The sequence below is a fragment of the Tympanuchus pallidicinctus genome, unplaced genomic scaffold, assembly GCF_026119805.1.
Source record: "Tympanuchus pallidicinctus isolate F22 unplaced genomic scaffold, pur_lepc_1.0 scaffold1, whole genome shotgun sequence".
Lineage (NCBI taxonomy): Eukaryota > Metazoa > Chordata > Aves > Galliformes > Phasianidae > Tympanuchus > Tympanuchus pallidicinctus.
In genome coordinates this window covers 61,840,551-61,961,285 of record NW_026294618.1, presented here as the reverse complement: position 1 = coordinate 61,961,285, position 120,735 = coordinate 61,840,551, and the positions used below count along the sequence as shown (strand labels likewise).

Below are 120,735 nucleotides of genomic sequence, written 5' to 3'. Positions count from 1 at the left end.
CTGAACTTCCCTTGGTGCAACTTAAAGCTTCTCAGCCTATCCCTATTACTGACCTTCACCTCGCCACAGCCTTCTTTCAGGCAGTTATAAAGAGTGATAAAGTCTCCCCAAGCCTTCCCTTCTCCAGACTAAACAATCTCAGTTCCTTCAGCAACCCTGTGTAAGACTCCACACCAGACCCTGCAGTTTTGTTGCTCCGGGGCCTCAATGTCTTTCCTGGAGTGAGGGGCCCGAAACTGAACACCGTACTGGAGGTGCAGCCTCAGCAGTGCCAAGTGTAAGTGTAAGGCTGAAATTTAATGAAGAAAAAATGGGGGAGGGGGCAGACAACATACAAGAGTTTTACCTTACTGCACAAGTATGTTATGAATTGCAATGCAGATGGAAATTGAGCAGCTGTTAGTATGTGCTCTTTGCATCCCTACTTATGAAACTATAAACCAAGCACCTGCACCGCAACAAGAAAGTTTAACTCTGTGCTAAACAGCTGCAGCATAAATGAGTGGTTGAACCTGAAAGCACTGGTACTGCTTCACAAATTGGCCTATTTCCGTAGGCCAAATAATCCCCTTATTTCTGTACTGTGCCTATAAAGTTACAAAGCACAAGGAAAGAAATACTTCTTTTAAATTGACAGTAAGTGGGAAAAGTAGTGTCAGTCTTGAACAGAAACACAGCATTTACCAAACAACACTGCAGTGCTACCAAGCTAGCAAGTCTTAAAAACTTTTAGCAGAGGATTTCTGTTTCAGCACATGCAAAGTTTTCCTGATTCAAGAAAGATTCTTTTCAGAGGAGGGCTAAGTTGAGCTGGGACAAACCTCAAATAGACAAACCATTTTGTAAACAGTTATAAAGACTCCTTGCCACAGATAACAAGGGAAACTGTCCTCCATGCCAGTTGCATCTGGTCTCATTCTCTACACGACTTGAAAAGGATACGTGTGCAATCTGAAAGAAAAAAAAAACAACAATAAAGATAAGTCACTTTGTAAGACTAGGAAAGGCACATCCCTCTCCTGTTCTTATAAACTGTGGCTCTCACCACAGCTGTCACGTTCTCAGCCTCTGAATGCATCTGTACCTTTAAACACGTTGAGCTGAGCGTAAGTTTTTCCTTTTCTCCATCCAAGAACTCCGCTGAATAGGGGAAGGCATCACGTTCTGCTTTCCAAAACAAAATTAACTTCTGAATTATGAAATCAGCATCTATTACTTTTTTCCATGTGCCATATATTACATAGGTGTTCATTTTGTTAATGTAGAGTGAACAGCACTGGTTGAGCTAGAAAAACTAAGCTGCTTTTTAAACAGTTTGCTTTAGAAGTTCCCAAAATATATTACAGTTTAATTAATTGTTACATTTCAGTTTAAGTGGTCCTTTACAGGAATGCTTCCAAGGATTGAACCTTAAAAATTCCCCTTTTAGCTCAGATAAGGCTGAGCAGTTTGGTTTGTTTGCAGTGAACTGATTTCCAAGAAGAAATCTCTTCCTACAAACACAACTGACAGCTACATCTTCATTCTCACATATAAACAGGAATAAGTATTAAGAGAACCTACTCCAAAACACTACAGTTTTGTCTACATTCTTACCTGAATTTTCTTCATTTTTGGGTTCATCACACTGCATTCACCATGGAATTCAGAAACTGCTTGTAAGACCTGCATGTCAGTGTCTTACTGTAATACCTGACTGCTGACACTGCTCAAAGTGCCTTTTAAGAAAAAAAAAGTAAACTGTATCTGTCACTCATGACATAGGGATGAATTAAGTATATTAACAAGATGTTCATGACAATGGCATTTATAGGATGGTGTACTTGGGACTCATTTGCCTTCCACAAAAATCACTACTTTTCATTATCACGTGTCCTTTCATCTCCCTTGCAGCATGTCAGGAAGCATCAGAAGTTCCACAGCTGGCTTTGTATGGCGGGCACACAGAAGCTGAAATGAGCCTAGACATATTGGACTCATGGGACAGCATGAAGTTCAGCTGCAAGCAGAACTGCAACCATCTGCTCTGAGATGAGTTGGAAGAAAGAAGTGTTTCCAAAATAACAGACATTTTAAAGGAGATGGACAGGAACAATGATCACTACTGAGCAAAATCTAACGTTAAATTATATCCTAAAGGGTCATGGTAGAACCATTCTCAGAGATCTGTTTCTACAGTCCACTTGGCAACTACTGCAAAAAGAGAACACTCTCAAGAAGAGGTTCAGATTTTAAAATTGTAAAACCAACATTATAAGCAGAAGTCATCGGAGTACAAAGATATCAGGACTTTTCTGGCTTATCAGAACAGCGGTAGCAGAATGAATGTGTAGTGAATGCAGCAGTTTTTAAGGTCATGGTACTGTACAGTGAAGGAAGGAAAACATTTCAAAAATAACACCAAGAAGAAAACCTTGAAGATCAAGGCTTTCACATTTGAGAAAAAACAGGTAACTTTTGAGCAAGTCCAAAGAAAGCTAGAGAGAATTTGCATTTTAAAAAAGTATTTATTTAGATATCTGTTGCTCTTAAATTACAAAAGTTAAAAAGAGCATGCAGTGCACTGACACACTGATTACTTCTGAAGCTGTTTTCAGATGTAAGATGGCTTCAAGATACGACAACTCAGCATGATCCAAATTCAACTATCCATTTCTCGTATTTCTCAATGTCCGCAGCAGATACAGACTTAGAAACCTTCTTTAAAGCTATTTCAAAGTCTTCCATCGTTGTTGGCATGTGCATTTCATCTCGAGAAAGATTTCTTATCTCTTCTGGTGTCAAGCCTTCAATGCGCCTTCTCATAGCCATCAGCGATGCGTCTCTATTACGTACATGTTGCAGGGAGGAAAAAGCAAGGAAAGAAGAAAGTAGTTATTCAGTAAAGGATGATGAGTTTACTTGCTCAAACATCCCAGTTGAGCTGTTGCGTTCAAAAAAAAAAAAAAAGATATAAATAATTCTAAACTTTTCTAGGAAGCTCCCTTATTGCCTGGACAGCCTGCAATACTATGCTGTCTGTATTTTTCAAACACTGATTTATTGCTGGATCTTCCAATAGCTGTTATACTAAATACACAGGTGAAAGAATGCTTTACTTCTACCGTGTGCAGAAAAGATGGGAAGTTTTGAATGTTTCCTGGTCCAAATAGGTCTGCTTCTAACAAAGAGAATATCTGACTCCAGCCTATACTTTCAAAACAAAACGTTAATCTACAAAACCTGTTCAGCCTTTGGCTCCTCTAACTTCTGGCCTCAGTAAGCATTAAGTGCATTGTTTTTGTACTGCAGTGACCACATGTGAATTTCCAACACTAATACAAGAAGTAGCAGATGATGAGCAGAATGCTTTCACAAATGCATAGTGCTGAAAGACTACAGTTCTTGCTAATTCCTTGTTAATAAAGCTTATTTTAAAAATTAAACACTGTTAATTTTGTCCAGCAGTCAAAAAAGAAGGAAGGGTAATTCAGGTGATATCACAACAGAGTCATGTCAGAGTAGTACATCAGGATCCAGGAAAAAAAATCATATAGGGCATTTTAGAAGGATTTTGAAAGATGGTAACAGCATTTCCATTTCAATTTTGTCCCCCCAAAGGAAACCATAACCAACAGACTTTTGCATTCTAACTGTGAAGAACTATTTATCAAGTTCATGAATACAATAACTAGAACCTTAGAGCAGCAGCAGCAGCAACAACAAAGAGCTGCCTTGTTAAATTCCATCTTAGTTAAATGTCACCATGCTTTGCTGCTATGTCATCATTTATGAACTACAAGCCAGCCTTACACAATCTGGAAAGGAGAAGGGGGGAGTACACTGTGCATCTGATTTACCTCCAGTGCAGCTGCCAAGACTTTCTCACATAAAGTCATTTTTCTGACAGTCATTCTAACTCCAATTCTTAGCACTTTCTCAAACACACTCTTAGTAGTTGGAGAAGCACCAAAGCTATCCTCAAAAAAATAAGGAACCACCCACCAGAATACACAGTGAGAGTCTGTTCCATTCCAAATGCCTTTCAAGCTTCACTTTGCTCAACAAAACAATTTCAATTCAGTTCCAGCTGATACCCAATACACAATTTAGATGCAATTTTACATTTCCTGCATATATTTGCTGGTTTTTTTTTTTTTGTTTTTTTTTTTTTTTTTAAATGAAGTTCTATCTTAACTCTGTGCTGACTGTTAGGAACTGCCCTGTATAACTCTGACTACTTTCCACTCTGGCTCAGCAAACACTGGATTTTACTTTAAGTTGTTTAAGGTAGGAGAACAATTTGAGCAAGCCAGAGTCCTTGGCTCACTTTTTTCCTGTTTGGCTTACGTCACTAGCAAGGACTTACATTTCAGAAGTTTGAACTTTACTTTTGTGTTTGCATACTGCTTCTGAACTATATAAAAGCCCTGTCAAATCAGCCATATGTCTTCTGTCTCAATGTAAATGAAGCAATCACGTCTAAAAATCCTTTTTCCCTGATGCCAACAACAAAGTGTAAATACAGAGACTAATCTGAGTACTTCCTTATTAATTTCAAATCACTCACATCCAGACTCCAGCTTCTCTGGATTTCTAGTTGCTGTCACCTCAGTCACTCTAAGCAGATCACCACAAATGACAGACCTGGACATTTCTGTATTTGTTTTCCTGTACTATTTGTCTATATGAACTTTGATTAAAACTAAAAAGCAACAGTATAATTAGAAGTCACAAATATGGTAATGATTCTGAACAACTCTACTAGTACTCAGTGCAGTATGAATTACAAATAACAAATACTATATCTAGAAAAGCAAACAGTCAGGTAACAGAAAAAAAGTGCAGCTAAACCACTCAAAGTAATAGGCTAAACAGAGTCTTGTGTTACTCACAAACCTCTATTAGCACAAACTACTTTCAAAGTACAACCAACGCCAAAACCCAGCAGAACATCACCACAAATTCAACTCTCAGATGCACACACGAAGCAAATCTGTACCATACTCATTCAGAGCACCTACTGCATTGTTTTCCCAGATGCTGTGCAAGGATTTTTCTGGAAATAATACCACGCCTCCAAACTCTTCAGTAACCCTCCTGAGAGCGCCTGTGGTGTCAGCTTTGCCTACAGGCCACACAGACCCCTGCAGCACGACACACTGTCCTCTCATTTGCACTGACAAACACTTGCAGAGCTGTCTGTATTAAGAAGTGGATCTGTTTTTGAGGGGAGTGATGAGACATTTTTAACCTGGAACAGTTAGTTCTCTTAGCCTGCTCAAAGCACAGCCCCACAGCCGTTGTGCTGACACACAACTGGAAGTCCAGGCTTTCAATGCCACTCCTTAGTGCTACCTCCAAATCCTGAAAGCATAGTTATACAGGTGCTTATGAGATGACAAAAGCATCTGGACAAGTTTCAGTTCTTTGTCGCTTGCTGCTGGTTCTGTAGTTTGTCATCTCTGCATGAAGGGGAAAGGGATAATTGGGGGAAGGCTTAGCAAGTATTTAAATAAGAATGCTAACAGGATTCTTGGTTGCATTAGGCAAAGTATTGTCAGCAGGTCAAGAGAAATGACCCTTCCCCTCTTCTCAGCACTGGTGAGGGCAAACCTGGAGTGCCATACCATATATTCTGGGCTGCTCATTTTCTATTATCTGTTACTTCTCCAACAGAATATCCATTTTTATGACCTCAGTGGAATGACTGTAAGCCTGCAGGGTTGAAGTCTATCATCCTGTGGACATTCTCCACACAAGGAATTTTGCATACATAAAAGAACGTAGAGTTTACCTAAATCATACTATGCTGCTAACTGCTCTTCATTATTATCTTATGAAAATACCAAACATACACAAAGATTAATGTAGCATTTCATCTTTTAGCTGTATGTAGAAGACAAGTTACAATCTGCTCTTATCCAACAACTTAAAGTAGATCAGTTTCGTTACTTTAAAAACAGCTTTCTCAGTTTGTAGCAGTGGTAACACAGATGATGTAATGTTAACATACCTGCATACGTTGGTAATGTCTGCACCTGAATAACCCTCCATTTTCTCAGCTATATTTGCAAGGTCAACATCATCAGCCAGTTCCAGCTCCCGCAGATTTATTCTTAGGAGTTCCTCTCTACCTTTTGCTAATTAAAGAACAGAAATCAAGGCTATACAATCTGGTTTCTGAATGCAAATAGTAAATTCGAGAGAGCTGAGGAGGAAGGATGACCAAAGGATTCTGCACTTGCTATAAAAGTAACAACATTCAATGCTTAGATTTAACTTGATTCTGAATTTGTAAATAAATTTGCATAGATATATCAACAAGATTATTTATTTAAACAAGTGATCAAAACAAAAGAAAGATTGACACAGCTTTGATTTCAGCCTTTTCAGCCCCTCCTCTCCTCAAATCTTTATACCTGATGGTAAAGGAATGTAAATTCTCTTTTCTAGTCTCCTTCTTAGGGCTTCATCAATATCCCATGGAAAATTAGTAGCTGCAAGTACCATGACCATTTTAGAAGGATCATCATTTTCAGTGGCTCCTCCAACACCTGCATTGGAGAAAAAGAAGAAGTAAAATGTACGTATGCTTATATTAAGTTTGACACATAGAGAAAATAATATCCATGATTCTGTAATATTAAAGCAGCAAACCAAGTGTAACAGAAATGATACAGTGCAATAAAATTCCAGTTCTTATCTGTCAAGAAAAAATGGAGACGCAGTTTAGTTAGAAGCAATGACTTTGGCTGTATGGGGTCAGGAAGTTCCTCCCTACCACATCTAGAATGCTTCTACGGTAATTACTCCCATTTGCCATTACACCATTTGGAATCTTCACACCAATGTCATGCAATGGCTGCAGGGAGAAAGGGACCAGCCATGAAAACAAACCAGCTAAGCACCACAGTCACCTCTCCTCAACAGTATTCACTAACAGCCATGCTAAACCAGCATTAATCCCCTACAAAAGCTTCCTCACTTCTGAAGTCAGGCCAAATGTTTTACATACTTGGTTGGATTCTTACAAACTGCTGCTGAAGTGAATGTTCAAATTTGTTGAACTAAATCACAATTTCTTTGAGACAGAGAAATCACTTAAATCTCCAAAGCACTATGAAACTCCTGCTAAGTTAAGAAGTTTTATTTCTTAATATATATTATTGTAGATTATATTTTATATTTATAATAAATGTATTTATCATATACATAAATAAATAAATAAATAATATTTATTATGTATTTTATTATATATATATAAATAATTTCTTAGAATTATTTAAATTGGCTAGGCTCTGGATTACTGTTCTGATTTGCGCTGTGGAACAGCCATGGCACCGAGTATGGCTGAAAATTTGCATATATAAAAACATTTATGAACAAAAAAAAGAACTTCAAGTAATTCTAAACAACAAAACTATGCTTGAATTATGAGAACAAGCTTGGCTGCTAGTTCAACTCAGACCTAAAAGGGCATCAACATCAGAGAGACAGAATATACAAGTCTCCTGACCTTCAGGATTTATCACAAATTACTGCATATGCTCACACTTTCCAGTTGCTCCTTTCTTTTCCCTTCTTGCCAAAAGAGCATAAGGGTGCTTCTAATATTGCAGCTGTGTAAGTTTTATTTATTTGCTGCCTATTAAGCAAATAACTATAATGAAATAGTGTTTTAAGAAGCTAATTCTCCAGATCCTTTCTACAAAACAATTTTTTTCATTTTTCATTTTTCTTTAGGAGGGGAAGAAAAAAAAAAAGGAGATCCCAAAGAGGTGTAATGATTGTATTTGTTGAAGTTTAAACTGAAACAGGTGACAGTTATTTTGAACCACTCCTCCAAAACCAAGTAAAAAGCAGATAATATTCTAGGTAACCACTCCAATGCCATCCTGGCTGCTACATTTATATTTGAGAAAGACACTTTCTTCCCTCTGCAGCCTTGAAATCTTGCATTCTCTACTGAATCTTTTTTATTGTAGGTTAATATCTGAGGTCCTTGCTCAGATGATAAAAGACAGTTTCATAACAGGTTGTTATTTTCTTTCTTCCATACTGGCAGTTGGTGTATTGGTATATTTTTACTCCAATTGAATGTAAGCCCTTCAAATAAACTGCTTCTGAAGAAAGAAGTTTGGATTTATTTATTTTCCTCCAGCCCCGAGGGATTAGGTTATTTACCATCCATTTGAACTAGCAGTTCTGCTTTCACACGTCGGCTAGCCTCATGCTCTTCCGAAGTTCCCCGTCGACTACAGATAGAGTCTATTTCATCAATAAATATGGTTGTCGGGGCATAAAATCGAGCCTAAAGGAAACAAAAGATAAATGAGAAAGTGAAATGGCAGCCTACTCACATTTAAGAAACAACAGCACAGTCAGATCAGAGTAATGAAACATACATCCCAATGAATCAGCTCCTAAGCATCAAACTACACCCAACCATCTGCCTCTGACCACTGCACATGCTCATGAAGTGTATCCATTAATGACATCTGAGCACAGTAGATTTTGGTAGACACAACCACCAAGGCTAGAACAAACATTTAGTAACGTTAAATTTTCACACACTAGGAATATAATTTCTAATTTTGTGAAAGATCTCACAGAATGCTTGAATAAGAACTTGGATAAAGTTAGTCGTACCATTAGTCCTAAGACACCATGACATGGAACCTGTCCAAAAGCCAGGTCAACTACAAAATTACTTCACCTTTCTGAGAATGAGAGAAGTTAAACAAGGGTTTCTGATAGTAAAGTCACTGTCCTACAGCAGTTAAACTATATTCCCTTGTGTACACTCATTTCTGATTGATGGTCATTATATTAATATCAACATCAATATCAATATTAACTTATTTAATATGGTCACACTGTATTTTAAAATCTTCTCTTTCCTGACTACTGTAATTGCAGCTCTGCTGCCCCTTTCAGTACTGGGGACCCTGGCAAACACTGCATGCAAACCTGGTAACACAGAAAACAGTACATGTTCTGTGCTGTTTTCAAGTGTTATGAGCTCCGAAGCCAACTACATACTTCATACAGTTTGAAAGCCTACTTATTTTAAAGTACAACAACAAAAAAGCCACACACAACAAAACACGTACAGCCTAAGTAGGGTTCCCACCCAGAAAGCAATTATATTCAATTTCCAGATTTACCTTCAGGTTTGTTCTATAGGATCATCAGCTCATAGATAGATAGCTACTTTCTACCATAACAAGTTAACCCTGAAAATGAAATGATCCACTTTTTTCAGTTAAGAAGTTGTACACTAACAACTAGATTCTCAGTGTACATAGCCAATTCAGAAGGTTCCAAAGCATCTGAAGTTTGGAGAGCTCTTTTATTTTTCCCATTTATGCTATAAATTCTAAAACTTGGGAAGCTTTTACTATTCCAGAAGTAATTCTGCTTCATCATTTCACTATTTATGCTAAGAAATTTCAATCACCATTTCAAAGAGCAAACGAACAAGTTTCTCAGATTCTCCCCTGTATTTTGAGGTAAGTGTGGAAGAAGAAACATTGAAAAAAGTAGTCTTGCATTCAGTTGCTACAGCTTTTGCCAGAAGGGTCTTTCCAGTACCAGGAGGACCAACCATCAACACACCCTATTAAAATAAGAAAAGAACTACAGTTAGGACAAGAACCTAAACAGACAACTTCACAATTTGATTAACAGTACAATAGGAATGCCAGATGTAAACTTTCTGTTGAGAAGTTACTCAAAGGTAAGTAATTATTATTGCTTACTCGCAACGAAATAGCTGAAGATAGTAATTATCTGACACCATTATTTTGTTAGTATTATTTGCCATAATTTTATTATTAAAAAGTGGAAAGAATTTATATAAACTGTAAGACACCTGTAATTTCTTGTTGCTCCAAGATCCAATCCCAGAATCCTACTTATGATCACAGGATCAGATTTTTTCATACCTTCCATGGTCTTCTAATTCCCTTAAAAAACTCCGGCATCCACATTGGTAAAACTACAGCTTCCTTGAGCAGTTTTTTAGCTTCTACTAAATCAGCAATGTCATCCCTGACAAGAAAGAGAAAGTTGTTTCACAGATTCAGACAGGCTGAAAAGAATCAGTCCACAGCTCAAATTGATGTGCAACGGAACTCATCGGTATTTGCCTGAATTATGGAAGAATCATTATATAACGATCTGATGAAGTTCTAGTGGCAAAATCCTATGACTACTGCAAAGAACAGTTGACAGACTCCAGCTGGTTGCAAAAACAAAAAACAGACATCACTATTTTACTAAAACATCACTGTTTTTATTCACAGAAAGAATGAGCAGAATAAGGCATTTTGGGTAAACTTATGTAAGCCAAATTATGCTTTCCTCTTTTGTTGACAGGTTGGCTGATTCTGAAACTTAAATATCATCTTCTATCAATAAGAAAACCAGCTAGTAAAGGCTAGTAAACAGACATCAATAAAAACGTTGAATTCTTTTTTGAAGTTACAAGAGTATTAATTCTTAAAAATATTACAGGCTAACCTTTTTTTCTTGAGGATAACTCTAAGGGCAAACCACTCATCAGCTACGTCCAAGTAACATTTTGGTTACAAAACACACACAGGTAGAAAAGTAGTTTCAAATATGAAGTTGTAATTTAAGATTCAGTGTACGAATAGTATGATTTATTCACATACTGAACTGAAGTAGATGTCAGTTGTCCTATGCATACACAGTTCTTAGGGCTTGTGGGAGTGTTTTTTAAAGCCTACTTTACTTGCCAGATTTTTGCTCACTTAATCCCCACAAAATCACCTAAGCTTGGAAACATTCAGAACACAAAACCACCTTTGTATAAGGTTTAATATTTAACACGTTTATGTAAAGGCGTTGACACGTGGCTACATTTTATACTGGCAGTCACATCACATCCAGTGAGACCTGAAAGGGTTCCCATATTGACATAATTTCATTGCAAATTGGTTATCTTTCTCGGTGTGCCCCTGGGTAGTAAAACAGGTGGTTTAAAATGATGAGGCACTGGCAGACAACAGAATCTTTTACACTGCAAAATATTATCCCTGCATTGGTTTCAAGACTCTTAGAAGAGATTGAGAAGCTTTGCATGGGTGACTAAAAAGTTCTAAAAATATTCAACTACCCAAGAGGCTTAGCTGACTACTTAATGAGCAAGGAAAGCTTGCATGCGCTTTTTATATGTAAACAATTAAGCATTTAGCTTATTCTGTCATATCATAAAGAGGGAAAAGAAACAACAATTAATTAAGATCTAGCAGCAGTACCCAAACTTACCATCGAATGTTGGGATTTTGAGAAATTATATCTCTTTCCAAAGCTTCTACTAAATCTTTATCGTATCCAGTACTATCAAATTTCTTTGGTTCAGACTCTGAAATTTCAGACGCGGATTTGTTCTACATAGAAGGAAGATAGCAGTGTAAATACGTAACAAATGTTATAGAAATCCATTAGTAGCATAACCAAGTCCATAAGTTTTTCAGAGGTGACATAAAACAGCACAGAAGATGTGGGGTGTCCATATCACTGTTACACTGTACTATCTGTTTGGATTACCCACAGTTCTGGACCACCCTAGTTCAACTTCCTTCTCCCCGAAGGCAGCACACCACACTGATGCAGTTTCTTTGCTTCAGTAAGTTAAACATTCCAACAGCCAACGCTGACAAAACAGGGAAAAAAAATAGAAACAAAGCAAAGCAAATTCCACACCATCCTGCCTCAGCATGTATATTTTCTTCTGAATGAGAATCATCATTCAGAGAATGCAATGTAACTCCTACTAACTAAAATTAAAGAACTTCAGAGGCAAATATTCCCACCCTGGTAGTTTATACTGTTTTCTTGGGTCACTACGTAAGGTTGTTGGGACTACCAGAGACTCTAGCATATGGCTAGTTGATTTATTCAGACTGAAAAACAATGTATTTATTGTCAGTAAGATTACTCTGTTCATCAGCTAGATTTATGGAAATCAGACCATCAGCAAAAACTCATGCAATCGAATCAAAAAGAATGGATCCTGGATCCTTCTCTTTCATGAAATATGTCAGATTTGTTTGCTTTAAACTGAGAAGAGTCTGGAGCTAGTAACAGACCTCAACATAAAATAAGCAAAAAACTCTAAGATTAAGTAAGTTCTGAAATGCTTTTCAACAGCGTTGTCAATTTCAGCATTAAATATACACAAACAATAGAAACTCGCACAGACATTGCATTTGAACAAGCTACACCAACAATGTTTTCAGTAATTGAGTGATATAATCTTAAACAATTATCTCCACATTGCAGTAAACAAGCCCACAGTTAGCAGATCACTTCCTCTAGATGGGTTCATTACTAGGTTTTTGTTTGTTTGAATTAATCTACTTTGCACCTTTTAGTAAGCAAGGTTGTCCCCCTAAAGCAAATATACTTTTGAAGGTGAGATTAAAACTGCCATGCTGACATAAACAAAGTAAACAGTTTACAGGCATCTGACCTTATAAAATACTGAAGAAAACAAGAAGGTTCTAAACGCCAAGAAGCCACCTACAAACTTACCTTCTCCTCTTTTCCTTTATTTTGCTGATCCTTCTTTTCCCGGCCGCGCACTGCCTTTCCTTTATCGTTGGAATTTCGAGAAGATGGACGGTGAGGGCCTCTAACAGCTGCACTTATACGATTATTGTGACCTCTGCAGTCACTGTATTGGGCGGACTGACGTTTCCTGGGTCCTGGTGAAGGTCTAAATAGTTGTAACACATGTAAAACGCCTCAGTATAAAGCCACCAGTGAGCATTAAACAACTACATTATTTTGCTCAAGATAAGAATCTGTGTATATTAATTATATTTCACTCACCACAACTAAAGGTACCAACAATATTACAAGTCACCACACCGAACTATGTTGACCAGAATCAACACAAACATTTTTACGTAGTCACTAAAAAATTCACTTTCCTTTTGCCATAATCTCTAAAGCTCTTAAAGCTAGCTCTTTTCATATTTAACAAATGAAAGTAATTCTGGCATTACGGAGCTTAGAAAAACATGAACAAAGCCAATATATTTTATCCCTATTACAATTATCCCTCACTTTCCTACCCACATAAACAAAGGTTTCTTGGGAATGACAGGATTATTTTTACATCCTCAAGGGGGGAAAATGGAAAAAAAACAATCTGATCTCTGCCACCACTGTCCATCATTCTATTGCTGGAATAGCTTAGGACAACATAGAAGAGAAGACAACTTGTAATGCTACAAGCAGATATCTTTTTTGCTTTAAAGAGAAACACAGAGAAACAGACACAAAGTGAAATAAAAAGCATTTCTGAATACCAATCAAGATCTCTTATCAAAATTTCCCAAAGGAAAAACACACACTAATTTATCTTTATCTCTCAAAGAACACTTCTCAGAACCTGCAGCTTATGAAAGAGGAAAATGAATACAGTCTGGATATTCCTGTTACAATTCAAGGAAACACAATCATTTAGGTTGGATGGGGCTTCTTGAGTCCTAGTCCAACCTCCTTGTCCAACCAGGGTTATCTACAGCAGGTTGCTGAGGGCTGTGTACAGTCAGATTTTGATTCTAACTCTGGAGACTACAGCCTCTCTTGACAACCTGTGTTTGTGTCTGTTCCTACAATGAAGGAGCATTTTGTTATGTTCTGGTCGAATTTTGTGCATTTCAATTTATGTCCTGCTTTATGACCTGTCACTGACTAGGTATAGGTATTACTGAGAGAAGTCTGGCTCCCTATTTTCACTCCCTCTCATCAGTTACTTATACACATTAACAAGACTCCCCTGAGCTTTCTCTTCCCCAGGCAGAAGACTCCCAGCTCCTTTAGCTCTCCTCATAAGAGGTATGTAACCATCTTTGCTGTGCTGGACTTGCTCCATTAACTCCATCTCTCTTGTACTGGGAAAGCCAAAACTAGGCAGAGTGCTCCAGGTACATAGTGACTTGCTTCTAGGTAGGTCTTCTGCCACCGATCACAACTCTCTGAGCTCAGTCGTTCAGCAAGTTTCTAAATCCATTGATCTTGTTCACTTATTTAACTCATATTTTGTCAGCCTGTGATGATGCTGTAGAGACAGTATCAAAGGCTCTACTAAAGTTGAGGTAAATGGCATCTACTGCTCAGCCATTATCCACCAAGTTAGTCACCTCATTGTAAAGGGTAATGAGGCTGGTCAAGTATCATTTCCTCTTTGTAAATCCATGCTGACAACTCCTGATCATCTGCTTGTCCTTCATGTGTTTGGAAATGTCTTCCAAAAGGAATCTCCCTACCGTCTTCCCAAGGATTATTTGCCTATGTCCAAAGCACTCTTCCTTGTTGATTCCTTAACTACCTGTGCTACGAAGTCATCATCAGTGCACCTCCCACATCAGAAACCTCCCACATTGTTTGAGCCATGCTGTGCTGTCCTTCTAGTAGGTGTCAGGTGATACGTGTGAGACCTCCTGTTTGAAATTAGACCGCTCTGAGCGCATACAATTAAACTGGTATCATAATGGACTTCATTTTTAAGTCCAGGTTCTTTTCTAAATCCAGTACACTCACAGATACACTTTTTCCATGGGCCTTCCTAAAATTCCAGCATGAGTAAGTTACCAGCCAAGTTTAAGTTTGGAGATACCTCTACAAAACAGACAATGGAAGACTGATTCGGAAAGCGTTTATCCAAGTCAGAAGATGAGTTCTGACATTTCATTCAAGATTAATCAGGATAAATTACCTTCATAAAAGTTGAATTTAACTGATTCAAAGGAGGAAGTTTGTCAAAACCATACAATCGCTTCAGGGTGAAATGCAAATTAAGGATCAAGAATATGCTAATGATAAGATCATAAGTATTAAAATCTTTTCACTCTCCAAATGGAGTATCAACCAACCTACACTTGTGTTTATGAGTATTTAGCCACCTCTGCATTCCATCACAAAACTCAAAATAAGGGAATAATCTGACACCTTAATTCCATCAAAATTAGTGTGATCTGCTATCTCAGTACAGAAATGTACAGAAATGATTCCAACACAATGACCAGATTTTCTCTGTGGCTTTTTCAAATTACAACCAACAAACACTCAACCAACTGGCATGGTAAATGGAACAGAAAGAGTTCTTTCCATCAGATCTTTTCTTCTTTAGTAGTATGAATTTGGGTCTTCTCTTGAAAGTTTCAAAACACTAGAAGTTCTGTCCCACAGACTCTAATAGTCTAAAAAGCTTGAATGAAATTGGCTAGGGGTGTTCCAGTTATTAAATAAGATAAACAGAAACAATGTGAACAAAGGACCCATTTCTTTCAGAGAGTAGGCTTAAAATAAATCTGTCAGAAACAGCCTGTAGGCTCAGAGTCTCAAAGAACAGCTTGATGATACAGCTAAGCTGGTTACCTTCTGTCAAAACGCACAGTTACATGCCTGTCTTGCATGCACTCCTGTCCTGTCCTCCATGCTATCACTAGCATTTGTTAGAAACTCCAGCTAACTAGTGCAGAAAGCTAGCCTCAGGCAAAACAAAACAGAACAAGCAAACAAAAGACATTTTGTTGGTTTGGGTTTTCATTTTGTTTAACAAAAACTATGCAGATGGTATGTTACATATAAGTCATGTATGCTCTGGAACAAAATCTTCACAGGAACGGGCTGAAGTCAAAGCACACTTTGCCCTGTGTGTTAATACAAGTTTCTTCTTACCTTCGTTCAGCAGGTACTGGCAAAGACCAGACTTCTGCATCATGAGCCGGTAATTCTTGTTGTGAAGCTTTCAGTGGAGTACTGTCTAGTTTAAAACTCTCTAATGTTTTCATTATATCTTTCACGTGCTTGGCTTCCACACTTATCTCCTGCCAAACCTGATAAATAGAAAAAAAAAAAAAAGAAAAAAAAGGAGGATTAAACAGTGAAAGTTAGTAAGTTTGTAGCAATCTTCTGCTTAAGAATGTAATGCCTGGATGGATTTCACAAAGTTTCATAAACTACCCAATTCTACTTTGCTAAGCCAAGATATTAAAAATGTTCTTCTGCTTTTCCCAGCACGTTTAAGGATTAAGGAAAAAAATTTGAATGCAATACCAAAGAGACATTTGACAAACTTTGTTTAATAAACATTATACATGAAAAGAGAATGCAACTTTATAGAGGGAACGTCAATGAAGAATTAACGTCTTGGGACTAAGATAAATTAATATGGAAGCCACAACTCAGTTTCTATTAAGAATCTGTAAGCCCCACACCTGAAACAGGGATTATGTGAAATATGATTACTGAGAATAGCATTAGCTAGAAAAAAATACCAATAAACTTCAGCACAACAGGGGCACAGTTCAGCAAGAAGACAGTGCACTATTGGCTCCTCACAGATGTTTCACAGTCTAGTTTGTCAGTGTCAGAGCATAATGAAACCTTAAATATATACATATCACAATACTACAGTTCATCAGAGAATTATATAAGTACTCCTATGCTTCTGTACACCATCAACAAAGCAATTTTTGCTAGTTTAATGCTTTACTCTTAGAATGACCTACAAATGCATTATTTACCTGTTGCCATTTCTGCTGCAGGTACGTATCTCTGACAGAGCAGAGGTATTTATTTATCTGGTCAAGAACTCCCTGATAGTAGACCATTGCAGAGTCATAGTTTCCCAGTAAGGCATATTCACGGGCCAGCTTTACATTCTCACTGATCATAACAAGGCTCATGTTCAACATGAAGCTGAAAAAGACAGCAAACACTTATATTAAGGAAAAAATATCCCACAATCCAGGAAGAAAACACATTTTTGCAACTATTTTTATGTTACTGTTACCCTAACAAGCGTATCTAAATACAAAAGTAGGAAATACTTGGTTAGTAAAAGGGTTCTAGAATGTATGTTGTACATACAGAAAGATAATTGTTTCTCTATTGAAAGAAGTGGAACTTCTCATTTCACGCAAGACAGACTCTGTTGAAAAGTATATGCAAAACATGCAGATTTAATATGCATCCTTACAAGCCAGAACTGCGGACACTCCCTCCCTCTTTGCACTACTGTAAGACAATTTGGTATCTTACTGTTAGTGCTACAACATCCTCCATACTATAACCATTCTAGTTAAGAACAACAAAAAAACAACCAAAAATCCCAAACCTTTCCTTCAGATGCATTAGGTTCATATTTTTGCCTTATTGTTTCACGTACACAAGTTTATCAGAAGGGTATATGCAGACATAGTGGAAAACGCCATTTGTTCCTCATTCCTCCCCTCCCTCCTCTTTTTTTTTTAATATATTTTATTTTATTTTACAGTTCTTCAGTTTTATCTAAGGACTCCTTGAATCAAGTCTCCACACTCCATGCTCAGCCTGCCCTTCTATCACCTTCATTTTTGCCCTTAAAGAGAGATTCTTGAAAAACTTTGGGACGGCTAAGGAAAGGAAAAGCCAGAATTGTTTTGTGTGTGGCATCCCACTTGGTTTAACATCTTGTTCAAACCATGCTAATATTCCCACAAGTGCTTTTTCTGTCAGCAAATACTACGGAATGTGACCTCTTTGTAGATTAGCACAACCTGCACTTTTAAATGAGAATAGCACTACAACTATTAACACAAGTACAGCAATAACCAGACTAGAACATCAAGTAGACATAGACTTAGTCTTCACAATTCAGCCTTTGTTCACATAGCAGTCCTCCTCTGTTTTACACATTTACACATCCCATTCCACTCCTTGCTAAGATACCTGCACCATCTCTATTCTTCCTGTTGCTTACTCACCAAGAATTCACCTCTTCTCGATTTTCTAGAACCAAGCACAGAAAACATCAAAATAAGCAAATAAACAAGCCCGTGAGAGTCATCTTGCTCTCATTTCAGTACCTTTACCCGGTACCAGTAAGGAGCAATTGCAGACAAGCAATTACTGCTAAGCCCTGGGATGAAGCACGCTTGATACAGATCAACTATTTAAAGAATGTAAGAAGCACTATATTCACACGTGCAATAAAACGACTTAAGACCAAACATATTTCATGACCAGATCATGGTGAAACTTGGACACATTACCAGAGGTTTCAGAAGTCATACCGCACACCTGATAATCCACAGCTAAAATGTGACGTCCTCTCTGTAAGGAGGAGCTGCTAAGAACAAATCAAACATTTTAAGGCTTCCTCTCCTCCCTTCTCTTTTCCCCTCCAAAGTAATTTTATGTATGGATAAATAAATGTTGATCTATTCTTGAGCCAGCACAACTTCTTCCTTCCTTTCTCCACCTGCCTGCTTCCCCTTGAAGCAGCCAGCTGCTGAGAAAAGTTCCAGCCTTAACAGCAAAATTTGGCAGCAGCGGAATTGGAGAGGGGCCCCACTAGCCCACATGCACACATGTGCAGGGCCATGCAGGAGGGATGGCACCTGCAGGGCTGCATCTGGAAGCTTGCTAGCAGAGCCTGCACCACACAGCTCACTCTGCCCAGAGACTTGCTGAGCCGGCCACAGCCACATCTGCAAACTGGTATGGTTCCTGTGACCAGCAACTAGAAAGACTGCCATGTCCCTGTGTGATTAAGCTCTGGAGACACAGCTTGACTTGGGAGTATTGTTGGTTTTTTTAATCTCAGGAGAAAGAGCCTGAAGATATTTGTCAACTGCTGCCTGGATCATCAAGCAGATGTTACTGAAGTTTTACCTGCTATATTTAGGAGCAAGCTTTTCCACCCGTGCTCATCCTACCAGATACACCTGTTTGCCTGTCCTGAGAATTCAAACCCATGACTAACACCTCTAAAATCACAAGTTGAGCAAGATGCTAATAAACATTCTAAAAATCAAGTAACAGCAAGTTACCAGAGCCAAACCAGACTTTCAAACACGGTGAGCAGTACATAAGTGGAAAAAAAAAAAAAAGAAAAAAAAAATATGAAACATGCTGAATACTGGCAGAGCGATCTGAGCAGAACAGGCAATTCTGCTTAAATATCAGAGATGGGACACAGAACATAATAAAACAACTCTTGAATTGGTTCATGCTGACTCACAAGAAGAGCAGAGTTTGGAGCTGCTCCCAGACACGTGCCTCCTGTGCAGGACAGCTGCTGGCTCAGCCCATGTCTGGACATGCTGCTGTGGCTTGCAGACAGCAGTACCAGAGCGGGTCCACTAATGCAAGCCCACAGCTTGTTGCAACTGCAGATGCTGAAGCAGATTCAAGACAGGCAGGAGACAGAGTTAGAGCACTAATCTGAAAGCTGATTAAGGTTTGCAGCACAAAGCAGGCTGTGGCAGCTCAGAATACCATGAAAGACTCGTGTGAGAGAGGTGCGAGCACACAAACCCAGAGCTAAGGCAGACCAGAAGAAATTCAGGAAAGAATAAAAAAAAAAACCACTCTAATTTGTAACCGCTTAATTTGTAAAGTGTTTACAAATACCTGGTGCTGTCACGTAGCCGGATGTCAGAGCAGCAGGAACGCACTTATCAGCTACAACCTTCCCGTGAATCACCCCCTATGAAATTATCTACGTTCCAACAGCCACTGGAGGAGCAATAGGCTTGTAAAGCTCACAGCAAACAGGGCAGGACACAATCAGCCTAAGACCTCTGACTTGTAGCTTAATTCCATGTGTGTACACACACCATTCTCCCTCTCTGCACTGGCTGTAAACATCCTCAGTTCTCAGGGTTGACACAAATCTTGTCACACCTTAACCCATCTCCAGTAACAAAATACATTCATATATTTTATCATTTGCTCTAAGCACCTGAAATATTCCTAGGGTTTGAAACTGACAAGAGTAGCATGGGAGGAATCTAACAAAGGTTCAAGGTATTACAGCTTCTGAGAATGACATTTTGAATTTGATTTTTGTGCTGCATGTTAAAGATAACAGCTTGATCATCATCAAGAAAACACTGGGGGTATATCATATTTCCAGCAATAACTTTATGAAATTATCAAGAAGTACCCAAAGTTCTTCACAACAGTACACGAGGATTTAGGGAGTTGAACACAAACTCAACAATGTTTCACAAAGAAATCCTCGCCTATGCACACAAAGAGGAAAAAAAAAAAGATACTGAGCTGTCAGGAGGGAAGAACAAAGCCGAGCTGTCAGCTGCCATGGGTCCCCCAGCCCCTCTGTCGGACCCAGAACAGCACGAGCCACGCAAGGACAGTATTCCTGCAAGACTTCCACGCCTGGCTTACACCAGTGCCAGGGTTCTGGCAGAGTGTCCTGTTACTGCAGCCTGCTAGGCAGGCTCTGACACCGAAGCAGCCATGTGAGACTCAGAAAGTTCCCTCCACAAACACAGGGAGGGGAAACCAGCAGTAAGAGCTCTCGGGAACCAATTTTCACTCCTAACACGGCGCCCCATAGTTGGGCCACGTACCTCCGAGGTCCCTCCTGCCCCACTCCACAACGCGCACCGTGAGCAACTTCTGCTATCAACAAGTGCTCCTGGTGATTGCTACAGAAACGCGACGCTTACCCACACTGCTTCTCACATGCTGCGTTTAACGGTAGTGAAAGACAGCCATCAGCAACCACAGCTGTAAGCACACTTCATATATACAAAAACTCATCGTGTACAGGAGCCGTACGCAGACAACGCCGTGTTTTCAATACTGAGCTTGTCAGACGACTCTGAACCAACCACGGTACTCGCTCCCGTTTCACGGGGCTGGCGCTCTGAGAAAACCAGAACCACAACACCGAACTTCTCAGCAAAGCTGGAAGGAAAGGGCCTGCTGCAAAATGGATATCTAAAATATAGGCGAAAAAAAAAAAAAGCATGAGGTAGAGAGAAAGGAGCACAAAGCGAAAGCCGGCTCCTGAGGCAGCTCCGGCCGGGAGCCCTGAGAAACAGGATGCCCCTCGCCACGGCCGTCCAGATGCAGCGCGAAGGCTCTGCTCTGAGCTCTGAGCTCCGAGCCCGGCCCGAGCCCTCCGGCCCTGCCCGCAACCCCGGCCACGCGGCGGCAGGTGCCGGGCGGGGCAGCCCTCACCTCGGGGAGGCGGCCCGGCGCCACGGCCGCCAGCGGAGGACGGGGGCGCCCCGCAGCGGGGTGAGTGCCGCGGGTCTCACCCGTACGGCCCAAAGCTCGGCGGCAGCTCCCAGCACCCCCGCTCGTTCCTCCGCCTTCCTTCTCTCCTCCGGCTCGGTAACCCCGCCCCGCTCCGCCCGCCTCCTGCCGCCGCCGCCGGTTTGAAGGCAAATCCGCTGCGTCACTTCCAGGCGGTGCTACTCACGGGTATCACGTGGGCGTCCGAAGAACATCGCTGTTTCAGCTTTACTGCTGGCTGGGTGGAGGCTGCGGGGCTTTAAAAGAAATGAAGGCATTGAAAACGTAGAAAATTTTAAAAGTCTTACTGCATTGGCCGGGAATCGAACCCGGGCCTCCCGCGTGGCAGGCGAGAATTCTACCACTGAACCACCAATGCCCACATGCTCTCTGTTTCCGCGCTATCTCAGTTGAACAGCGCCACGGCTGGACGGCCCAGTCCCTGTGCGAGTTTTCAAACGGCGCCGCCTCGCCTCAGTGCTCAAACACAGAGCGAGAATTAAACCATTTTTATCGTGTCCTCCCCCCATACACGCAATTAACCACCTATGGCCCAGCTGCCCCCCATAGGAGTTATTTCAGCAAAAAGTACAGAGTCCCAATTTCTTATTTGATTTCGCTGATTTTTAAACTAACTCAGTTTGTTAACTGCCTAGAGAAGAGCATTCCTTCCACACAGTCGCTTTGTGACAACCTAGAGCTCTTCAGATTATCTGTCTCTTTCACCTTTAAGACAAACGTAAGCACTGCGATAGGGTGCATCACTTCAGAGAAGGAATAGCTCCATGACAGAATTTTATACATAAAAAATAGACAACATCTTAATGATCTTGATGGTAGTGGTAGCAGAAGGTAGGGAAAGAGCACCAATGAATTCAGCTCTTGAACATCAAAGTGCATACTTCTGAGAACAGGTTACAAACATTTATTTTGTTAATCAGTAAAGCTGCTGTAGTAAGGGGGGTTCTGGGGAGAGAAAATTGAAGGAAAACAATAAAACAACTGCATTTGGACGATTACTGTGTACATTTCACATCTGATTAACCAAAACAGAAATCTTTTTTTTTTCAGTTTTTCAGTTATTGTATTCTTGTACTTCTCACTACCCCAGTAAATATTACGCTACAAAAACTGCTTCTGAGAACAGAACGAGTTTCTGAACTCTAAAAGAGTGTAACTTATTACCAGAAGCTGACAGTTATACTGTCCACACATTCTGTAATTCTCTTGCTCTGCAGTAACTTTACAGTAAGTGTGGTGTTGCGTCAGTGCAACCCGTGCTCACAGCGCCCAGGTTGGGGCCTGCTGCACTCACAGCTGAGTCAGCAGGGCAAGCAAGGCTCACTCAGTTCTTCAGCTATCTGGTACTGACAGAGGAACAGGAAACCTGGCATCCTGCACACAGGAGAAAAAGAAACTCCAGGATTCCAGCTGTAAAAGATGGTGTAGAAGATGCATGTTCTTTCCACGCAAACGTCAAGGGGACTTAGTGTTTATGGTTCAACCAACATCACACAGCACTACAAAACCCAAATGTACCAGCAGGCGTTTGAATATCACACAGCAGAGTACAAGTATGCAGAAACATGTCAAAAATGGGTGTCCAGGCTGTGACAGAGACAAGCACGGAACACTCAAAGACTGGTGAGTAACTTAGAATGGTCTGAGATAATGCAAGACTTTTAAGTTTACTAACAAAACACGTAATAAATAATTTGCTTGAGCAGAACTGTGCAGTGGTCTATGTATTTTAATTGAAGATCCAAAGGAACTGTGACAATCAGAAGGATGTTTATAATACAAAAAAGACATTATATATACACACATATACACATAGATATATCTATATATGTGCCTATATAGATATATATAAATCAGTAAACTTGAATAGTGCCTTTATCAAGAGCATCTTAAGGCATTCAAACGTTTTACTATCACGTTGACCCAATTTAACACCTTTTTGCTTCGGCTGAACTAAAGCAAACATTGTAACGTCTGATCTGAAATGGCAGAGACATCCGAAACCAATGCCTAACGGTATCTTCGGTGACAGCAGCAACATCTAAGAACCCATCCACTGCACTGCCTATTAGCTAAACAATATTAAATGAGACTAAATTATTCCCACTCACAGCTTTGAGCTTTGCAACAGCAGAAGGCAAGTCAGCCTCAGTGACTTCCTAGCCATATATTCTATAGAGTCTATTACAAACTGAGGATAGAAAAGATACAGCAAGAGGGCCTGCCCTAGGATAGAATGCCACTGAATATCAAATAGTATTTACAATACAGTATACGATTATAGAATATTTTATAAATACAATTTATATGTATACAAGGACACATATGAGAAATCTGTTTTCATGCTTTACAGAGAGAAAAGTAATCTGAACTAAAACTCACTGCATAATTCCACAGCTGCTGGTTAGGAGCCTTTTCTCTACTGCCAGTATAAAGCAATCCCCATGATGTGTAGCCAGTACAATACCCATGTTTTAAGCAGCAGCTACAAAGAATCTCAACAGACTCAAAGTGTGTGAAACGTGACGTTTCAAACATGGATAAGGCATAGTATGTTGGAGAGTTGCACCATCATTACACGAGTAACGTTTTCTTTTTAGAGAAGACGACGGACTGAAACACACTGCATTTTTGCAAAGAAACACACAGTGCTTTAGCATACGGACGGCAAAATTCAAACAAGGAATATTACAACTTCTAACAAGGTAACAGAAAATGCTAGAAGCATCTACCAAAGTCTAAAAATGTGAGCTCTTAGTATGTTTGTTTCAAAATGGTAAAATAATATTTAATATTTCAGTATTTGCATGTCCTTAAAACACTCAATTTCTTTTATTAAAAGCCATCGTTTTTGCTCATACAGAATCGCGTGCCCTTGCAGGACCCTTCTGGGTTGTTGTTTTTGGTGGGTTTTTTTGTTTTTGTATTTTAAACAAGCTAGCTAGACAGCAGTAACAACATTAAATAGGAATATAATAATATAAAGCAAGCAAAGGAGAAATATACTCAGATAAACAAAAGCAATTTTAACAGTCAATTTAATAATGAAGAACTGACATTATTTTCTCTGCAAACTTCACAAATGGTAAGGTAGGTTTCATTAAATTACCTTTAACTAGCAATATATTATACTTTACTCCAAGCAAAGTAGACCAGTTTTACTGGGATACTTCCTATGAAAGAGGATAATCTTTAAAAGTTTATTTACATTGAAAACCATCTTTTTTACATAAAATGGAGTAGCTATACACTGCAACCATTTTATAATATTCAAACTAAATGAAATTAATCTTAAAAGCTGTTCTGTTTCAACAGCTGTAGAACAGCTGGACAGAACATGAATTATTTTATTAAGCTACAGCCCATTTTCACTGTAGAAAATATCTACCTGGTTATGAAAAGCACTGTCTTTTTTTTGTTTCTTGTTTTTTTTTTTAAAGCATCACCTAATTCTAGACACTTCTAAGGAGAAAGGTGAATTAAAAAAAACCCTCTTGTGACAAAGTCTGTTTATGAAGTTTCCACACTTGTTACTCACCGCAATTCACTCCTCCCTCAGCCCTCATAAGCCATTTTTTGGACCACGCTGGTTCACTTCAATGAACACGCACTACAACAACCGTCCAGATGCTAAAGACCATTTTTCACACCGAGCCAATAATTAGCATTGTAAATGGTTGCACTGGCACAAAAACAGGTATTGAGCACAGAAAGGCAACAAACAGCTGAAAGTGCACAAGAATTTCTTAGACCAGTTTAGTGAGAAAACTGAATTAGTAACTGAAGTTTGCTGCAAGAATAGATACAAGGACAATGCAGAGGCACCAAATAATAACTTAAGAAAGCACTAATACTATAAAGTACATTACTACAATAAATTTGGAATTATCTATTGGAATTCAATTCCAAGAAGGATGGATTTTAAAAGGAATGAAGTTTACTAAAAACAGTGCATTTTATTTACTGCTCTGTTAAATTCATAGAATAGAGCAAGATGGAGAGAAATAAAAGTATAATTCTTTCCGCCTCTCACCTGAAACTCCTGGTGTTCTCTCAGGGAATTTTTTTCACAGGTTTGCCTTGCTTCCTGCTCCTGGCAACCTCAGCAGGCTCATTGCCCTCCCACCATGAGACCAAAGAATCACCTGTTCACCTGCTGTGGGAAGTTGTGAAACAGGAATGCAGAATATGCAGCAGACAGACGCAGGTTACTAGTTCTGTTCTGAACCGGGCTGTGAAAGATGAACCACTGAAAATGTATGAAGGAAAACTAACAGATCAGATTGGGTGCATGACATTTCTCACACACTCACTAGGAGGAAACTCATTACAAGCAAGGGAAACTAGACCCTACAAGAAGTCTCAAAAGCCATAATATTTCTGCTCTTTCTCATCATTACTTCAAACATATAATAAAGAAACTATTCTAAAATTTCGCTTTCAAACTAGAAATTCCAACTGAAGTCATATTTTTTAAAATGCACTTTACAGTTCTGTTGTAGTTGGAAAATTAAACTGGATTTCAAAAAGTACTTTTCCTTAAGCTTGCTTCCTCTCAAAACCATAAGAGAGCTGTTGACAGGAGACAATCAAGTTGTTTCTGAGCGAGGACCCCTGCTCACACACTACAGCATTACTAATGTCAAATTCAATTATGTATTTTGAAGACCATTTCTAACGCTTTATCACTTCACAATGACAGTACAGCCAAGACGCTTTCCTGTTTGAAAGCTGAGAACTATGCCATTACTGCAGCAGCTGGAAACGTTTCACCAGATAAGATGGCTCAGTTTTCCCCAACACTGAATAAATATACTAAATACAGTGAGCAGTGAGGGTATGGGGAAGGGGAGGAAGAGGCTGCCAAACTTATCACATAGCTTCATTAGTGTAAATTTAGTTTTATATTTGGTCAATGCAAAGGAAGAACTGTCATTAAAAAAATCTGAAGCAAAGACTTGTTTTTTTAAAATTATTTAGTATATGTACAAATAGATATCAGGCATCACTTCAGGGTGAAAAAAATAAATCACTATTTCCTATTTTAAGTACTTAGAGTACAGAGATCAATGATAAAATTCAAGTGATAATTTTTTCACCTAACATCGAATCTCTTCTAAATTAAATAATTGAGAATGTTGGAATAAATTAATTTTTGAAAAGGAATTTCCTGGATTTTGGAAATGTATTTTGGAAAATGTACAGAGATGGAAAGCAAAGACAACTTAGTGTTTAAAATAACAATAAAGAACGTGCATATATTCACCCTAGCAATCTTCTCTCAATTCTGTTCAGAGAAAACACTTTTCAAAAATGTCAGCTGCAAAATAAACTGTTTATTTAGTGTTTACTCCTCTACTAAACATAAACTAGGTCACGATTCTGAACCCCTCTACCTGCTTGTTCTTCATCATCAGACTGCTGGTCTGAGTTCTGGGAACTGCTATACTCATACTCAATGGGCTTTGGGTTGTTGTACGGGTAGCCATTGTCATCAAAAAACCTTCGGAACGTGAACTCATAAAAGGCATGTTCAGGATGTTTTCCATTTTTGTACCACCCATTAAGCGTATCGTTTACGTTTCCTTCCTTATCATCATCACTCCACAATTTATCTGGATCGACCGGATCGAAGTTCGACGTGTCCGTAGGATGAGCGATTTTGGGAATGTAGAAAGCTGACTGCCGCCGCAGATCGCTTGAAAAATCAATAGTCTTAAAAAAGGGATGAGCTTTTATTTCATCTGCACCATTTTTGCCTAAACGATCTTCTGGCCCTCGGCATAGTTTAATAATAAGGTCAGAGGCCTCTGGAGTCAGCTTAGCTTGAGGTGGAATATGAAGGGAAGTCTGCCAGTTGATAACCTTTAAAGCAAGAATATATGTTATTTTATTTACAACTTCACAAAAAAGAAAATCCCCTGTGAAAATTAAAAAGATCACTCAACAGAAGTAATGTTTTCAGAATGATGAGGGCAAATATGAAGATGTTTTTTCAAAAACAGAACACTTTCTGTGAAAATCTGTCAAAATCTAGATAAAGTTTATTCACAGCCTGGATCTAAACTAGAGTCTGGCATGGAATATACCTGCCATAAACACACAAGATATCACAAAAAACAGTGCCTAACAGGGCTCACAATCTTAAAAGAAGGTGAGATGAATGAATTTTTAATTATTTAATTTATTGGAAAGGTGAACAAATTTAAAATTAGACATCAATGCAGAAGTACATTTGGGCCTATTAATATCTTGGGAGTTGAATGCTGTTTTGTAAAAATGGTGCAGCAGAAGACTGCAGAAGCCTTGTAGTCTCTCTGAACCAGGTGAGGTCAGGGAGGGGAGAGACCAACAGCTCTGATTTGCCAGCAACCCTAAGCAGACACACTAAACTGCTCTTCCTCCATCCCCACATGCTGAGCACCTGCAGACGCTGCAAAAAGGAATCTTCTGCAGATAAGTGAGCATGGAACCCAAGTGGTAGCAGAACACCACTCAGATTGCTGGAAAATGAGAAGAAAGTGGAATTAATAACTTCTTGCACTCACTTCTAGTTATACAGGATGGCTAAGATCTGAACTGTGATTTGACTTGGTACAACTGCAACATAACCAGATAAAATGCATGAATGTGATTCTTAAAGTCCCCTTACAAAATGAGCAACTATCACTGTAACAATTACAATACTGTCAGTTCCTAACATCCTCGAATAGAGCAGCACTCTCAAAAAATCACCTTTGATTTTATTATAAATTAGAAAGATCATGTCCATTTCAACCTTCTTTTTTCAGCTTTTTCTACCTGTAACCATGAGATTTTTTAAATTACCTTCATCTGTGTTTCCAGAGGTGTTTGTGCCAGGAAAGGAGGCTGGCCCACTAACATTTCAAAGAGAATTACTCCAACACTCCACCAGTCACACAACTGTGTGTAACCTGGAAGAAAAAAAGAGTCAAAGCCTCAGTATATATTTAGTCCTGCAAGTTTGCAAGGTATTTATATTCAATATAGAAATCTTAAATGTATTAATAGCTGTTTTTAATCAAGATATATAGCTGGGGGAAGCAGTAAGAAAGGTGAAGCTGCTACTGGAATGCCAGTTAAGCTGCGGCAAGATTACGATAAAAAAATAAAAATAAATGCATTACCTGTTCGCAGCAATACTTCTGGTGCAATATAATTAGGTGTGCCAACAAGGGAATGGGCCAGACAGCGCTGGTGCTGACGTGCAGCCCTACGTTCGAGTGGCTTCAGCCGATCTCCACATCTGCAATTCGCTGGGTCACCCCACTCATTGCTGAAATCCATGCTGTCCTGACGGGCGTGATCACCTGCAAGGGCGTGAGAAAAATGCCAAAACTGAGACAGGCCATTTCGGAGCGTAACTAGAATTAAATTCTCTTCATTTATTACATTTTCATCACAAAATAGAAACTATTTCACAACTCAAGGAAAAAAAACTGAAAAGTCTTAAAACATCAGGATTTTGACTTTTTGCTTATGATACAAATTACATCTGAGAAGTTAATTTTTGGAGTAATGATGAGACAGTTTGATTTCTCTGAAGTTTTTTCTTAAGGCAACAACTATATAGTGACTATATGGTGTGTATATTGTTCTTGCTGTTACACAAAGAGAGAAAACCAACATTTAAAGCACCAATTGATGCTAATTACCAAAAGAAAAATCAATGAGTTTTTATTTATGCCTTCCAAGTAATCAGTTTCAATCTCTTATCTGGAATAACGCAAACCCTGGCTTTCTCTTGAGAGACTCCAAAGTAGCCTGGTCTAACAGTAATTCAGAAATTCTTTTCTAAAATAAAAACAAGCCTCTAAGAATTAAAAAGTCATCATTTAGAGTTTTAAAAGAAATCAACAGTTACAAGGATGCTTGGTGAAAGATTTTCAAGAACGATCAATCTAAAACATCAGTCCTATCTTCAGAGTAGAATTAAAGTTGTTATCTACATAATTATGCCACTACATCTTTTCTCTCCAAGTTACAGAAGATACTAATGGGACAAACTTTCAGCATCATAGTTTATTTCTTCCCTCTTAAGCAATCAGTGCCTACCTACACTCAGAAATGCTTCCTAAATGTTGTCTTCTGTAATTTGAATGGTGTGCTGAAACACTGCTAGATGCTTTAATGTTCATGAAGGCAACGCTACAGTCATCTTTTGACTCGTTATTATTTAATTTCTTCAAAAGAATAACATGCCAACATCAACAACAAAAAAGTTTTACATTTCTCTTACCACTCTGGTAGTATTTTGAATCATGGGTCCATCGAAAACCTGTACAGAGTCCGAAGTCAGTCAATTTAATGTGACCATCGCGGTCTATCAAAATATTATCAGGTTTAATATCTCTGTGGATGAAGCCCATTTTATGAACGCTTTCAACTGCACAGGTCAGTTCTGCTGTGTAGAACCGTGCCAGATTTTCTGGAAAGACACCCATTCTAATTAGGAGACTCATCATATCACCTCCAGGAATGTAGTCCATTACAAAGTACAAATTGTCCTTATCTTGGAATGAATAGTACAGACGAACCACCCATTCGTTATCAGCTTCCGCAAGGATATCCCGCTCAGCTTTAACATGAGCAACTTGATTTCTAAGCAACACATCTTTTTTTCTTAGAGTTTTTGTTGCATACAAAGCCTTGGTATCCACTTTTCTTGCTAGGCAAACTTCTCCAAATGCGCCGACTCCCAGGGTTTTAATTTTTACAAACATGGATTTGTCCATTTTAGCTCTTCTTAACCGAATGTAATTAGACTCTTTCTGGCACAGCATTTTCCTCATTTGATCTCGGGCTTCTGGTGACAATCCAACCTGTGCAGCAAAAGAGAATTGCATTTGAAGAGTGAATAGTACTCTTAGTTCTAAGTGATCTTCTTAACATTACAAAACTTAAGCAAAATAAACAAAATACTTATATATGAGAGACTAAGAAGATCCTTTTAATCTCACTTTATGTCTTTGTTTCTTAGCTCCTCTTCCTAAACAACAGGAATAGTTATTTTCTTTGTGAAATGTTTTACAAAATACTGTTAAGTACTACCTGCCCTGTTTTTTATTAATCAGAATAACAGTGTGCATTAACTGTCTCCCTGATGCTTCATGCAGAGCAAAAACCAGCCAAGACATGCAGAGGAGCTGCAGTGGGAAAGGCTTCTACACTACCCTAGCTGAAGCGGTGTTACTAATCGTCCTGGCCACATCAGTGTAATCTCAGTTACAGGAGGGGATACAACGCTCCCACGCTCATGTCTATCTACACCAGGCAGAACTTTAAACCTTGGCACTGTTTCCTATTGCTCGCCCAAGCCCAGGGCACACCTCCACCACAAGCCCAGGCCCAGTCTTCCCTCCCACCACAAGTTCCACCTGTCCCTAACAGGGCCTCGGTCACGTTCTCTCTGCTGCTCTCCATGTACCGGTAAGCTGGACGGAGCAGCTTCTCGGAAGCGGCTCACTCCTCCACCCACTATCATTTCTCAGCAAGTATCGCTATCTTGAATGAACATACCTGGTGCCTGATCAGTACCACCAGCACTCTGACAGTTGAAATACTCACAAGCCACGTGAAACTCACAGCCTAAAGCACAGAAACTCTTATCTACTATAACCACGCTAAGCATTCTCATCGTATTCCAACCCCGGTTCCTCCTACTGGTTGTTTTTCTGGCTTCAACTCCTTTAAAGCATTCCAGTAGCATCTACTAAGGAGAATTTCAGGTGCTGGTACCAGGATATCCCTTCATTTTAGTTTTAACATGAGAAAATTTTTTCTTCAGAACTGTTATTTCCTTTGTCATGTTCCTACCACAGGGCTTTATGTTCATTCCTTCTTTTGTTTTCTGTAAACATTTTCAATCCTTTTCAATTGTTTTTCTGCCCACCTGGCTTGTTGAAACTGCCAGCGAACAGCACTGATTTGCCAGTGCAACCTGCAGAATACTTTTTCCTTTTTTTTTTCCTGGACACTCCAACCATAAAATGGAACATAAATGAATAAATGAAACCCTGTAGACACAACGACAGTTGCTCAGCACAAGTTTCCAATTTCTTAGTGTCACAGTATCTTACTGATGCTTGATACCAGATGGTGCAACTTCTGTCCCCGAACACTGCAATGCTTAAGATACTATCTGCATAATACTGCCCCAGGACCATCACCAGGATTAGATAATCACTAGCTGAGGTGTGTATAAACTGTCTGTTAACAGATGACTCCTACGCTTCGCCCAACTTAAAATTTAACTTGTGACAAGACATAATATGTGATTGAGAAAAAAAGGAGTGATTGAAAGACCAATTGGGTATCACTCAGTATCTTACACATGCCTTCAGTATACCATATATCAATCACAAAAACAAAACAAAAAAACCCGCACTGTTAGAGAATCAGAGAGATTTTCTCACAAGCATAAAAAAAAAATAGACTACAAAAAATTTACAATGAATAGCAGTAAGATTTAAATAGAGAAAGCTGGCTCAAATCTGAGACAAATCTTTTCATCTAAGTCAGAAAAGCAGCAGTTAGGTAGAGCTAGCTTCAGATTAGATTTGGGAAATACATTCAACTCACTACCTCAAGTACAGCCAATGTGTGCAACTGACCTCCATGTTACTGTAGGAATACCAAGGCAGTGCCCTTGAAAAGAGAGATACAGTGGAAAGCACCTTAAGTTTTCTGTGGATGAAGTGCTTAAGGTACAGTTCAATGCAGAAGAAGGCATTTCTGAAGAACTCAAAAGATCAAGACATTTTTTAAACTTCAGACAACAGAGTATCTCTCAAATGCCCCCTGCACCATTAGGTCTGCTTCAGGGCAGTGCCAGTTGCACACTGACAGAATCCCACCTGTTAGATAACTAGCACAGAAAATGGTAACAAAACACTAGGAGGGAGTTAATCACAGCAAGATATACAAAATAGAGCCTCCAAAATTCCTGTTGCTTTCTTGTTGTTGCATTCTAACAATTTTGTTGTAAAATCCAAATTACATAGCCTAATTTGGCATCTATTCACCCAAACGCAGTCTTCACTTTTTCCTATGCCATTCATTAAAGTAATGTTTGTCACAAACTGACCTCTTCCCACACTGCAGTAATTTGCCACAAGTCTTCTCAGCAATGGAATTTACCAAAAATTTACTATTTTTGTCAGGTGCATAAACACATAGGTACTCACATCTCTTGTAACTTCTATTCAGCAGCAGGCACAAGTTTCCTGAATTGCTATCTACTATCACAACATTTTCCCTCATTTTACTTTCTTCTCATCTGTTCCTTAGATCATGACTACTGAAGTTTCGATTTGTGATAGAGATCTCTAGCATAACATTTGGGCACGAGTGTAAAGGAAATAAATTCACACATTTAAACTAAATATTTCTGACAGACTTCCACTTAGTTCCCTAAAAGGCCCAAAAGAATACAAATCCATCACCTATCCAAGAAATAGCGTCTGCTGACGGTAGGTACTTCTGGGATACATTCTGTGTTCTTTTTTGATTTTCAAAATTCCTACCAAGGAGGAGAAAAGAGGGGGATACCTGTTTAATCCTCTTAACCTTCCTAACAGCATGCAGTGAACTAGTTACCCGTACTCCTTATCATGAAGGCCTCAAATATACTACACTGTTGTGGGAATTCTGTCCTACAACCTGATGAAAGAGAAAAGGTTTGTGGCAGTGTAATACTGCATTTCCCCTGCTTCAGTATGCAACTGAACCTCCCAGCTTTTAATCTAGCATAAATATTATAAAATGTATTTCATATAAAAAAAGACATTCACTTAAGTGTTTTAAATGTACAAAGAAAACATTCAAGAAAGCTTACAATCAGTGTCTTTGCTTAAGTAAGACATGATTCTGATACTATGGAATAACACAGGAAGAAGGGAAAGTGAAGTTTGCAAATCAACATGAGTTACAATCTTACTTTTCAGTACTAAAAAATAGTCAAAATAAAATTCATGCTTAATTTTGATGCAGGATTGCATGCAAAGGCCTCTAAAAAGGGATCATGCTACTCTTTAATAAAAAAATACTGTTGCTCCAAAAATCTTACTTGCCTACACAGGAATGGAGGCTACAGAGTTCAGGAAAGCTTCCCACACCTTAACAGTTTAAATCAGCTGTTAGTGGAAGTGAAAAGGAAAGAGAGAAAACTAAGAATAAAGATCTAGAAAGAACTTCAGGAAATCTTGCTAACATTTACATATCTTATGATTAACCAAACATAAAACACTATAGCTTACAGTAGGAATTTTCAAAGAGTAAAAAACATGGATTTTAAAAGCAGTGTTTCAAGAAAGTGTCATTAGCCAAGTGCATTTATAAAAGGCAGATCACAATTATGTCCAATTTTCAACTACAGCTGCTAAGAATATATAAAATGCATCTCAAATCTTCATTTCTGCTCGTCTTAATAATCTACTTCTCCTGATTTTCACTTTTGAAATTACACATAAACACATCATTTTTTTTAACCTTTTAGATTGTTTCACAAACATGAAATCTCAGGAACAGACCACTGACTTCAGGTATGCACAAAGAAATTGCTTCTATATATTCTTGCAGGTGTTCGTTATCATCCCATTCAGTTACACCTTGTTTGAACAGACACCCTTAGAGTCTGGGTTATAAAATACTTTGCCAAGAAGTACCACATCACTCTCATTTTAGAAATATAAAATTAAACACTGTTTTTTAAGGTATGAACTTCAAAAACCCTCTTACTAGTGAGAACAAACTGGAAAAGATATCATTGTTTAGGTGACTATATAAAAGGTGCACCAACTCGTCCCTGCAGTGTTTGCTTATACACACCTACACACACCATTAAAACACTGCATAAAGATCACTCAAAAGAAAAATCAGGATTAAATAGAATCATGAAAATAAACTATAAGCCAAGTAGTTAAATCTCAGTTCATACAGAAATACTGCTTCTTCTGCCTTACCAATTATAAGCCATATGAGCTGTGTTTAGACACAGAAACCTTACTTCACAAAACTAATTTTTAAGAAGACAATGAAGTACATAAGCAAAGTAATGGAGAAACTGCCACATCTGAAATACAAAAAACTAAGCACAGCCCTCAACACCATGCTGTACCACAGTGTTCTTTCTATGTACCTGTACTGTTTGTCCTACCATTAAGGCAATTCTAGTCAAAGACTTAGGAGAAAGAGTTTACCCGCATCATTTCATTCTCCAGTTGTTTCTTCCGATGTAAACGCTGCTGATGTGACTTGAGTATATTCTCCACATGCTGCTCCATGAAGAACTTAAAAGCTTGAGGGGAATAGCTTTGAATACGAGACTCTCGCCGTTCTTCATCTTTCTTGTTTTTTCTGACAGGAACGGGCGATGTTGTAATTTGTTTCTTTTCTTTGTCTGCTGAATCAACACATTCATAATTCTTTTCGATCTCTTCCTCCTTAGATGAAACGGGTGGCTCCTCTTTGCTAAGCTTGGGTCCAGTTTCATAAGGATGGACAGATGGACTCTGGTGTAACAAGTGTTTGGGGTAAGGTGGGGGTGGACCCTGGTAATTTGGAGCCTCTGCAACAGGTGGCATAACAGCCATGTTTGTAGATGGACCCTCGGAGAAGGGAATGGGCTGAATGGTTTGTACTGGTTGCGGCATCCAGGAAGGGTGAGATGGTGCTAAGGCAGTCTGCAGCTCTGGCTTTAACACACGCATACTTTTCACTGGCTGCTGAATAGGAGCCGGTGTTATAGCTGTTACTGTAGTGGCTGAAGGCTGAGAGCTGCTAGCGTGACTCTGTCTACTTCCGTGATGGTTGTTGAAGGAATTTGACCGTGCTGGAAGGTTGGGTTGCCATGCAGGGATTTCGTGCCCATTGCCAGGTGATGACTGCGGCTGCACAGGCGGAGGCTGTGACCAGGATGCAGGTATTCCAGCCACGTTCGTATTATAAAGTTCCATGTTGTGACTATTTCTATTTGGCACCAACATTGTTGGAGGAAGATTCCCATTGGTGTATGCTGAAGGGGGAGCAGATCCCCCTGCCTGCATTTGTAGTGCTGTAGGACTCTGCCTATTAGTTGAGTTCATTGGATATGGAGGTGGCTGGCGGGTAACCGAGTTCCCAGACACAACATTCTGGTGAACTATGAACTCTGCCTGACAATTACCATTTTGCATTCCAGCCCTTCCTGAGGGAAAGCTAAACTTGCTGTTGGCAGAACTCTGCATGATTATTGGTTGCCTTCCAATGGGGACAGCACTCATGCCTCTCTGACCCTGAGTAGAAGAATTCATGGGTGGTGGATTCATCGGTGGAGGTGGATAACCGTCCTGCCACGCACCTGGTGGCACTGGAGAAATACGGGTGATCACGTACTCCATGTTCCCAGAGTAACGCTTTGTCTGAGCATTTGGTTCCCAGGAAGGTGGCGGCGGCGTGGTTCCTCTGGGAGGGGGCGTCTGCCCTCGAGGAGGTGGAGGAGGCGGCGTGACGCTCCTTATCTGGGGGAGCGGTGGGGGATTCACTCTCTGTCCATTGCCAGGGTGAGCCTGAGCAAATGCTGCAATGCCAGATCCAGATAGCGGCCTTCCCACGTCAGGCTGAGAGCTGGGACTTTCTGAGCGATAAACTACTCCGTCTGCCAGGGAAGGGCCGTGCCTCTGAGGAACCAAGGATTCCTTAGAACCCTTCCAGCTCTGCTTGCGGTTAACCGACTGCTGTACAGTCCCTGCTTTTACAAAAAGATGACAGAGCATTGCTATCATTTCAGTAAAAGAACATGCTAACTATGATAACTCTGCAAGTAATAATGAAAATTACAGCTCAATGGTAGCATTTAACTAGCTGCTTCATACAAGCTCCAACTACATACAAGTTCTGCTTCAGAGGCTAACTGAAAATAAATGCTGTATATTGCTACTCTTGACTATCATTTTTTCCTCACATCTATATTGTGGATTTAAAACAACTTTAAAGAGATGACTGTTGAATATTCAACTTTAAGTCAAACAAAAGTTTACGGATTTCTGAATGGCACATGACTGAGAAAAAATACAAGCATCACAACAACCAGGGGCAGAAATGACTGAGATCTGAGTATCATTCCTTGAATATAATACAAGGATGTTGTTTAGGTGTTGTCCTGAGGGACACGGTTCAGTGGGAAATATTGGTGATGGGTGGACTGCATAATCTTGGAGGTCTTTTCCAACCTTGGCAATTCTATGATTCTGTGATTCTTAGACAAAACGCTAACAACAAGCAGATATTAAAAAGTCTTAAATTGACATCAAAGATACTGATGTTTCAAAAGAATTCTACTATACACTTCACAAATAATCTTCAAAGCAAAACCTTGTATCTCAGCACCTCCACTCTTCTACTCTGAGCACATGACAGAGTATGCCATTTGTATTTTTCAGCAGTAAGAACAGTTAATGAGTTGAAGTGCCATGAATATACCTACCTGGTGCTTTCATACCTGCGTTTACAGGTCTTGCTGCAGCTGCAACCATCTGTTCCCGACGAGGATCCTGGTAGCTCATTTTACTGATAAATTCGATGGCTGCTTCTATACTACGATTGTTAGTTTGTCTAAGGGCTTGTATAACCATTTCCTAAAGGGAAAATTAAATACAAAAAGTTACTGAAAATGGCAAGAATAATAAAAATCATGAGAATTTAGCCAAATATCCTCCAGTAGTTTTACCAAAGTACATAATGATTTCTCTCAATCAACTTAAAAATCAAACAAGGTCTTCTCCAAAACAGATCCTCCAAAAAATTAATAGTCTGGATCTTCCAAAAAACAACTATATTTTGATATTAACTGTGTCAGCATGCTGTTCTTACAGTTTGTCTATTCTAAGTGTTTATTAGTTGTATGCATTACTCAGATAACAGATAGAGGTCCCATCTAACTTAACTTATTCTATAAAAGATATCCAAATGTGACATTCAGTTCTATTGTATTTGCTCATTTTTCCTCAACCTGAAATGTCAACAAATCCGTTAGCTTCTCCTCAAGTATTTTTTTACTAGTAAACATAACAATACTGGCAGAAATTCTGTTATTTTTGTGGTGGGGATTTGCTGTGTTCTTAGAGATCCAAAGAGAAGCTTTGATCAGATGACCAATCCCAGGTTTGTCAATGAAAAATGCATTATGGATCAGTGGTGTTTCTCTGGACTTGAATGAGACTGAAGTCAAGAGGTGATTAAAAAAGTCAGGCATTCCTCTCCCATTTTTATTGAATGGTACTGTGCAGTTGACTCAGAATTTTAAAAAAATATATATAGAGAGTGACTCCCTTTAATTAACCACACTGCCTTCCAGTGATCTGTTATGGCCATACTTTGTCATATCAACGCCATCATTTCAGTTCACATTATTTTTGAACAAGTCACCAAGTTACAGCAGTATATGGCAGGAGGGCTGGAACTGGATGATCTTTACGGTCCCTCCCAACCCAAGCCATTCTATGATTCATCTACCAGCAAAATCAATGGGAAGTCCAAGAGGGCTCAGAAGGGAAGAGGTCAGTATCAATTTCAAATTCAAACCCACATTTATACTACATATAACATACATACTACATCTGTATGTTTTTGACATTGTGAATGCATGAAATATGCACAGCCTTCAGAAACAATAATAAAATGGACAAAACAAAGAAAGTACATACATATAGAAAACAAGATAGCCTTGATGTTTACAGAGCAGGTGATGCTGCTGGATCAAAAGTTACAGCATTTGATCTCATAACTTTTTCATGAGACAGTTACACCTGCAACATTTCAACTATTGCAGGCAAAGAAGTACGTTTTCAGCATCAGTATGCTACTGGATCATTGTGCAAACAGAAGGTTAGACTGTCTGTAGTATTACATTTCCAATGTGAAAATGTTTTTTACAGGGCTCATCATCCATTTCTACCTAACTACTCTAATTCTCTTCGTTTCAAAAACAGATTCACCAGCTTTTCAGCAAAATTAGTCTACAATATGCAAACATAAAGTAACAAGTTCACATCATCAAGCTATAAAGTTAAATATAAACTTTAAGTACAGAATGAGCAATATTTTAGATTAAATTTAAATTCCATGTCCACTGATCAGAGAACATGAGGAAGAGCCAGCCAAAAGGTCTCTCCTAATGAAGAATATTTTATAGTCACCTATGTTAGACGAAGTATTAGACATCTTGGAAAGTATCCCCTTACATAGAACACATTTGAACTGAACTTCAATCTCAATAAGACAGATTTCCTGTAAACAATTTAGGATGCCTTTTTTTAAATGAGTAGAATGAACTACATTCTTCCGTTTTGTTCTTTTTACAATATTCTATTTAATAGTATAGTGTACTATATTTTCTACTGCTCTCATTTTACCACTACATATACAGACACACAAGCATACACACAATCATATGATTTCAGCTTTAACCCTGAATACTGCAGACTATTAGAAAAGGTGACTGGAGGAAATGACCAAAACTTCTGTGATACAATCAATACATACAGAATGAAAAAGGCAGGAATGAACTTACCATGTTCCCAAAGCTCAAGTGATTACGGAGCCTGCAATACAGCTAAGACCTTGCTCTGATTTAAAATAAGCTTTTATTGTTACTTCAAATCCATTTTGAACACCCTAATAAAATCCCACTAAAACTTAATATAGGTTCTGACCAGAGCTAAGCAAAACAGAAAATGAAGTTGGCATCCACTAGTTAGTTTGCTTCTACTGTAAATACAGCAGATTAGAAAATCTCTGGCAATGCACCAGAGATCAAGAAAGTAACATCCATGTAATCTGCTAAAGCAAAAACATACCTAACATAAATTAGAAACAGCCCAATCCGGCCAAACCATAAGCAGCTAATGCACTCAACTACAATCCTGTTCAGAATACCCAGCTCAAAATACCCCCTTATTCTCTTCTTGTCTCAACCCCCTCACTCTGAAAAATGCTATCAGTTGTATCTGTTCCCTGCTGGTGTCTGCAGGCCACTCCTATATGGACTATTGTGGAAACACAGCCATGGGTTATCATGTAGCACAAACTGCTTACGCTGTCTCTGTCTCTGAGGAAGAGATCCATTTAATCCCAAGTGCCCTGTGAATTCTTGGTTGTATCCAAGAACAAAGGGCAGAAGACCAAAAGGTTTCAAGACACAGAGGCCTCCAACAGAAATACCAACTTGAGATGCTTTCCTAGTTTACTATCCAGCCACAAACCATTCCACAGCTTGGGAAAGTGACTGGAAACTCGTTCTGTAAAAATGGATATAAGAGCTAATCAATTTAAGAAAGCAAAACTACTCCAGCAGCAAACCACAGATAAGGAACAAATCATTACAAAATCATTTATCATCATAAAATCCTTCCATGGTTACTGAAAATCAAGCTTGGTCTTTGCATTCGGGCAAGCCAAAGGAAAGTACTTTTTTTTCCACAATCAGCACCTCATTTTGTGACATTATTGAGGAAATACCAATTCATAGCTTTAGAGAAATTTGCTCCTCTTAACCTCCCTGTGAATACCAAAGCATCACAGAACTTATGAGCTGGCTGCTAGGGCGGTCAGCACGCTCCTGGAAAGGGAGCCCCAGGATGGCAGAGTGGTTTGCTAGTTTGTGTTTTGTTTTTATCTGCTTTTCAGGTTTACAGAGAAGGAGTGAGAACAGATATAACTTACGTAGATGTGCAATTTCCAATAAAGACACAGGAGCTCTAAGTATATTCACTTTATATTCCTAGAAACTGTATTTCAAACTTCTTTCACCACATACTGAATGAATGGAAGTAAGTTTAGTGCGTACTTGTCTAATGTTCTTGGGTTTTTAGTGGCTTTTTTTTTTTGTTTTATAACAACGATAGCAGAACAGTGACTTATACCCATGATTTTCAAGTGCTGTGATCTTAACATTTTTGTCTTCAGAACATAACTGCAGAGAAGATAACCTGAAATTGCCTTTATAGTATACCTTGTTAAATATATTTGTCAGGGGAAAAAAAAAAAAAAAGAAAAAAAAAAGCTATAACATTTTTTCTTCACTGACTTTCCACTAACAACAGATGTGAAAAGATCATTAAAATTTAATCCTGAAATATGTGGTGCTGCCTTTCAGTTTGGAATGGCCATACGTTATCAACACATTTTAGTTGTGCACAGTCTAAAATTCTGGTGAGTATCAAAGACAAAATCCACGTTCTGAAGTGTCCAGTTCTCTCTGTCTAAAATGGTTTATAGAATTAAAACAATCCCTACCACACATACTGCAAATGGTGCAAAAACTGAAAAATAGCCAAATCTCTCTAAATCTGTTTCCCTTCTTCATTCCAGCTTCATCAAGTTCTAATTAGAATTCCACCAGATTTTACAGCTATTTTGCTTATCATATGCTGTTTAAACATTCCATGACCAACACCTCCTCCAATACACTCTGATGGTTTATAGTTAGCAAAACATTAAAACTTGAATATAAAATGTTTCACCTCATCAAAGCCAGCAGCTTGTAAGTCTTGCAGCATTTGTCGATTAACTTCTGATGTTCCTTTGACAGCTGAAGTAGTCTCATTTGCAAAGGGCAGCAGTGAGTTTCGTATCTCCTGCAAAACTTTATGATACGTTACAAATTTGGGGGGATTTCGACCTTGTCGAGGATCTTCAGATGACATCTTCCCCATGCTGAGATCAGCTTTAGCAGCATCTGAGGGTTTTGGTAAATTCCTGAGGCTCTCTCGTATTTCCTGTAGCATTTGCTGGCTGCTGCCAGTATAGTTACTGGCAGGAAAAGTCTTAGGCCTCATTTGTCTATAACCTTCTGGCTTCTCAGTTCTCTTCATGAAAACATGTATATATGCAACCTTCACCAAGGACTCGCGCTAATGCAAGACTCCAGAAAGGCTGGCTGGTAGTTTCAGAACACGTGAAGGCAGCGACTGTTTGCTGCTAAACTGTGATTCTTGTAGTGCTCAAGTGTGTCACAATCCAAAGCAGCTCTCCTGTTAAGAAAACAAACCAAAAGTCCCATTACACATCACAAGTAAAACACTGACATGCAGCGACGCCTTCGCAGTTAGTACAGGTATGCTACCCAAATTCTTCAGGGAGTCTTTACATAACGCAAACCAGGAACTTTGCTGGGCTCCTAACACTCCTTTAAGGAATGTCATAGATGCCTCAAGTTTGAACAGACAGGAACTCAGGGTGAGGTTCAAAGCCTAAGGAGCAGACACGACTGCTAAGCGCGCTTCCCCCACACTGCCCCATTGATGGCCCTCTGCCTTCCCTGTCTGCTGTTCCCATTCTGTTGCCCACATTCTCTCCATCACCACTCTGGAAAGCTGAAGGTGCCTGCTCCACTTGCCAGGCAGTCAGCTACAGCATGGACCAACATGCTGGCTGTTCAAAAGCCCTGACACCAAGCTCCATGAGCAGGTGGAAGCACAAAGTATGTATATAACTACTGTGATTTATCCATTCTCCACCAGCCACATATATAAAAAAAATGGCCAATCTCATCACAAGCAACTTTATGATTTCTAGCACCATCTTCCACCTAATCTTGTTTAAGGTCTCAGTTTTCTAAGGCTATCACAGTCTCTCAGCTTGAGCCTTCTGGATCCAGTTGTATTTTGTTAGCTGTTATATATTTTTTTAATATAAAGAAAGATGGGTGCAGGAGGATAAAAGAAAATCAAAACTTTCTTACTGCAATATCGTTTAACTGAGAACGTAACTGTGACATTTGGTAAGGAAAACAGAAAATTCTGCCAAAAACAAATAACTTCTGCGTTTTGAATGGCCTGACTCATCAGGGAAAGAACTCTGTGCTCTAAAATTTCTGCCTTTGTGCTGTGCATTAGCATGTACTGTAACCAGTACAGCAAAGCTATAGAGACTAAGGTGATACACTGAGAGGTTACAGAGCCTCCACCTCTTCAGAGCATCCTAGAATAAACCTTCTGCAGTCCACAGAGGCAGATCATACACTGAAGGCAGTACAAGACACAAAAGTTACACGTTTTAGCACTGTCTTCAGAGGCAACTAGAGAATGATAAAGCTTAGCTCACATTGCTTCTTTACCACAGCTCAACACCCAACAGATTCACGCACTCAAATTTTGCCTTCCCAGTTTTCTGAAGGATTCTTTCTGAGGATCCAGATGCTTGTAAGCATCATTTGTCTCTTGAAGTACTGTGTAAGTGTTTCTCATGACAGACATTAATTAAACACGTCTAAGGAGTTTCAAACAGCCCACATGGGAGCCACTTTTTACCTTGGTTTCACTTCCACAATATCTGCACTGCCATAAACCAATTAGTGATTCAACAACTGAGGAAGAATGTGACACGCAGCTAATAGGAAAAAGAACCTTCTGACACCCATACACATTATACAGGTGGCATACACACGCTACCCATACATGAATGAAATTGGAAAGCTTAAAGAAGACATAAGCCAGGCTTGCAAGAAGGAACACAAAGGACCACCACCCAATGCCATTCACCTTGGCAAATCACTTCATACTGTATTTCTTGAATGGAACTGCATAAATCTTCGGTGCTGTAACTGCACCCACACTTTCCTTGCTCTGTGGTAGGTATAGAACTTTAAACAAAGATAGTTTGCTACTGATATTAAAGCTTTTTCCTGCAGTCTGGTAGCGTACAGTTCCTCAGTACTCACTGAATAAGGAGAAGATTATCAAGCATCTAAGTGAGTTTTAATAATAAACAGCGAGGTTTTGTCCAAAGTATTAAGAAATCTTGATTCAGCAGAAAGCATGTCATGAGAGCAATTAAAAGATAATTTAGTTCTGCCCACTTTCAAGATCATTTTCAAAACACAATGTTTAAGACTGCATTCAAAAATAGTTGGCTAAAAATGCTTTTTCCAAAGAAAAGGGAGAAATTCTACTAGAAAATACTTTTGCTTGGCATGTTCCTTTTTCTTCCAAGAGACCTGCTTCAGAACATAAACCGGACTCACAAGTGCAAGGACGCATGCTAACAGTGTCTGAAGGAATCCTCTCCTCCAGAAAAGCAAAATCTCTATGTGAGTTCATTCAACAGTATTTAATGACACAGCTCAGTAATTTCAGTGCAAATTCAGCCAAAATTAAGAGCGATTATTAGTTTGCCATTGGCAGGGTTATCCAGCTAAAGCTCTGCCAGCATGAAGCAGTCATCCTGCTTACCTGCCACCGCTCACCTGGGCCTGTGCAACTGCATGTAAGGCTGCACGGTGCAAATCAGGCTGGGGCAACTTACCCAGATAACAGTCACTTTTTGGCAGGTCTTTTCTTTTGACAGCAGGATTGAGCAATAACAGTTAGATGCCTATGTTAAACAGCAGTCTTAATTGCTTAGAAAGCCATTTAAACCTGCCTCTCAGTTTAACAAAATCAGAGAAAGCAAGGATTACATTGGCTACAGCTAACAATGCTTTACGGCTAAACTTCAAAATTCAGGACACCTCCTCCTGAAGACATTTGTACACACTGCAAAACAAGAACATTTTAACTGCTCAGTAAGAGATCGACCGGAGTCGATCACCTCTAACCACAAAGAGCTGACTGCACCCAAGGGAAATGACACGTACCTATAGAATCACAGAACTGCAGTGGTTGGAAGGGACCTCCGGACACTGTGTAGTACAACCCCCTGCTAAAGCAGGTTCCCTACAGCAGCTATTCTCACTCACTCACGTGTGTCCTTGAACCTAAGTGATATACCTGTTTGTCACTAGTACTTTCACTAACGAAGCTCCCTAATTCCCTAAATTAAACAAAAATTAAGAAAAAAAAAAATCATTTCACCCTGAAACTTTGAAATGAAAAGTATTTTCTACTATGAGTCAAACTGTAAGAAAAACAACAAACACTTGTCTTTACACAGACAACCATGAAAGGCTGGGCTTCAGAACGGGCAGCTGCATGAAAGCACAGCACAGTTGCATGCAACCGTCAGCACCTTCCAACTTTTTTCTGAGGGAAAAGAAAAGCAACACGCGGCTTTCCAGCAAACTTGTAACACTTTATATCTAAATAACTTTGAACACATTTAAATATTCCTATTCTCCCACTGACCATTGAGCACCACGTTGTAAGCTGTCTTCGGTTCCACTCCCATACCCATTGCAGTAATTTATTTCTGATCTGAAGACTTCATCACTAGGAAAACCAAAGCAAACCGACACAAGAATTTGGGAGCCATCAACTTAAGTTTGCAGGCGCTCGATTCAAACTAAGGAGAGGCAGCAATTCTTTCCAGCACTTACAGCCACCGAGCTTCCTGCCAAAGGACGCGCTGCCAGCGCCGAGTGCCTCCAGAGGAGGAGGAAAGCACGGCGCAGAAGGGCGCACTCGGCGCGGCAATGAGCGCGGCTCGGGGTGCACGGGCACACGGCGCTCTCAGCCCGCCCCGTTATCTCCCGCGGCGGGACGCGGTTCTTCCCACGGACGGACGCTCCCCGTCCGCTCCCGGCGGCGGCAGGCCCACGCGCTGGGAAGGGCGGCGGTCGCCCCGCCGCCCCCCGGGGAACGCGGGGAAAGAGCGGCCGAGCGGACCCGCGGGGCGGCAGGATCCGGACCCGGCTCGCGTTCCCCGGCGGAGAGCTCGCGGCCGTCCCCGCACCGAAGCCAGGCCTCGGCTTCCCGCTCCCTCCGTCACCGACCTACCTGCGGCGAGAGGGCGGCGGCGGCAGCGCCCCGGCCCCGCCCGCGCGGCGACGACCGCCGCGGCCCTCCGCGCTGCCCGCCGCGGCCGCTCGTTCCCTCCGCCACGGCCCGCCGCCGCCGCCACGGAGCTCTCAGTTCGGCGCCGCCATTTTGTCGGTGTCTCCGCCGCGGAGGGCTTCCCGGATATGGGCAGCTCCCGGCCGCCCTTGCGCGCCCGGCGCTCCCCCCGCTCCCTCGGCCCGGGCGGGGACGGGAAGGGAAGGCGAGGCGAGGCGAGGCGAGGCGGGGCCCGGGCCGGCCCCTGCCGCGGGCTGCCCGATGGTTGGCCCCGGGGGCTGCACTTCTCGGCAGTACGCTGCGCACAACTCGGGAAGAAACACTGAAGACCAACAGCCCTCCTGGCAACAAGCCCCGCTGTCCAACGGGGTGCACAAGAAATTCAGATCAGCACATTCTTACAACGGTAGGTCGAGTGCCTCTGCAGACAACTTGAAAGTAACATAAAGCTCTTTTGATGGACAACGTCTCTTAACAGTCGGTGACATCATCTGCTGCTGCCCCAATACTGGCACTGCCCTCCATAACCCAGATCCCACTCAGAATCGATCCCAGTTACTCATTTACCTTCCTGTGCAGATGGCTACAGGTACATCTATTTGAGCTAATGTACAAAGTCACACCACCGTCCTTCTGTAGAATATTTATTAAAAAGAGAAACTGTTCTCTGCAACAAAAGGGAGGAATTACATTATTCATAAAATCAACCTTCCAAAGATTACAAAAGACCAGATGTGGAAGGTTGGTTGACAGGACAAGTCCAAAGTTGAGTAAGTCTCAGTCTCACACCCAAAAACACAGCCAACAAGTCTCTCACTTCTTGAATCATATAACTACATAAACAGTCTTCTGTTGAGAATAACTGACAGGTTATAATGATCAAGTTTTAACATGAGACATTTTAACATTTGGGTTTTAAGATCCATGACAAAGCTGTAAGTAACCTGAAATAATGCTCTTAAAATGTTAAGATTCTGACAGGACCTTTCATATTTCAGAGCTCTAAGAGCTTTCCTCTCTAATTCTCAAGGCCTAGGATAAAAAGTTATGTTCCCAAAACACATTAAAAAACTCAGATTAAAAAAATCTTATGTGTCTCAAATGACATAAAAAGAAACCTATAGTTTGGCCTTGAATTAATACTTGAAAATAAATGTCTTTATGTTTTATAAAAAAAAAAAAAAAAAAAAAAGGAGCTTGTGTTGCCTTTACTTCACCTTGGATGTATTATGGAAATAATTTTTACCACGTGTATTTTTGCCCTAGCAACTACTATGTCTGCTTAGCAAAAGCAGGCATCAGGGAAGAAATCAGAGCAAGCTGACATGTAAATATACTTGGCTACTCATGCTGAAGCACCAGTAATGAGTGAGAGCCTTCAGAATCTGGGATAACTTGTACTCCTTCTGCAATGGCAGGCCAACTGAAAGCCTCTCCTCCACATGCTGATAACACTCAGTGTAGTTAAGAAGTCAAATCAAACGGACAACATTTCTCTGTAGTTAAAGGTGATCAGTACTTCAAAGGGATACTGGAAGAAGTTCATGCAAAAAGTTGTCTGTTGACATAAATAGCCTCTGCATCAGTACCGTACACTAGACATGGTCCCAAAACATCTAAAGTATTCACAGACAAAGTCTGATTTGGAATTAGGTTGGTGATTTCCATTCGGTCCTTGGTTGGATCGTTGCTTAGCCAGGCACTTACTACAGACTGGTTAATGGTGCTGTGGGAAATATAGGCAGTACTTCTTCCTCCTAGAAGAAAAAGAACAAGGAAGATAGGGAAATCAGTTTATAAAAAAGGGGAATGTTTCTCTACTGTTTACAATTTGAAGTTACAAACAATCAAGCAGTCTTTATGATCGTGATGTGATGTGAAACCTTTCTATTAAGTCAGTATCATACGATCAATTAAAATCCTGCACAACATGAAGAGATCAAGTTTCACTCAGGAACAATCTAGTTATGACTTTGATAAGTTTACGTATGAGCAAATTCACAATTCCACTATCTTAATAACTTACCATTTATTTTGGTATTATAAAGTGTTGCACATCTCCCTCAGAGACTAAGGTCATTTGGCCTGCCTTCATGTCTTTTCTGTGTATGTATGAGTTTCAACTGGGCTTGAAATACCAGATGTGCCTCTTTATGTACAGGACAGAGTATGGCAAGGACAAATTAAAAACAGAAGAACCCCACTCAAGTGCTTGCTTTTAAGCAGTTTTTCTGAAGCCTATCAGTCTTTTCTTTCTAAGAACATAAAACATTTTAATTTTCTGAATTAGGACTGTATTATAATTGGATTATACAAATAAGCACAATGGCTTTAATTATGCTGCCATCTGACAAATTAAATGCAATCTAACTTCAGACATTCTTACCTTGATGAAGAAAAGATGGTTTTTCAGATACGTCTGTGGAAGTATCCCAGTGCCAAAGAGATCCATCTTCAGAACACGTAAATAAGTGATCAGGGTTGGAGGGGTGGAAGTGAACTTCCCACACTACAAATATTAAAAACCAAAAAAGAAAAAGAAACCTTACTTAAAAAGTATAATCATGCTCCTAAATATTTTACATTGCAGTGATCCTAAAAACAGTTCAGTTCCTCCATTACTGAAAACCAATTAGTGATTATGAAACCCTAAGAGCTCACTTTTGTCTTAAAATATCTGAAGTATTATTAATGAAAGGAGACAGACAGCTTTGCAACTGTAAATCAGGATGGCTTCTTTCAGTAAGGATAGTGCTATGGATAATAAAGTCACCACAATTTCCAGCCATTTCAAATGTAAGTATTTCACTTATCCATCCAGTCTGGAAGGGCACTACATGCCTCAAAGGCCAGTGTGGTCCTACTGTTACTACAGCATTGTAGGATATATCATTTAGTACAGTGTTTGCACAAATAAAAAGGAGTGTACTTAATAGTAAACATACATCAGTGGGAGCACCATTATTTAGCTTGGCCATATGCAGAATAGAGTCACTCAGCAAGAGCCTCCTACAGGTTTGCTTGTGAGAAGGGTGGTGAGAAAGAGCTGTCGGCTCCAGTAAATGAAAAGAGAACTTCAACTAAACGGAGGAATGCTACTGCTTTCCAAGAAGGAAACACTTTAAATAAAAAAAAAAACAAAAAAAACTTTATGGACCAGTAAAGACAGCCTGGATCCTCAGGGTCTGGAAAAGAACAAAACCATTTCAAAAATATCAGATACAAAGCTCAATGTCTTCTTGTTAAATACGACATGGACATGCACTCAGGCTCCCACCAAAAGCTTCCATTCTCAACTGGTGTGGTGAGTAGGTGGGAAGAAAGCCTCCAAACCCCACCTTTAGTTATTACTACAGTTTTCCCTTCACAGGAGAGAAAAAAAAAAGAAGTCAAATGCCCCATATTCAATACTGTGCATGCCACTAGAGGTTACAGTCTTCTCTAAATTCAGGCATTCTGAATAATTTCTTATGCCACCTTCTCTATCAGTTTAAATCTGCACACAACACATACACTCCTTCCCAGCATGCACGTTATTCAATTGTGACTAAATACCACAACTGAGAAAAATATTTGACAGTAAAACTTAACTCAAAGCTTATTTCTTAATCCTTAAATAAAATTACAGCAGTCAAGATGTTCAGCACAAATGTTCAGCACAAAATGAATTACTATTATTCATATAAAATAAAAGTGAGCCATTTCAGCACTGTGAAATCACCAAATGCATGTGTACTATCTTCATTTCTCCCTCCTTCATGTTTTTAAGTTTATTCCCACCTTACTGCTTTATGCTGTATACTGCAGCATCGGTTTCTATAAGTAGAAACTAGTAATATACCCACTTCATAAGAAATTATTTTCTGCTTAAATGTCTCTAATGGCTAACAAAGAACTGCTCACTAATTCTAGTTTTAACTTAAACAGAGTTGCCTTTTAGATGAGAACAATTTCATATGCAGAGAGGAAACACAACAAAACCAATTGGATAAAGGCACTTTATGTAGCAAATACGATTGATTGCTTTCTACTCCTGCTAAACATATCCAAGTTTTTTATCCAGGATTTACAGAACCTTTTTCTAAAACACTTTCTGTCTTCCTTAACTTGGATACTCACTTTCTGCTTCATGAGCATTTAGCAGGGACACTGGCATAGTACCCTGCCTGATGTCCCAGATACTCAGCATCCCATCCTGGCCCCCTGTGGCCACAATGTGTTGCTGACTGGGGTGTCTGTCCACACAGTGCAGTGGAACTCTGTCACCCGTCCTGTAAAAGAGAAGAAAAATAAATATATACATCAATCCTTCATTCAATTTACATTTTCTCTTACACTGGATGAATGTTGACCGACAGGGCAACTGTATCAACTGCAGCCACATGACACCTAAGGGAGTTAAGACCTCTAGTAGGAACAGGCTGCTAGGGCTGGAGAGGCAGCAACTTCTGGCCCTTGGGCATATAGGCACCTACACAACATGCAACAGCTTTACAAGAGTGTACAAAAATTTCAAATATACCTACAAGAAGGTTACTCTGATATTCAAGTTATAATTACAGTTGCAACATATACAGCCAGTTACAGGGGGAGATCTGAGTTACAGGGAAGATGAGGCGCTAACCAGGTACCAAACCCTAAGCCTATTAATGGCAACAGGAACTATTCCACAAACAACAGGGTATGAATCTAGCTCTGTGGTTGTTTTCTCACAATATCTTAAAAGGCATAAAGTTATCATTCAGAAACATTTCAAATGTCAGCAATTTTTTTACAGACCTTTTGGGAAAAAAAACATGTATAATTAATCAGCTAAATAAGAAGAAGTGCTTTGCTTTTCTCTTAAAGAACAAATGTGCAGATACAATAGTCTTTCAGAGTTAGATCACAAAACAGACCATTACAGTGCTGACTCACAACTGTAATTAATTAAGCAGACTCTGCTTCTGGTACTGAAATACCAAAGCAGTAGAAATATTTTGGGGAAAAAAAGGTTATTTATCATCCCATTGCCAAGAATGTGGTGGCATGAGGAAAGACTAAAAGCAGATATAAAGTAGCACGTGCTTCTCAGGAAGTAGACAAAAATTAAGGTCTTACAAAGAAAATATTTGAGCTGGCTCATTTCTTTGCTGTCTCAAGTCCCATATTTTCAACTGTCCAATTGAATTTACCGTCAAGATCTCAGTTGTGCGAAGGAAAGTCACAGCATGGAGTGTACTGCTATCCGCATTGTCTGCAAGACAGGTTAGCAAAGCATTAAACTACAAATTCAGGTAAACCTACTCAATGTTTATCTCAATTTAATAAACACGAAACAGCTCTTCTAAAACCAGACCACATTTTCAGGGTCAGAGATGGCCCAGCGCCATGGGAAATTTTAAGTGTTGCAAGAATAACCTTGCTTCTATAGAAATATTATCTAGACAAATCTTTAAGAAACTGTATTTAATTAGATTCAGTGCTTAATGACCCACTTGCTGATGCATAAGGTTTCTTTCTGGAGTAGCTAAGAAGAATCAATTTAGCCAAGCCTGTGACTTTCCTGAGAGTTTTTCTTTACCAGCTCTGCATCCGCAAATGCAAGAAGGGCTATGGAATTTTTCAGAATGTTCTTTTCCTTTCTGTTTCTCCTACAAGAAACCATAACTCTTGCTGAGAACACGAAACAGTGGTACACAGAAGCACTTATTTCAGCAATCAGTGTTTATAACACTTTCTTCAGGCATTTTCCAAAAGCAGCCATCAGTATTATACTCATCCTTAAAGACTAACAGAGACAATGCTTCGTCTGTTAATCTTAACTAATGGAAAAGCCATTTTCCAGGTCCTTTTCTACAGTGCTCCTTCTGATCACAGTTTTGTACAAATGTCAAAAACAGCTCACAGCACTGACTTGAAGCTTTACGAGGGGCTTTAGGAGAGACTAAAACAAGCACTGCATACATTTAGAATCGCTCTGCTGTATATAAATCTTTCATCTCAATTATGATGGAGTAACATTAAGTCTACTTGACTCCAACATTTTAAAAATGAATTAAAATCAAAGGAGATTTCTTTGGTTGCATAATAGGAATACCTTTCCTGGTGTTGAGACAAAATTTACAATACTGCCAGGTTACAGACATTTGAGTGAAGGATTTTTTTTCTGCTTAATGTTTGAATGAACGCTTCAGCCCAGTTAGAAAAAATGCTAAATGACTGAACACTTAAGTTGTGGTGGATTTACTATTTTCTGGCAAAATAACAATAAGTGATTTAGCAATGACACACACTTTGGTCCCCAAAAGATTCCTACTTCATCTCTAACTTTTGAGATTTTTTCCACAGCAGTTGAGTATAAGCCTATCAATTTTCTATTATACTCTTAAATCCATTAAACGGTAGTAGAAATGTCAAGGTACCTCTGTATGAATATTTCACAGGGTGTGTGAATTCCATTGGTGTGTTTGAAAAAAAAAAAAGAGAGAGGGAGCTCAGTGCCTGGGAAACAATGAGGTGTCACTGACTTGCAAATCTACACTAAGGATTGCTTACAATATTGAACTCCATCCTAGGTAACTTTGAAGCATCTTCCAAGACGCCCTCTTCTCACCCACTCCAACTTCTAAAATTAGCTCTAATCAATGAGTTTCTGTTAGTCCTTTCCACTTAAAGTCCAAGCAAGATCCACTTACCAGGTCATACACTTGACTGAATTATTTATGGTTCATTTATATTTCATTATTTCTGTTTCCAAAAGGATATTTCTCAGTTAATTCACATACGATTTCTTTTATGCATATACTCCTGCTGAGCTCAGTGCCTCAGTGCAATCTCAGTTTACGTTACCTCCACAATGCAAACCTTTTTACATAATTCCATCAAGTGAGCACTAAGAAAATTAATGACTTGCATCCTGCACATTATTAAATCTGAATACAATCATTTGAGCAACTGCTCAAAGAAAAATAAAGATTTGTGTAGACCTCTCCTTCTTGAGTCAGCAAAACATTCTATTTCATTAAACTTGTGCCAAAACATTCTGTTACTGTTTATAAATGAAAACTTGAAATTAAAATAAACCTTTCTAGCTGATTACTTTTTCCCTCCCAACACTGAAGAATTAGTTTTTTGCGTGTTACTACTGAAACTCTGCCTTGTGCAACTTCTGTGTTTCTTCCTGTGTTCTAAAATGACTTCCTGCAGTTCTCAAGGAGCTTCAGTAAAGAACTGTATGCAGTTAATAGGATTTGCCTTGTGTGCACATGTATACACATGCACACACAAGTACCCCTGTCTAGAAATCCCAGAGAGCTTCATTCCTTAATTGGCTTATCACTGTCTAAGTTCCTTCATCTGTTCAATCTGAGGCAAGATTTCACTTGAGGAGAAACACAGGCAATGTGTGAAACTGAGGTTTCAGGGAGAAAGTTCCATTATCAAGAATGCTGTTACTGTGCTTCAAATCATTTCTGCTTTTAAGTTGGATTTCCACCAGTTGCTACATACTATTCCATGAGACTAGCATGACGGAAATGCTGAGAATAAGTTTTGACACCTTCTACAGACATCTGTTTCTCTGTTAGATAAAGCTTACTCAAGGAAATATGAACCCATTCCACTAAGTGAGAGATGATGGCTGTAAGCCACGATATCTGGTAGAACAGAGGACAAATAGTAATTTCTGGCTCCTGGTGCTCCTTTCGAACATACAAATTCTTTTCCACACAAATTGATGGTTTTGAATATGGGTAGCACAAGGATTAATCTTACTACAAATAATGAATTGAAATGACAGTAGTAATTGACTCCTACTTACAAACAACGGGCGACACAATGCTTTTGGAAATGTAACCGTATTTCATGCGTTCTATCACAGCATCTAGCTACAATTCCAGATCAAACAGAGCTTACTGAGAATGTTAAATCTTAAAATCTCCACCAGTTAAAACATAGCTTACAAACATTTGAACTATGAATGCATACTGAAACATATCTGAAATATACTTCAAATACTTGAAGTCTGGAGGAATATAGGAATGATTTGGAAGAAATACATTCACCTGGGAATATTTAATTCAATTCTCAATTGCTTTCCTTTCTGTCACACAACAGTGCTTTGGCAAAAAATGAATATTCTGTTTTATTCACCGACCAAACTGTTCCAAACCAAAACATGCTAAGCATTTAGTTGGCATACCTATAGACCTCACCGCATCCTTTTGGTCAGCTCTGAAAAGATTAATTCTACCATCTTCTCCAACAGTGACAATTTCTGGGTTGTTGCAGATGACTCCGGTACACGCTGCTCCACCACAAGCTGTGTATTGATCTACATGATAATGGGCGTTCTCCCACCGGTGACTGGCAGATAGAGTCTAAGCAGTAACCAGACATGAAATTCTGCTGGTAAATAATGATCCTGATTGAGCAAAGCTTTCAGAGTACTCACAAATATTCATACAATTGGAAAGAAGCTTCAGGAAAGCCATATTGCCTCACTGGAATAGGAATCTTCAACATAAATAAGATCCAGAGATCTGAATTTCCCTGGACCCCCGTCAGTGAGGCACTGTCAGCTCTGAACCATCTTTTTCACACGAGAGAGAACTCAGAATTAATAGTATCTATGTCTGAATGTGAAATGTCTCTCACTACACTTATGTCTCCAATCTTTCCCTAGGATAAAGAAAAAGGAGCTGAGGTCTTTACAAAATGTAAGGTCAGATTTAGATTCTGATTACAAAAAACTCAGTTTATCATAATTATCACATGAAGCTATTAACAGATATTAGTCTTTGTCATGCCGTTGCAAATAAATAAATGTGCAAGTTCATTCATTCCCACTCCCTGAAATTATTTATTCTCATAAATAACTGCATATAAACTCAAGTATATTGTTAGTGAATGGACTACTTAGAACATATTAACAGAACCCAATCTGTCTGGCTTTGGAATCTGATTTATGCTGTACGTGTGCAAGATGTTTTTCTCTCCTTTTCTCTTTTTCTAATATGCTTTGAACAAATTTATTCCTGAATACAGACATCTCTTGCTTTAAATCTGAGAAATCTTATGCTGAGATCCAACTGAACAGACCACAGCTGAAGGTACCTACCTGGTTGTTCTGATGATGACGGAATATAGTCACACTTCCTGTTGAGGAGGCAACAACAATTCTCTCTTGATCCAAAAACTGAAGAGATTAATAAGCATGTTATGAGTCGGTATCAACACTAAGATGATACTCTTCAATTCAAAGTATTCAGATGTGTCAGTAATAGCAGTAAAACACCCACAAACCGATACCGATTGATTTTGCCATTCTTCATAACTTTCTCTTTCAAATCTCAGCTCATTATCAGCCCATTTGTCCCAGGTGATCAGCCTTTACAGAGCAGCTCCCTCACCTGCATGTCCATCACGTCGCCGTCGTGCCGAATGTCACACAGCAGCTGAGGCTCTCCTTGATATTCCCCATTGAGGCCCGCGCTTCCCGCATCTCCCACTGACCAAACGGAGACGCGGTTGTCCTGCAGGGAAACAACACGCCGCTTTTACCTGGAGTTCGCGTAACGGGGCTCCCCGGCGGCTGCCCGCAGCGGCCGAGGAGCCCGAGGCGGGGGAACCGCGCCGCTCTACCTCGTTGTCCCAGGAGCCGGTTGCGAAGAGGTCGGGGGGCTGCAGCGCGGCGGCGGGCAGGGGCCGCCATCGGGCCTTGCTGATCTTTTGCGACACGAACCGCGCGCACACCTCCTCCATGGCGCCGCACGGCTCCCGCGCTGCCACGCGCCGCCTGATTGGCTGCGAGGCGACGGCGAGCGCCGAGGGACAGCGCCGGGCGCGGCGGCGGAAGCGGCCGTGCGCGATGAGAGGCGCGGCGTGGCGGGCGTCTGCGCCCGCGGTCACGACGGTTTTTTTTGTCTTCTCCAAATACTGCACGGCCCCGCGCTAATGTGTCACGAGCGGACTCCCCAGGGCAGCAGTAACGGCCCCAGTGCAGCTGGATTCAAGGAGCGTTTGCACGACACGCTCAGACATAGATAGGGCAGGAATCTGGGTGGTGCTGGGCTCTGTGATCCCTTTGGGACCCTTCCAGTGACTCTATGATCGCCAGAGCCCTCAACAACTGCTGCACACAAAGTTCAGGGGTCAGCTGTAAAGCGAGCTCCGGGCCGACAGGGCCAGGCTGTGGCCCCGGGATGGGACGGTGCTGCAGCTCAGCGAGGCCGTTCCCGCAGGCACCTTCCTACTCTGTCCGGCCTGATTTTTGCTGCGTTTTCTAACAGCTAGCACTGCCGGCTGACTGGGGCTCTGCCAGCTGTGTTTACCGGCAGCAGCAGCAATGTCTTGGTCACACTTCCAACTCTGCTACTGCAGTTCTCTCTCTGCGCTCTTGGTCTCCTCTGCAGCATCACAATTCTTTAGATGTGATACAAGATCAGTGACATTAGCCTGTGTGCTTTGTGCTTCAGCTTCCTTCATGGCAACTTTTTTTTCATAATTAGGTACAGCAGTACCAACACGGAACGTATTCGAAAGGCAGATGCTATGGTAGTCTCCATACTATGAACCTTGAGACAGCTCTCCCGCTCCCTGCAGTGACATTATTACTTTCCAGCAGCACCCTGTACTGAGCTGCTAGCAGTGACCTTGCAAGTCACAGCCAGCTCCTCCAGTATTCCCTGCACATTCTCCTAACACTTCTGAGAAGGGTCACTGGGGAGAGCATGGAGACAGACTGGAGAACTCAACATGGAAGAGATCATACTTCGACATTATTGACATGTTTTATTAGACAAATATCTTTGATGGTTACTTCATAATATTTGTGTTGTTTTTTTTTATTTCTTCTGTGCTCTTGTCCTCTTTGTTCAGGAGTGCTTGGTTGAAAGGATTTGGAAAGTATTAAAGTGAGTAGGTGGGACACAGACTGTTTTCATTGGGAAGGAAAAAAGAATCAATTTTTCTTCCCTGTGTTGATTTTTTTTTTAGATTCTTTTGGCAGCATGCTCTGTGTTGGTTTTAGGGCTGCTCTGTAGGCCTTTAAATATAATCTCTGCATTTGATCATTATGAAAGATGGGTACTGTGTTAGCATGTTGTTTCAGGATAATGCCAAATTTAATTAGACAAGTAAAAGAAGGAAACAAAGACCACAAGACAAAATGCCTCATCAAGTATTCCTGAGGTTGTCAATAAGAACTTTAGTACTAGACAAAGCTGGCTCTGGGCACTGGGCCCAAATATATAGCAGAAGCAGAAATGAGTTTGTATGGGTTGGTCTCGTTGTGACTAAAGTTAGGAATGTGAACAAGAGGGATGAGAAAGCATGTGTCTCCCTGTCAGAGGCTGCAGAACCTGGGGAGGCAGGTACCTGCCAGTCAGTGGGTGTGCAAAGGCAGGATGAAGCCAATTCTGAATTCCATTTGCCAGTAACCTGCTTTCCTCTAATTATTGCACAGCAATATTTTAAGAAAGTTATTTGAAGATTCTGTATTTACTGCTGGTCATAGCTCCTGGAGCTGTGCCCAGTTGAATCTCCTGAACAAGCACAATTGTCAGTGCAGGGCATTGCAGAGCAGATGTAAGAGCTGAGAGCTAGGGCCACAAGCACACTCATAGTCCTTGCTTGCCCTGACCTTAGGTGCAAAGCTCTGAAATGGAAACATAAAATTAAAGCCGACTCCAAACAACAGGAAGAGAGAAATGATGAAGGAGAATGATTAAGTTAAAAAGAGAACAGAGGCAGAGAGAGGAGTGAGTGTAGGTGTAGAAGCCAATTAGTGTGTGGTTTGGGACATAGCTGCGGAAATGCTCAGCAGGAACATTTCATAAAGAAATTTCTGCTTGCCGAATGTATATGCAGAAGCAGATGGGACCAGACAGTGACAAACAACTTTTCATATGCTTTTGAAATTCAAGGGCTTTCAAAATTCTAATGGGTGCATGAGGTGGGAGGAAAAGGATAAAACAGAAATAGTAGCATGGAGGGGTTTATATATAAATGTATAAGAGACTGAGATGTGGGTGAATGTGCACTAAAGGAGAGCGAACCAATGGGCTGCATGCTTAAAACTACTGGGATATCCATATCAGAGCAGTCACACGATCGCCCACTACTGGCATTCCCCTGTCCCTTCCTTGGCAGGGCCTGGAGGGGCTGGAGAGTTGGTCGCACCTCTGGAAGGTGGAGGAGTCTGCAACTGACCGTGGACATCTGGGGACTGAGGTGCTCATGCTAGTTCAGACAAGTGAGGAGGAAGACGAAGGAGCCTTGAGTGTCAGAGCAGATGAAAATATGCTATAGACAGAAAACACTTTAAAAAATTATATATATATATTATTATTCTGGCATAAAATGCAGGCATTCTTTCATGGGCTTTTATTGACAAGCATGCTCTTAATAGGTTTTAATAACTGACTCATGGCCTGGCGCTGTAGAGAGAAAAATGCAAATGACCCTCATGGCTGTCTGTTGCACAAAAGGGTGCATCCTGTTGCCACTGATGCACTGTAGTATCTCAGTGCCATTTGAGCCCAGTTGGCTTGTCTTAAAGTTCCTGGAAATCTGCACAGCCAAACCATTTCCTTCACACATGTCTGTTACCACCCCAGATATCACTTACATTCTTGTCACTATCTGAGAAACCATGCCAAACACAGTGCCAATAAATGGCCAAGGTCAGCCTGAAAGCTGTAGTGTAGGTTTGTGTGTTCCTCTGAGATAAAGTTAGGCTCTTTCTCTATTCTCTGACAAGCATAAGCCTAATTCAAGCCTGGTGCTAGTAGAACAGTCAGGCTGTATGAAAATGACTTCTCTGGTATTTCTGGTTCCCAAGGGGGTAAGTATCCCTGGAATGCTTTTAAGCATGGGTCAGCTAGTTTGTTGCTAACAGTCTCTGTATGTAAACGCAATGCAGTTTGCTTGCATCTGACAACAGAAAATGCCTTTTGCATTTAAAACAATGAAGTATTTTTGTTTGCGTGTTTTTACAACATCTGTTTGTTCTTTGTACTTGCTGCCCTTTGGGAATTCTTGTAACTCCATGGCTTTTTTCCTTCCTTTCTGACCCACTGGACACAACGAGGAGACCCTGCATGCTATGGGAGGGGCTGCAAAGCAGTTTCCAGATCGTGCCTGAGAGAAGATGGATGCAGAATACAAACTGAAGCAGCATATCCATCTCCAATATTACAAGAACCAGATGGGAAAGGTCTGGGGATTCAATGGACAGGACCCTGGTGTGCACACTGGGCAACTGCCAGCTTTGCCCTTAAGGGAATGCCAGCTAGAAAAGCAAATTTCTGCACTCACCTCACTTTCCTTACCTGAATTAATGATCATGGGATGGAGAGCAGTGTGATATGGAGAAGGTGCTGCCTCATTGCTCCCAAGATGGATTTTTACACAACAGGATGTTATCTGCATCTCTCGTGGTGGTGTAACAGGCAGTGTGTGTCCTTCTGCCTGGAGCGCTTCCAGAGAACAATACGGTATTTCAATTTATGACTGACACCTTGTGTTCTCCAACGTTCATACTACACCTTGCCGACGGACCTGGCAGTTCGTGGTCTCACGTTTCCAAAGCAAAGAACTGCTGCCTCACTGGGCACGCACAGGGGCAGAGCAAAGCTGTATCGCAGCCTTGTGGTATTTATTACACTTCAAGCCAGTGATTTTGTAAGCCGGACGCCTTCTAAAAGGAATTTTAAACGTGCAGCCTTGCTCTGTAACACCACGGCGCGGCAGCAGACATGTGGCAAGGCTCAGCCGTCAGCGCAGCACTCGCCCCCGTCAGCCTGCAGCCGCAATGCCGCGGCCGCCTGACGCTGGCTCAGCGGATCTTCCCGCCCGGCCGCTGAGGCTCGCGCCAGCTGACCAATAGCAATCTTCGACACGTAGGCTCGGCCCTCACGGGCTGGCTGCGACCAATAAGCGCACCTCATGCAAAACGCCGCGCAGCGAGGCGGTAGTCATTGGCTGACTCGTGAGGGCGGCGGGGAGCGCGGGCCAATAACGGCCGACACTGCCGGGCCGGGCGGTGTGAAGCGGGGGGGCGCTTCACGAGTGGCCACAAAGGGTGAGGGAAGTTCAGTGAGCGGAGCTGCGCAGTTGCAGTACCTCTCTCGTTAACCCAGCCCGCAGCGAGCGCTTGCCGCCTCCGCCGTCGGGCATATTGGTAATCAACCCCCGTTAACAGGGGAGGGCCGCAGCCTTCGTGTAAGGGCGCACGAGGCCGTTCCCCACACCGCAGCCGCGTCCGCCCACGCGCACCGTGGCGGTGGGCACGTCCCGCGACCCCCCCCCCCCCCTTCGCACTGTGCGCAGCGCCCCACCCCGGCCGGGGGAGCTCCCCCTCCTCGAAGCCCCCGCGCAGCCCAGCGGCGGCGGGCGCGCATGCGCGGTCCGCGGCGAGGGGCGGCGGAGCGGCGGCACCGTCCGGAGCATGTCGGGCGCGCGGGGCGGTGGGCGCGTGGCCCCTCCCCCCGGCGGGCGCGCGGCAGCCGCAGCGGCGGCGGCGGGGGGAGGAGGAGGAGGCGGCGAGGAGGCGGCGCCTGTGTCGGCGCTGGAGGTTGTGTCCTTCCTGGGGAAGCTGCTGTGCGCAGTCGCGGCGCTGAAGGCGGCTCTCTACCTGCTCCGCAGAGTGTGCCTCGCCATGGCCTGGAAGTCGGGAGGCGCCAGCCACTCCGAGCTCATCCACAACCTCCGCAGTGAGTCTGCGGGGAGGGCGGGGGGCCTCGGCGGCGGCGCGGCCGGGAACGGCTACACTCGGCCGCACGCGCCCGGGATTCCCGCGGCGCGCGCCCGGCTGCCAACTGTCAAGGAGCGGCGGCGGGGGGAGGAGGCGAGGGCGGCGCCCGGCCGGGGGGTGTGCGGCGCCGCGTCCCCGCGTTTCCCGCCCGCCGTGCCGGCCCGAGGGCGGCGGCCGCTGGAGCGGGGCGGGCCCGGGTCGTCGGTGCGGGAGGAGATGCGGCGGGGGGGTGCGGCGGTGGCGCTGGCGGCGGTCCTCGGGGCCGCGGCTGTCGTCAGCCTCCCTCGGGTCCCCTCTCCCGCACTCTCGTACGGAGCCGGGCGGCGTCTCGCAGGACGCGGCGACCTCCCTTCCAGGGCCTCGGGGCGGTTCGAGGGGGAGCGGGCGCGTCCGTTGGGCGAAAGGTGCGTAACGGCGGCCCGCTGCGGAGGTTCCAAGAGCCGGCGTGGCCCCGACGCCCGGGCGGCTCTTCCCGAGGGTCAGCTGGGGCCGCTGGGGGGTGTTGGGGGGGCAGAGCCGCTGCCTCGCCGTCCTGTTGCCGCTCCGTGCCTTTGCGGTTCGTGCCGTCCCCGTGCTGAAGACGGGCGGCGCTGTCAGGATGCTCCGCGCCGTTGGGCTCCCGTGAGCCGGGCGCTGCGGGGTCACGCGGGGAGATAACCGCGTCGTGTTGTCCTGCTCTTCGTCTTTGTTAGATACTCCTGTAGCGTCCCTCATCTTTACCCTCGCTCGTTGCCTTTCTATCCTCAAATGCACAAATTCCAGGCGAGAAAGGATGTATCCAGACTTGGAGCCTGTGCTGTGGCAGCCGCCTTGTGTTTCAGTGCTGCTTTTATCTATCTAGCCTTCTTGTTTTGAGACAAGGGAGAACTATCCTTGATGTCTTCTCTAGCCTGCTTGTGATGGATGCTCTGATCCTGAGAGCTTTTCCAGCATTTTCTTTTGCCACTGTTGAGAAATCTTCCACTCAGCAGAGCAATACTTGCTGAAGTAATTTTTCAATTTGACATTAAAATTGCCACTTTAACAAATAGATAGCAAATCCTCTCGTTGTGAGTTGCAACGTTCTGCCCCTCATCTCTGTCTCTGAGGGACAGAAATACCGCCTTAATGTAATTCTGTCGTGAAGTCCCTTACATAGAATGTAGAATGGATGTCAGACTTCCAAATTATATCCAAAAAGTCATTGTTGCCAGAGTTGTTTACAGCTCTGAGAACCTGAAGGCAAAACTCATTTCGTTTCTGAAGAAAACAATGGCTGTTTCAACACATGGAAGCTGTTCAGGGCTTTGCAAATAATGCTTTTTTTTTTTTTTTCTTAAGTTAAAAGCCACTATGAGAATGCAACAACAGCAGCTTGTAAAGGAAGAGGAAAGTAAACTGGAAGTTTAGCACTGCAATCGTGAAATTTTAAGTAATTATCTGAAAAGTTGCATTCTGTCATTTTCCCTTCTGTTTTGCCTGTGTATCTCAAAATATTTTGAGTGATGTTAACATGGATTGGAAATAAATCACTGCTGAAGCACAGGTGCTTTTGATCTTGCAGCAGGGTTGTGCTGCTGGCAGGTGCTTTGTTGGCTTCATTGGGACTGCAGTGATGATGTAGATTCCAGGTGGCCAAGAAGGCCAGTGGCATCCTGGCTTGTATCAGGAATGGTGTGGTGAGCAGGACTAGGGAAGTCATCCTGCCCCTCTACTTGGTGCTGGTGAGGGCTCACCCTGAGTGCTGTGTTCAATTTGGGGTACAGAAAGGACATTGAGGTGCTGCAGCAGGTCCAAAGAAGGGCAACAAGGCTTGTGAAGGGCTTGGAGAACATGCCCTGCAAGGAGAGACTGAAGGAACTGGGGCTGTTTAGTCTGGGGAAAAGGAGGCTGAGGGGAGACCTTATTGCTCTCTTCCAGTATCTGAAAGGTGCTCACAGCGAGAGAGGAGTTGGTCTCTTCTCACTGGTGATAGGTGAAAGGATGAGGGGAAATGGCCTCAAGTTACACCAGGGCAAGTTTAGGTTGGATATCAGGAAACACTTCTTTACAGAAAGGGTTGTTAAGCACAGGAATAGGGTCCCCAGGGAGGTGGTTGAGTCACCATCCCTGGATGTGTTTAAAAACCGCTTGGATGTGGTGCTCCAGGTAAGGTCATACATAACTTGTTGCTGAAAGCTGGGGAGAAGTTTAGAAGAAAATACCTTTTTGTGTGGTATATACTTCTGTTAGGCATGTTATCAACAAGCTTAAAAATCATTGGTTACTGAAAGAGTGAAATGATCTAGAGAATTCTATTTAAATAATAGATCCCTCAGCGTATTTTGCTATTTGCTCTAAAAGCAGCTGAGCAGTGTAGCATTTCTATGTAGAAATACAAATCAGATGGTTAGCTTGATGTTCTTTAAGTGTGTGGGGTATCGTGTGTGTAAGTTAGTAACTGTGTAGTTTGCATACATTAAATAACTACAGTTGTAGTGACACAGCATGTGTTCTTCTGCAGCAAAGGCTGAGTTGTTCTTGCTCCTGCCCTTATGCTGCTGGTTGTCTCCTACCCGTGCCTACAGAGCCACGTGTGTAGGAGGATACGTACTAAGACTGGATCTTTCTTACCCTTTTGTAAGGGTGAGCTTTTGTGATGTTCTCTTCTGTGAGGCAAAAATAAATAAAATAAAAAAAAGCCACAAGCAAAAAATGTTTTAAACTCCTCAATGTCTGTAAGCTGCTGTACTGCTATGTTTAGAGAAGTAGTAAACTTTGCTGTGGGTGTGAGGGGGCTGGGGAAAGTGGGAAGTACTTGTTTTACTTCTGTGTAAAAGCATCACTGGAAAACTCCTGTGAGCTGTATATTCTTGTGCTTTAAACCAGCTGTGAGGAATACTCTTTCACGTAATTTGTTAGTGACAGTTACTTCTATTTTGTGGCAAAAAAAAAAAAAAAAAAAGAGAAAAGGTCTCATTTAATGAAGATATATTAATATATATTCTTATTCCAGCGTTGCCTCAGCTATGGAGTTGGATTGTTCTGTAGAGGTAACAAGAAATAAGTTAGAGCACTACTAAGTAGTTGGACTCTATGATCCTTAAGGTCTTTTCCAACCTGAGCAGTGCTAAGCACTTGTGGTATTTGCATGCAGATATAGGCAAGTGTTCTTCACAAGCCTTATCTTTGTTTTCGTGTCTTAGAAAGAATAAACTAATGAAGCAGGCCCTGGAACTTGGAGTATTTTATAGTGCATAGAGACAAGTGACTGAAGAATATTCTGTGGCTTTTTGTTCTTTTGATTTATGGTTTTTTTTAGCTGCTTATTACATACTCTTGCTCTGTTGATTTGAGGCGTTGGGGGTGTACAATTTGTGCAGTACACAAAATAAACCTGCTTAAAAAGCACTCTCCTGTCCAACAAGAGTGCTGCCCTTGAATTCATCTCCTTGTTCCACCAAGGTGCTCAGCTACTTTGTTTTCAAGTGCTTTTTTCTTCCTGAGCGTTTTGACTCTTCAAGCATTGAGTTGTTTGAAAAAGTGCTATTATTTAAATCCAGCTGAGAAGAAGCAAAGATATAATTGAGTGCATGTCTGCAAACGTTACCTCTAGAAATACTTAAACAAAGCGTAGGCAGCGCTTCTGGGGAGTTATCTAAAGGTAGATTGCTAGAGAGTTATAGGTCATATTAAAGGTAGAAATAGTTGGCCGTCTTTAAGTTCACAGCTATAACCAAAGTTCCTTTTTGCTGTGAAGCTAGCACAAATGGATGCTGAAAATCAAGAAAACACTCAGTAACGGATGGATGGCTAATTTACTATTATATTACTTGGTTGAGAATCTTTGGATTCTGAATCTCTTCTCTCTCTCCTCCCACACCCCCTTTATCTCCAGATAGCCACTGTTGTCTCGCCTCACTGTTATATCATTTTAATCCCCCTTTGTTTTTCGTATATGGGCTCTTGCCAAATCTTGTTACTTTGTGCACCAACATCTTAGAAACCAGCTTTTCTTTTCCACCTGCAGAACTCAAAGTTTGGTTCCTGTCCAACTCACCATCCATAAAGTTAATTAGGTTTCCTTATCACACCTTTATTTCTCTCCTCCAGACAATACGGTGTGCTGCCATAGGACAGTCTTTCTCTGCTTGCTTTTCTGGCTGTGTTGTGCCAGTGGTGTTATAACAAGATATGTGTATCTTTGAATCCACGTTTTTGGGTTTAAATATGAGGATGAATTAACTTGAACGTGATTAAGAGCTGCATAATGTTGTTAATCGTATTTGTGCTTGTTTCCTGCTTCATTCAGTTCTCTCTGTCATCCAACAGATCCCTAGTCCTGTTTCAAAAAATTTAGAAGCTGTAATTTATGAGACACTGTGGATTCCACAGAGTTTGATAGCTTGTTTCAGGGAGGTGCCGTGAATGGGACAGCACTGTGTGTGGCCTTGCTGAGCCTAAGCTTGGTTCAGCGAGAACTGAGCATGGTTGTTCCTCAGGTTTGGGTTCTGTGGTTTTATTGGTTTGTTTGTTTGTTTTCCCGCTGTGTCATTTCCTCTGGTTCATTCAAATCCTTTCCACAACTGACTAATTTTGTGTACAGAAGGCTAATGTAACTGGGATGAGCACAGATCGGGGAAATAGCAAATGAAATGAAAATAAGCCAGTAAATGCAGCCCAAATCTAATACCCACAACCTACAAACAATTATGCTGCCTGCTGTTTGTATTCAGCAAACAGTTTTCCCTTCAGCACGTGCACTGTGTTGAGGTTTGAGTGACTAAGCATTGTAGTTTATGGCAAGAAAATGGAATACCTGGAAATCAGTGTTTTTTTTAATGTATATTTCTCACTGCTTATTTATATCACAACACTTCAGAATCAGTCATTTTAATTTAAAAATGTTTAGTACTTCTGCTTGGTTGAAGGCTGTGGTTGGGTTTAAAGGCATAATGCAACTTTTGTGATAGTCTGAAACTGCCTAATAATCCGTGGCAGAATGGGAATAATTTCTGTAAATGTATCCCTTGCAGGTAATTACCATTGCTTGTGAGCATGCTAAAAAGTGAAAATCTGGTATGGTTTAGTTTCAGTGTAACTCCAAGCCTTTATTTAAATGCTGCTGTTATTCTACCTTGGTGTAGCGTGGAATGCTCCTTAAGACCTGTTAGTATGCTTGGGAATAAACCACGTAATGCTGGTTTTCTTTTTGAATGGTTGTCTGTGGAATATAACGCCTCCAAGCTGTGTTTGTTAGTGTTATGATGATAATGTTTAAAGTAAAGAACTCTTAAAAGTAAAAAGCTCTTTTAATGCTTTTAACTTTGATTGGCATAACCAAGTTTTGGCAAAGACACAGCAAACTTTTTCAGAGGCTAAGGCCAATAGTTTTCTGAAGTGACATCTTTACTGAGTTGTCTTGAGTTGCATTCAGGTTCTGGAGTCTGAAAACACGACATTGGAATTGAGCACAAAGTGGGTTTAAATGTTGGTACTGTCAAATACTGAAGAGGTGATCATACAGACATAGCTTTAGAAGTTCTTTGTTTCTGCTAGTGTGACAGCCTTTTGTCAGTTTGTATCTTAGCATGTTGCTTTATGGTCAGTAAATATTATACTGTTACCTATAGCTCTGTCTCTTTAGCTTGGGATGGCTCGGTGGGTCAGCACGGTGGCTGGCTTACTGGTGGTTTTAGGTATGTCAGCTGGAGGTCCTCCTTAACGGAGTTACCATGGAGCAGTAGGTGCTATGGGAACTATGTTAGCTGTTCTCATGAGACTTCTGAGGCATATTTCATCACTGGGGAGCTAGTTAGTTCAGAATGGCAAGTCGTGCTTGGATGCCCTACGAGTTCAGATAGCGCTTTACCGCTCTTCTAATCTTCCCTTAGCTTTCGTTTTACTTAGTGGCTGTTTTAATGAGACTGCATTGAAAGTAAGCATCTATTGCAGTATAGCTGCTAGTTTTGACAGCGTTACGTTTTCTGAAAACAAGTGAGCAAAGATGTTGTATGGAATCTGTTCCTTAAGGTGCAAGGTATTCAACATCTGCTGTTCTTTAGAGATTTGTTAAAGCTGCTGGTGAAGCCTTGCAATGAGGAGAGCTCTATACCTGTCTGTCCTATCCAGCTAGGTTTATCATAATAGTTTTTGTTATTGCTGATGGTTGCTCTCACTTTTTTTTTTTTTAATTGAACTCTCTAGTTTTGACATCCCACGTGAATTTTAAGTGAAGCTCAGCCCTCTGAAATGTAGAGGGATAAAATGCACTTATAGGTGAAGTCTCCCACACTTGGACTGTCAAAATGTATTGAAAAGTGCCATTCCATGCTCTTGCAGGCTGAACCCAACTGTAAAATCATTCTTTCATGCGCTCTTAACAGCTTCTTCACTTGAATGCTGATACAGATCTAGAGTAATGTAGCAGTTCAACAAAGGTGGCTGTATTACAGATGTTTTTTGTGGTAAAGACACAAAGACACACTGTAGCACTACAAGCAAGGAAATAGCCTACCTTTCTCTATCCCATCCCCAGAGGAGGAAATTGTTGATACTTACTTTGTGGCATTAGCTGTATTGTTCCCTCCCACTGAAAGCTATAGTTAAATATACCTTATTTAGTTATTTGCAGACTTTCAGATCCTTGAAAATGAATAGAGAGCTGGTTATCTGTGATACCAAAATGGATGAGTTGGCTTCAAAATGATAATTATTAAATAGAAATGGAGTACTCTCATAAAATAGAAGTGAAATTTTTGAAGGTACGTTTGCATTTAACGAGATCTTGAGGATATATATTTGGTGCATTGAAACTTTTGGCTCCTATGTGGATTTACCTGTACGTATTCTGAGCAACGGCATTTATTTCTGGATTGCAAGTCTAGATCTGTTTATCTCCTTCTTTCCTCAGTGTTTTTGTTATCATTCTCTCTGAACTGCAGACTCTGAATTGATTTCTTCCTGTGAACTGTATACAATATTCTGTTTGAATAATGTGTTATCACTCTGACAAGGCTTAGAAATAGCAGGCCAGCAGCTGAACGTTTGAGGCAGATGCTCTGTAAGTTGTCAGCAAAGCACCAAGAGATTTGTATGTATGAATGGATTAAAAAATGTTTGTGAGCATGTGCTTTGTTACTTTAGCATACAAAGAACTTTGTATGTTTTGGGGCCAGTGTCCTTTATTGGATCTCAAGGTGCTGATCCATCATTTCATGTTAGAATCACGGTCATCTTGTTTGTGGCTTACAGAGAAAGCTTACAATGCTTGTTACTGACATAAAATTCTGTAACTGAATTGCTTTCTTAGCTTTTTCCTCCTTCTTCCCAACAGAAGGATTCCAACCTAAAAAGCTCAGTTGATGAGCTGCTTAGAACTAACTAGCTTTACACTGTTTGAAAATCAAGATGTTATTCTCATCCAGCCTGCCTTCCATGTGGAAGTTGCTGGATGGTTTGACTGGTTCACGTAGTGATGTCTGAAACTGTTAGCTCTCACTTGAGTAATCTTAATCTACTTGATTTCATCTTTTGCCATACTGCACTATCTTTGTTTTGCACCGAATTTTAAGACTTCAGTATGATTTAAGATTTCTGTACGATAATGTCACTGTTAAACAGAAAAGTTGTCCCTGCAAGTGAAATACTTTGCAGTGGCTACAGTGAAGGTAATATCCGGAAAAATTGAAGTATGTGGATACTGAGAAAAGTCCCAGTGTAACAGTTTTGGCATCTGCATGATCATTTTGTTTATGTAAACTAGAAATAGGATGTGTTTGACCAGCTGTTACTCAGCTGTGACAGACCGTTGCAGCAGGACCAGTTAAGATTTGTGTTGTAAGCACGTGTGCTAACCTCACCTTGAGCACCGTGTGCAGCTTTGGGTGCCACAGTGTAAGAAGAACGTAAAGCTATCAAAGTGTGTCCGCAGGATGAAGATGGGGAAGGATCTGAAGGGCAGGGTGTATGGGGAATGGCTGAGGTCCCTGGGTTGGTTCAGCCCAGAGCAGAGGAGCTGAGGGGAGCCCTGAATGGCGGCTGCGGCTCTTTGTGAGGGGAGCGGAGGGGCAGCGCTGAGCTCTGCTCTCTGTCACTGCGACAGGGAACGGCACGGAGCTGCGTCGTGGGAGGGGCAGCTGGGGGTTAGGGAAAGGGTCTGCACCAGAGGGTGGAGGGCATGGAACAGGCTGCCCAGGGCAGTGGGCACGGCCCCACGTGCTGGAATTAAAGGAGCGTTTGGACACTGCTCTCTGATGTAGCTGCAACAGGGTGATGTTGTTTGGAGTCAGGGGCCGGACTCTGTGAATCCTTGTGGGTCTTCCAGCTCAGGATAGTCTATGATTATATCATGCAGCAACAAGACATCCTTTTTGTAATCTAGAAACTAGTATTAGTGTGAATGTTGACTGCTAGTATGTTTTGAGCATGTTGAGAACCTGACTGATCAATGGTGAGGGTTAATCATTCGTGTAGGCTGTTCTGTTTAAGATAACTTTGCTGAAGCTTTATTGCTCAATAAAAGGATAAGTTGTTTGCTTATTGTATATCCGTCTTATCTTTCCAAGCTTTCAGCTTTTTTTTGCTCTCCAACATTCAACTGCCTGATTTCCAAGATTACGTTCAACAGTGGTAATATTTATACCTTCAAACCCAGGGACTGCTGCATGAGTTCTTCTCCTGTTTTCACTGTGTTATTCATGGAAAAAAGTGGAGTAGAGCTTTCAAAACATGCTCCAATTATGTCAAGTTGTTGGTGCCACAGCTTCTGAACAAAATAACTTTTGAACTCTGCGGGCTGTGCTTTTCTTCTTGGTTACTTTTCAGCTTTGTGCCTTTGAATCTTGAGTTGTGCTGATATCACTAATAAATAGAGCTTATGTTATATTTTAAGCTCCAGACTAGTGTGTTTGCATATTTGTATTTGCTTGCAAGCAGTTAATAATTTGTGATTTAGTTTTAGTACTGATTATGAGTATCTTGAAGCTGAGCAGTTTGTTCAGCTAGCAAGTCTTCAGTGCATGCTTGTCATTGGAAAGGAAAATCAGCCTCTATATACTTAACTGTAAATGATTTTTCTGTGACGTGTAGCTCCCTTCTAAGATTTAGAAAACATTTTGCTTAGGAATTTTAATAATAAAGAATTTAATTATCTTTTTTGTTGTTGTTGTTGTTTTTTCATTTAAAAGCAGTGTGAAATTAGAATGCTCTCCCTGCACTGGCTTTTTTCAGGTGATATGTGTTTTCTTAGCAATTTGGAATCTGAGAAGAGATTCTTCCCAGTTGGAATTAGGATATTCATTGTTAGTCTTCTTAGGATTGACTCTGCAGTAAGGAAAGGGCTTTCATTGGAGTTCGGTACCTTAAATATAGAGAAACGCAGCAACTTTAATCATGATTCTAGGGAAAAATCTTATTGGTTATCAGTGTTGGGGAAAATACTACATAGTCAATATTAACTTTACTGGTTAGATTTTTGATTGCTTTTCTTATTTACTTCCTAAATTTTATTACTTCTACGTAAGTAGAATAGCACTTCAGTAGTCCTATCCTATAGGACTGAATAGCACTTGTGAGAGTGTGTGTGTGTGTGTGTGTGTGTGTGTTGTATTCTGGTGTTCTCCAAACACGCAAAGAAGTCCAGAAAGCAGATTTAATTTTCTTTCTATGGGGGACAATTATACCGTTATAATTGCCCTGTTATATTTCTGCTGAAACAGAATGTGGGGTTTTATTTTGTACAAATATCCACGGAGCTTTTAAAATTTGATAAAAAACAAGATAGAGGGAGGCGTGGATAAAATACATAAGAAAAGTAATGTAATGCAGGCGGAAGAAAAGTTGTAAATGCTGAGAAAGGAATTTAATTAGCAATGCTTTAAGTAGATGACAAGCAGATGAGAGAACATGCAGGTGTGCGGTTCTGTTAAAGGAAAAGGGAGGGTGGCAGCAGGATGGGTCATAGGATAGTGTGAAAAAAGAGGCTTGGGAAAAAATCTTGTGGTTCAGGAATTATAGAGAGGTTCCTCTAAAAATGGAGGAGGTTGTCTGCCCAATCACAGGGCCTCCCTTGAGATGTTTATCAGTTCTTTCAGACTGGAATCTTCATCTGTTTATTCTCTGTGCATTGGTTTCCCCAAGGCGCAAAAGGAAAGAACAGATGGTTACCTTATCAATCTGTCTGCACAGTGCATCATAAAGGAGTAAATAGCTAGTTTAGATTTTTCCTGAATGCTTTTCAGCTGCCTGTTTGTATCTCTCTCATCCCCCCGGAACATTTTACTCCTGTTATAATCAGCTTTCCCGCCTCTCTTTTCATTTTTAGGTACACTTATTTTAGAAAAGCTACTTTCTTGGTGATATCTAATGAGATGCTAACTATACATATATATGTATGTATATATGTATATTTTTTTTCTCCCTAGTTTAGTTACCAACTGATGTGGTTGGGGGAGCTCTTATTTTTTTTTTTCTCATACTGTAGAATCAGAGAATCACCATCATAGGAAAAGATCTCTGATGTCATCCAGTCCAACCATCCACCTACCACCACTATTTCCCCACTGAACCATGTTCTTCAGTACAACATATAAATGTTTCTTGAACACCTCCGAGGTGACTCCACCACCTCCCTGGGCAGCCCATTCCAGTGCCTGACCACTCTTGGAGAAGAAATTTTTCCTAATGTCCAACCTGAATTTCACCTGTTGCAAATTAAAGCCATTCCCTTTTGTCCTTTCACTAGTTACACAGAAGAGCTCAACGCCCGCCTCACTACAACCTCCTTTCAGGCAACTGTTGAGAGCAAGAGTGGTAAGGTCTCCCCTGAGCCTCCTCTTCTCCAGACTAAGTGATCCCAGTTCACAGAATCACAGAATTGTAGGGGTTGGAAGGGACCTCCAGAGATCGAGTCCAACCCCCCTGCCAAAGCAGGTTCCCTACAGCAGGTCGCACAGGTCGGCATCCAGGCAGGTCTTGAACATCTCCACAGAAGGAGACTCCACCACCTCCCTGGGCAGCCTGTTCCAGTGCTCCGTCACCTCACTGTAAAGAAGTTCTTGCGCACATTTGTGTGGAACTTCCCGTGCTGCAGTTTCTGGCCGTTTCCCCTTGTCCTGTCTACACTCACCACTGAAAAGAGTCCGTCCTCGCCATTCTGCCCCCCACACCATAGATAGTGATAGACCTGGATCAGGTCCCCTCCCAGTCTTCTTTTCTCAAGGCTGAACAGACCCAGTTCACTCAGCCTTTCCTCATAGGAGAGATGCTCCAGGCCCTTCACCATCTTTGTGGCCCTCTGCTGGAGGAGGGATCTCTTGGTCTCATGAGGATCTCTTCCAAGAGATCCCTGTCTTTTTTGTACTGGGGAGCCCAGAGCTGGATGCAGTTCCCTCAGCCACTCCTCATAAGGCCTGTGCTCCAGACCCTTCACCAGCTTTGTTGCCCTTCTCTGCACGTGCTCTAGATCCTCAATGTCTTTCTTGTAGTGAGGGGCCCAAAACTGAACACAGTGCTTGAAGTGCAGCCTCACAAGTGCTGGGTACAGGGGAATGATGACCTTCCTATTCCTGTTGGCTGCACTCTTTCTGATACAAGCCAGGATGCCATTGGTTTTTTTGGCCGCCTGGGCACACTGTTGGCTCATGTTCAGCTGAGTGTTGACTGGTACCTCCCAGTGCATTTTAACCACACTGGTCTTCCAGCTGCTCTGCCCCAAGCCTGTAGCATTGCCTGGGGTTGTTGTGGCCAAAGTGCAGGACCCAGCACTTGATCGTGTTGAACTTCATCCTGCTGACTTCAGCCCAGCAATACAGCCTGTTCCAATCCCTCTGAAAGGCTTTCCTACCCTAGGCAGATCATTGTTACCCCCTGAAATTGGTATCTTCTGTAGACTTATTGAGGATGTACTCAATGCCCTCATCCAGGTCATCAACGAAAATATTGATCATGACAGGCTCCAGCACTGACCCCTGGAGAACGCAACTCATGACAAGTCACCAGCTGCATTTAGCTCCATTCACCACAACTCTCTGGGCCCAGCCATCCAACCAGTTCTTTACCCAGCAAAGCGTGTACCAAGGCACAGACTGCCACCTTCTCCATGAGAACACTGTGGGGGACAGTGTCAAAGGCTTTGCTGAAGTCAACAGCCTTTCCCTCATCCACCAAGCGAGTCGCTCAGTCAGAAAAGGAGATGAGGTTGGTTGAGCAAGACCTGACTTTCATGAACCTGTGCTGGCTGGGCCTAATTTCCTAGTTGTCCCACACATGCTGCGTGATCTCTTTCAAGACAATCTGCTCCATAACCTTTCCTGGCACTGAGGTCAGGCTGATGGGCCTGTATTTCCTTGGGTTTTCCTCATGACTATCTTACCCAATAGCATGCTGGCACAGTGTCTTTAAATTTTTTCTTTTTACTTTGGGGTACAGTTTTGCTTAGTATAAAATCAACAAGGTTGGAAAAGATGTCAATTTATGAACTACTGCTGCAAATGCCTGTTGTCTTTCAGATTAAAAAACATAAATTGAAATGAGGAATTCTCTCTAAGACTGTAGCATGTAGTTCTGAATGGAGTCAAAACACAGGAGATGTGTAATGTATGCAAACTGCAGGGAGCTTATGAGTTTTCTAGGGTTTGTCAGGGAAAAATATTGTTATTTAGGACCATTTTTATAAAGCATTGTTATTTTCCCTAATAATTTGATGGCATATTGCTATTGCATTTCTAAGTGATACTTTGTCTTTAGAACAAAGAGCACAATGTTGTGGGGTACCAATTTGCTCTCTGTTTTATAGGCTAATGAAACTGAGCACAGCTAGTGGATATTGGGGATGGGTGTTGAGAAAAAGAAAAAAACTCAGAAGACCCACAACCATGTTTGATAAGAGTAATTGATGGGAGCATGCTGTAAACAGTCAGGAAGGCCTTTGCAGATGTTAGCTGCAGCCTGGTCACGGATGTCTTAGTGTTGGTAGCTCTCTAAAACTGATGGGACTTCAATTAAGATAATCTTGGAAGAACTCACACATCTTACTTTTGAATTACTGCAGTTTGTATTAGATTTTGAAAGCACTCAGATTATTATTTATTTTTTCCATTTAAGTAAAACTTTCCAATAAAGTTAGTTAGTTAGTAAGCTACTCAGTAAAGCTTCCATCATTGCAATAGCATTATTTGGAGTTTATCCTGAATTTTTTAATGAAAGTGATTGGTTAGTTTCTTCTGTTTGTTTTTTGTTGCTTTCTGTTGCTTGTAAATATGTCTTCAGAATTTAAATCTATAAATGTTAAAAAGAAAGAAACTTCACTGCTCAGTGTTTCTGATGTTTTGTACGTACCTTCTATTTTTAAGAGGAGACAGATTCAGAATCTTAGGCCTCAGCCTGCCCCATTGTAAGAATTCTCATTCTGTAGGAGTTTCTTCACAAGGGACTTCTTTCTTTTGCCAACACAAAAGAGAAACAGGACTTGAAAATAAAATACTGAGCAGGGATGCTATGGTTTCTGCTAACCTGCTTTTGTTTATTTTTCAATAATTGATCACTTAACTTAAAAAATTAAGTAAACCTTGTTTATTGTATAGAGTAGTATGAATTTCTTATTTTATATGTTTTCAGGAATCTCAAAGCTGTGCATGGAACTGAGTGTTTCTAGGAGTTACATCTTTGCATCTGTAGCTTCTGGGAGAGTCTTGCTTATGATTCGCTGTCTTAAGCAGTGTTTGAGCAATGGATCATAGCTTAACTTTTAAGGTGATGAGGGTTAGAATACTAGGGAGAGTAAGGTAGCGTGTTTTCTCACAATGGTAGGAGTATATTAATGTATTTTGCATGTTCTTGCATTGAGGAACAGAATGCCTTCAATGTGATTTGTTTCATTTATAGAAAATGGAATAATCAAATCAGACAAGGTATTTGAAGTAATGCTGGCTACAGACCGTTGCCACTATGCAAAATACAACCCTTATATGGATTCTCCTCAATCTATAGGTAAGTCAGTTTCTATGAAATGCCCTGTCCTAATTTGTGTAATGGTGACTGCCTTTGTAATAGATGTGCAAACTTATTTCAAACCATCTTAGTTCTTTATCAGGTAATTCAATCTCTTTTAACTATGCGTTTTGAATTTATGGGACACAATTGGCATACTTAAATACATCCATAGATTGTTACTGGCCAATATTAATGTGTAAGTATATATTTTTTTAATGCTACAACAATCTGTAGTGATGGAGCTGATATTTAAATATTTATAAACCACTTGTATCCAATTTACTTCAGGAACAGTCTCTCTCTTTACAGAAATGGTTCATGAGAGATCAGTACAATGCTCTTCAGATTTTTACATGAGATGTTTTTTTATATGAAAATAGGCTTTAAATGGGAGAATCTGTTGATGGTTGTAGGACACTTAACTTCTCGTCCTGATCTTAGTTTTATCATTCCAAGGCAGGAGAATTAATTAAACTTATGTGCTTCCTTTTTTCTTTTCTTGATTATTATTTTTTTTTCCTCTCCTTTCCCTTCCATGCTGGATGGTGAGCATTATGAATAGTAATTGGATTTGATCTGTGTAGGGACATTAAAAAAATAAAATGTTCTAAAGTATGTACTCAAAAATTTATACATTTCTAAAGGAACAAATATAACTCTGTATTCCTAGGTTTATGTGCTGTCTGGGGGAAAAAAGGCATCAGTCTTCAGAGGGTCCCCATCATGTAAACTCACTAACAAATCTGGGTTCTTATGTATGGTCCATGAAGGAGGGAAAAAAAAAAAAAAAGAGAAATTAGATTATTCTGGGAAACACAGCTCATCTGAATTCAACGTATGTGATAAAGCCAAGGAGATAGAGTCACAAAATAGAAATTATAACTGAGGTCGAGTATAGAACTGTGTTTTTTCCTGTTCAGAGTTAAGGAGGCATAGCTTACAGATGATGTACTTAACTCACTTCTGAAGTAGAGTACTTACATAACCATTAGTGTGTGACTGATGTCCTGAATGAGGCTAACAGTGAAGATATTGCATTTTACAGTCAAGATCAATAACAATGGTCTGAACAACAATCAACTCTTCTGCTTTCTTGTTTTACAGGCTTCCAAGCAACAATCAGTGCTCCACATATGGTAAGTTTTAAACTTGTGTAGATGATTTTATGATGATACAAACGTTCCCAAAATAAAAATATTTATCACAACAAATTTAACCAGGAATTGATGGCAGTAATGTGGTTGTGAATTACCTAATAGGAGGGTGCAGAGAAGGTTGAGCCAGATTTTTTCTGCAGATGCACAGTGATAGGATGTAGGGCAGTGGACAAACAATGCAACGTAGGAAATTGTGATTAAATTCTATTGTGAGGAAATCATACTGGATGTAGTCAAGCACTGGAACGTTTCTGTTTTGTGGTGGAATGACTGCATCTGTTGACAAGGGAAGACTTAATGATGTAATCTACCTGGACTGCTGCAAGGTCTTTGGCATGGTCCCATACTGTGTGATTATCTCCAAATTGAAGAGAGATGGATTTGAATTGTGGACTTTACAGTGGATAAAGAATTGATTGGATGGTTGCAGCCAGAAAGCAGTGACTCCAGGTGGAGTCCAAGTGGAGACAAGTGATGAGTAGTGTCCATCAGGGGAGTAAGCTGTAAAAGTGTAATAATGACTATCTGTAAAACATTAAAAAAACTAGAATTAGAATGATTCAGTGAGGAGGGCCTTACAAAGATCATCTATTCCGACTGCCCAAAAGCAGTTAAACTTTTGGCTATTATCTAAATAGTATCTCTTGAATACTGACAGACAAGGGGTATCAACCACCTCTCTAGGAAGCCTGTTCTAGTGTTTGACTACCTTCATGGTGCAGAAATTTTTTTGGAACCTCTCCTGGTGCAATTTTGTGCTCTTTCTATGGGTTCTATTGCTAATTACCAGGAAGAGAAAAGACTAGCACTTCCCTCTCACCTTCTCTGCAAGAACCTGCCGAGCGTAATGAGGTCGCCTCTTGACCTCCTTTTCTCCAGATTGGACAACTCAAATGTCCTTCTTTAGCCTCTCCCCACAGGACATGCTTTCCGGCCCTGTTACCAGCTTTGTTCCCCTCTTGTGGATGATTTCAGGTATCTTAACTTACTTTTTATATTGTGGAGGCCAGAACTGCACACAATACTCAAGAGGAGGCAGCACTACCTCTTTTAGCAGTTTGGCTATCCTGTGTTTAATGCACCCCAAATTGAGGTTTGCTGTCTTGTCTGCCAGAGCTCTCTGCCAGCTCGTACTGAGCCTGTTGTCACCAGTATCCTCAGATCCCTTTCTGCTGAGCTCCCCTCCAGCCACTCGTCTCCCAGTCTACACCTTTTATTTGACATTACCCCATTGCAACTGTAGCACTTGTCGTTTTTGTTTAATGAAATTCATGCTGTTACTGATCACCCAGTGCTCCATCTACCTAGATCCTTTTGCAAGGCCTCTCATCCCCTTGAGAGAATCAGCAGCAGTTCCCAATTCAGTGTCACCAAACAACATGCAGAGGATGTGCACCATTCCTGCATCCAGACCGTTTATATATTGAACAGAACCAGGTTCAGAATTGATCCCTGGGGAATGCTGCTAGTGACAGACTACTAGCTAGATGTCGCCCTGAACACTACAACCCTTTGAGCTCTACTGTTAGGCCAGTTCATTAACCAGCATAGCATGAACTTGTTTATCTCACAGCTGGACATTTTGTCCAGAAAGATGCTGTGAGGAATGGTATCAAAATCAAAAAGACTGTCTGCTGTCTTGCCATCATCCACCAGGCAGGTGACTTATCAAAGAAAGATCAGATTACTAAGGGAGGACTTTTCTCTGCATGAACCCATGTTGACTTTGCCTGATAACTGCACTGTTCTTCAACTGCATTTCAGTATTTCCTAGGGTCATTTTTTCCATAACTATTCCAGAGGATGAGGTTAAACTAACAACCCTGTTAGTCTCAATAATGAATTGATTGGCATATGACAAGTTTAGTTTGTGTACTGGTCAACTGTGTTAGAAAACAAAGCAGCTCATGATGTAGACTATTGAATTTTCATATGTGAGTGTTTTGGATATCAGACTTTGTAAAAGCCACCTTCTTTTTTCCTTGAGTAACTGTGTGCAGGCAGTATTAACTACAATATAATTTTTCTTTGATGTTTCCTATGAAACTAGCTTCTGTCTCAGCGTATTCTAGAGTGTATAGCGTAATGATAAGACATTCTCTTTGGCTAATATTCACCAGAGAACTGAGAACCACGAGACCTGAAGAGAATTGAATTTATTCCATTGTCTCTCTCCACAAACAAGAAAAGAAAAGTTTTCTTGAAGTAAAAGAAGCAACAGTGATTGTATCATATAGCTAACTCCACTCACTACCTGTGGAGTTCGTATGCTGTTTTTATGTAATGAAAACATAATTCTGAAATTTTTTAGGCTAATCTTCTGTGCATTGCCTCAAAACACTGAAGCAATGAAGATGTGTAGGATCAAATAAGAACGATAATACTTTGAAATTTTGTCTCCTTCCCCTAGCATGCATATGCTCTCGAACTTCTGTCTGATCAATTACATGAAGGAGCCAAAGCTCTTGATGTGGGATCTGGAAGTGGAATCCTTACAGCATGCTTTTCACGGATGGTGAGAAATCTAGTTTAATGGTTGGTTCATCAAAACTGTTTGAACTGCAGCATAACTGAATTAAAGACAAGGGTAAAAGTGGGCTTCTTACAGTGGGCTGAAGTAGATTACACAGAAAATGAACTACTCTCCTGAGTGTGGCTAGTATGCACTTCTAATCGTATTGATACTTGAGGCTTGGGTCCAGTAAATCCTTTGGTGATGAAGAAACTGCCTCACTGGGAAGTTTTTTCTTGACTTAATGGTTGCTGTATAACTTGAAGGAAGGTGGTATTTGTTATTTTTTAATCTTTTTTATCTTAACTTATGTGGCTGTGAATGTGCTCATTGTGATAATCATATTTCTTTTTCTACTGTGATGAGAGCTTAATGAGACCTAAAAGAATCCTATTTCCACAGGTTAATTATATATCTATGTGTATAAATAGTTTTTGACATTAGTTTCATTTTTTTTTCGTTTATTTTATTGTGGAAGTACAAGAATCTATTTAATCACTTTTAAAATTAGTACTAATTTATATTCTTTTTACATCTTTTCCTAGTAACTTCATATCAGATTATTCAGCCTATGCTTAAGAAATTTTCAGCGAGTCTATCCTCTTTAGCATCAAGAGAAAAAAAGATGAGAAATTTTGTTTTATGATGACTGTAACTACAGTTTTTCCTGACTGATTTTTCTGGTGGAATATGATCAATTCTTCCTTCTCTGTTATAGGACTTAGCTTTACAACTAGCAGAGGACTTCACTAAACTGCCAAGCTGGAGCTTTTTTCTTTTTCTGAAGTTAATTTGGAATATGGTGATGCAGATGACAAATTCTCATTTGTTCTTTTACTACTTAAATTTTACTATTTTCAAGCATTGATCTGTTGAATCTTCATGTCCCATATTAAGAGCTAGATAAGAATATTTAGGATTCAATAATACATTAGTGAATGTCTGTGTGCAGTTTTTCAAGAATGCTAACTGCCACGTTAAAAAAGTAAATTAAAAAAAGTGAAATAAGTTCATCAAACTGCTGTCTGCAGGAAATATTAAATGCCATTTCTTTAACTTACTGTTTTTAGTCCAACTCTATAGTCGGTCTAGCTTAGATAATCAAATGCAGTAAGTGCTAGTAGCATGCATAAGGATTTTGAGTCCTACAAGTGTTGAAGTTTTCATCAAAGATGTGTATTTATTCATCAGAAATGTTGAATGTATGAAACGCCATGTTAGGTAAGATGTTTGTGGCACGTGGCTGTGCGCTTTTTTTCTTTTAAAACAATTGCATGAGAAAAGCTGAGGAAAACGTGCAAGGGGAAAAAAAAAAAAGTCAGAATTATCGCAAAAAGGAAATCTCTTCAATTCTGCTAAGGTTACCCACACTGTTTATCACCGTGTGACTGTCATGTTCCTCTTCGGAATTCTGCCAGAATTTCTTTCTTGGTGGTGTTGTGGAATGCCTTGCAAACACACGTTTTGTGGAGCATATTGAACAAATGCATTTTTCCGTTCGATAGCATTATTACTGTGTAACACAGATCTCACTTCAACCACTTGAATGGACGTAGATAAGAGTACATACTGCTCCAATGCAGTTTTCTTCTTGTATAAAAATTCTTTCTAACACACTACCATCGTTCCAGGTGATGTACTTTCAAGCTTCAGTCAGCCTTTTCCTATCAGAATTCAGTGGGAGGTATGCTTACTGGCCATACTTCTCAGTCTGCTTGAGATCTAGAAGGAACATCTGGTATTTGTGGCATAAGCTGCTGAGTGCACATTGATGTCATGGCAGCTTTACTCCTGCGAGAGTAGTCTCTCTTGTAGCATCCCTAGAGGGCATTTTATTTACTTTAGTGTGGATTTCTGTGACATTACCCTGAAGGGCCTGTACCGTATATTTTGCCGGCTTTTGGTACGTTCCTGCAAACAGCAGCCTCTAGCTGTTATAGTGAAAACTTGCCATGTGTCTTGTTCTGTTTCACATGCTAGGCCAGTCTTGTTCCAACTGAAATAGAAGAGGTAGCACCGCTCTTTCTGTGTTTTTAAAGTAGGACTTGCTCATGAGGGAACATAAAAGCTGATTATTACTGTGGTGGGAGTTTTCTTAAATTTTCATGTCTTAGAAAGAGTAAAATAAAAGATACAGAAGCATTACTGACATATTCAAACGTGGCCATTATAAGGCAGAGTTGTGTGACAACATGGACTTCCAGAACGTATTTTGCTATTGAGTTCTTTGAAATGGATCCTGCAAAAGGTTTTCTTATTCAATGGTTTGGATTATTTTTCTCCTCTCTCCAAGACTGAAATATTTTTTCTGGAATAAAGGCACAATTCCAGAACGGAAGCTATTTTATTTCTTTTTTTAGGATTATACTCTTTAAAAGTATGTTAATTTTGGAGACCTGTTTCCCCTGAAAATACACAGATCTTTTATGACCACCTGTGAGTTACAAGCTCTCAAAAGTTCTGCTCTCCTAGTGGAAGAGAGCTGTAAATATGAAATCACAGAATGTCCTGGGTTGAAAAGGACCATGATGATCATCGAGTTTCAACCCCCTGCTATGTGCAGGGTCGCCAACCACCAGACCAGGCTGCCCAGAGCCACATCCAGCCTGGCCTTGAATGCCTCCAGGGATGGGGCATCCACAGCCTCCTTGGGCAACCTGTTCCAGTGCATCACCACCCTCTGAGTGAAAAACTTCCTAATATCTAACCTAAACCTCCCTGTCTCAGTTTAAAACCATTCCCCCTTGTCCTGTCACTATCCAACCTCGTAAATTCATGAATGTTCACGAATGCAAGAGGTTAGATGGAAGTTGTCCCTGTTAACTGTTAAATTTGACTCTAAAAGATTAGAACCCTTGAGATAACTTAGAACAAAATATGTGACTTAACTATTTTCTCTGAAATAAGGTTTTTCTCTTTAGAAAAAAAACAAATAAACAATTCACAATGTAATTTTTAAGGACGTTTACTTGGAATGGAAGGACATTAGTTCCAGTCTTTGTTCTTGAAGTCCTTGCCTCTTATTGGATGTAATACATATACTCATTGTATAATTTGACTTCCAAAAATTCAGAGGAGAATTCCCCCTTAATATTTTAAATTGACTGTGAATTGATTCTTAAAAAGTTTACTGTAACAAACATAAGTCTTAGCTGGCGAGCTTTAGTTAGTGGTTGCTTGTAGCAGTCAGAATGTGTAATTTTAAGCAGTGTTATTAATAGCATTGGTAAGGTACTACCACTTTGTTGATTTGTTTTTGTACTAGAGAAATGGGCTGAAGAGATGGAAATTCTGATTCTATAAGTAAACCATAAATAGCAGAATTTATTGAACCGTATATTTTTATTTCAGGTTGGTCCCAAAGGACAAGTTGTAGGAATTGATCATATCAAAGAACTAGTAGATGACTCAATAAATAACGTCAAAAAAGACGATCCCACATTGCTGTCTTCAGGAAGAGTGAAACTGATTGGTGAGCATCAGACTCTGATATACTTATTACTTAAACTGGTATTCTTTCTAACAGCTGGTTGAAAGTGACTAGAATTTGAACGTGAGTAAAAATTCTGATATAAGAAGTTAAACCAAAAAAAGAAGGGCCAATTAACTAAAGAAGGAAGAGCCAATTCTTTTGGCCTTTGAAAAACACCATCTTTGCACCCTTTTGAGAATATGGCTTCTGGCAATCTTAAGGAATATGTACTCATTTTATTATGAAAGCTGAACATGCAAGCATTTTCTGATGAAAATACTTTTCATGCTAAAGCAGTCATATTAGTTTGCTTTTTAAAATTGGGCTTCAGTGCACAGCTTTAAATGTGCTGTCATCTAAATTTGAACACTTTAACAGAGCATTCATACTTCTGATATGGTAATTGAGAAAGCTGCAAGCAGAGGGTAGAGTGGAAAAAATACTAGATTGGTAATATGCATCACTGAAGCTTCTCAGTTGTTTTTAAAATTAACTGTGTTTCTGTTTTAGGGAAGTGATTAATGGATGCAAACTAGTTTAAATGAAAGTTGCTAGTTGAAATAATGCTGAAATTACACAAGGAGAGAATTGTTATTTGTGTTACATGACTAAAGGGGAAAAGATACCTGTTTTTCTCAGTAGAGTCGAAGCTGGCAGGAGGAAAGCATTTCCTTTGTTATCATCATTGCCTTTGTTAAGTTTAAAAAAAGTTGAAGATCTGGGTTATTTTGGGGCCATTCTTTTGAAAGTGCTTGGAAATATTATTATGGCTTGTGATGTTTAGCTCTTACCTTAGTTTCTTCCAGTTTGGATCCTGGATTTCTTTTTTTTTTTTATTTTTCCTTAAATGATGATCTTCTAAATCTTTCTGGAATAAGTACATCAACACATGTACTTGGACACTATCTTATACAATTTTACATCACTGTGAACACTTATGACTTCTTTTTGAAGAAATTTAAGGTGTAACTGAGACTGAGAATTGAGAGAGGAGGTAAGGGGATAACTTCTATTGGTGCTGTACAAGAGCAAATTGACTCCAGTTATACCTGAGACAAACTTTGATGCTCTCCGGAATCTGGAGTTCTAAGTAAATGTCATCACCAATATTATGTTTGACTGTGTAGCAGCATAACTAAGAGACTTCTGACTAGTTCTGTTGTGAGATGCATTAAATACAGGGGGAGGAGTAGCAGGAATGTGAACTAGATGGAGAATAATAATGCTTCAGTTGTGCTGGACTCCTGGGAATATTATGATGTGGAGCTAGAATCAAGATAGAGCTGTTTAAAACCAACAAACAAAAAAACTTGAAAAGGCAGTTATTTGGTGGTAGGAACTGCATGAATTAAACCAAATGAAGCCAGTGGTTAGTCTTTGACGGGTATGTCTGAAACATTCCCCATTGTTTTGTTGCACCGCAGATTTACTGTAGTGACATTTCAGAAGCACCAGTGTTATTTTTCAGTGCAACTGCACTATAAACTGGGGAATTAGGTATCCTTAGGCTATGTCTGTGTTAGTTTGTGGAGTGTAGGTTGGATTTTATTTTGGTTCAGGAGACTGCCTTTTGAGGTGAATCTCTCAACCATTCCCATGAAAGCATACATGGAGAGCACAGACTTTGATTCATTGTGGATGAAACTACACTGGGTGATGTGCTCTGAGAATATGGTCACATAAAGATAACAAGTAAGACTAGGACCGGACCAAAGCAGTCATTCTGAAATGCATATGTTGCACAGACATTAAGTCCTGAGCACAAATTGTTTTGCTGTATGGATTTACTGCTCTTGTGCTTCACTGTTTGCTGATGCAGAAGTGAGATTCCTCTAAGCACAGTGAAGTAATTTTCTTCTGTTTTGTACTCATGCTGCAGTTCTCTGTGAAGCAGGTTTGTGTAGAGACACTGAAGGCTCGAGTACCGTTACAAGCAGATCAGATCTAGGTTCAGAAAGAAGGTACAAAACCTTTTAATGGGAGAAATAATGATTTCCCCTCCGTCCTGTCCCAGTGATTATTTAGTTCATTGACACGCTGCATGTTAAGGCAAATTTGAGTAGGATTTTTCAAGCTGTGAATGCAAGCTCATAATTTGAACCATTTCCTCTTGGAAATTGAATAAAGTAACAATTTGGGTCACAATGAATATATGAATGCTGGCTTGGAAAAAAAAAAAGTTAGTTGTCCTTTGAATATCTGAAAATGTGTTCACATAGGAGTTGGACTTGATGATCCTTATGCATCCCTTTGCTCCCTTGGGGTATTCTATGATTGCGAGTAGTGATGTGCCTGGAGATGGTAATTTTGGCTTGGGCTATTGATTTTAAGAGGAAATTCTGTGGATGTTTTACTTCTTTCTACTGCTGCCAGTGATACAGTGTGCAGAGATCATTTTCACAGACTTTTCTAGGCAGGACACAACGTGTGTTTAAGTCTCAGAGTATGTACATTCTTCTTCAGAAGGCAATTTAGCCAGTGATGACTTTAATTGCTGGTAGTACCAGGGCTTCTACGTGGCGCCTGCTGATGAATCTAAGGGAACGCAGGTCTCCCTGCTTCTCTAGCATCCTTCAAACCAGTATCTGCTTGTCTGAGCTGAAAAAGTCTTTCTCCCTTGCATTCTCTGATTGGAACAGAGTCAACACAGTAACATGTCACTACTCGTTAGAGGAGGTGTACTGTGCTACTAGGATGTAAGTGAATGTAATTGGTACTGTTAGCTGCACTGAGGCTGTTGTTTTTGTTATAAGCCACGTTGGCAGGATCAGAGAGATTAGGTCCTGAAATTAGTGGAGCTTTCATCTTCGTTACAAGTAACAGTAATGGAAGATGGTGAAATCACAGAATGGACAGGGTTGTAAGGGACCTCAAGGATCATGAATCTTCAAACCCCCTGCCACATGCAGGGCCACCAACCTTACATTTAATATTAGACCAGGCTGCCCAGGGCCCCATCCAATCTGGCCTTGATCACCTCTAGGGATGGGGCATCCACAACCTCTCTGGGCAGCCTGTTTCAGCACCTCACCACTCTCTTTGTAGAGAACTTCCTGACATCCAGCCTAAATCTTCCCTCCCTCAACTTAAAACTATTTCCCCTTATTCTGCAGTTGTCAACCCTTCCAGAGAGTTGATTCCCCTCCTGTTTGTAGGCTCCCTTTAGGTACTGAAGTGCTGCAATGAGGTCACCCCACAGCCTTCTTTTCTCCAGGCTGAACAAGCCCAGCTTGTGTTCCTAGTGAAAAGGGTGATAGCCATGAGTTCTCTTGAATCATTGGTTGTTTCTGCTTGGAAGCCTCCAAACTGTGAAGAAAGGGGCTTGTGCTGCTCAGAACTTGTGATGTGTGGAAAGAAAGCACTTTAAAGGGCACCTCAGCAACCAGGGAAACGCGCAGCATTATTGTCTGTAAGCTTTGGATGTAAAGCATACGTGCAGGGTCTTGCTTCAGGACCTAATATGAAAGACAACAAATCTCTGGTTTTAACTATTACAAAATGCTGTCCAGATCTTCCTGCCATGGTCACCATGTAATTATTCTCTTGTGATTTGATGGAAGGCAAAAAGTCAAGTTTCCAGCTCCTGGCCAGAGGTGCAGAACTTCCTTTGATTCATTCAGCCTTTTTATTAATCTCTAATGATAGTAGCTGCCTTTCAGAAGTCAAAGCTCAGTACTAAGACAGCAAACCCCAAGCTACTTGTGCTGAGCAGAGAAATATCTTTATTATCCTTCTTGCTTTTTCTTCTTGAACTGATAACTAAAACTTTTGCACTCACTGAATATGAATTTATGAATGGTTTAGTATCACTTGCTTATTTTTTTTCCTGAAGAACTCCAGAGATAACATTGTGTAAAGCCTAACATGAACTGAACTTACTTTTGGTTTGATCTAAATACCGTGGATACAGTATTCACTTAATTTTTCAAACCTTAATTCAGATTCCAGGCTGTCTTGTAACACACAGTCAGTGATTAAAGACATTCCTGGTAACTTCATTTTCCTTTGAATTCTGTGCTAGTTTGGGCACATTGTAGTGACTGACTATCAGGCTTGGCTGACTGTGCCACTCACCTGCTCTTTCATTCCCTCTTCACAACAGGACAGGTGGAAAAAAATAAGATGACAAATCTCACAGATCAAGCTAAAGATAGAGATCAGTGACTGATTGCTGTGACTGGCAAAGCAAACTACTTGGGGAAAAGTATTGTATTGCCAATTAAAAATAGAATAGGACAGTAAAAAGTAAGCTATAACAGCATTTCCCAGCATTTGCTTCCCAGCATTCCCTTCCCAGCATTTGCTACCAAAATGTTAGCATGTAAACCCAATACACAGATTTATGTCAGATTAACATAGCTAAGATCTTTGGAAGTTTTATTGGCTGTATTTCAAAGGAACCTACAGTTTCAGCATTTGAAAGTTCATAGAGGAAGAATCAAAGTGACTTCTTTTGCCTGATTCTGTTTGTTCCAGGCTTATTTCTGACAAGTAGATTTCTGTAGAACTTGCCAGAGGTTACAATTATTTTATACAGTCTTGGGCTCTGATTTTTTTTTCTCCTAAATAATGGCTTCCATTCTGCTCTTTTGAGAATAGTGAGAGTATGGCAAGCTGCTTTATCTGTATAGGTACTAATATTTGTCTCACACATGAGTAACTGTGAATAATTTATATTTATTTTTTGAATTTTGAATGCAATAATTAGTTTTGTTCCACTGATTTTAATGTTTTATCCAATCCATCACAGGCCTGTTGGTCTCTCTGGTGTGGGCCTTCTGTGATGGCATGCTAAAAGAAGGAATAGGCTTACTGTGAGAATTAGCACATACAGTGCATGAGCAGATTTTGTGTGGCTTTCTGCTTTATATATTTATGGCAGGTACTTAATGTGACCAAAGCAGAGATCATTGAACTTTGAACAATGAGTTTACTTTTTCAGTTTGAGCTCAGATGTAACTCTGGCCTAGGTGATCTAAAAACTTGTATCTTTCAACCTTCAGAATGGCTATTTACATATAGGTCTTTAGATGATTATACATCTTTATTTTAAATGAGGTTGTCAGCTGAAGCAGTAGAAAGTGGGTGAAAAGGTTTCCATATTTGGTTTACAGACTAATGAAGAGATTGAGACTAACTCGTTTGGTCCGTGCAAACCACTTGCTTTATGGCACTGTGAAGACAAATTCTGTAATGATGCTTACAAACATGACTTTGTCCTGTGCATGTATGTCTTCAGAAGTGAGATACCCATCTGTTGTAGTGTGTGTGCCTGTCCAGCACAAAGTGCTGCTCTTCTGTGTCCCATTTCCTTCCAGATTAATTATTGCAGAATGCTCAGTGGGGTGGTATGAAACATCTGTACTGGGATGCTTCTCCATGAGCTGAAACTGCTTCTGTATCCTTTTGAGTAACATGGTCTTCCAACTGGCAGAGCAGTTATAGGTGTATAGTCCATGTGAATACCTAGTTTGTCCTTTCCTTGTCTTAGGAGCCTTACACGTACTTCTGAGACTTAATGGCTGAAGCTTGTGATCTGCTTTGTACTTAAGGACAGCATAAGCAAAAATGAGGCGAAGCATATTTTCTCCTTTTCATTCTCAAATGAAGGGAAAGTCACATCTGTTGGAATGATAGGACACAAATCTGCTTAGGTATCTTTTCTGGATGGACAAAGTGTCTCCAAGAGCTTTCAGAATAATTCAGTGCTTTCTGATTTCTTGTGTTATGCTACTTATTGTGTGTGTATGTGGTTTTTGTTGCATTTACTTTATAGCTATGTTAATATTTTTATATTGACTTCATATTACTTTGACTAAGCAGATTTTGAGTTGGAAAACCTTTGAGAAGGTTAAAAAAAAAAAGTGTTTTCTTGCAGTGGGAGATGGAAGAATGGGATATGCAGAAGAAGCTCCCTATGATGCAATTCATGTAGGAGCTGCAGCACCAGTTGTGCCCCAAGCAGTAAGCCATTTATGTTTTTGTGTGTGTTATTCATTAATCTCTTAGCTGTAAAAACCATTTTATATACTTAAATATGTAAAATACTTCAGAGAGTTGCACTGCTGGGCAGTATCAGTGGGTAGGATGCTGTTAGAGCATGGTCTGTATTGGATTTCTGGTTGGTTTGCTAAAGGCTGCATGTTCTAATAACTTTCCTGTAGACATGTTTTAAATTGTCAGGTGTAGAAGTCAGTGCTACAGCAATGGAATATTTTCCTTAATAAATTGTTTTTGTCATAATTGAATGACAAAATTTAAATATTTGTTTCCCAGGTTCTGAGACATTGGGCCTGTTGGAAAAATAATGTGCTCAGCTGGAAATATAGAGCGCATATATTTTTACTTACCAGCTTCTGGGAGCTACTGATCAGCTGTAATTAACCACCTTCTTAATTATAAAAACAAAAAGAGGTTTCCAGGCAATTCTCTCACATTCTGTGTTTCTTATCACTTATCTTAACATTCATATAGAATAGTTTCATTAAGTGTTGTTCCATTAACAGAATAAAAGAAAAGCTTTTAGGTAACCCATATGTTTGACAATTTGAAATTATTCAAGAAAGACAATGTCACAGATGTCAAATTGTATTCTAAGGGCACGAGAGTCATTTATCCCACAAAATGTTAGACAGTGGGCCTGTACCAATAAGTAATAAGTATCAAACTTTTATATCTGGCAGTTTAAAAAGAATTTACTGTTTTTAAAAAAATAATATATATGTATAATAACAATTAATGGTTTTGATGCGTTTCCCAGCTTGTATAGAAACTAAAACTGCATCTGACACAACCCAATTTTTTTACCTTATTTTGGGATTACATGAAATTACTGTGAATGTGTTTTGCAATGTTGATTTTTGCCATGTTGTCATGTTTCTCATTTTCAGTGTTTTATTGTTAATTGAAGTAGTTATCTACTGCATAATAGCAGATAAACAATATGGCAAAGCTGCTCATGTAATGTTATCAATGTTGGATCCAGCTTCTCTAAGTGGCTGGTTACATTCTAATTTCTGTTGTGTTCTAGCTTATAGATCAGTTAAAACCTGGCGGAAGATTGATATTACCAGTTGGTCCTGCAGGGGGAAACCAGATGCTTGAACAGTATGACAAACTAGAAGATGGCAGTGTCAAAATGAAGCCTCTGATGGGAGTGATATATGTGCCTTTAACAGATAAAGAGAAGCAGTGGTCCAGGTGGAAGTGATTTTCTGTTCCACTTACTTCTTCCACATACACGCAAGGTGAAAGGGTGTGAATTTTAAGCAGATAGACTGCAAGGCCTGCGTTTGCTGCTGTCATTGCTTTCTGCTGCTCCATACCATGAAAAGTGACTCAGTTTGCATTACTACGTCAGCAAGAGGAGGTTATGCAAAGTTTAAGTTAAATTAAAAGCAGAAAAAAATATTGCATGAGTTGCACTTTGTCTCTTTTGGACTCATGTTTTCTTTAGTTTTGGTGTGTTGAAGTTACTTTTTTCTTTTTAGTTTTTTAAAATAGAATATTCTCTACGTTAAAACTTCTTTTAATGAACTCTTTATAAGCAACTTGCCAAATAGGGTAAAGTGTGAAATACTACTGAAAAATAAATATAGTGTAAGTTAGTGGTAATTAGCTGTTCATTTTTTTATTTTCCTGAAATGCCACAAGTTAAGATAAAATCCTTAGGGGGCAACATAGATTATCTTCTTAACTCCTTTTTCTCAGCCTCTAAGCAGCAGAAAGTGAAGAAGCTAATCCCCTCTTTTGTGTAGCATAAGTGCATTTGAATAGCGTTCAGAACACTTTCTCAGACTTGTTAATAAGTCTGTCACCTGTCTCTCGGGGATATGTTTGAGTTCTACAATGCAGCAAGCTCTCAAGGCCTTTCTAGAAATAGTAGACCTTCCAATGAGTTGAGCTGAATGAGCAGAAACACAGCATAGCACAGCTGCCAGCTTAAACTACTCTATTTGTATGACACTGAACAAAGCAGCAGTCCTGTTTTGCTTCCTGCCAGAAAACATTTGTGAATGTGTTATCTGTTTTAATGAAGTGCACAGATCTGTACTGAGCTCTGGAAACAGCTTTTGAGCTTTATATTTCTTGCATATTATTTTTTTTCTAGATATTCTGTGGTACAGCTTATGATTTGGATACACAAACACTTCAACTTTAAGATATCAAAATGTCCATAAGAAAGTACAAATAAAGCAGTTAGTATTACTGCTGCCTGCTGAAACTTCATTGTAGTGTTTGTTGGATGGCTGTATAGTGGCTGTGTACAAATTAGTGTTAGAACATGAGTTCTAAATGAGCTTAGATCAGATATTGCAAAACATACTTACTATTCAGATTTTCTGTATGTTATGCAAATTAATACTTTATCCTTGAACCTTAGCAGTGTTCTGTCAGCATGGTATTTGAGGATTTCTTGCCACTATGTAAGGATTTGAAAGTCTCATTTTGTGATTACTTTCCTTCTCTGACAAATGTGACCGACTTTATTCAAATATGGAGTTTAGGCTTTGAAAAAGAATATTCTTCTTGAGCTATCTTTTTTTCCAGAGAGTTTTAAAGCACATTTTTCTGCTTTTCCATCTGACCTTATGATAGTAGCAGTCGTTTTTCCTAGCACCAATGAGTATTTTTATAAATAGTGTTTCTTGAAGGATTTCTGGAAGCATGGCTATCCCACGCTGCTAATGAGGGTGTAGTATATTTAGGATCTTAGAATTCTAAAGTCTTCATAACTCAAGTGCACAGTTCTGTACTCTGCTTTCTCTATTAGTGCAAGAAGAGGTAATGAGTTCTTTTGGATTTCATTCAGTCCTGTGTGCTGGTTCTTTTGTTGTTTGTTTGTTTGATTTCAATCTTTTCCCCACAGATTTTTTTTTAAAAGTCTTTGATCTGTTCTGAAATACTTCATGATTTATTTTATTGTGTTAAAAACATATTGGTGTTATCAGAACAGATAAGCTTAGCCTGAAGTATGACCTTACAGTGGCATAAAGGCTTTTCTTCTGATGTATGTTTAATCTGCTTCAGACTTGGAAATCTCTGTGAAAAGACATCTCTGAAGTCCAGTTATTACAATATCTCCTTTCTTAAATTGTCCTTTGATCTGAAGAAAACTGCCATTCCCTTCCTAGGGAGCTGCTGTATTGTAGACTTTAAAGGAGGTGGTTACCTGTCTTTTTTTTTTTTTTTGATACTTTTCCTGATTGGTTAGACCAAAGTGCTGCTCAGCCACCTGCTGCTAAGGAATCTCCTAATAACAATTCAGTATTTGCTATCTATGCTACCATCAAAGAAAAAAGAGGTGTGGTGTTTTTTTGTTTTTTTGTTTTTTTTTTTCCTGAGCTTCTTAGATTTCAGTTTATCTTTCCTAAATTGTTGAAGACCTGTGAGTGGAGATCAGTGAAAGACTCATTTACTCTTCTGAAAGAGCTTAATTAGATCTCTCTGTAATAAAGGGCTGTAGTATAAGAGAGGCTCCTGCAGCTGTAGATCCCAAATTAATTGGATTTGAATGGTGTGTGTGTATATATATATATATATATTTCTTATATATTACAAAAGAAATATATATATATATATATATATTTTTTTTTTTTTAAGAGGACTTCAAGAATCCTTTATCCTTAGCTCAGTTCTCTCAGGTAACATCACATCAAGTGCTTTCATTCCTAAAGCAGGGAACTGCTTCATCATGTTCAGAATTGGTGTTCTTTCACAAAACAGTTGTAGCATGATAGCTTCTGATTCATACAGTTGAGGCCAAGATCAATTGATGCTGTTTTGCAATGTATATTTCAGTCTGCTAGCTAATTGCATTAGGTGAAAAGCTGTAAATGTTTTTCTTTAACATTTCTGTACACACAGATAATAATGCACACATGAGCTCAGTTTCTCATAACTGTAAAAAAATAAGCACTGCATGATTTTAACACACAGATGATGAATTGTTTTGGGCTGGCATGCTGTTGTTGGATTCAGAAGTAGTGAAGCCTGGGTGAAAAGTCCTTTGAGGGAGGCCAATCCCCTTACTACCAGTGTATGTTTGAACAAACAGAGTATGAAAATCTGTATTTTGAAAGTGACATCTAAGATGTACTTCTTTTTTGTTGGGAACACCTTAAAGCAATGGGAGATTGGTTAACACACTGGCATGCCAATATAGCTCATTTGAATTCTAAGTACAAATACCATTTTGTAAAAGAGAAAACCCTCAAATACATTAAGTTAGCTGGCAAAAACTTTGCCAAAATTTGTATATGAGTAATGTGCCATCTTTAATACTTCCAGAGCAAGTATAGGGTTTCTCTTTGGCTTTCAATTTTTTGAGGGTCTCGCTTGGGTGTGAAGGATCCAGAAGTGTTTGGCGCAGTAAAAGACCTGGCTTTTGCAAAGCTGTGAGAGTATGTGGTAGGATTCAGGATGCAAATCACAGCAGCTATGAGACATGTTGAGATTCAACCAGCAGTAACAGTAGTCATTATTTACATATTTTTTGATGTAAATATCAACAGGTGGCACAGCTCCTGGAAGCATTAAGGAAGAATGGAGTAATTGCCTAAGAGTCACCTGCACTGCGTTTTAATCTCTGTGTCAGAGGTTCATTCATTTCATCTGTTTAAAGCAGATACCTACTCCGTGAAACATTCAAATACAGAGACCTTCCAAACATTTGGCTGTAAACAGATTTTTATCTTGCTGCTGCCAAGATTTGTCCTCCCTTTTGCTTTTTTCTGCTTTTTCAATTCTTGTGACACTCTGAAGCTGTATTATCAGTACCTATGCTATAGAAGGCAGTGCAAAGTGCAAAGAATGCAAATATTTTTCTAACAAATCGTAAGATTTGTATTCCAGCTGCATTAGATAGAACTGGTTGCAGAAGCCTTATCAGTTGCTTTTAAAATGATGTGCATGTTGCCATTCCATGCTCTATGGTTTGTGAACAGTAACGCCTTTGTAACTTCAAAGCTTTTGCTTGTGTGCACGTAGCACTATATTTTTTGTGGGTTAGTTTGCATGATAGATGGAAATACTGGTGTGTACTGAGCCAGCAATCACATTAGTGAGGTTTTTGTTAACTCGAACATTAGCTATGGCTAATGAGAGCAGTGCACTTACTAAAAGAAAGTGCAGTAAGCCCAGTTTATAGATTGCTTGTGCCTTGTGGATGAAAGAGGGGAAAAGCAAACACTTCTGATTAAGTTTTCCAGTGTTCGTAGTGCCAATGCACTGCTTTCAGATTTGATGAGCATCTGGCATTAAAGTTAATGCTTTGGAAATATTTAAACAAATCACCAATGTGAGATAATTTCACTGTTGGAATATGGGTTCTATGGATTCCCTGTTTCAGTGTGTTTTGCAGAATGTGTAGAAATGAAAGCCTGCATTTTCCTGTGTCATCACAGTGATTTAGAGACTTCTTGAAGCATCCTTTCTCCTCCTTGAATTTACTTCTGATGTAACAACTCCCTTTCTAAATCGCACACTATGATTTAGTGTTTCAGGAGCTAATACAGTTTCTCTGAGAAAGAAATAAAATAGTTGATGTAGACTTTATGATGTTGATGTGAGGTTGATGAAGTGGATCTTTTAAGGTCCTTTCCAATCCCTGACATTCTGAATTCCCAGTTTTCTTAAGAGACTGTAACTGCAGTTAAGCTTGTCTCTTTGGTAGCTACAATGAATGGTTTTTGCCAGCACTGTCTAGTAACCTGGCTCTGTTTCTTGCCAGTATGGAGCGAGTGGAGGTTGGATGACAGCCAGCTGTGTAACTTTAAAAAAAATTACTGATTTTGGTGGTGTGGCAGACATTCACTTGAGTAAATGATCTATTTGAAGTAGAGAAGGGACTTGTATTTCACAATAGGTCACACAATTGAGACAGTATGAGATTGCTGTTGCATTTCCTTTTTGACTAAATGCTTGAAGAGATTTCTGAAATTTTGCCAATTTGTTTGAGCCTTTAAATGTGTTCTGATACAGGAACAAGACTTTTCAAATCTAATTTCCAGAGAGATTAGAAGTATAACTACTGTGTGTGTTTTCTTTCTGCAGGGATGAATTGTAAAAGCTACATCATCTTGACCCAAACATAGTGTTACAGTGGACTGCTCATCTCCAGTTCTAAAAGCTTTTTGAAAACCAACAGCATTGCAGCTTGTTTTGGACTTCGTTATACTGTTGTTATCAGCATGGAAAAGCGTGGTGTTTGTTTTATTTTTTTAGATGCTCGAGGCAAATCTGATAAAGATATGGTAAAAAGTTTTATGTGGGCACTGTTTTATTTAACATGCCTTTATTTTACTCTCATCTGTTTGAAGTGAATTTCTGCAGATGAACTGTGGATGAAGATCTATAGCTTGTGAACTCTAATTTTGATGGGGGTACTTGAACACTCTCACTTCTCTTGGCTCCCGTGTCCCTTGGTAAAACTGCTTCTGTGCACCTTATGACACTACATAGGCAATACCAGGTTTTCTGTGTTCCAATGTCTGCTAGATGCTACTAAAAGGAAATGAACTTTTTTTTTTAAGCTTTTGACATGGTGTCATAGACTAGCATGTAGTAGATACAATCAGCTGCTTTATTACCTTAAAATCAGGCATTTGTATATATTGAATTTAAAAACATCGAAGTTGGCTGCTCTTACTAAACATTGCTGTTTGAGTTGGACATAAAAGACGTGGTTTTCCCTTTGTTTCTAAAATTAGTTAATGAAAACCTGAAACGCTGTTTTGGTTTACGGCTCACTGCTGTTACAGTAAACATAGATTTGCCTCCAAAAATACATGAGAGCTGCATCCCAGTCACTGGGATAATAAGGCTAAAAACAAGAGGGAGTTTGTGCTTGTGTGGAGGACTATGGTCAGTATGTGGCAGACATACAGATCTTTGCATTATTTAAAAATAGGAAACAGATCAATATCTAGTCTGGTTCAAAGCGAAAGTTGCTTTTGACAAGGCCACGTGCTGAATTAATGTGCTCTTTTTTTTCTGACTCTGGAAAAATTCCATTCTTTTGAAAAGCAAACTCTTGTTATACAAGGAAAACATGTGTGATACATGTAGAATGGGTAGAGAATCCCGGACTCTTACCTACAGTTGTTCAACTTTCATGTAGAAGAATCATTGGAAGGCTATAAATTTTTTTTTTCTGCCCCAAGTTTTCTATTTTAGTATAGGAAAATGCAAAGCAGTACAGCAAATTGAGCTGCTTTGGAAAAGTGGAGAAGCATGTCTGATTCTTCTTGCTCAGATTGGAGCAACTGGGAAATATTGTAGGCAGCATGTTGTTGTTTTCTTTTTAATGATAAAAAGGATTATAGAATAAAATAACCAGTATAAACACAGCCATCGTGATCACTGTAAAATGCATTTGGATGTCTGTGGCAGAACAGCTATGTTTTGTGATAGGATTAATCACTGAAAGCACAAAGGCTAAAAAATTCAAAGGCCTCTGGATTTGGAAGAGGTAAAATTTTAAATAACCTTCCCTGCGAAGGTCGGCACAGTCCCATTCCTGTGTGAAAGTGATGTATCAATTCACATAGATGTTTGGAAGTCAGTGTACCACCTCCCGATCTGGCCACCGTCTGGGAGCACACAGACTGATGTTATAAAGGAATTAGTACAGCGTGTGTTCTAGAAAACACAGTTCAGAAAAACCCATCTGTGTCTGAATTTGTACTAACCCACAATCAACTGTGAATCTAGTTGTTGGTGTTGAAGTGAACTATCTTAAATGATGCATGCTCATGTTCAGCCTTTTGGTCACTGTATCATTCAGTTTGAGTTCAGCTTTATTTACATCATCTCACTAATTAGTCAAAGGAAAGATAAGAACTCAACTGTCTCCAAATTTTTGTCTCTGGACACAGTAACAAGCTAGCCTAAGGCAGGAGAGGTGACGGAGCTGAGACCTGGCAACAGCTCTGTGAGGAGAACACTTCAGGGACCAAGGCTGCGACAAGGCACCCGTTCTGCAGAAGGAATTGATGGCAGTCGGGGTGCTTGGGCAGGGTGGAGCATGCAGGGGCAGCGTTAGGAACTGGGGAATGAAGACCCCTCCGTGGTGGAGCAATGGTTCTGAAGTACAAGCTTCTTGGAGAAGAGGACAGGTTGATGTGCAGAAGAGTTGAAGAGCTTGAATAAATGCTGTGTGAAATGTCTGAATTGCTACTTTGCCAAATAAATTGAGAGGAAGCTGAATTTAGATGTCCGGGTTTATTTCTTTATTTCTGAAATCTTTGCCTTCGCAAGACTTCGCAGATCCAATAAGAAAGCAAGCCTGTATAAGAAATGCTAAATGACCAGAATCGTGTCCATTTTTAGTTAGTTAATGTGCTGCAGCACATGGCAGCAGTTACCAAGTCTGGTGTGTAAATGCAGTTGTGTGGTGCTTATTGGAGTTTCTTACAGTGGACACCAGCGTGTTTGGAGAGCACATGAATGGGTTTTCACCAAGCCTGTTAGTTCTGTATGTGTGCACTGTTGTTCCTCCATGGCTGAGGTCAGCTGCCTGGTCTAGTTGTTGGGTTCTGGGCTTTCCTTTCTAACTACAGGGCTGCTGTGTAATTATGGACATCGCTGATCCATTGCAGTTGTGGGGAACAGCATGGCTGAAGAAAGTTGTTCTGAATTTAATGTCAGTGCCATCTCCTCTGTGCATTAGGAACTGGAAGGTATGCAAAACTGTGTTAAAATTTCCTGCTCTATCATCTTTAAAATGGGTTTACATGCTTTGAAACCTGTAAAAGGTTATTTCTGCTATGGCTTTCTGTGGTGGCTCAGTGCTTCAGGCTTCTCTGTGCTCCAGAGGTCCAGAGCAGCATTTGGTGCCCTGAGGGTGTTTCTGCTGTATTGCACGTGTACTCGTAGCTCTATGTTCTTGTGTCCTACCTGAGCTAACTAGCAGCTGAAAAATACATGGTAAAGGTAATTCTACACATTTCCCCCTCCCCCAAATATTCCCTGTTTACAAATACTTTTGCCTTTTCTTACTCTGGCCAAACTGTTTTGTGGGCTCTATTTTTCAGAGTAATCCCAATGTATTAATTGCCTCTGTGATCTGTCAGCTCTCTTTGAATCTTTTCTAGCTTTTTCCCATTGCTTGTACTATTTCAGCTTCTGCCACTAGAAAGCAAAATAATCAGTTTCCAACATGGGGAGGCCATTGTGCTGTGTTTGTGCTGCCCTGTTCCCTGCCAGCCGCCCACCAGTTTGCAGTTTGGACTGGAACTTTATGCTTTGTTTAGGGTTTTAAAAACAAGTGGAGCATCATGCTGACCTGTTTCAGCCCTCTAGTTTTGCAAATGTGCTTCTGGAACTGCTCTTCCCTAATGTTGCAAGACCATGGAAGGTGTGGGGCCTTCAGGCCAAGACTGTTCAGAATGGGACTGCATAGAAAAATGGGATTCCGAATTGCAGATACGGTTCAGGTAGGCACTGCCTGATACTTGGAAACAGATTGTACACTTATGTGTATGTAAGTGTCTGAAAGGCAAAACAATTCAAAATAAAGCAATCTAACCAAAATGTGTACCTTGCTCAGCATTAAAACACCAATGAAACATTTTGATGACCTCTCCTAATACTCAGAGAAGTAGCATCCATTGGTGTATGCTGTCAGAACAGTCTGTGTTCTCTGTTTCTCTGGCGAAGGGACACTGGTGCTGGAAGGCAGCTGGGCTGGGCGGTCTGCAGTCAGCCCTGGGAGCTGCAAGGAGGGCTGCAGGAGCCAGTGGACGGGGCTCCTTGCATGCTCCAGAGCACGGCTTCCTGATGTGCTCAGGTGTGCTTCTGCTCAGTGATTTGGTGTCACTCATTTTAAGGCAAATAACTTGTAGAAAGTGAACATTACTGAGTTTTGTACAAACTGCAGGAGTTGAGCTGGCTTTGTCTTGCTCTTCATCTGGCTGAGGATGCCCATGCTTTCTGGTGAAGCGCAAGTTTTTTCTTAATTTCAGACTAGCTGAGGAGTTTCCAGGTACCTTAGTGCATTGGTCTGCATAGCAGCAAATCCCACCACCGCCTCTTAGAAGTCTCTGGGCAGACAACTGCAACACATTGGTAGCTGCTGCCAAGTGCTGCACTGCTTTTCTTGCTGCTGTGGAGAGATGGTGAAGAAGGATTTGCTGTTTCACTAAACTGCAAACAAAGCCAAACAATGATTTTTTTTCAGTGATGGGAAATGCACCCTAAGCAGGTGGGTAGCGCGTCTTTTCTGGATGGCTGTATTTGTAATGCGGTCTTCTGGGTCTTGCACAATTTGCCATGCCTGCTGTAGAAAGAGAAGCTGTGCTCCCAGGTTAGAAATGGATGATAGCATCAGAGACTCCTGGATGCCATCAATTGCTGCAGTCTGAACAATCAGACTCTTCCTCACTCAGCAGGAGGGCCCTGGGAAGCAGTGCTGGCAGCCCAACCTCCACAGCTGCTGTGCTGCATGGCTCAAGTCTTGCTCTTGATGCCAACAATGGATAAAGAGGGGAGGTCTGTCTCTCTCCTTCTTAGCCTTCTTGCAACAAAATGTCCCTACGTTCTCCTCACTGCATATCCCAGCTTCTAAGGCCATTTCATAGAGGCTTTTCATGCTTGTGTCTGCTCACCGTATCGTACTTTGAGCTCTCCTTTTCCAGTGAGAGGAAGTTAAGAACATTCAGCTGGTATCTGAAGATAAATGCAGTGCAAGAAATGTATGAATAAAATAGGTTTATTAGAGCTATTTTCCATAAAGTAATCAGGACTGAGCAACTCAAAGAACTATTTGTATACATGGTAATATTCTTGTATTCTTGTAGACTTGAAGATGCTGAAGTAAAAAGACGACATACAAAAAGATGCATGCCTCGTCTTGCCTCCATTTCTATTGGGACCCATGATGAATGCAACATCCTTGGACAGTCAAACAAAGTAGACAGCACAGTGTCTATATTTATATATATGTATATATAACATGTACTGTACACAATTTACTGTTAACACGTCTGAAATTCACTCACACATATCGATTACTTGCTCTAATTCTATGAGAATTTTGCTGGGATGGGGACACATTGCTGAAGCCTTCAAGCTTTGGAGGGAGCTAAGAATTAGCCAGCACGAATCCCTTGCTGTGGGGGAAGCACGGCCGGGTTTTAATTGCTCTGCCAGAAGCGTCAGTCTCACTGACTGTGTGCCCATCTGCCTAGAATTAACTTTGGTTTTTACCCACCAGAGTACCAACACTGCTAACCAGTCTGTGTAGCAAGGCTGGGGCTGGTGCCCTGAAGAACAACCACTGGCAAGTGCTCTTTCACAGGGTGGAGCACACTGAGCTGTGGGTACAAAAGGCTGAAGCCTGCTGTATGAGGGGAGATGTAGCTCTGGGATCACATACCACAGCTGTCAGGCACTGGTAAGTCCCAACTTTGAGTGCTTGCTTTTTTCATTTTAGCATTTAGTAAGCATGACTTTGTTAGCTGCTCAGAGGTTTAAACTATGAATGAAAAATGTGTTCCGTTCCTTAAATCCTAAATGTCAATATAAATGCTGGTGCTTAGATGGCAATTGCTTTTTGTTAACAAAGCAAAACAATTTTTTTTTTTAATTATAACATTCCAAGTGTCCGAGGTGGGAAAGTGCATGGATCCATCTCTGCTGGATGGTACACTCATGTTGGTCTACAGCATCCCTGTAACCACTGCAGAGCACACTGGTGGCAGCAGGGTGGTGACAAGCTGCTCTCTGTTCCTGCCAATGCTACGGGGACCTGGTGGCCTTGGCTGCCTCAGCACTCTGCCCTAGGGCCCTGGTAGCCATGGGGAGGACAAGGGCATCCCAAGTCCCCTGGGGAATTCTCCACCTCGTGGCATCTTCTACAGCCAGCTGGAGCTACCCTCTGGAGCCTGAACGCTTCTGAATACAGGCACCCACCCACATCTGTATTCATCACTGAAGGGGGAGAACATGTTTCCTTATCATAGAAGCTTCTTCTACATTTGAAACTTAACTAAAGATTTTGGTCCTTTTTTAGAGGCAGAGGTTCATGGACACAACAGAAAGGGAAGAAAACAACAGACCTAAATCTGATTTTTAGAGATACATCCCATTGATGAGGTAATCAGATTCTTCGGATGTAATGGGTCGAGCTTTTTTCAGCTTCTGTCTCACTAAACGTAGTCTGCAAGCAACCATAAGCAGCAGTAGAGCAGTGATGGCCAAACCTAAGGCCAAAGGTAGTACAGCACCTACAAAAAGGGTAAGAGAGATTATGCTTAATACAGTGAAGAAACAGTAGAGGAAGAACTCAAATTTTTCCATAAAAATACAGCTAGCCTATCAGCTTGGTGATAATATTTGGGGCAACTCACAGTGAGAAACTAAAACGTGTGACCATGTGTGCTGAGAATGGTTCAGAGCATGGGAGCACACTGTTCAGCTCTTGACCGTAATGTCTGGGTCTGTGTCACTTGACTGAAAAATTCTAATGTAATTCAAAATGACTTCGTGTGATCAGAGTTACCTGTTTCTGGGACTGGACGACCATCTCCGAGCTGATCTCTCTTTGGCACCATTAGGCCATTTCCATTTTTATCATCTGTTTTTTTCCCTGAGGAACTGTTATCTGCATAAAGCCAAGCAAGACAAGTGAATATTGATTCGAATTTTTGAAAGAATGTGAAACTGATGCTAAAATGTAAATTCATTTTTAGCATTGCAAACCGCAGTGCATTTCAACCAAACCTAAGTAGGGTCACTTTCCACTGAAAAAAAGGATGTAAATTCTCCTTTTTAAATATTTTCATAACAGGGCACAGACCAATCAATGTGAGCTAGAGCATACTAGAAGCATTTGCATTCCACTGAAAAAAAGCTATTCCAAGTTATGTTACCTTCATCATTCTTGCTTATAGAGCAGGAAATATAAAGGCTGCCCAAACTTCCTTAATTCTGCCACGCAGAGAAGCAGAACTTAAGTTCTTGGAAGACACAAAAGTATGTTGGGAAAACATTTCAAAGATGATGACTTAGTCACAGCTGTGCATGGAAGAGAGGGTGCAATAGAACATAGTTTGTAACAGTTCAGGAGGAGAGCACTTTGCTGCCAATAAGTGTTCACTCTGGGAGCAGAGACAACTGCAGTTTTGCTTGATGAGAGTAAAAAAGTAATGCAGCCAGAATTTCTTTTTACTCCAACACTGGAGGCTTGAGCTGATAGCTATGGGGCTGCTTAATGCAAGAGTGACAGCTTAATTCAATGCCTTCACAAAAATCAGAAATGTGCCTTTTTTATTTTTTTTTTATAATGTGATGATTGTGTTTGGGCACTTTGGTTGCAATGTGAATATTTCTTGGAAGTGTGTTTCCTCTGCAGTGATAAAAATGGAAACCTTATGCTGCATTGTCAGAAAAATATGAAGTATTATAACTGGTGTTCCATTTAAAGGTGGGTGTTAAAAAGGAAGTGTTTAGTCAATTAGCTTGAACATGTAACTCATCTACCTCCTACCCAACAAGAAAGCAGAAAGCTGTCTCATCAGGGAAAGGAGAAAATACAAAACCCTTTCAACTCGAGCCAAAGTTATTTTCCATCATTGCAGGTGTGAGGTTAGTGCTCATGTCCCCACTCTAAGACACAATGCATCCTTCCAGGCTCTGGGTTTGCTGGGCTGTCATTAAGGCTAAGCATGTATGAACACCAACATCAGATGCCGGGAAATGCCTCAGAAATAAGTTACAGTCCTCCTCTTTCTCCTCACATGAAGGTTTCTTTGAGTTCTTCAGGCATATGAAAGGATCTAAGAGAATGCTAAGTGTAAATTGTGCTGGCGTTAAGGTGCCAGAGCTGTGTAAAGTAACTCAAATGTAACTGAAACCAAAACCAGCAGCTGTTTTGTTTCCCTATATGAATTACATGAATATTTTTCTTTATCTTGGAAATTCCCAGAAGGTATCAGCTTCTTTTTAGAGCTGCTTGTCTGTATAACAAGGCCACATCTGAATGCCTGTTTTATAAATTTATTTCCCTTCCATTTGAGCAAGGAGGGAATATTTAAGTCAACTGCTGGTAAGGACTTTCGGCAAATATACCTAAACGGAAAAGAAGTGGGAAAAAATTGAAAGAGCAGAAAAATAATAGAATCCTTTCAGCAAATCTTGCAGCAGTAAGTTTTGTTAAGATATAGGGCTTTTCCTACAGGATCAGAGGCTATTGAGGGCAATACCATTCAACATCTTATCTGTTAATCAACTAGAAAATGATTTCCCCAAAGAGTTTTGGGAGCCTGACACCCTGCACCCATTGGGAAACAGGTGGAAAGGAAGAAGTATGAAACTAACTTGTTGAGATTTTGCCTTGGGAGTTGGAGAAAAGAGAAATAAGTGATAAAAGGTGATATAACTTTTACATATTTGGGCTTCTTGCCTGCCTGCTAAAACAAGTTATGTGAGTTTCGTTTTATTCTTACATTATTTTCTATTCTGTGCCTAGGAAATTGCAGTTTATAGTCCATTACGGGTGCCCTAAATTTCAGCTATTGCTGTTCATGCCTCTACAGTGAAAACATGACTAATGCTTGGGCACTCAGTCAAATTTTGTAATCCCACCCCTGAACAGTACTGCAGAACAGCTGGTGTGGGCAGCCTGGAGAGATGCACAGACCCTGTGCCGGGGGTATGCAAAGCTGTTACAGTGATTTTTATACACTTGAGTTTGCTATGCTGGGAAGTGAAAATCTTCAAGCTTCTTATGAATTCAACCTGTCAGCATGAGCATGCTTGCTAGAATGGCTGTTGATGCTTAGAACCTGGTCTATTGCTGCAACTGAATTTTAATGAATTCATTTACAAGTGCAGTAGTGCCAAACACTCGTTTTAGCTTGAGAGCTTCCCTGGAAATTAATGCCAGGGCACTTTGGAGGCAGCCATGCAGAACTGCTGAGCTGGCCTTTGGAGGAGATGCAGTCAGGGTTACCTCACTCTGGAGGCATGTCTGCAAAGGGAAAGGACTCCTCTATTGACATCAAATTCCTCTTCCTGCATTCACTCCAACTAAGGAATAAAATATTTGGTCTTCTAGCTTGCATGAAAGTAAATCACAAGTCTGTTACTTGTAAAAGATTCCATGCACTTGGCTTTCAAAGTAGGCTCTATGTTGGACTTGGCATTGCCCTGGAGTTAGAGGAACCTTGCTGGAAATGCAGGCGTGCAGAATAGGGATCATCCATTGTCAGCAGTGAATGACTTTTTATTTTTATAACTCTACTGTTACTAAATCCCTTGTTAGGTCAGGTAGACGTTTTAAATAGTCCTTACCTTGCACTTGCACATTGATATGAAAATGTGAAAAAGTGTAAATCTTTACCAAAAAATTGTACTGAATCAGAGCCAAATTTGAGGGTCCACTAGAGTAAAGAAAGCAGGTTAAAGGAAATTGGGAACAATGAAATTATTAGGAGGATAAGGTGTTCTGGAATAAATTTCCCTTGATACTATTCTCCCAGGCACAATCACTTAATTTAGGGATTGGAAATGTCCTCTGGAGATCATCCAATCCACCCCCCTGCTAAAGCAGGTTCCTAACTTTCAGTAATTGCTGGCTAAAACACACAGACATGACTAGAGAAAGGACAAGCAGTCAGGATGCCCAGGGTGGGTGTGCTCGCCACTAAGGAAGAGTTTTGACCTCCACTTTCTACTCTTGTTACTCTAAACCAAATCAAACATCCTTGCAGGAAGCTGGCAAGTCTCGCTGACAACAGCATGGATACTTCTCTGAGAGGTAGGAAGTGAGACATGATGCACCTTTGGGAACCAAATTCAGTTCTCCCTCTGTCTGGACCAGTTACCTAACATAAAACACACGTTCACATGTATACAGAGTGTCATTGCATTTTTGTAGCAAATGTAGCATAATTGTAGTTATTAAATTTGGTCTGTCATCTCAAGGAGATGAGAGTGGTGGGAAGAAACTGAACTCAGTGGATCTGCGTGTATTTTTAGGAATGTGTTAGATATCTGTCAGCCCAAGTCCATAACAACTGTGATGCTTTCTCATGGGGCAGGACTTGAACTTCTGTGGACCCTGGGGAATCATAAATGTACAGTGTATGACTCCTATCAAGTTTAAATGTCTGCAGGAGAGTATAGGAATTCAGAGGAGATTTTGTCAGTTGCCCTTAGAAGCTGGGTACCTTCATGTCCTACCTCATGCACCCCCTTTGCCACTGAGCCATAGCTATTTAAAAGCTCCCTGCTGCTTTTTTGGTTAAAAGTATTGGGCTACTGGCTCACTAAGCATTGGGTCTTTCTCTTCTACAAGGAAATCCCTACATAAAATTCAACTGAAAGTTCTGACTGATGTCAAAAGAATTAAAGACAGACAAGGTCAGCTGGAAATCTTGCCCGTTTAAAATATTAGATTACAGCAGTTCCTGGTACTACAATAACCACTGAAAACCCATCACATTTAGTTTTACAGTATTTTTTTTAATTGCTTACTGCTGTGTACAAAGCTACCTTCAGAACAAGAACAAGTTACTGTGCAAAGGTCAGACACTGAAATGACAGCACTGAGGTGTCACTCTTACACAAACTTTTGATCATAATGTTTGATTGTAATATTCGATTATCAGTTGCTAAACTTAGTGATGTCAATTTGGTTTTACTTCCGGATTCATGAGCCAGTAGCTTTTAAGACAGTTAGCAGCTGGCTTTCCATTAGTTTGCAATGCCTTTGGCAACTTGACCTCTATTTTAGGTAGGCTCGTATCAGGTGTCACTCAGAACTATGAGAGCCAAACAGGTTTGGGGCCTACTACAGTTTTAATTCATTCTGATAAGGAACAATGAGGTTGTTTTACACTGACAAAAAAGGTGGAAGCATTTGAAAGAATGTATTGCCCTAAGTTTCTAAATATTTTCTGGAGCAATCGAGTTCTTGTTGATCGTTATTTTCACTCCCTTTGCAGACTCCACAGATGAAATTCAAGAATATGAAGATACAAGAGTGAACCAGGCAAGTGCCCTTTGTGAGAGCCAGCAGCAGAGGGCACTAAGCACTGCTCTGTTGTAAGAAGAAAATAATTAGCTGCATCCTGAGGAGCAAGGATCTGTCCGAACTCTGAAGAAATAAAAGTGGGAGGACTTGCACTCATTTAAGGCTCCGTGCACAGATCTGCTTTCATTCAATTGCTGTTTCAGGCCATTTTAATTTACCAGCAGGAACCACCTGTATTTTGGCTGCCTTAAAAGTCACACCAATTTCATTGCAGCTTCTGGAGCTTTAATAAGGCAATGTTTGATGACTGGTGCCTATAATATCACTACACAGTGATTCACAACGGGCTTGCAGCCAGTATGGAGAATACTACTAGAGACATGAGATTGTTTCCAAAGACCAAGCCTACTCTGTAGTGATGGAAGATTTCTCCTGCCCCAGAGGTACAATTCGGAAAAAAAAAGTGCCCATAATAATCAAGATACCACTTCAACAAAAAAACAACCAAACAAACAAAAATAATAAGAAAACAACCATCAATTAGCACTAGAAGAGACACAATTACTTTCACTCAAGTTGAATAGTACTTTGTTACATTCTGCTGAAGGTACCATGCTACAAATAAAAACAACAGCTTACACAGGTGAACCTGTGGAAGACAGAGCTTGTATTCAGCTCTCTGCATGTTTTGCTCCTTAGACTGTGGGGTTTTTTTGTAGCGTTTCTGCATTTTAACTTTTTCTCTGCATTTTGCATCTAGTAAGAAGCAGACTTGAAAATTATGAAGCAATACTCACTGGTAATTTCCCTATTGCAAGCTGCTTTTGTTGGTTTTTTGTTTGTTTGTGTAACATTTGTAAAAGTTTTCACTCAACCAGACACCTGAAACCAGTTTAATTTAGATTAGGGTAAAAGATATTTTCTTCTTCAAGATAGGGTGCTTTACTGAAACTGATGCTTTTCAGTTCTTACCTGGCACAAATCCACTATTTTGTTTTTTTGGTCCCTGAGAAAGCGATTGGTTAGATGTGTCTGCATCCAGTGAAAGAAGCAGTTGATTTCTGACAGTGGCTTTCAGGGTGTTTTCTGCAGATAAGTTCTCGTCTGTTTTTTCTGTCAGTCCTACAGTCCTTTGCTGAGCAGTGCTGAGGGCTGAATGAGTCACTGTCTTCCGTCCTGGGCTGACTATGTAAATAGAATCAAGAATCAAAACTCTTATATTCTGATGGAGAACTAAACAACTTCATTAGATTCAGACAAATGATGAAACATGAGTTCCATGTACTTAGCAGGTTACCAGTTGCTCAAAGTCACTATAGAGCAAGAATATACTCATGAACTCTAAAGTGAAATCCAGCAACTGTCGTATCAATGAAAGTGGTTAGCCATTACGGCAGGCAGTTCACCCTCTGATGATTTTTGTTCACTCTGCTGAACACAGGCAAATATTGAAGGCAAATAATGAAAACTAACAGAATGACACTGATGGTTCAGTGCATGCTCAAATATCCAGCATTTCACATTCTGGTCAGGTACTTAGCTGCACTTTGAAGTGTACCACTGAGGTACTCATTGAGATTGAGACAGAAAGAACCGATCTTTTCAGTTTTGAAAACTAACTCAAAATCTGTTCTTTGGAGACCTCTGATCATTTTTATATACACTGAAAAAACAATGGAATTGATTTCTGAGCATCTGCTCTATGTGGACCTAAATCTTTCTCACATATTATATCCAATAAGTGGTTCCATGCTGGTAGCAAGCTGCTTGTTCAAGAGAGGGGATACCATGAAAGGGGACATCAATTCCCTTTGGTTGCACAATCTGCAGTGACTTTCACAGTGTTACCCCATGTGGCACTTACGGTTCTGGCAGAAAGTTTCATCGGAGCCATCGGGGCACTGTTTCACTCCATCGCAGGCAAACGTGATGTCAATGCAGCAGCCATCATCACAGATAAACTGGTAGCGAGAGCAAACCCCGACACAGGCTGTTGAGAAACAATTTTCAAATTACCAAAAGACAAATCCAAACAGTCAGTACCGAGTCAATGACTACAATCTGCAGCACCCAGGAAAACCCTAAACCACACTACAGCAAGAACCGCAGAAAAGCCTGAAGACCAGGCTCAGCTGCATGATATTATATTGATAGAAAAGGTAATACAGCTGATAGCTGTTCCTGGCACCCTCATCACTGTTCTGAAAATGTATTACTACAAGCTCACTTAACCTGGAGGCTGTAGCACCCTACAGTCCATGCAGCAGCCCTGCTGCAATTTAAATTCTGCCAGCTTATGCTGAAAGGAGATCTTTCCAGGCTTAGAGGACTAAGAACAGTCCTGAAGATAAATGAAATCTTGGTGGCTGGAATTGCATTTCTCCAACATGTAATTCCTGCCACATCCCCATTCTGTATCACTGATAGTAAGTTATCTTACAGGCACACCTATGGACTACATGGGGTGGAATGTTTTCTTTAAGTAATTAGGATGCTAGGAAAGTGTTCATCATTTATCCACATGAACAATCCACTGACTCCTATGAAGCATCTACCAGAACAGGTCTGAGCACAAGGTCTTACAAGTGACCTTTATCAAGAGAATTGCCTGCTGCCTGCTTCAGTGTTTAGATTTCTCAGGAAACTGAGAATGTCCCTTGACATTTCATAATTGCAGCTGTATACTAAAAGTTTTCTTGAAACCCATCCTGACCCTTGTAATTATCAGCTGTTTTATATATGTGTTTTTGTCCTTCTAACAGCAGTGCATCTCATTGCTTTGTAAAGCACTGTCAAATTCAGTGTTGGATTATGGTTCTAACAGCAAACCAGTCTGCATAAGCAATTGACAGCCTTTGGTTGTCATACTGCTATGCACCACAGCAACAACATTAAACCTCTGCATTGCAAAAGAAAGTATGGCAGGAACACATGAATATTTTTAAAATCCCCAAATCATACTCTGGAAATGCATCTCGTTAACTTCAGTCCTAATAACAGTGCAGGTCCTGTGTGCACTGAGGCCCTGTGCACTGGTTTTAACTATGGCAGTAGTGCTTGAAGTGCAAACATAACTGGAGAACTGGGGGGAAAAAAAAAAAAAAAGCAAATCCACTCAAGGGATGCCACTCAAGAGATTCTCAAAGCAAAAAAACAAAGGAATCAGCAAATTCTCTGGCTGCTTTTGGTGAATTAAGTATTAATTAATAGGATTCTATTACCCATTACTGGAGCATAGATATTATTAAACAGATTCATAAGCAGTTTTTCATGATACCTATTTATTGCCAACTGGGACAACCCCCTCACGTAGTGATATTGCAGTGGTGCAGGGCTTTCACTGGGTCAGTAAACACATTAATGATGCTAGTTTACCCTTTACTTTGTGCCATAGCAGCAGATCTGTATTAGCATCCTGCAAATTACAACGTAATTAGAAGTTATTACATTAAAGAGCCCCAAACTGACAGCCACTGAAATGTCTTTTTTTTCTACCTTTTAAGCTTTTATATGCTTCTCAAGCTCAGAGTTTAAAAAATGATGGGCCAGTTCTAGTTTTGGTTTTCACAATAACATAAAGCTTCACTGTTTAACAAAATTACACAGTAAAGCTGAAGTGCATTGGGTCTTCCCTGCAGCACAAACCCTGTCCTGTTCCATACCCTTCTTGACCACACAGTGAACAGTTACAGTGTGTCTGATGCACATGGCAGTATTTCCAACCCTACTTGCTTATTAGCAGTATAGGTATGAATATTTAAAAGCTTGAAGTATTCTTGCACTAACAAACATGATGTTTGCTTCTCAAACATCGACTCAAAATGGAAAGAGATGTTATTATACAACAAATAGGGGTGAAATAATATGATAGAAATGGAGAATAAGATTTCTGCCTCCATCAAGACCCTCGCTCTGAGCAGCATACCCTGGGTGTCATATGGGCAGTAGCTGCAGTCGGTTTCTCACCTACTGCAGAATGAGCCATGGGAAGAACAGTCACAGAGACATTATCCATGCTCCGCTGACCAGCAGTGTCTGTCACGGTGAGCTGGAAAATGAATGTGCCTTCCTGAAGATGAGACAGCTTCAGTGTTCCTGGCTGTGGTACCTGGCAAAAGAAATTGTGGAAAAAAAAAAGGGATTGGAGTAGAGCAGAGCAGAGCGAAGTGGAGTTAAACACAATGCAGTACAACACAATACAATGGAATAGCTCAGTTGGAAGGGACGTTCAGAGATTTGTTCCAGCTGCCTGACCACTTCAGGGCCAACCTGAAGTTAAAGTATATTACTGAGGACACTGTCCAAATGCCTTTTGAAGACTAGCAGCCATGGGTCATCAGTCACCCCACTAGAAAGCCTGTTCCAGTGTTTGACCACACAGTAAATACATTGTTCTTAATGTGCAGTCTGAACCTACCTTGGTGCAATTTTATGCATTTGCCTCATGTTTTACCATTGGTGACCAGGGAGAAGAGACCAGCACCTCTCTCTCTGCTTCTCCTCCTCATGAAGTTGTAGGCAGCAATGTCTTCATTGCTTTCTACAATAAAGGATCTGTCTGTAACTTCTAGGACTAAGTACATTATTTCTGTGCAATGCTTTTCACACACAGAGAATTGGAATTTCCAAAAATATGTTAAAAGAATCCGAGGCCTACCTTTATGAAGACATATGTTGGTAAATTCATTTTTTTCTTCCAGGAAGTTAATTTTCTGACATGAAATTTCTTTCCATTTGTGTTTATTGAAATGTACTTTTATCTCAGCCTTCTACTGATTACCTTCTTAAGATGGATATGACACTGCAGAATGTTATTGTTTATTGTATTACAAAACTAAATATGCTCAAAAAGGCACCTGCTGTCCTTCACTATGACTGCTGGGAGTGCAAATGTGGTATTTAAAGCTCTTGAACCGCACAGTACAGCTCTCTTCTCAGTGCAATTCCAAAGAAGCACAGCTGACTTCAGAACACGCCATCCCTGTGCTTTCCTTTTTATCTCCATTCTGCCCTGAAGGATGCCTGACTGTACCTGTTCTGTTCCAAACTTGGCTCAAACTGGAGAACTTTCCAAATAATCAGCATTAAAAAAAATAACAATCACCCACAACTGCCACAGAGTTTCTCAGCTACAGCATGTGGATAGCAATCTGAGAAGCACAATATCCTTAAGCTAAGCAGTCACAATACCAAAAAAAACAAACCAAAACAAAAAAACACTGTCTTTTCTCTACAGTACAATAAGAACTCTTTATAGCAGTCTTTCCATGTCTGGTACTTTTTATTTACTTTTGGTATCTAACTACAAAGCAACAGGTGCCAGCTATCATAAATAAACACAATCCCATTTTCCCTGGCAGCTGTGGTTTCATGCACAGTTTATGAAGAATCGATCACAAGAAATCCAGTGGCATCAAGATGACAACAAAAGCACTGAAGATAGCAAGCTGAATGTGTATGAATGATCACAACTATCAATTCATCTCTACAAATTAAACTGTGAAGGAAACTATCAGGGTATGTACTTGTGGGAGAAATCCCTGCTCATTTGAACACAGCAGTTTGAACACAACAAAAAAGCATCTGTTTAAGCAGAAGCCTCTCAAAGTTGTTTTTATTTATTAAATACGAAGAAATCACCAAGATGAATGTGAGAATTTTGCAGGTTTAAATAAATAAAAACTAGTCTCTATTTAAAGACCTTACAAACAGGAAGGAGGCTCACGGTGGCTCTTGAAAATGGGACTGTTCCTGTTGCTGGTTCTGACCTGTTTAATGTCTTCCTATCCATCATCAGCATCTCAGCAACAATGATGTCTATGGTACACACACCTTTTAACAGTGCGCTCTGCTGAACACCATGGCCTGCGTACAGGCTGTGAGTTGGCACTTTGGATTTGAAGCACTTTTCCTTTCCTTTTCTGCTGCTCCTAAGAAGCTATAAACAAGGGTAGAATGGAGAATCCCTCTCGTGATTGTTAATTTTAAGCTGAAACCCAATTACAGGTACAATAAAATAGGATCTCATGATATCTTACATGGTCTACATAAGACATTTCCTTGCAGTTTCTCCACAAACAGTGACAGAAAGACTGCTGGTGAAATACCTTATGACTTTCAGTAACTGAATTATTGAAGTGTCTCTAACCTGGATCACACAGGCTGAAAACCAAGTTCAGTAAGAACAAACAACAAGGAAAGAAAGCAGAGCTGAAACACATGAGACCCTACACATTTGCTGCTGACTGTTACATGCCACACTGGATATAGATGAACTACAAAACCCACAAGACATGAAAGCTCAGGCTGTGCAGTCTTGCAGTCTTTCTAATTATGGTGCTTATTAACCATACTCAATCAAACACATTTAATACTTTTAGCCCTACATTTAAACCTGAGCTACACTGAATACAACAACCTGCAAATAAGTGGCTACATGTGCGGTTCCATGTGTACCTTCATTTCAACAGATGAATCACCTTGCAGCAACGTCCATTCATACTGCACAATTCCGTGGTCGTCTGAACTTTCGCGACCATCCAAAATCACCCAGTCGACAGGTGACTGCAGCACAAGATCTTCTCCTGCCTTGCACACTGGAGGCTCATCAAATTCTTCATCTACAAATCAAAAAAAAAAAAAAAAAGAGAGAGGCTTGGTCATTCATCAAAGGTAATTCAGCAATTATTTATATAAAACATATTTTTCTTGGTTGTTATTGATTCACCATTGTGCAACTTCCTGAAAACGAGGACAAACACTACTCTGCACTCAGCAGCAATCTTCCCAAGTCTCATAGGAAGACCATGCAGTTAAACTGCCTCAGCATGTCTGCATCTGTCAGCTGAGTATGCTGCCCTCCAAACTTAGTGCAGGGTGAAAAAGAAAAGCTCCTCAAAAGTTAAGCTTTAACTAAGGAAACAAACTTGTGTTTTCTCACTGAAACATGCGTATACATTCTGGTTCACATCTTCAGGAAATAGCTGCTACCTTGCAAGCATGTGGCATGAAAATCCTCCCTATGTGGATGTTTCACTAATACAAGGGGACTGCCAGCATCAATGCATTTTTGATCTGAAGTACAGAAAATTGATCTCAATGTAAACCACCTAGATATTCAAATATCAGTTGCTGCACATCTTTTACAGTATTCTGCATAGCAATGCTCTTTTAGTCTCTTTTTATGATATGTCCTCACAGGATTGATAGTTATTCAACGTCAACTGATATCCCAGTAAAACAGTGCACAACCTAATGATAACAGTGATCAGAAATGAGCACCATTTTTAAGTGTCTGATGTATGATACTTGATTTTCATACCATTTGACTGTGGCATTTTGTTATACTCTAAATATGATACTCATTGATTAAAACTGTGAGTATCAAATAATTTTGCCAATCACAGCACAAGCTTTTCAGGTTAGGCTAAGAAAGCTTGCAGCATGGAAGGCCAATGGTATCCTGGGTTCCGTCAAAAGAGGTGTGGCCAGCAGAGACAGGGAGGTAATTGTCCCCGTCCTTTCTGCTCTTGTGATGCCCCATCTGGAGTACAAGCCCAGGTCTGGGGCCCCCAGTACAGGACTCTTTTGGAGAGGGACCAGAGGAAGGCCACGAAGATGATCCAAGGGCTGGAGTACCTCTCCTATGAAGACAGAGTGAAGGAACTGGGCTTGTTCAGCCTGGAAAAGAGAAGGCTGTGGGCAGACCTCATTGCAGCCTTCCGGTATTTAAAGGGAGTCTATAAACAAGAGGGAAATCAACTTTTTACAAGGGTAGATAGTGATAGGACAAGGGGGAATGGTTGCAAACTAAAGGAAGGGAGATTTAGATTAGATGTCAAGGGGAAGCGGTGAGGTGCTGGAACAGGCTGCCCAGAGAGGCTGTGGATGCCCCATCCTTGGAGGAATTCAAGGCCAGGTTGGATGGGGCCTTGTGCAATCTGATCTAGTACATCATCTAGTGGCTGGCAAAGCTGCCTGTGGCATGGGAGTTGGAAATTAATGATCCTTGAGGTCCCTTCCAACCCAAGCCATTCTATGATTCTAAGAAAGCAGATGGTAACTTAAGGGAAACAGCCTGTGAGATGTGGCTAAAGTAATTTGTCCATAGTATTCACAAGGTGCGGGAAAGAGAGGGATGTGATCTAGTTCTACACATCAGCATTCAACTACTCTAGCCACAAGATCTTATCTTTTTGTAGTTCCCTGACCAGCTTTCATTCATCTTCTGAGCACAGTGCATTCCTGGCACTCGGAGTGGCACAGTGCTTTCTGTTCTTTGCTCTCTGCTTTCCCTCTGACCCCATTCAAGCAATCTACAACACCTTGCTTCTTCAAACTGCACCAGATTTACTGAACTTTCAGGCCTAATTATCTGCAGGAGACATCTTCCTTCCATTCCTGAGAGGATGAACACAGAACTGTCAGGGTATACAGCAAGTTGAATGAAGAAGGTAGATGCAAAGAACATTGACGTTCAGCTCTGAAAAGCACCTCCTAAGCCTATGCCTGTAAATCCTCTCTTTGGGTAGAGCATGAGGAAAGACAAGGTGCTTGCTACCAGTGTGGGGATCTGCCTGGCATGTGCCCTAACCAGTATCAAGAGTCTGCCTGAAGGCACAGAGCTCACAAAGCAGTGGCACACTTTACTGCCACTAACAGAAGAGGAGTCCCTCTCTCTGTTGCTTTTCTCTAAGACATTCTAATGAAGCCTTCAAAGAAAAACAGGTGAAACCAAAGACAGAAAATGCCAGTGCAAGTCCCTTAACATAGGAAAATGTACAAATAACTTAAAATAGAATCTGATATAAGGAAATATGAAACAGTTCTTAGTGATCCAGCTGGCACAGGAAGGTTTGCCTAATGTTTACAAACACAGTTTTCAGAACCAAGGAAGTTTAAAAAGCACCAAAAAAACCCCAAAACTATAACACCAACAGCATGGTGCCAGGGCAACTCTTATTTAGTATCTATAAATTATGTGCCGTTTTTAACGAATTATTAACTTTTCTCATCATTGTCAAAAGAGGACAATGAACCTGACTGGCCTGGGTCTGAAATGGCACAGCTCATTCCTCTGCTTCCTACTTGGAACTGTTTGTGTGCCACCTGTCTGCTTTACATGACTTGATGGTTTCCCTGCTAACTCTGAGACAGAGGCAAGCCCCAGCTCCCTCGGACCATAAGCAATAAGGATCATAAAAGCTGGAAGAGATTTCTAAGGTTACTCAGCCTAACCACCAGCCCATCTCCACCATACCCAACAACCATGTCCCTCAGTGCCACATCCACACAGTTTACTATCTCTCTAGGGAAAGTGACTCTACCACTTCCCTAGGCATCCTGTGCCACTGCTTCATTACTCTTTCAAGGAAGAAATATTTCCTAATATCCAACCTGATATATTTCCCCTTTCCAGATGAATGCTACCCTGAAACAGTTCGAGCTATACTGCTGGCAGGAGCTGTGCTGGGCTACTTTATGCTGAGGCATGGCACAGAGACTCCTTCCTGTCAAAACGCAGAATGAAAGCACAACACCTGCTTGTACACTGCCAGAATATTTTCAGAAAGGTTAATCAACATCAAATCAACTCATCTCTTGCTCTTCTAAAGAAAAAACTGACCTGAGAGAGACTGTAGCATGGGATAGGGCAGACCTGTGAACTGAAAAGAGCTGTAACTTTATAAGCAACTTCTTTTTCATAAGCAGGGGAACACAACAGGCTTGATTTGTTCTTCCTCCTTCACACAGAAGTGTCCCACCAGTAACAGAGCTGCCAGCTGAGTGAGGGCTTTGCAGTAAAGGGCTATTTCACTACTGAATTCCCATGATATCGTTTTACCCTAATGCTGCATCTCCCACTGTGCAGCAGTGCTGAGTATCAGATGGAAGCTGCACATCTCTGTTGAAGCATTCAAGCACTCTTTCTTTGGAATTAAAGAATTTCTCTAACAAAGACAAAAAGGTTTTCCTCTTCTTTCAGTGGGTTTTCAGTGTTAACACAGCACAAACTGCCCAAATGTGCTAAATAAATCTGCCACTTAAACCTGCAATAAATTGGGTGTAAACTCAGGGAAAATTCAAGGCTGATTTAAACTGGGAAGTTCAGCCTACAAAGCTCACCCCACCACTGGCCCTCCTGGAAGTACACAGAGGTGCACGTGATCTGAAGAATACATATCCATCACTGCAATTGGTTTCAGATTACTGAAGGTCCTTAACACAAACAAAATCAAACTGCCATAGTGACTGCTGTACTCTACTGCTCAGAAATACTTCCGAATTACAAGAACACCATATTCATGGACAGGTGTTTGTTTGGGATTATCAAAGAGAAACAGAAGACCCAACACCACAGTATCCTGAAAGGAAAGAACAGGTAAAGCATGATTCCCCTACGACATAAAATCTTGAAACCAAAGAGATTTCCCCAATTTCCCAAATTCAACCATGTGGTGACATAAGGGAAAAGAGATCCATCCTCATCACATTGTCCAGATTAATTTTCAATGTAATTCAAGAATGCAGTGGTAACACAATATCAGACAGCAAAATAATTTCATTTTAATTTTATTTATCTTTCCTGGTTTATGTCACGGCTGGCAGATGTTTGAATAAAAGTTCATTTTCCTTTGCAGCTCTGCTTTAGCTCTGACTTAATTGCATGAAGGAGTCATAATCTCCAGCTTCTGATACCGCCTGCAGGGAGACTCCTAAATAAACCCAACAGGACATGAAGCAATTTGCAGATTAGGAACAGAAATGGCTTTGCTAGCCCAGTGCTGATAGTCAGAAAAGCAGCCAAAGAAGCAAGGCTTCGGAATTCAAGATTTCTAATAGGCAGATTATGCTTCAACACTCGTATTATTTACAACGTGACAGAACTGCACTCTACACTAGGGCCACATTTTGGTGGAATTAAGGCAGTTCAAAATGACAAAGGACATCTGAAGATATTTTTGACGGTTTTCAAAGCTGCTAAATTCTCTCTGACTTAAACTCCAGTGTTAAGCCTTCTATCTCCCAAGTGCAGGGTTATAAAATGCAATTACCAGAAACTGCTACATTAACAATAGCGTGGGTGTAGAACTCGCCCAGCTGTAAATGTCAAAGCCATACCTTGGGTCCCTCCAGCGTCTTATCCTTGTCTCAATTCCACAGGTATCTCCCTATAGCTTTCTAGCTTACCTATCTAGGCCCTTCAGAAAACTTCCAGCCAGCCAGCCCCCGCTCTCCCCCACATTCAGGAGCTTCCACTGGCGTTCTCATAACATGGGCAGAACTGCTAGTCAATTTTGAGGTCACCCCCAGCCAATGGAGCAATATCAGAGGCCTCCAGAGCACAGTGTCTTTGTTCCCAGCACCACCAGGTTTCCTTCCTTCAGGCTGCATGCAGCAATTGGTTACTTGGGTAGGGAGATGGATGCAGCGATCTGTTTACCTGGGTCTGCACCCAAGGTGAACGCTGAAGAGGGCATTTATGAAGGAAGACGTTTAGGAAAACATTTAGGAAATATCGTCAACTGAAGGTAATTAAATTAAGGCAGGAGTTCAGATGCAACCATTCAACAACAGAAGGTGTTTGCAGGAGGTGGGAGAAAGTGCAGGCTCTATTGATCAGGTGTTAGGAAACTGACTATGCTTCCAGACACAGAGCTGTTTTCACTGACAGGGTTTTGCTCTGGATTGCATTGCGTTTAAATACCCTTCAGGGCTGATCAAACCGCTGCTTTTCACGTGGCCTGGACTCTGGCGGTTACACAGAGCTTCCACGCTACCTCCGGTCTATTTGCGAAACGGCCTCCCCTCCATCAGCCTGACCCCGGCGCTCTTAAGAAGGCTTTATCCCAAATCGGGCGCACGGGAAACCTGCGCAGGGCGGTACCTTTCGGGCGGCACGCAGGCAGACGGGCAGTCCCCTCTCCGAGCGCCCTGCCGAGCTGCCATCGTCCCGCGGCCGCTCCCCTCCCCCTGCCCGCACCTCCCGGCGGCCGCCGCCATTTCCGCGCGCGGGGCGCCGCTCTCCCCGCACGAAGCCATCTTGGCAAGGCCCCCGCCCGCGCTCCCCGCGTCCCCTCCGCGCGGCGGCCCTTACCCGGCGGTAGAACGGACGGGACGAGGGCCGCCCCGCGGGACGAAGCGGCGGCGGCGGCGGCGGGCGGCTGCGGGGCGAGGCGGCTGTAGGTGCTGTAACCGCGGTGCGGCGCGAAGCGGCAGACGGGACGGCCGCGGTGCGTGCAGTTGAAGAGGAAGCAGCCCAGCTCCGCCGCCGCCCGCGGCCGCCCGGGCCCCTGCACCACGGCCAGCGTGCAGCGCGGCTCGGCGCAGCAGGCGTCCAGGCACTGCCGCCAGCCCGCCGCTCCGCCCGGGGCCCGCAGGAACGTGGCGCCGGCCGCGATGGAGTCCTTGGTGCGGATGATGGAGTCGGGCCTGGCCGAGAAGCCGCCGCTGCCGCCGCACCGCTCTCCGCCGCCCCCCGCCGCCTCCGGTCCCGGGTCCTCCTGCTTCAGCTGCCGGCGGAACTCCTCCAGCAGCGACTCCACGCCCGAGATCTGCGAGCGCAGTTCGGCCAGCGGCGCCGCACTCCGCGCGCCCGGCAGCACGGCCCGCCCGCCCAGCGCCGCCAGCAGTACCAGTACCAGCGCCGCCATGGCCCCAGGCGGCGGCGGCGGCGGCGGCGGGCCCGGCTCCCCCCGCCGGCACCCTCGAGCGCGGCGCGGGGAGGCGCCGGCCCCGCCCGGCTGCCTGGCACGGCGGTGCTCAGCACCCGCCGCCCTGAACAGCTCCGCCGGGCGGGGCCAAGGCGAGCACCGCCCCGCCGCCTCAGCTTCGGGCGGGGACGGCTCCGAGTCCGTCGGGCTGCGGGCGGGCCTGGAGAGCGGGTTAGCGCCGCAGGGGAATGAGAGCGGCGGTTGGGTGCTGTCGGGATGTATGAACACGGAGAAACTGCCGCAGGCAAAGTGCTGATTGCCCCGTCCCGTACTTAGTTAACTGCAAAGAGCGGAATCGACACATCTGGGATTTGTTCAGCTTTACCATCAAACCTCAGAGGTGGTGGCTGTGGCAGACCATCTTGAGGATGCAAGGTTTTGAAAGGTGGAATGAATTTTAGAGAAGTGCTTCAAAACACAGAATCATTAAGGTTAGAAAAGACTTCTAAGGTTGCTCAGTCCAACCACCAACCCACCCTCACCATTCCCACTGACCATGTCCGTTAGTGCCATATCCACACGGTTCTTGTTCACCTCCAGGGACGATGACTCCATCCCCTCCCCAGGTGCCCTGTGCCAGCATCTCACCACTCTTTCTGTGTGAGAAAATAAGGGAGAATAATTTTTTCCTAATGTCCAACCTGACCCTCCCCTGGCACAGCTTGAGGCCATTCCCTCTAGTCCTATCACTCATTATGCAGGAGAAGAGGCCTATCCTCATCTCACCACAGCCTCCTTTCAGGCAGTTGTAGAGGGCAATAAGGTCTTGCTTGAGCCTCCTCTTCTCTAGACTGAACAACCCCAGTTCCTTCAGCCACTTCTCATAAGATCTGCTCTTCAAACCCTTCTCCAGCTTTGTTGCCCCTCTTTGGACACAAAATCAAAAATCATCAACTTTAAAATATTCAACTTTTATCATCAAATTAATGCTTCTTCCATTCTGTTCAGAAAATGAATAACAGTAAGACCTCCCTGAGAACTAGCAATGTCCCAAACAGTGGCCTCTTCGTTTTTTTCCATCTTTTTTACTCCTCCATATTTTCAGGCTGCACGAAGGCATGTTCTCAGCATAGCTCGAAATTGCCTCCAAATCAAATCCACTTTAGTATTCTGCTATCATGGGTCCATAGATGTTGCCCAGGAAACTCACGTGCAGTTTATGATTTGGATTAGGATTTTTCGTAGAACCACAGAATATCCCTAATTGGAAGGAACCCACAAGGACCGTTGAATCCAACTCCTGGCTTCACACAGCACCCCCCAAAATCCTTTGCTCTCTCTTTAAGCTCAGCTTCACCCCTCATACTTCATCCCATTCTTTCATTCTTTACCCTGCAACATTCATCCCATCCCTGCCACCATGTACTGCACAGCAAGGTGACATCCATGACTTTTCAATGGGATGTGCATGGGGACGTCCTTGTCTGGGTGAGCCAAGCCCAAAAGTTTTGGGGTAGCTGTCAGAGCCCAGAGTCCTAATTATGCCTGGCTGCACTAACAAAGCAACAACCCTCAGGAGCTGTGGGTCTTGGAGCTGTCTGAGCACAGCTGTGCCTTGTTGTGGGCCCGGGGCAGGGTCTGACCCAAAGCCTCTTAAACCCTGCTAGTAGCCTTTAGGGATATTGCTGGGAGCTATTGGAAGTGCCTGTGCTGTGAGTTCTGGCAGCAATGGGACCATGGAGGCTCTAAGTGCTAGGGATCCAGGGGTGTGCACTCCTTCCCCCACTATGGGGGATACTTCTGTGTGTCATGCACTGAGGGGGAGTCCAAGATAGCAAGGGTGCAGCAGATACATGAGAAAACTTTCACAAGCCTTTGGACTACTTCACATTCAGGTTTGTAGTACTTTCCAGATAACAGGTTTAGCAAAACCCAAAGGTTTTAGCCTTCCTGTTTTGACAAAGGCACAAGAATGCCTTCTCTGATCAGGCCAATACTATGTCAGCTTGGTCAGTCAGGATTAAGTATTTTATGTGGTAAGACTATCTTTCCTTCTAAGGTTTTGATAAGGAAGTGACTTCCAGATGAGGGACAGGCAACAGGACAGAGCAACAAGTGGAAGACAACAGCAGTGAGTGGGACCAACGTAAATCCTTGACAGGAAGGTGGGCAGGGAAATCAGAAGAACAAGACTAGAACAGAAAGAAGAGCTGCGACAGTGGGCTGTTTGAAAGAAAAAGCAGCAACAAAACAGGACAGAGGGATAGAAAGCATAAAAAGGAGAGAAGAGGGGGAAAAAGGGAGGATTGAAAGGCTGAGTAGGATAAAGGGAGAAAGAGAGAGGTGTGGGGCTGGACAGAGATGGAAATGCAAAGTAAAGCTGTGCCAGGTAGAAAGAGATGCAGGTGGAACAAGAGTACGTCGATACATATGGAGGAGAAGGTTGGGAAAGACAAACAAGCAGAAGGATAAGGAGTTAGACATACTGAGATGGAGGAGTTAAAATACAGGGTCAGGGAATGGAACACAGTTGTAGTTCAGAGTTTCTTTGAAGCAGGCCGATCAGACAAGAGTGCAGCTTCTCAGTATTGCTTTCCACGTCGTGCTTTGTGGGCTCTCTAAGTTTCTGGAGAGTGCATCTTTGAGGCTCAGTTTTTTATCAAATTTAGTTGAACTGGTCAAAGCATACAGAATTTATAGGGGAAGAATCAGCTAGGCAGCAAGATAACTTGCTCTTCATTTCATCTGAAAAATCAGGCTAAAATGTCATGATTTTTATTGAGTGGGAGGATTTTAGGGAAATGGTTATTAATGACAGATACTGTGACACACTGGTTTGCCAGATGTGGCACTGACTTTTCTCCTGCTCTGCCTTTATACTCTCACGTTACTGCTTGTGCTGCCAGAATGTAAAGCATAAATAAGGCTCGTGCCATAGTTATGATGCCTGAAGTTGGCATACATGAAATTGTAATATATAATATAGCTATACTCCAAAAGTAATGCCTCCTATTCTATAACGTTGCCTCATGATATGAGAGGCAGGTGTTGGCAGTAGTAAAGATTGAATCTTCTCACCAATTTCCTTATATTTTGTTGCCGTGCAACAGGCAGTAGCAGAGGAGCAGTCTGCCACATGGTATCTGACATGGAGGTATGGATGAAGCAAAGGGGTAGAATTGAATTCCTGCATGTGGATTAAATGGCACCCACTGACATTCGTTGATGCTTGCTGAATGTTGGTGAAGACCAAACAGCGGATGTGCAAACAGTGAGGTGATGAATGGTGCATTTCAGTGGTGGTGACAGTTTGTTGCAAGTATGGCATGAAGATTCTTGTTCATCACTTGTGAAAATGTTGAGAAATACTGTTTTGAAGTTGAGAATTTGCTCTATCAAATAGTATTCTGCTCTTTGTAGCTGTTGTAGTTTTCATGGAAATAAATGGGAGGAATTACGTTCAAAGCAACTTGTGCAGCTTATTGAGTGTCTGTCTCGTAAGGAATTTCTCAACCTCAAGGAGTAGCCTTGAGAGATGCTGCTGCTCAAGGCGAAGATTCTGGCATGTAGCCTGATGTATTCCTGCACAGAGCTTGCTAGGCTCTGTGCTGCCCTCTCTGTACAGGGCAAGAGAACTGACTACTGGTCATATTTGCATATCATCCACATTTGATTGGTGCTTGCATCTTCCCTAAATTATCCACCTTGAACCTTGTTCAGCTATCACGACCAGATGTGTCACAGCTGCTGCTGAGCAGGATTATGAGTGAATGGTCCATGTAGGAAGCCAGGAGGAATAAACCACCAGTGTTCTAGAGCAGGACTTATTTTGTTACTTAATATTTCTGGATCTGTATGTGCAGCTCATCTTCTGCTTTGTAATATGATATTTGTAGTTATTCTGAGTTTTTTTCAGAAGGTGGCAGCAGTTTATTACTTAAATGAAGTAGATAGCTTCTGGGTGTTAATATCTGCCTAAGAGTAAATAAATACTTATATTAAATGCCATTTCTTTACTGATTCACTGTTATTAGTGACTTAGATTTGCACTAGGCTGTGGGTTGCAAATCTAAATTATTATGTGGCGCATTTAGTAATACTTAAGTATTTTATTCCTGCCTACCACAGAAGTGAAATTTTAGAATGGTTTAATTTTTTTTTTTTTTCAAGTGGAGAGCATTATACATACATACTTATGAGGATATTTGTCAGCTTTAGCTCTTCTTTTCAAAGAATACATGCATGTTCCAGTGTGCAAGACATGCACACAACTAGAACATGACATAATTAGAGGAAATGCTAGCTTTCTTTTCCAATAAAGAGTGATTAGGCAATACATTCTTTATATCTGAACAATACCTGTCAAGAATACAGGATTTCAGGATTCATGAATATTCATGCTTCCAACCATATGTTGATTTCTTTTA

General features: G+C 41.0%; 5 protein-coding genes and 1 non-coding gene across 16 annotated transcripts; 1 reads left to right on the top strand and 5 right to left on the bottom strand.

The window, feature by feature from the left end:
- Positions 1-2,487: 2,487 nt before the first annotated feature.
- KATNA1 (katanin catalytic subunit A1) lies at positions 2,488-21,318 on the bottom strand. Of its 7 annotated transcripts, none has more exons than XM_052681753.1 (11): positions 21,248-21,318; positions 16,554-16,728; positions 15,706-15,863; positions 12,547-12,730; positions 11,278-11,399; positions 9,930-10,035; positions 9,443-9,601; positions 8,167-8,293; positions 6,402-6,536; positions 5,996-6,122; positions 2,488-2,824 (listed from the first exon to the last, which is right to left on the bottom strand). In XM_052681753.1, exons 2-11 carry the CDS (start codon positions 16,722-16,724, stop codon positions 2,626-2,628), a joined length of 1,488 nt encoding a protein of 495 aa, XP_052537713.1. In that variant the 5' UTR covers positions 16,725-16,728; positions 21,248-21,318; the 3' UTR covers positions 2,488-2,625. The 7 variants fall into 7 exon arrangements, with proteins under 7 accessions (XP_052537713.1, XP_052537694.1, XP_052537685.1 ...); XM_052681734.1 differs by lacking the exon at positions 21,248-21,318 and adding an exon at positions 21,084-21,179; XM_052681725.1 differs by lacking the exon at positions 21,248-21,318 and adding an exon at positions 21,004-21,166.
- Positions 21,319-21,368: 50 nt separating this feature from the next.
- On the bottom strand, positions 21,369-21,439 carry TRNAG-GCC (transfer RNA glycine (anticodon GCC)). The gene has a single exon. It is a non-coding gene; the product is annotated as a tRNA-Gly (tRNA).
- A 1,353-nt stretch (positions 21,440-22,792) lies between these two features.
- LATS1 (large tumor suppressor kinase 1) lies at positions 22,793-44,883 on the bottom strand. 4 transcript variants are annotated; one of them, XM_052681625.1, is made up of 8 exons: positions 44,793-44,883; positions 40,602-41,111; positions 36,566-36,716; positions 34,302-35,830; positions 29,342-29,924; positions 28,230-28,412; positions 27,910-28,016; positions 22,793-26,946 (listed from the first exon to the last, which is right to left on the bottom strand). In XM_052681625.1, the coding sequence occupies exons 2-8, from the start codon at positions 40,950-40,952 to the stop codon at positions 26,440-26,442; spliced, it is 3,411 nt and encodes a 1,136-aa protein (XP_052537585.1). In that variant the 5' UTR covers positions 40,953-41,111; positions 44,793-44,883; the 3' UTR covers positions 22,793-26,439. The 4 variants fall into 4 exon arrangements, with proteins under 4 accessions (XP_052537585.1, XP_052537593.1, XP_052537595.1 ...); XM_052681633.1 differs by having other exon boundaries at positions 34,302-35,827; XM_052681635.1 differs by having other exon boundaries at positions 36,581-36,716.
- A 594-nt stretch (positions 44,884-45,477) lies between these two features.
- Positions 45,478-54,638, bottom strand: NUP43 (nucleoporin 43). Its single transcript, XM_052685934.1, has 8 exons — positions 54,474-54,638; positions 54,242-54,364; positions 53,950-54,027; positions 53,032-53,209; positions 49,950-50,085; positions 48,969-49,120; positions 47,236-47,358; positions 45,478-46,606 (listed from the first exon to the last, which is right to left on the bottom strand). Exons 1-8 carry the CDS (start codon positions 54,591-54,593, stop codon positions 46,392-46,394), a joined length of 1,125 nt encoding a protein of 374 aa, XP_052541894.1. The 5' UTR covers positions 54,594-54,638; the 3' UTR covers positions 45,478-46,391.
- Positions 54,639-59,384: 4,746 nt separating this feature from the next.
- PCMT1 (protein-L-isoaspartate (D-aspartate) O-methyltransferase) lies at positions 59,385-94,883 on the top strand. Of its 2 annotated transcripts, none has more exons than XM_052673557.1 (8): positions 59,385-59,545; positions 73,429-73,533; positions 74,641-74,672; positions 77,104-77,208; positions 80,557-80,677; positions 86,556-86,641; positions 87,708-87,924; positions 92,732-94,883. In XM_052673557.1, exons 1-7 carry the CDS (start codon positions 59,491-59,493, stop codon positions 87,885-87,887), a joined length of 684 nt encoding a protein of 227 aa, XP_052529517.1. In that variant the 5' UTR covers positions 59,385-59,490; the 3' UTR covers positions 87,888-87,924; positions 92,732-94,883. The 2 variants fall into 2 exon arrangements, with proteins under 2 accessions (XP_052529517.1, XP_052529508.1); XM_052673548.1 differs by having other exon boundaries at positions 59,386-59,545; positions 87,708-87,877.
- A 2,487-nt stretch (positions 94,884-97,370) lies between these two features.
- LRP11 (LDL receptor related protein 11) lies at positions 97,371-116,332 on the bottom strand. Its single transcript, XM_052673537.1, has 7 exons — positions 115,753-116,332; positions 110,112-110,275; positions 107,622-107,763; positions 105,520-105,645; positions 104,628-104,840; positions 99,180-99,281; positions 97,371-98,904 (listed from the first exon to the last, which is right to left on the bottom strand). The coding sequence occupies exons 1-7, from the start codon at positions 116,306-116,308 to the stop codon at positions 98,750-98,752; spliced, it is 1,458 nt and encodes a 485-aa protein (XP_052529497.1). The 5' UTR covers positions 116,309-116,332; the 3' UTR covers positions 97,371-98,749.
- Between the last annotated feature and the right edge of the window lie 4,403 nt (positions 116,333-120,735).

Excerpts from the sequence above, each read along its gene's own strand:
- KATNA1 (XM_052681753.1), bottom strand. The coding sequence starts at position 16,724 with ATGTTGAACATGAGCCTTGTTATGATCAGTGAGAATGTAAAGCTGGCC. Across the intron at positions 9,602-9,929 it reads GAATTAGAAGACCATGGAAG|GGTGTGTTGATGGTTGGTCC; the intron begins GTATGAAAAAAT and ends TTATTTTAATAG. Across the intron at positions 8,294-9,442 it reads TTCGTTTGCTCTTTGAAATG|GCTCGATTTTATGCCCCGAC; the intron begins GTGATTGAAATT and ends TGTTTCCTTTAG.
- PCMT1 (XM_052673548.1), top strand. The coding sequence starts at position 59,491 with ATGGCCTGGAAGTCGGGAGGCGCCAGCCACTCCGAGCTCATCCACAAC. Across the intron at positions 73,534-74,640 it reads GGATTCTCCTCAATCTATAG|GCTTCCAAGCAACAATCAGT; the intron begins GTAAGTCAGTTT and ends CTTGTTTTACAG. Across the intron at positions 86,642-87,707 it reads CACCAGTTGTGCCCCAAGCA|CTTATAGATCAGTTAAAACC; the intron begins GTAAGCCATTTA and ends GTTGTGTTCTAG.
- LRP11 (XM_052673537.1), bottom strand. The coding sequence starts at position 116,308 with ATGGCGGCGCTGGTACTGGTACTGCTGGCGGCGCTGGGCGGGCGGGCC. Across the intron at positions 99,282-104,627 it reads AAATAGTGGATTTGTGCCAG|ATAACAGTTCCTCAGGGAAA; the intron begins GTAAGAACTGAA and ends GGCTTTATGCAG. Across the intron at positions 98,905-99,179 it reads TCGTCCAGTCCCAGAAACAG|GTGCTGTACTACCTTTGGCC; the intron begins GTAACTCTGATC and ends CCCTTTTTGTAG.
- NUP43 (XM_052685934.1), bottom strand. The coding sequence starts at position 54,593 with ATGGAGGAGGTGTGCGCGCGGTTCGTGTCGCAAAAGATCAGCAAGGCC. Across the intron at positions 53,210-53,949 it reads GTCATCATCAGAACAACCAG|ACTCTATCTGCCAGTCACCG; the intron begins GTAGGTACCTTC and ends GTTACTGCTTAG. Across the intron at positions 49,121-49,949 it reads CCAGCTCAAATATTTTCTTT|GACGGGTGACAGAGTTCCAC; the intron begins GTAAGACCTTAA and ends TCTCTTTTACAG.
- LATS1 (XM_052681625.1), bottom strand. The coding sequence starts at position 40,952 with ATGAAGAGAACTGAGAAGCCAGAAGGTTATAGACAAATGAGGCCTAAG. Across the intron at positions 36,717-40,601 it reads AAGCTGCTGGCTTTGATGAG|GAAATGGTTATACAAGCCCT; the intron begins GTGAAACATTTT and ends TTTTCCCTTTAG. Across the intron at positions 28,017-28,229 it reads AGAAGTATTGCTGCGAACAG|GTTACACACAGTTGTGTGAC; the intron begins GTAATGCATTTA and ends TTTTTCTTCCAG.